Source organism: Brienomyrus brachyistius, chromosome 15 (assembly GCF_023856365.1).
Source record: "Brienomyrus brachyistius isolate T26 chromosome 15, BBRACH_0.4, whole genome shotgun sequence".
Classification (NCBI taxonomy): Eukaryota; Metazoa; Chordata; class Actinopteri; order Osteoglossiformes; family Mormyridae; genus Brienomyrus; species Brienomyrus brachyistius.
In genome coordinates this window covers 7,530,402-7,674,580 of record NC_064547.1, presented here as the reverse complement: position 1 = coordinate 7,674,580, position 144,179 = coordinate 7,530,402, and the positions used below count along the sequence as shown (strand labels likewise).

General features: G+C 41.1%; 4 protein-coding genes across 12 annotated transcripts in view; all 4 read left to right on the top strand.

Annotated features, from left to right (window-relative positions):
- The first annotated feature begins 50,253 nt into the window (after positions 1 to 50,253).
- neto1l (neuropilin (NRP) and tolloid (TLL)-like 1, like) lies at positions 50,254 to 119,849 on the top strand. Of its 9 annotated transcripts, XR_007382532.1 has the most exons (12): positions 50,254 to 51,220; positions 52,188 to 52,241; positions 52,452 to 52,586; positions 53,741 to 53,989; positions 99,677 to 99,718; positions 99,822 to 99,949; positions 105,581 to 105,809; positions 109,235 to 109,348; positions 110,095 to 110,656; positions 111,703 to 111,777; positions 115,531 to 118,370; positions 118,963 to 119,849. XR_007382532.1 is itself a non-coding variant. In XM_048976486.1 (11 exons), exons 1-10 carry the CDS (start codon positions 51,193 to 51,195, stop codon positions 111,761 to 111,763), a joined length of 1,602 nt encoding a protein of 533 aa, XP_048832443.1. In that variant the 5' UTR covers positions 50,254 to 51,192; the 3' UTR covers positions 111,764 to 111,777; positions 118,963 to 119,849. The 9 variants fall into 9 exon arrangements, 6 of the variants coding, with proteins under 6 accessions (XP_048832443.1, XP_048832441.1, XP_048832444.1 ...); XM_048976486.1 differs by lacking the exon at positions 115,531 to 118,370; XM_048976484.1 differs by having other exon boundaries at positions 115,531 to 119,849.
- Positions 119,850 to 120,465: 616 nt separating this feature from the next.
- Positions 120,466 to 124,129, top strand: timm21 (translocase of inner mitochondrial membrane 21). Its single transcript, XM_048976495.1, has 6 exons — positions 120,466 to 121,050; positions 121,830 to 121,892; positions 122,144 to 122,241; positions 122,880 to 122,953; positions 123,467 to 123,572; positions 123,710 to 124,129. Exons 1-6 carry the CDS (start codon positions 120,768 to 120,770, stop codon positions 123,800 to 123,802), a joined length of 717 nt encoding a protein of 238 aa, XP_048832452.1. The 5' UTR covers positions 120,466 to 120,767; the 3' UTR covers positions 123,803 to 124,129.
- A 2,443-nt stretch (positions 124,130 to 126,572) lies between these two features.
- LOC125708725 (NFX1-type zinc finger-containing protein 1-like) lies at positions 126,573 to 136,066 on the top strand. Its single transcript, XM_048976475.1, has 17 exons — positions 126,573 to 126,942; positions 127,188 to 127,243; positions 127,456 to 127,593; positions 128,267 to 128,368; positions 128,561 to 128,719; positions 128,981 to 129,064; positions 129,684 to 129,797; positions 130,198 to 130,359; positions 130,593 to 130,805; positions 130,898 to 132,514; positions 132,625 to 132,753; positions 133,329 to 133,483; positions 133,560 to 133,703; positions 133,859 to 133,952; positions 134,464 to 134,751; positions 134,935 to 135,836; positions 136,038 to 136,066. Exons 2-16 carry the CDS (start codon positions 127,240 to 127,242, stop codon positions 135,030 to 135,032), a joined length of 3,501 nt encoding a protein of 1,166 aa, XP_048832432.1. The 5' UTR covers positions 126,573 to 126,942; positions 127,188 to 127,239; the 3' UTR covers positions 135,033 to 135,836; positions 136,038 to 136,066.
- Positions 136,067 to 143,671: 7,605 nt separating this feature from the next.
- Positions 143,672 to 144,179, top strand: part of atpsckmt (fATP synthase c subunit lysine N-methyltransferase) — a 22,171-nt gene continuing 21,663 nt past the window's right edge. The window contains exon 1 of the mRNA XM_048976496.1: positions 143,672 to 143,917. The gene's annotated coding sequence lies outside the window, so the exon portion shown is untranslated. The remainder of the gene's footprint in view (positions 143,918 to 144,179) is intronic.

Here is a 144,179-nt window from a genome sequence, read left to right as displayed (position 1 = left end):
ATGGCCGCATTTGATATCAGATTGATGGCTAATGTCCACAACTAATCTGAAAGAACCATTAAGTCAACGTCCTTTATGCCATAGACATCAAAATGCTCACCACATTATCCTCTCAGAGACAAGTACCCTACAGGTCAATATTAGTATAGCCACCACATTGGACCAAAGACATGCACATATTTTTCGGTTGCTATTGTTGATTTTTTTAACAGAACATACAACAGAATTTGGTAAAAGGGGAGCAGTTTCTATCCCCTCCAGAAGCCTGCATATTTGTCTTCTCGCGTAAAAGAATTTGCAATGGATTTGTTTAAAGCCTCTGGATCTTCAGAACTGATGCTGTTTAGAAAGATGACTTAGAATTGTTCATCCTTCTTTCCTTCCAAAGTCTCGCCTTGGAATTCATTTTTTCTAGTGACCTTTTGCGATAACTCTCAGAAGCAGCAAAGCAGAGCTATAAATCCTTCCTCGTTTAACTGGGGTGACCTTTTGCTAGTTGTGGAATGCCCTTTGATCTGTGAGAGCTCTTCAAAGTTTATAGCTCTACTGAATTGCAGACTTTTAAACTGCTGATTAACATAAAGTTTTTGGTTGACGATATTAAATCAAAATGATTTTACTTAAACATGGACTAGATTCAGCTGATCCACAGTTCTTTTTGCCTCATACAGTAAGTATAAATTTCTCAACGCTAAAATAAATGTAGTGTATACATGCCGTACGATTTTATTCTGCTGCAGATAATAAAATGCAAAACGGTAATAAAAAGTAAAATTGTAGCTGTTTCTCTGTTTACTAATTCTTAGTTTTTCTATTTACTAATTCAAGTAGGACATAAAATGCAGTTTGCCAATAGAATATTAACAGGATAACAAATAAACTAATAAACAAAAGGGACTTTATGCGCTCCTATTTCAGCTGGGTAATAAATTGTGAAGTGCAAGAATATGCAATAAATTTGAAGTTTTCTGTATTATTGTCCAGAAAATTGTGTGATGAATTTCTGCTGTTAAACAAAGAATGTAGGGTTCCAGACAAAATTTTCCAGTGGTAGCACTGGTGCCACCAACTTTCTTAGCTAGTAACACCGGTATATGATTTGGTCACAGCCTTTTTTTTTTGGTAGAGCATGATATTAGTTAATGACCTTGCATTTTGATGATTAGTTCTCCTAGTTTGTGTACTCTAGTTTTTGCATTGATGAAAGATTTACAGTGACTTAAAACTTGATATTTGCAGGGTATTTTAATCTAAACATAACTTAGTAGCATTCATTTAGCCCTAGCAATTCAAATCAATGGGGCCAGCTCTTAAGGTGCTTTTCCACCATACCAGGTACCATATTTTTCGTGTCACGTATCAGACAAAATAAATGTATTATATGGATCAGTTATTTTTAAGTTAAGTGATGTTTGTTTATGAAACTGTACTAATGATGTTAGTGTTATTTTAAATGCGCAGTGTGAGCAGTCAACAGCGATAAGAGACAGCTAAGAGAAGAATATCTTACAGAAGATATACTAAACTAACAACGTTTCGGGAAACACGTCGGAGCGTTACGAAACAACTTAAGGTAAAATGATGTAGTGTTAAGAAGGTTTCAGGAAACCCACCCATGACCGCATGCAGTGCTCCTGCAAAAGCAGTGGCAGTAAACTTTAGACTGGTTTTTTAAACCTATACTAGATAATTCTGGAAAAAGGAACCACCATTAAAATTACAAAGCTTGCTATGTTTGGTTTCCTGTAACTAAGTAAATGTTATTGCACAATTTATTAATGGCTTGAACCCAACAGACTATTGCGGTCCTTTCAGTGTGGCTGCACGTGCATGAAATGCCACGTTCATCTTAACATTGTACAGTGTGCAGCGTAGCACCGCAGTGTCGCATTGGGTAGCGCTGCCTCCACACACCTCCGCCTGTGTGCGTGTGCATGTTCACCCTGTGTTTGGGTGCCTTTTCGGCAGATCCGCCACATTCCTTATACCGTCCAAAAACATTTAAGTGAGAGTAACTAAATTCACCGTATACGTGTGATTGAGTGAGAACCTAGTGTGTGGCTGGATCATGCCTTGTGCCAATTGCAATATATATATTATATTATATTATATTATATTATATTATATTATATTATATTATATTATATTATATTATATTATATTATATTATATTATAAAGGATTACTCGATGAATCATCAGATTAATCAGTAGATTACTCAATTATTAATATAATCGATAGTGACAGCCCTAGGTTATATACTAAAAATAATATCGCCTACCGCGTAATCTGAACAGTAGGGGTCTTTTGTCATCATGACTTCCCACAGTCCAAGATAGCCTTTTCCTTTGAATGATGAGTTTACTGTCATTTTCATCTCCTGGAACTCCTCTTTTGCCTGTTCTTTGTTGCACCCATTTCTGGCATGACATGAAAGAATGGGAAGGAAAACAAGCTCCTTATCAACATAACTTCAGTCGTAATGTCAACAGAAATATGATACATGCGGCACAAAAAGACTCACCTGTCCAGAACACTCATCATCACTTGTGACTGTCTCAGGACCTCTGTTTGGCTTTCACTCTCCACCAGCCACCTCTTTCTACTCATTTTGTTTTTAATAATCAGCTATAGACTGCTTCGCTTTTGGAACACATGAACACCACCTCTAAAGGGGTTTTTTGGTTATACGTACATATGTACTCCTGCATGCAGATTGCGAGAGAGCAACTCGTAATGATTAACATACACTGTTACAGAAACAAACATGTGAAATTTGAACTCGCACACTCTCAATAAATGGTCGCAGTTTAAAGCCCTAGAATACCTTTCTTTTGCGATGAATTCTTCATCTAAACTAGTTTAATTTTAACTGACTAACTTTAGCTTACGGTATATCCATCTTTTTCCAATAAAAACTCCAAACTGCGGTGATTTGCAGGTAGAGGCTTCTATATAGAGTTCATCCTAGAAGCTCAATTGCCTGTCTGTGATACACAACAAAAAATTCAGTCAAAATATTCTGTCACAGTGACACACAAACAAGAGGCTAGAACATGCAGAGCGACCAGTGATGGGTGAGACCTTGAATACTGCACCTTGGATCATACACTGAATCCTGATGTAAATACAATTAAAATTGAATGAATTGTAATTACTTGAGTTTTTCAAAGTACATTAATAATATTTATTAATAATTCAATGTTCTAGTTAGGTTGTTGGTTCCCCCTTGACCCGGACAAGGATAGGAGGATGGATGGATGGATAAATCCCCTTGTGATTAGAAACTAAAGTCAAGTGTATCTCAGACAGTATTAATTTCTTATTGTTAATGTATTAGTTTTGGTTAGTTATAAATAGAGTTGCTAGTTACGTTTTTGAATAGTTAGCCATAGGAAGAATAATGCGTTATAGTTTTCTTTTATCATTGCCTTGTTGTACATACCTTCAAGATTTTAGAATGTAACATTTTACATGAAAAGAATTCTGCCGCTAACACATCCATAAACATCAGCCTGTTTTCGGAGCTTGTGAAAGCTATTGATTTGACTGGAGAAACTGATCGGGTCCTCCATCACAAAGCCATCCACAAAAGTGCCCGGCGATTTCTTCTGACAAGGCCAAACCAGTTGTGTGATTTTTCTTTTACTTGTTTTTTTGCTAGCCACGATTGATTGAATCACATATTAGGGAGAAGATAAACTACCTCAGTTGTTAGTAATTAATTATCCAAAGACTCACATGAATAAATATACTGATATAGGGAGAACTCTCATCTCTGTATTCCCTGAACCATCTAAACAAATCTATTACCATATTCTCATGCTGATGCAACAGTTCACTTAGACTTTCACGTTCATCAGTACGTTTACATTTGCTAATAAGAAGTTTGGATAGTCTAATATTAGAATTAATCAGACTATGTGTAGTCACTGGAATAAAGACTTGGCTCAGACAGGATTAGATTAAACACTCTAGCATACTAAACAGCTGTGATAAAATTAACTTCAGAGGTTCAGGAGAAACAGATGCTGAAAGTAAATAAACGTGAAGGTTTGAGGTTTTTGAGGGCAAAGAAATATTTGAAGAAAAAGATAATTGTGACTATTTTAATAAGGGCTAGGCCTGGAGACTATTTTTGGGGGTGTCATGCTCCATATTGGGGAGAGTCTGGCACCAGATTTTCCACATTCTATGCAATGGCTGCATTTCATATTAAGTAAGAACATCATATCGTTTTTTTCGTGTATGTTTACAATGATGTAATTCATAATAATGACCATGTGATGACCGACAGCTTTACATTGAAAGCAATGTGGTTAAATCTGCATTGAAACGTGTACTTTTAATGCACAAGAAACATTTTTTAAATGTTTAAAGTAGCATATTGTTTCCAGTGTATCTTAGAATATGCTTTAAATAAGGATGCCAATAAATGCCCAGCGGTCCTGCTCTGGTGTCTCATCCAGCCGTGATTTTCCGCCACGCTTTCTCTGGCTCCCTTCCCTTCTCCTTGTCAGGAGTCACCGGGACTAATGTCTTTGTCCTCGCTATGTCCCAACTCAAGGGTGTTTTGATCCGTTCTTCAGTCTCAGAGTCTCCCTGCTGTCCTCTGACAGGTGTCCTGAGTGGTTTAGCTCACACTTGGGCACTTGCCTGTTTCTCGCTCCTACATGTTCCCCACCATTTAAACCCCGACCTTCAGTGTTTTTGTTCCTTCCCACTGAAATGATGATATCAGGTTTTCCAGGGTCATCTGAGCCTGCACAGTGCCACTCCCACCCCCCCACCCCCCACCCCCCACCCCCCCACACCGTCATGAACCATGTGTTCCCACTGTGACTCTGTCCATTTTGATTTTGAAGCTTACCTATCAACCTTGATACCTCTTCCTTTGTTTTTGTGTTTTTTTTTCTCAGTGCCATATATGGAACTACAGTTTTCTAATACAGTCTAAGTCCATCCTGGGTCACCCTGCACTGAGACTCATGTGAAAAAGGGTTTGGAAGAACCACTTCAATTTGCAAGTCTCTTAACACTGCTTATCTCATTAATTGTCCTCTGTTCTATACCATATTCGAAGTATCATCATAGATCCATTGGAATGAGTGGTATTTGCTCTGTGTAACACACATTTTAAGCTGCTTGTTAATTATAAGCCCTCGATACTGACCTCCCTGCACCATCCCCTAGGCCCTGCAGTTTATATTCAGTTTATATTGATGGTGATTTGTTACGAAGGATATATATATATATATATATATATATATATATATATAATCCTTCGTAACAAATCACCATCGTTATCAACACTTCATCTAAGTTAGAAGTACTTATTTCCCAGAATAGCATATCATATGGGTCTAAAAAAAGTCTTATCATAAAACAATACCACAAAACGCCTCTTACATGAAAGAAGCTGCTGCCTCAGACACGATGTTTTTGTTTTCCAAGTCATGGAAAAGGTTACCACTCGCTTTGATTATACCCTTGAAATGTTATTCCTTTTTTCCTCCTTTTTATTGTCCCAAAGAAGCCTTGATAATCTGTCTCTGAATACAGAATATCATAGAACAATAACTTAAATCGCAATTAAAAAATAAATAGATAAAACAGAGTGTACCTCTTGAATTTGAAATGTTGCCCCTCTGTCTGTTCAGAAATTTAACCTGATGTGCTTCTAGCACTATACATGAAGCACTCGAACCTTTGAATAAATTAGCTTTATTGTCATTGTACATGTACAAAGTAACTCACGGGGTTTGAGCCGGCGAACTGATCGCAACCACAGCATCCTCACCCATTGAGCCACATGTGCCCTCTTTTAATTGAATATGGGCACCTTGTTAACCATGAATCTTTCCAAACATGAGCTGTTCTTCAAATCCAGGTTTGCACTCAGGGTGCCCTGCTAGCATAGAAGTATTCGCAGCAGCGGACGTTTTCTACACGTCACATGTTGGTCTCTAACCAACCCGTCCTCTGGAGACTACAGTGTGAAATTGTGTAGAACCGTTTTGTTTTGTGTGGAAACCGGAATCCCAACAGTGAGGCGCGAGTCCTTCACGGGACTCTAGAACTACAGTTTACACTGGCAACCCTCTAAAGGGTGCAAATTTGGCGGAACTTTAGCAGAAATGAAGTAAGGATTCATTTTGAAGACACATGAGGATAGGAGATCTTCCAGCCTCTGCCCTATCTCTACAAGGGTTTCGGTTTAAATTACGTCCTCCTCAATTAGGCCTGGGACTTGGGGTTTTGTCAGAAAATAATTGCTGTTCTCTGGCTGCAGGGACGGGTTCAAGCGTTCTGGCATACCTAGAAGATACATAACTGTCAGGCACCGGCTGGCTGTCTCAGGGCGTCAGTGAGCGATGAACCAGCCCTTTCAGCTGAAGCTGGCTTTCCAGCATGACACCTTTTGACCTGTGTGGTGTAAAGACGCTGCTCTGCTTAGCAGGGTACCTATGAGGCAATGCGTGCCCATTCTGGGCGCCATCTGGGTGTCAGTAGGGGTACTGCTGACAGCACAGTTTCATTGCTGTCTCTCATCTGCCACCCGCTCTGGGGCATCTGGCCCTGAACTCACCACCAACCATACTTGAACATCTGGGTCATGATGGCCTACAGACTGGGAGTTCAGAGCCTGGGCCTCGTTCGATGCTGTAATCCAGCCTTTCAGCAGCCATTTCTACCAGCTGCCTCTGGCTTCCACTGTGATCAGCAGATTTGACAAACAGCTTTTACTGATATCATCTGTGAATATTTATTATTATCCAACAGTCATTTCCTGTACATGGCATTAAAGAGCATTTTTCAGTTTTCCTCATATTGATAAATGGGCTTCTTCCGTATTTCAATTGCCTCTGAGAAATGTACTGTATAGCACCTTCTGATAGCTTAATGCAAAATATCAAAACAATTTTTCCAGGGTTTTATTGATTAAAGTCCGTCTGAATTGGAAACATGAAAGCAAGATCAAGGAAATATGTGAGAAATAAATATATGGACAACACACATGGATAAATATTTATTGCAGTCTGATTTTAGAGGTTTTTGTTTTTGAAATATACTTCATTATTAGTCCTTCCTGAGTTAGACGAATCGTTAAATCTGATATATAATAGATTAAATATTTTTTTCTATTAAAATAAAAACACTGAACTATTGCATTGTGAAAAAAATCTTAAATTATTAGTGTTTTCACTATGAAAAATTTATTTTAATATACATGTTCAGACATGAGTATTGCCTGTTGAAGATTTAATGTGAAAAAAGGAATATACAGTATAGCCCTGTAGTGCCCGTTTCCGATAAGATACGTTATTTATTTGCTGCTTGTACGAGGAACATTGTAAGTCTTCGGTTTTTACATATCCTGTCTTTCTCTTCATTCGAAACATGGTTCTGGGGTGTGAGCGCAGGGTCAGCTAGTGTGCAGCACCCCTCAGCAGTTTGGGTAAAGGGCTTTGCCCATGGACCCAGTTTGATTACTTTTTAGGCCACAGGATTCAAACCCACCACCTGGACACAGGCACTGATTCATCAACAGTTAAGTGGTAATTATTAAAACCATTTTACTAGCATTTTCTGCAGCGTATTTAGCAAGAATTGCAATACTCTGACAGATGACTGTTCATTGTACCATGGCACTTTTGAATTTTTGAATTTGATTGGTCAGAAGCGTTTTTATTCACTTTCTGTAATCACACACCTAGTGCCAGCCAGGTGAATCACAGTAGTAAATCAGTGCGCTATTTAATCTTTAATTCTAAATAGCGTTACTTAAGATTCCTAACGTGGAACACTATGTACAATGAACAGAAACTACATGGAACTTTTTAGTCATTGGTGGAAGAAAGCAGTTCTGATAATAGATGTGTTTTTGGCTTGGGAATGTAAAAACATCTTTAAATACAAACATGTAAGCCAACTGTGTAGTAATAGTGGTATATGTGGGTTAATACACTCTAACCAGTGCATTTAAAACATATAATGTGTGGTTTGTTGCTTATTAATCCTTTATTATTATACCTTTACAGAATATGACACTTATTCCATGTACAGTATTTAAACATTAAATAAGAGAAATGGGGCAGTGGTCTGTTCTCATTAGAATTGTTTAGTGCTATTGTATTTTGTAGTAGAATAGGTTTATTTGTCAAAATATTATGTTCTTCTAACAACAATTTTGATATCCACTTTCTACAGAAATAAATAGCATTTAATTGACCAGATGCATTTTATATAACTAAAAGTGACATATTAATATGTGCAAAGTGTATGATTCAGCTCCACCGAAGCACTTTGGGGCACTTTGACCACACACTTATTTGTTAAGATATTTTTAGAAAAATAAAAGGGACGTTCGTCATAATGTGGCTTCATTGACTTTCACAAACCCGGGTGACTTACATTGCAGATGTTCGAGAGATTTGTCACCTCGTCGCCCGGTCCCTGGAAAATAAATGTCACAAGAGTGTGACAGAAAGGAATGATGGAGCCTGGTGGCACCAAGTCTCACGGGCCAAATGAGCTATTGAAATATTTAGGTGATGAAAACCTTAAATGACTCTTTTATGTGGGTGAGTAATGTTTAACACTCCGGACTGGTCTAAATAGGTCAAGCCTAGTGCGTTTTTTAATCTGTAGATCGTATTATGCATTATGCATTTGTCCGCTAATTAACACAAGGCGTACTGAAGTCCCCGCAGCCTTGGGACAGAGGCGTACTTGGCAGGACTTCTCGTACCCTTGTATTGGTATGCCCTGCGTCGCCGCTGCGTTTCAGCAAGCCATAAGAAATTAATGAGGCAAAATAAAGATCCACGGCAGCAGAAAGTGATAAGGAAGCTATGTCAAGATGGCCTTCCGGGAGCCTAAAAGTGATGCCATTACCTTCAGCGAAGAGTTTGTTTTACTGTTAGTTGTTCCCTTGTCCTTTATTTAATCGTCGTCTGGACTCTGGACATTTTGGACAAAATCCATGCCTGACGACTTAAAATAATAAGGTATTAAGATTATAACAAAGTCAACAATTCACTGTGCTCCTTATAATTCGTTGTTGTGAACTGAAATCATTGTGCTCAGTTCCTATTCAGTCTAAAATGAAAAATGGAAAAGTGCACAGCGGATGAGAAAGAAGTGTTGTGAATTGATTTTTATTTATTAAGTTTTATCTGAAATATCCATTGTCAATAATATGTTGATTTGTCATTTGTACAAGTACATTGGGATGTTTTCACATACAGTATCCCATCATGCTTTGAGAAATACCTAACTTTACGAAATGGCATGAAGACGCAATAACACGACTCTCCAGAGGGCTTCCAATTCGAAAGGAGGATATGGGAAGTGGAGACACTTGTGGATGTGCATCCATGCACGCACCTGACCGGGGTGGACGTCTATGGTCTGTGCACTTGACGAGAGGGAGACAGAAATAAGAGAAAAAGTGAAAGAAAAGTATATTTAACTAGGTAATGTTATGTTAGATTTTTCAGTTGAAAAGAACAACCATGTCCAACTTATCCTTAAAAATATATGGTCAAATAATGGTCCAGCTAACCTTGTATTAACATTAACATTGATACACTCAATGAATCATAATAATGTTACTTGAATAAATATCCATAAAAAAAAAATCCAACATTGGTTATAGAAGCTATGTAGTCACGTATGCCTGATTGCATTTTCATATGAGTTTGTCAAAATACTTTCCTAAGAGGAGAAAGGTGTCTGATGTTGATGATAGTCAGATAATGTTACTTAAGCTTGCGTTCTTACTGTAGCTGTGAACCAAAGTTTTGGAGGGAAAGAAATGTCATCTGGTTCTACCGTAAGTGACATTACAGGTGGATGCTGTAATATTTGAATGTTCTTGCTGTGTGATGAAATATTTGTGATGTGAGCGAATTATCTAATGTTACTCATTATCAAATGTAGAAGAATTATACAGGCGACACAAATAAATAGATAGGAGTAGCGGAGGTGTCGAGCAGGAGGGGCAGAGTGAAGCAGGAGGAGCAGAGTGCAGAAAGAGGGGCAGAGTGGAGCAGGAGGAGCAGAGTGGAGCAGGAGGGGCAGAGTAAAGCCGGGTGGAGCAGGAGGGGCAGAGTGGAGCAGGAGGGGAAGAGTGGAGATGGAGAGCAGAATGAAACAGAGGAGCAGAGTAAAGCAGGAGAAGTAGAGTGTAGCAGGAGAGCAGAGTATAGCAGGAGAGCAGAGTGTAGCAGGAGAGCAGAGTATAGCAGGAGAGCAGAGGACTTTAGTCCATTAGTAGTGGGTCAAAGAGGCATTATATATAAATCGATATAAATAAATATGTCCTAATGTTTATTTTGCAGTGAAGTGTTTATTTCACATTTAATATCAAATCTGACTGCTGACACCACCCAGATACAACAAAACCAATTGGGGTGACGTGGGGTGGCTCCAGTGGCCTGGCCCCCACTGCTGAAGAGAGGAAACTGCAAAATGCAAAATTAACACTACTGAAAATTTTAACACTCACTGCAAGAAACACAAGATTTAAGACATGAGTGAAAGTGGTTGCTGAGTGAAGGACACGCAGCATGCAGTACCCAAGCCAAGATGCAGAGTTCTTTTTTTTTTTAAATCAAAAATAATGACTAATATTTATGTATTATATAATTTTATGTGATTGAAATCCTTTTCAAAATTGCTTATACATTTGTGGCTTACATACTGGCTGTAAAGCTCCAAAAATCCATCCATCCATTTTCCAAACTGCATATCATACTGGGTAGTGGGGGGTCCGGAGCCTATCCCAGAAGCAATGGGCACAAGGCAGGGAACAACCCAGGATGGGGGGCCAGCCCATCGCAGGGCACACTCACACACCATTCACTCACAAATGCACACTTATGGGCAATTTAGCAAGTCCAATTAGCCTCAGCATGTTTTTGGACTGGGGGGGGGGGGGGGGGGGGGACCGGAGTACCCGGAGGAAACCCCACGACGACATGGGGAGAACATGCAAACTCCACACACATGTGACCCAGGCGGAGACTCGAACCCGGGTCCCAGAGGTGTGAGGCGACAGTGCTAACCACTGCACCACCATGCAGCCCCCCAGCTCCAAAAATATTCCCAATTAATTGTTCACAATCAACTCGCGAATAATTCAAAAAACCACAAATGTCAAATTCGCAAATCTGGAAATGCCACTGTAATTATAATTTTGCTAAATCTCAAATGCGTTTGATCTCTGTTTGAAATTACGGGGTTGTGGCTCTTGCTTTCTTACTGTTGCATGGATCTGATCTGGAAAATTGCTTGGTTTCCATATAAATTCTGGCATAAAATTTGACATTTATGAAACATGAAATATATATCCGTTGAGAGCGAATGACAGGAGGGTACCAACAATGCTGTAGGCTTGAAGTTTCATCTAGCCAGCCATCATTTAGACCTGTTTGTCTAGGATTGGGTCACAGTGATCCTGGAGTCTTTCCCAGGAAACACAAGGTACAAGGCAGGGGACACCATCACAGAGCACACACACACACAGACAGAAAGGATAAATTTTAGACCTTAAGTTTCCCTCTTTAAATATAAACCAAGTACGACAATATCTGGAAGGATTATTACAATACATCCATTTACAATAAACATTTACTGAATGAGAGTCACTGTGTTTCAGAACCATTCCAGATATCCAAAATCCTGGGCACCAGCACATTCTTATTTAGGGAAAATAAGCAATTACAAATTTCTGGGACTACGTAGGGCATGACAGCCAGAAACCCTCTCAGGACATGCACATGGAGACCTGGGAATTTAACCGCCAGCCAGAAAGTGTAGTGCCTCTTGCAGATCATGCAACCTGTTGACCTATTGATAGGGGGGTGAGTGGCTCAGCAGGCTAAGTTGCCTGTGAGCACAAGGTCTCCTGTTCGAGCCCCGGCCTCCACAGAACAGACACACGTCCGTGGGCCCTTGAGCAAGGCCTTTAACCCCTACTGTAGCTCCAAAGGTACAGCATGTTAGCGGAACTTACACTGTGACCCCCAAACTATGGAGAGAAAGATGGGGTCGGTGAAGAGAAGCATTGCAATGTACCTGTACTTGCGTAAATGGTAAATAAAGCATGTTTGTTTGTTATATTTGTTTGAAATTTGCCTTTCTGCCAGATCCCATCCGGTGCGCCGTCCTTACTGATAATTAGGTTGCGAGGTGAAGCGCACTCAGTATGGGATGCCAGCGCTTTGCATGATTCTTGCACATACGCCGCAGTCACAGGATTCTCGCAAATACGCTGCAGTCGCAGGATTCTCGCACGTACGCCGCAGTCGCAGGATTCTCGCACATACACCGCAGTCGCAGGATTTTCGCACGTACACCGCAGTGCAGTCGCAGGATTCTCGCACATACGCTGCAGTCGCAGGATTCTCACAAGTACGCCGCAGTCGCAGGATTTTTGCACGTACGCCGCAGTCGCAGGATTTTCGCACGTACTCCGCAGTCGCAGGATTATCCCACGTACGCCGCAGTCGCAGGATTTTTGCACGCCACAGTCCAGCAGCTCTCCTCTGCCAGCTTTGCTTGCTTAACTCTGTCTTGCTGCTGTGGCTAAAATGGTATAAATTATGTCTTTGATCTCTGATTAATCTGATCTGAAAAAAAATCATTAATACACTTAATTGGTCCAGATTTTATGATGAACATTATAAGTATCTTCATGAATATTCTCTTACAAGTCCATGTGTTATTTATCAGTGGTTAGTGTGGTGGGTTCATTTTACAGCCCTAACTGTGTAAGCTGCTCTTCCCAGTGGGCTGATTCAGGGCTCCCGTAGTGTGTTCTGTTGTGCATGTGAGTGTCCAGCGATGAACTGGTACTTTGTCCAGGCTGTCCCCTGCTTCATAGTCCCTGCTGGCATTAGCTGATGATATCATACAGCGTGGGGTGACTTTCCTCCAGGTCTCTCTCCCTCTCTCTCTCTCTCTCTGTATTGCGTCTTGTTACCAATAATGGACAATGTTCACCAGCAGAGTCTGTAAATCTAGGTTTGGAGGTCTTATCAAAGGGGCCTGGAGAAAATTATTTAAAAAAAGGAACAAACATCTTTTCACATGAATGCCAGTGCTCTTCCCACAACCTGTCGGCTAATCAGTTAGCCAGCCCACATACAGCAAAGCTAGCCAACGACACTCAGCAGTTCATATGCAGTAAATATAGTTAATAATATACAATTTATGTTTTAAAATATTGAGTATAGTAATAATAAGTAATAATACAACTACTTATGTATTTAACAAGCTATAATATTATATAAATGATCTGACAGGATGGAGTTTTCGTACCCCCTGGCGTGACACTCCCCGGCCCCCCAGCCCAGAGTCTCCCATCTCAGGAATATTTAATATGCAACCTAAAAAATCAAATGAGTGGGGGGAATGTAGAGAGAACACCATTGTCCCGTTGCACTTGTCCTGGAAAAGCAAGGATGGATGCATGGTTGGATGGAATATTTTGTCAATCCCATATACCAGTATATCTGACAAATGTCATTTGCGTTACTTTGCCTACAATAGCAGAACCACTGCTATTGTATTTTTGTTTTGTGTCCTTGAAAGAAAGAAGTAAGATACCCCCCCCCCCCATTAGTCAAAGCAGAAGTGTCTTCATTGTCATCTTCATCTATGTGGTGCATGAGACTTGTGTCACATGAAATTTCTGTCTTGTTGTTCATAATGCAAAGAAATAGTAATAAAGAAAATACAAATATGACATTCAAAGACAAAAAATGCCATAGAAAATAAACTCTAAAAATAGGCTGGTGCAAATGGGCAGTGGAATTGAAAGGGAATTAAATGGAATGGGTGCAGCGTGGGTGAGATCGGATGATATGGGGTCTTTAAGCACATGCAGGCAGGGTTGAACATGATGGCCAGGTGACATTTTTTTTCCACTGGAATTACTTTCAGATACTCGGCCTTTATCGATCCCAGTGGCACCTTACGTTTGGGCAGTGCTTACAGATGATGTCAGTCCACGTTTCGAGAGGAAACCTACAGTAAGACCTGAGTCATTGAAGTTCATGACATGAAACACGTTTCTGTCAAAGCTTGACCTTGGAGCAAAAACCTCAAACTGAAACTGGGCAGATAAAAAGGAGGGAGCGTCTGAATTTATCAGTAAGGGATGTGTATGTAGGTCAGACCAAACACTGCTTTCTGACACTGAGACGCCTACTGATCAATTTCTAGTTAATTCCCTGCTATCTGTAATTCTTGGATATTGCGTTAAAAAAGTCTTTATAAAGAAAAGCAAATTTATTACAAGCTGAGTTTTTTATAGAGCATTTTCACATATATTTTTTTCTATAATGTATAAGAGTATTATTCTTAAAGAATGGCAATTTAAAAGTAACTATAAAAAAACGAAATAAATGCATTTAAATTATGCCAGCAGCTGCATGTATAGTGATACCTGCGGCTTTATTTAGTGCAGGCAGTAAGCAGATTGAGACAGTATTCTTTTAATGGCCTCTTTTTAAAAAGCTTTAGTGTCTATTTACTCTGGCCTGTGTGTGGCAGGTGAGAGCACTGGGGTGTGACGGTAAAACAATTAACCGGCCCCAACCTGAATGGCCACTTTGCAGTTCCCAGCTGAGGCCAGGCTGGTGCATTAATTGGTCGGAAAGGTTGTTCATGTTCCTGGTTTAAGTGGCTGTACTTCGCCGGAAGCCCTATTGTACGTGACCAGCACGAAGTCTCAGAAAATATAATGTGACTCATAAATACATTACCTTTTGGCACCTCATTATCCGCATAAAAGCACGCTCACTCTCTATGAACACAGGTAGAAATTCTCCACATAATATCTTTTTGGTTTCTAGCAGCGCGGCTCTGATTGTTAAGTTTAATCATGGGCTCACTGTTCCAAGAAGCACAGTGATTAACACGTACGGACGTGAAACCATTGAAAATCATCAGTGGGGCTCGTATGTCACGAAGTCCGGGGGCCTATATCACGAAGCAGGATTTTTGGGTTAGCAAGATAACATTTAAGGTAGTCGAGGGGAAATGTAAGCGAGCAAAGAAAATCCATTTAAACTGGTTTACCTTAAATCTGACACATTGTCTAGCTAAAAAACAAATCTCATTTTGTAATATGGGCTCCTGATGTCACGTCAAAGGCAGGCATGTGGGAAAACCAAAAGGGACTTAATTAAAGGAAAACGGGGTAGGGAGGATCAGGCAAGAACACTGGACACAGTGCGCACTGGGGAGCACATGCAGGCAGCGACATCAATGACTGGACTGGGGATCACAGGACTGAAGGATGCTTTATACAGGGCAGGTGAGGGAGCAGACGAGAGGCACCTGAGGGGATGCACACGAGGGCTGTAACTAGAGGTACGATTAAATAAGTAACAGGTGTAGCTTGTTAGAGGGAGAGAATGAGGGGCAACCTGATGTACTGAAGTTTTTATTATTATTATTATTATTATTATAATTATTATTTATTATTGTCTTTAAATGTGTCCTGCCTTTGTAAAGCTCTTAGTTTACCTTGTGTCTGAATTGTGCTATATACTGTAAATAAACTTGCCTTGCCTTGAGGTGCCCTCTTCTGAAGAAGCCCTTTTTGTTTGTTAAATTTGTGACTTATACCACCATAATTGAGCATTTAATTCCACTGCCCCGATCCTAAACATTGATGCTTTTTTGGTCTGTAGAAATGAGTAATTCCTTAACCCATCTGTGATTCTTTTCTTTCATTAAAGCTGGTTTCATTGGCTTCCCATTGAATAACAGTTCATGAACCCAGGAATGTAAGGGGGGGGGGGATTTTCCATTAAATCTCAATTAATCAATTAAATATCCCCCTCTTCTGTGATCCCTAGACTCTTGATTGTTTGGAGTGGCCAGAATGAAACACAGCATAATTTATGTGCTAGAATAAACGCTCATCATACAACCATTTAGGAAAAAGATTAAGAAAAATATTCTTAATGTATCTTACTGTTGCAGTGTTTCTTGGGGAAATGTGTCTTTCGATGAATGCACTGGCATAAATGCAGTTATGTGTAACAAATAATGCTTTTACAGTCATTTCTACATTTTTTCTTGTGCTTTTCAAATCACTAAAGAAGAAGAGATCTTTAACCCTTAGCCAGGAGCTGAACTGGCCGGGCTGCTGGATGATGTATGGGCAGCGTGCTGAATGAAGGGATCAAACACCTTACCCAAGGAAAGCCTTGTCAGTGGGGCACAAGGCTGCACTTAGCTGGGTGTATGTATTAAATCCGGCTGTCAGTCATGCAAAGCTGATTCTGCACATGAATTAGCACTAGGGTTGGATATTCTCTGGGTTTTTTTTCCCAATACCGGTGCTAAAATGGTGCCCTTGCCTAAATGGTGCCTGAACTGTTACTTAAAAAAAAAAAACACACACATTAAAGAATACCCTTTTTTATTTCTGAGGCAAATTTGAACTTCAAATTGAACAATATATTAACTTAAATGCTACAAGCAAACATAAACATATAAACATAAATTCTGACTTTCCGCCTTTACACACAATTGTTTCGAAACATTTGTTACTCGTCTTTGTTCTCAGAATGCTTTCAAGTGAAATACAACCGCACTTGACCATCTTGCTTTAGGCATTTTAACAGTTTAAGGTAGCTGCTAGCTAACAGTAGGCATCTACTGACATCAGAGTAGGTGCAGCGTTAACTAGTGATGCCTCTGTTGCCTGAGCACCAGGGGACAGCTCAGGCATTTAAGTGGCACCGAAATCTGCATTCTGATATGGTCCAGTACATACCGGTCGTATAGGAATCGGTGCCAAGTTTCAGTACTTAACCCTAATTCGCACATTTCTTTAAAAATTCTGGATTGGTGAAAATACTTCAAATCTGTCTCCTCATTAAAGAATGCAGTTTTCATGTATAGTTTGGATGCTGTATTCAGTTTATTTTGATTTAATGTGGAATCGGATGGCTTGTGTTTTATAGTGCTAAACTACATAGGTTACTCCAGTGAGACTGCTGGGCCTCTCGACTGCACACATTGTACTCAATAAATCTGAACGACTGATGATTGTAATCGGCCTTTGAACATTTTCCCCTTTAAATGGTGACAGATCCCCCACTCGAATAGTGGTTATCACTGCATATACATGATACATTCATATAGTATGTCATTGCTGGTAATCAGTACGACCGCGGTTCTCGGGAGTGTCTGTACACACAGAATGGTAGAAAGTGTACTGCTGAGAGTCGAGGGGTCTAACGAGAGATTATATGACCAAATATTTCATTTGCACAGTGAGCTTTGCTTTCAAATGATCATGGCCTCTCACTCACGAGAGCCATTCATTGCCTTTTTCAGTCTCCATTATCAAGATGATGACTGTCATTAGCAGTCTGGTATCCAGTCACCAAACTGTGATCCATCTGAACGACGCATTTATGAACAGGGACACGCGTTCAGTGTACTGGTTATGGACTTCGGCTGTGACTATATGGATTACACCACAAAAGTATATCGACAAAAGTATCGGGACACCTCTTAGTCACTGAATTCAGGTGTTTCCTTCAGACCCATTGCCACAGGAGTATATATGTATCTAGCCATACAGTCAGGTTTACAAACATTTGCGAAAGAATGGGTCGTTCTGAAGACCTCTGTGAATTCAAGCATGATACTGCCTTTGTTCACTCAATAAATGGCGAGTTCCAAACTTCCTCTGGCGTTAACCCCAGCACACAAACTGTACACTGGGGGCTTCGTGGAATGGGCTTCTATGCCCGAGCAGCTGCATGCAAGCCTCACATCACCAAGTGCAATGCCAAGCGTCAGATGCAGTGGTGTAAAGCACGCCGGCACTGGACTCTGGAGCAGTGGAAATGTGTACTGTGGTGTGACGAATCACGCTTCTCTGTCTTATGGAGGAGCCTGGGTTTGGAGGATGCCAGGAGAACATTACCTGCCTGAAACCTTATATGTCTGGCTGCATAGTTCCAACTGTAAAGTTTAGTGGAGGAGGGATAATGGTATGGGGTTATTTTTCAGGCGTTGGACTAGAGTCTTTAGTTTCAGGGAAGGGAACTCTTAATGCTTCTGCATACCAATACATTTTGGATAATTCTATGCTTCCAACTTTCTGGGAGCAGTTTGGGAAGCTCCTTTTCTGTTCCAGCATGACTGTGCCCCTGTACACAAAGCAATGTCTATAAACACTCGGTTGGGTGAGTTTGGTGTGGAAGAAATTGACTTATCACCTTTGGGATAAACTAGAACAGAGATTGCGAGCCAGGCCTTCACGTCCAACATCAGTGCCTGACCTCAAAAATGCTCTTCAGGATGAATGGGCAAAAATTCCCACAGACACACTCCAAACTCTTGTGGAAAGCCTTCCCAGAAGAGTGGCAGCTGTTATAGCTGCAAAAGGATGACCAACTACATAATGATGCCTATGGATTTAGAATGGGATGTCATAAAAGTTTCAGTAGGCGTAATGGCCAGGTGTCCCAGTATTTTTTTGCATAATGTGTATGTATTGTATCTGTTTGTCAGGAAGACTGCCCATTGCAGTACCTGATTACCTAAGAGTTTCACACTTGCAAATGAAACCCGTTTGTGGGTCTTAATGGCAAGCGTCTTACAGAAAATTTGCCAGAATCACACAGCGTCTGTTTCACTGAGGATGTACACCTTCTGATCTCCAGTACAGCAAGTTTTCATTTAGAAGCAATAATAGTAAGCAATGTAAGATTAGTTTTTTAAAGACTGTTTTAATACTATTTATTAGCCCAAATATGGTTCTCATAACACTAGGAAGTCCCTTGAGCCTTTGCTAGTGGAAATGTTTTCATACACCCTCATGAACATCCTGACCTAGTGAAGATAAAGTGCGTTATATCCTCCTTGGGAGACAATGTAGACGAGAGGGTGCCCTTCCCGACAAGTTATTCCATGGCTGCATTCCGTCTGTTGCTGAGCAAATAAGTCCGTCACCTACAGAGATAGTAGGCGGCTTGGGAGAGACTGATTTCCTGCAGGAGGTAGAGCATTTATGGTGCTCCTATTCTCTGGCATTTGCAATAGCATGGTATGAAAGCAACACTAAGGATCTGATTTACAGCTAGTGCTGGTTCAACATCCAGGACACATTCTAAATACCAACCAAAGCCTTGAAGGAATGTTATTGGTTTATTTTCGAGAAAGCATGCGTCTTCAAATCATGAACTGACATGGTCAGGACATCGTGGGCAATAGAGAGCTTCGAGGCCGTTTTCTGTCACCCTATCCTGTAAGGTGTCATGGATTTTCTCCAAGAGGGACTATATGCAGTTGGATTGTTTTTAACCTTTAGTTTTAGAAGCGGGGGTCATGGTATTATCATCAACGCAACATAAGCATGTAGCTTTACATGCATTCAAATGCATCAGCGGTGCTGTTGCTAATGTCATAATGCATAGTTTGCGGTACATTCTTAGAATACATGAAGACGTACACATATATTTCATTAGTCTTATCTTTTGCACGCTTCTTGCGAAAGGTCTGCTCATTAATTTGCAGGTCTATTAATTTGTCCTTCAAGTAAATTGAATTCCTTTCCATGTGGTTCATTTGGGTGTGATAATGCATCAGATAATCCATGTCAATTAATGGGATTTCAGAAATGAAAGGATAGAGCATTTTCCATGAAGCAAATCCAGTATACAGAGTGTAATAACTGTTTTTTAATCTCTACCAAACATAGCTCTTTGAGAACTAATAGTTCAGAAAAAATCCCACAAAACTTTAAAGCACTGGGGGCAGTGGTCTTACTGGGACTTCTGGGATTTACTGGGGCCTCTTGCTAATCTTGTTTATCCTTAGTTAACTATTAGCATACATGGCATTTGATATCAGCTGATACACTAGTGTCTTGCTTCCTTGATGTAATATGGTTGTTTTCTTTCAGATAAAGTAATTAATTTCAGCTGATTAGGATGTAACATTATTACAATTTGAACAAAAGGTAAATGGAGGCAGAATTGGCTGTAAATTATTGAATGACTGTGGCCAGAACAAGATTAGGACTGACGGCTTAGTAAAGATGATTTAATATCACAAATCCACCCATCCATCTGTCTTCCGCACTGTTCCTCCAGCCCAGGGTCACGGTGATATTACAAATTCCATGGAAAAAAAAAGCGATTTCACATGTTAAATGTTACAGCGTTTTCTGTGAAGCTGCAGGCTAAACGCACTCTTCCTTCAAAATGGGTGAAATTGTTGCCGTAGGTTAATTGCGGCATTTGAGCAGCCAGTCCGGACCATTGGTCTTGAATGTTTCCATTCTTTGTCTCCTGCAAATATTAAACGAACAGAAAGAAATAAATCAAATACAACGGTCTGAAACGCAGCCGAATTTCTGGCCGTGCGCCTGGATTCAAGAAAATATTCCTCTATGTACCCTGCTCTCCTGCTCTTTCGACAAGAAGATGGATAAGGACAAGAACATGTTCTTTCTCAGCGTGCTTGACAGTCAGTTTAATTGAATCCGGCAGATTTGTGTTTTCAAGTTGACTCTAATGTACAAACACAGAAGTGTTGAAGGGCACTCGTTCTATTACTATTCTAAGCATGCTGTGGGCTAGTAATTCCTTTTTGAATCACAAAGGTGTGAAAAATGTAAAGATCTATTGATCTGGAAATGGGAACACGATAGGTGTCTTTTTGGACTAAGGTGAGCCATTCAAAAAATAAACAGTTTTAATCAGTTTAGTTTAAACTGATTAAACTATCCACTGGCAAACTTTTATCAAGATCTATTGATGTTATTGCTGGCATCCTAAACCATATGATACTCATTTCCTTATCTGCTTTTCTAATTGACTATTAGTGTAATACTGGTGCCCCATGTAATTTATTGTTTTTCTAATCGAGTTCCTCTTTGTATTTCGTAAATTTTTTTTCATTGTCAGTAGTGGCTTACAATTGCTCTGATCACACCGATTTTCCATTACGCCAGTCAGCCCTGTTTTGGTTGCTACTTTTTTTTGTGTCTGTGTGTTAAAAAGCGGAAAAAAACATGTCAGGCATGGATGGGCAAAATATGTATTAAAAGTATTTTGTTACTGTGACAGCCCCCCGCCCCCCTCCCTCCCGGGAGAGCGCATCCCTCTGCAGTCTCTAGGCGGTGGGGGTTTAGGTTAACAAGGTGTGGGGGGTTTCAAGAAAAAAAAAACTATATTTGTGAATGAAACTAAAATGTCAGAGCAGAGTCTCTGAAGCTACTTTTTGTGATTTTCGCTTTCTATTACGATGCAAATGTTTCCATTTAAATGATTAGCAAAAATGTAAACAGTGCATGGCTGCTACATCCTTGTAGCCACTCGCACACATTATCCTGATGCTTCTGGTTATACCTTGGATGTCCAGTGAGTCTTTCACATATCATGAAATACCTGAATACAAAATATGCATTTAATTTAAAAATCAAAGTAGTTAAATTATCATGTTTGTCTATATTTTTCCAAAGCAACGAAAATTGTGTTCTATTTGTTCGTACAAGGCTAATTTTTATATCAAGGAGCGATACAGTATGTTATTATTTTATATTTATATTAGGTTATGATTAAAATACTAATTTTCAAGGAGCATCTTCACAATGTCTGCAGTGTCATGCTTATTTAAGGGCTGCAGAAGAATCTAATTGCTGTATGTAGGTTTAGCGTTTACAAAAAAGGACGTGTTCTAAGATTTAATGGAATTCAGCAGTGTCTCCAATTAGTGCTATCTAAATGTACAAAGTGTTCAAAGAAAGAAACAACCTCACACAGCAGGGACCATGAAAAGGCTGTTCGGGGAGCTAAATTAGCCTGCAAATTGTGCTCGAAGATTTAAAAACGCAGCACTTGTTTGGCCTCCAACAGAGCACCCCATATACATATGCACTGTATGGACAGAAGAACTGGGACTCACCTCTCAGTCATTGAATTGAGGCGTTTCATTGAAACCCATTGCCCCAGGGGTATAAAATCAAGCATCTAGCCATGCAGTCAGGTTTACAAACATTTGTGAAAGAATGGGTCATTCTGAAGATCTCAGTGAATTCAAGCACGATACTGTCATAGGATGCCACCTTTGCAGTAAGTCAATTTGTGAAATTCCTTCCCTGTTAGATATTCCATGCTCAACTGTAAGTGATGTCATTGCAAAGTGGAAGCATTTACTGTAGGAAAGACAGAAATGCAGCCAGGAAGTGGTGCACCATGTAAAGTCCGTGAGTAGGGTACCCGAGTACTGAGGTGCATAGTGCGTAAAAGTCATCAACACTCTGTTGACTCAATAACTGCAGAGTTCCAAAGTTCCTCTGTGATAAACCCCAGCATAAAAACTATGTGCCAGTAGCTTCATGGAAAGGGTTTCCATGACCAAGCAGCTACAGGCAAGCCTCATATCATCAAGTGCAAAGCCTCACATTAGATGGAGTGGTATAAAGCATGCTGCCACTGGACTCAGAAGCAGTGGAAACATGTTCTGTGGAAACATGTCTCTGTGTGGCAGTCTGATGGATGAGTCTGGGTTTGGTAGATGCTGGGAGAATATTACCTGACTGCACTGTGCCAGCTGCAAACTTTGGTGGAGGAGGGATAATGGTATGGGATTGTTTTTCGGGGGTTGGGCTAGATTACAAGAGTTAAGGGAACTCTTTATACTTCAGCATACCAAGACATTTTGGACAATTCTCTGCTTCCAGCTTTGTGGTAACACTCCGGGGAAGGCCCTCTTCTGTTTCAGCATGACTGTGCCTCGGTGTACAAAGCAAGGTCTATAAAGACATGGCTGGATGAGTTTGGTGTGGAAAAAACTGACTGGTCTGCACAGAACCCTGATCTCAGCCTCATCAAACACCTTTGGGATAAACTAGAACAGAGAGTGCGAGCCAAGCCTTCACGTCTAATATCAGTGCCTGACCTCACTAATGTTCTTCTGGATGAATGGGCAAAAATTCCCACAGACACACTCTAAAATCTTGTGGAAAGTGTCACCATAAGAGTGGCAGCTGTTATAGCTGCAAAAGGAAGACCAACTACATAATGATGCCTATGGATTTAGAATGGGATGTCATAAAAGTTCCTGTGGGTATAATGGCCAGGTATCCCAGTACTTTTGTTCATATAGTATATATTCTAAATATTGGTAAAGGGAAGGAATTATGTGATGCTTTGAATATGGTAGAAGGTAAAAAAGGTAGTATTGATGATATCATTAACTACTTTTCTGAAGGCTTTTTTTTCTAGTGAACAAATAGATGGGAATCCAAAATAGGTTAGAAATAAACATGACCTTGATTTATATGCTTGTTTCCTGCCGGGATCTTCATACAAAATGATGCAGAGCGTTATCCTCCGCAGTGTGTACTCTGCATGTTTTACTGAAATTGTTGTCACCTTTAATTCCTTCCTCAGTAAATGAAAATGTCTTGTCCCTCAAGTTCCTTTCTAAACCAGCTATGCTACGTTAATACAGAAGGACTCAGTCAGACGGCAATCATAGCATACGCAGGAAGTGGAGGTGGTGCGTGACTTCGCCGGTTGCGCCTGAAATCAGATGGTCACAGTTTCAAATACCGCGACTGGCAAGGTGATGCCACCAAAGTAAGACCCGTGATCCTAAGTGGGACACAGGGTGATCCTGTTCTCCAATCCTTCCCTGTGCATCACATTGGACATAATTATTTGAGACGTAAATGTAATACTGCTGGAACGTGATCGTTTTTGTAGTATTAAAAGATTTTGCTCTCGGAATGCAGTGACAAACTGACTGAAACAGTCCTGGAAAGTGCAGAAAGGATTTCATGAATTTTCTGCCAACCAAGCATCGCTTATTAGCCATAGCCACTTACTTGATTTTTTTTGTATGCATATTTAATTAAGGCAGACTGACTACCCAACCCTGCAGTGTCCCTCCAAATCAAGCCTAAAACATAATGTGCTGCTTTAACCCAGAGCCATAAAGCACTTACATGCACTTCCCCCAAATATAGAGTGCTGTGCCCCTAATCGGAAGATCATTGGCTCAAATCCTATGGACGCCATTTCACCACTGGGTTCTTGAGCGAGAATCTGAACCGCAGTTTCTCCAGGGACTGTCTCACCCTGCTTTCTTGGTTGTATATCACTTTACATAAAAGTGTCTGAAAAAGAAAAATAATGTAATGCTGAAGGGACAACTAAAATATATTGCTCCCTACCAATAACACAACTGGTGTCTAAGAGCATAAGCTATAGATGTAAATGTACGCTTCACATTAATTTACGTTATAGCTTGCATCTACCTTCTGTCAAAAAAAATGAACTGAACTATTGTTACCACAGCTACTTACAAACCTGCATTTATCAGTGTATCACTCGTTCGTTCCGAAAGTCAAAAAGCAAAGAAAACACGAATTTTTTCCAATGTTTGTTTCCAAAACTAAAAGGAGAAAATGGATAACGACAATTTTGTTCTCAAATCAAAAATGTTAAAAAACGGATAACAAAGAAATCTGTGTATTACTCGTTCATTTGCTTTTTTTGTATTTTGACTTTCAGTTTTATTTAGACAAACATGAACAAATGATACAGTACACAGATTTTTTTCATGCTTGCAGTAATGTTACTGATTGTCAGGCATGGGTGTTCACAGTGGGCTGGTCTAATGAGGGGCAGTCAGTAGCTAAATGTGATTCCCCCCCCCCCCAGTTTGCACCAAAAAATGCGTGAGGGACACCCCATCCCTTCCAACCGGTGACCAAAGTATCAAATTGGGACCTTTTGGAATCACACTCCCAGTAAAAATATATTAATCCATTGTCATACTACAAAATTCTTCATTTGGCTAATGGGTCTGGAATACAATAGATGGAGATGTGGTTTTCTCTCTCAAATAATGAGTTAACAAACAAAGCGGGGGGGGGGGGGGGGGGAAGGGCATAGGGCTCACATCTACATATGTATGCTATCTTTAAGACAGCAGAGCCTATAGCATGGCCTGTCCTGAGTCCCAGGAGAGTCCCTGATTTTGTTCCCTACACTAAAACACTTAACCTTATTTGATCCCGTAAATGATTATATGAATCAATACAATTATTGTATCATTAAACACATTAACTAAGTTAATTAACTAATTAATAGTAATAAAGATCTATACTCATGTGTCCAAAAAGCTGACAGTTAATGACCCATGTAGTCACCAGCTGTTAAACCCTTGAGAACGACCCTTAAATTCCATCCCTTTAGAAGACATATTTAGCTGTATAGCAGGATAAGGGCACTGGTTACACCGCAGTATAAAATTATAATACCTGATGATTGATGGGGTCATAAATTAACCAGGGAGTGAAGAAAGACATTACCAGATAGAAAGGGAAAAAAAGTAATTTCTCAGGAAGGAAGAGCAGTTTTTACTGCACTTGTCCATTCAGCCTGCCTTTGTTCAGTCAGCTAACACTGGGGTAAATTAATCCTCAGTGGGGAATCGTTTTGTGTTTGTTTATTAATACGCAGCATCAGAGATTTATCGCTTTGGGATTTCCAGCTGCTAGAACGCTTGTCTGAAACTTAGACAAAATCATCTCAACCGTTATGCACCACTTGAGTCTGTATAAAATGTAGTCAGATAATATTGAATATTTTATAAATTACAGCAAACTACAGTACAGCAAGCTTAACTGCTTTCATAGAGCGCCTAAGTAAAAAAAAATAAAAATATATATATATATATTTGTATATATATATATGTGTGTGTGTGTGTGTGTGTGTGTGTGTGTGGGTGGGTGGGTGGGACCACCCGGACCACCCCTACCCCAAAAATGCTGCAGAAAACCTAGATTAATGCTTATTATTGCAGCGTCTTTATTTTTATTATAAGCCATGCATTTTGTTTGTTGCTGTACTTCAGTGACACCATACTGTCCCCATGGCTGGCTTTTGTCACAGTCAGCTAATTACAGGACAAATAAAAAACATCTGAGCATGGTTCGACTGTATGCCTCAGCACCTTGTCAAGCAATCATACCCAGGGAAAACCTTTGGGAAACAGAAAAAATACATCTAAATTATTCTGATAACTTTCTTATATTTTTTTCCTCATTCTCCCCCTCTGTCCCCAGTGATTTGTACATCCTTCAATGGTACAAAGAAACAGTATCCTCAGGACCTGTCCAAAAACAAGCACCTTGTTTTTTAAAGAAGAATTTGTCACCACTGTTGTGGCTTTTCTCACCCCCTGCTGCTCCCAGTCGCTACTCGCAGCTTCAGTCCATCTGCTAGTGACAGCATACATGACCAATAAGAGGTTTTTGGGCTCCTCAACCTTTCAACTGCCACCCATACACTTCAAAATGAAACCTAATTAAAACATGACCTGTATTGCTGTCAGTCGCTACAAAGCACGATTTGTTTTAATATTTCATTCAACGCAGATTTTGACAACCACAAAAATGTATGTTGAAAACAGCGTTAAAAGCCGCTTGGCAACACTAACTAATCAATTCGTAAATGCATAACACAACCCCAAAACCCCAGAAAACAAACAAAATGGAGACACATTTTGACAATGGCTCCCACGCTGTCACAGCCATGATAAGCTCGTTTTTTACACTCTCCACATGCACACTAGCTAATCTTATTATTAACGCTAAACACCTTAGTGACTGTCAAGCCAGCTGTGAATGTTAAACGTTTATTGCACAGTCCCCGATCCAAGGTGAACTGTCCTTTTCTCTTGGCTACTATTGATGAGTGAGGCATCTCTCATTATTGCCCTGAGCGATGCAGAATGTGGGCTGCAGCATTCTGTACATCACATCATCCACACCTGTCATTTGTAAACTCCTTAAAGCAAGCCATCTCCTTATATGAGTCCTTAGCAATTCCAGTCTCCGAGGGCCACAGGCTATGTTGGTGTTTGTTTTATTTTGGTGCTCAGTGGTGCAGTTGATCATTATTTGACCCATACTGTAAGTCACCTCACTCGCTGTGTCTAGTTTAGATCAGTCATTAATTCAATGATAATCCTAAAACTTGCAGGACTTCCTACCTCACAGATGACTGTGAATTTGTACTGCAGTTAATTATTCGATATTTTAGGCTGACTCTCAAACATCTGTAAGCCCACCTTTTATATGTAACACTTTCTAGGCTCAACGACAGCTGTGGAACATAAAATTTATTATAAATTAACCTTCATAAACCCTACTTAGTCGGTACTTTGTGCAAATAATGCACTTGGCAACATTTAAAGCAAGGCTAATTGTTAACTTGTTATGTGCAGTTAATTTAATCCAGTTCATGCACGTGGCACCGAATTTCATTAATGTAGAAATGTTACATGAATGTCTTTGCTGGTGCAACTGAGATCTCTGCAAGAGGAGACTGCTGTGGGCTCACACATGTGAATGGTGCATACTGCAGTAGCTCCAGTGGCTTTTTGTGTTTTTTTTCTTTTAGGTTCCATTCATCCATCCATCTATCCATTCTGAGAAACTGCTCATCCTGTTCAGAATTGGGGGGGAGGGGGATCTAGAGCCTGTTTTGGAGGCAATGGGTGCAAGGCTGGCAACAACACCCAGGTTGGGGTGCCAACCCATCGCAGGGCACACTCACACACAACTCACTCACACCTGCACACCTACAGGCAATTTGCTAAGTCCAATTAACCTCATCATGGTTTTGAACTGTGGGGGGAAACCGGAGTACCTGAAGGAAACCCCAAAACGACACAGGGAGAACATGCAAACTCCACACACACGGAACCTTGGCAGAGACTTGAACCCTGGTCTCAGAGGTTTAGGTTTGAAATATAAAATTTATTTGGGGTTAAAATCTCCATCATCTTTATATTCAATTTTTCAGCAAGCAGCACACTTTTACGTGGAATAGAGCTAGTCTCAAGGACGTTATCTAAGGGTAGCTAGAGGCATCTGAGTTTGCCTTCAGGGTAAAGTCAGCCCTTGGACAATGATCATGCCAAAGACTCCTTACTGCTTTAATGTGCATCGGCTGACAGCCTCGGTGATAGGAAAAATGTGCTAGCTAGTCAGTTAAATTTAATGTCAATGTCAAAAGCAGTTACAAATATTTAATAAATCCCCTGCAAAATATTTTTGGGCATATTGAATGGTTTATTGTGTGTGCATGTGCGTGTGTTTGTCTGTTTGTATACCTAGATATTTACTGTGTATATCCTGTGTTAGCCTGCATAAATTTCAAATATATTTTTTATTTGTTATCAACAAATTTCTATAAATAACCTTTCATAAGACGCCTGATTGGTTCTTAATGCTTAATTTATATACAAAAGCAGTATATATTTAACTGTGAAGTTCCATTTAAGCCATTCAAGTCTTGGTCTTCTTAGTTCTGTCAGTTATCGTGCAACATAGCTTATAGTAAACTCAACGGAAGGTTACTATTTGAGACTAATAATGCATAATTGATTTCAAATTTATTTATTAGTGACACAAAGTGATTTACAGTCATTATGTATTTTGGAGTAAACTAAAGTTCATGACATACATGCATAATTTGAACAAGCCAAATGGAATAGCAGTTACTTTGCACCGAAAATGTCAAGAGCTAATTACAGCTGCTTTATGAGCGCCTGCACAACGGAATACAAACAACGGTGCCCACTGTGTAGCTACTGACCTTCCCTTTGGCCTCCTTGTCAACTGCATGTTCTTGACGTAAAACCACCTAGCTTGCGTAGCTGCTTCCTGTCGCACGACAGACCACCGTTTCCTGGACCGCTGGTCCGCTATGCGATGGTGACGCACTCTGTCCATAAAATGACGGAGTTCAGCGCAGCCTTTAGTTACCCGTACGGGGGAGAGTCTCCAGCTCCCTGGTGTGCGTGTATTTTTAGCCTGTGTGCTTCATTAGCGGTTTTTAATGGAGGAGCGGGATCAGGAGAGCGACACGCTTGCTTATGCGTCCATCACTGTTTATCCGCATTGACAACCTATGCAGCCCAGAGGTGTCTTTGTAGACTTTGTGTACTTTCTGCCTAATGTACTCTTTGCCTCACTTCTGCTAAATAAAAGTAAATGCAAATGCTTCTCTCTTTAAAAAGTTTCACCAACATCATTTGCAGCATACAGAAGGGAGACTAGGAGACTAGGAACACCAAACGCTCCTACGGTAGGCGTTCTGTGGCTGTTTCTTTAAAGGACGAACACCGACGCTCATGGGCCAGATGAACTTCTGTCTCTGTCAGACAAAGCCTCTCCCCCAAAGTGCTTACGAGGCAAACTCAGTGGCCCAAGGGCACCAGGAATGAGAGAGCTAAGTTTATTCTGGGGAAGGGTATAGCATGGCTCAGTGCCCCTGGGGGGCAAGCAAAGATGGAGCCGTTGGGAAGGAATCTGTATCCCATGCAGCTGGCCTCGATCCGGTTCACCTGCAGACCTCCCACGGAGCGCCGAACGCATACGCTCTCATCCTCGTTAGGCCTGGAAATTAGCAGTAAACTGCACTGGATTGACAAGCCGTGGATGTTGTTTTGTCTTGTTTTTCCTCTCAGCGATCAGTCACACCTGTGGAAAAACAGCCTAATTCCAGTGGAAAAGGCCGTAGTGGACTGGCTGCCTGGAATGCATCTCAACGAGCTAGACCCACTGTGACGGGTTAACGTTTGGCTCACGTTTATTTGACTGGCACACGCACTCTGGGTATGATAACCAGCTGACATTTAAATGCCCTTCGAAAGAATTATTAAAAAACAGCACATTACGAAAAATTTTACATTACGTCAAAAACTGATTTTGTTTGGAGGCCATGTCATTGTAAAAAATGTAGCTTGTGGGAATGAGAGGACAGGGAATTGATATTTATTTGGGGTGTGCACCCTTCCCAGGGTTCAAGTGGGAGGGGGGGCTGTACAACAAAATCGCAGAAAATGACATCTAGAACCAAAGTTAAATTGCCTTACAGTGAGGACTGAACGAATCATCGCATTCGGTCTGACATGAACAAGTTCAGGTTTGGGGTATCTGAAGAAGATTGTATTTATGCAAAAACATACATAAAAATGGACGCATAAAATAAGGAACAGGTGACAGGTCAGTACAGACAGGGGAGTCTCCTTACGCCTTACGCAAGCATTTAAAACAAACATTTTTTCTTATGAATGTTTAACATGGAGCATTAGTCGAAAAATTACAGTGCTTCTTAAAACGGGCAGCCTGCTACAGAAGAGTTAGGGAGAAGATTTCCCATAAGAACTTCAAAATTAAATAAAAAATGTAAAATGTATGGCTATTGGAGAATAAAATGCTGAGCAGCCAAGCCGAGGCTCCCGGTTAACTCTGACTCTCTGGAGTACTTGAATTAACCAAAGATTACCACATAAAAACTATTAAAACTAGAACTTCCTCATGCCTGCCTTCATATAACATCCTGTATGCGGTTTAAATAGAAATAACCAGTCTGAAGAAATTTAATTTAAATAAAATGGCCAGTATCGGTGAGGCCGTTCAGCACTATGCAAGTTGCTTACAGGATTAAATAGGGACTCTGCAATGATTCTGCAATGAAGAAATCATTCGATTCCTATATGGCTGTCATGCTGACGTTATACCCCAGACGCCTTTCTGAGATCTTATTCTGAGCTACTACAGGACATGGGTTCCTTCATTCTGTTTGAGGTACCTGGGGTTGTTTAAAAGACTACTAATATTGCTGCTTGTGTAATGTTACATTTCTGGAAGGAATGTACAAGCACAAACACATAAGCGAGAACTGTTTTAGAGGCTCACCATGGAATGAGATGAAAGCCTTATGCACAGTTTTTTTCCACACATTTTCAGTGGAGCCTTGAACCGATTCTAGCCAGAATACAGCAATATATAGCGTATAAATGCATATAGGCTGCAGGGGTGTCATCGCGGTGCTGGGTGTCTCCATATCACATACCCAGTCAGCCATAGCTAGTGACTGATAAAGACCCTCTCAGGCGCTCAAAGGGCAGGCTGAGGGGGAGGTGGGGGTGGGGGGAGCTAGTCGGAATTGCCTGGGAGATACTGTAGTAGGATGTCAGGGCTCCATTCTGGAACCAAGTACCTTTCCTTAATCTACAGCACTGTCTTATAGTTCTTTGTTAATAAAGCGTCTTGCACCTCAGCTTCCCTCCCCCAACCAGTCTCATGTCCAGCTGCGGCTGTACTGTATATACCCAATACCAAAGCAGGTAGTGTGTGCATATACAGTAATAGTATGATATAATATTAATGTAATGTATGCACAGATGCTCTCCCCAACCTATATGCCTTCGCTTGTGGACAGTCTCCAAGAAAACATAGAGAGTAACAGCTTTCCATTCGCAAGTTTGCGGATGCCATTTACACGGTGCTGTAAAATGGTCTGGGAAAGGTTGTATTAAAATGACAAATTGAATGTATTAAATGTTACAAGGGACCCGGAAAGATGAACAGACTGGGTAAGGGATTGGGGGACGAAAGCGTGTGACAGTGATTAAAAGAGCCCACCGTAGTGGCCGATCGGCTGACCCAGGGGGCGCCGGTGCAAGTGGCGTGTGAAATCAGGGGGAGGGTGAGCAAGTCGTGGTAAAACGGTCACCCGGCAAATGGGGGCAGCACGTATCGCCAGGAGATAAAGAGGCAAGGATCTGTTCTCATTTATTCTTAATGATGTTGTACGAACAGGGCAGCTGCTTGTAGTGCTGCTTTAAGCTTCTTTGCAGGCATGGGTCTCGTCCCTCTTGGCCCCCCCAAAGAAATTAGAATTTTTCTGACTTTGTTCTTGTAATTTTCTCCATCTTGCGTTTAATCACTAGGTCTCGCATAGTTTTAAGTGGTACTAGCATCCCATTCACTGGGGTCCCCTCGCTTAGTGCCCTTTTCCTCGACTTAACTGGGTATGGAAGAAGAAAATGAATTATGGATTAGAAAATAATGTGCATTCCTATATATTACGAAGAGGAAGGCATGTGGGATAAGGCTTCTGTATCACAAAAGATCCGAGCTTTTTAGGTATAAACCCAACAAAATATATTGTCCTTCTGTGAAATTAACAGTAAACTGAAATTGCCCTAACCACAATTACCTAAATCAAACCATTCAATAGCGTGAGATAAGTGCTGATGCTTTTACGTCAAAGCTGCTAAGAACGGGAACAGGATGTGAGTTTAGATTTTGATTCTTTCACTTTTGCACTTTCACTGAGCTGATATGTTGCATCAACAAAATGCACTGGCAGAATGGGGAATTTAGCAGCTGCTCCAGCATGCTCCTAAAATGCTTGGCATAGCAAATGCAACACAGTAATAAATGAGAAAAATAAAGGACACTGACGAAGAACTGATAACTCTTATGCGCTTTGCTGGTTCTCCTCTCTAATTATGGCTGCCTCAGGGAAAAATGGCAAAACAGCACCACCTCTTTCTCTGTGACTTTTATATCTGCTGTTTTAGAGGGACAGAACACCTCACTTTTTAGAGGATTTGAAAGTCTATCTGCTGTGTGTATTGTGTATTATTGCTGGAATAATAAAATATATATATATATTTAGATATACAGTGCCAGTGAGCAGTTTGGACACACCTTCCCATTTAATGCTGTTTTTATACTATTCTCTACATTTCAGAATAACTACTGTATACAGACATTAAAACTATAAAATGGCATACATGGATTATTCAATGACCAAAAACATATTATACAAAAAATATTGTTGGGAGGTGATGGGGGGCAGCTCTGTGGGTTGGGAAGGTTGCTGGTTCAAATCCCATGGTCAGGTGATCCCAGCACTGGGCCTTTGAGCAAGACCCCAAAGCCCAATACCTCCAGGGACTGACTGACCTTACTGTATCCTCTACACCAGTTTCATGAGGTGGTCTCCTGGGATGCTTTTCCAGCTGTCCTGAAGGAGGTCCCATATATATGCTGAGCACTCATTGACCGCTTTTCCTTCACTCTCTGGTCAAACTCCTCCAAAACTATGTCTACTGGGTTGAAGTCGGGTGGCCAGGTCATGTGATGTGACACTCTAGCGCTCTGCTTTGTAGACGGCTTGGGACGTCCAAACTTTTGACTGGTACTGTATCTAGGATATCAAGCATTGTAATAACATATATGTGAATTTTGAAAGTTTCACAGAATTTCTCTACTCAAAAGTGCTATGTTGATGGATAACTGTAAGCATTCAGTAACAACTCTTATGTCATTCTTTATATTTTATATTGTAAAATGGAAATTACCCATTGAGGACTTAAACAGTTAATGAAGAGCCCCTTAAATTTCAGGGGAAAGTTGAATGTGCCTTTGTGCACCATAATTTGTATTAAGTGTTAAGTTAAGATGAATGGATGGATAGATGGAACAAACTTGTATCTATGGGCGAAAAAGTCATGAATAGTTTATATTTGAATTGTGAGATTAGATAAAACTGTTACATTCTTTATCTAAATCGCCTTAGTTATTACTGTGCATAATAAATAGACAACAATGGAATACCAAACGGAACATGCCATATGTAAACCATTCAGTGGCAAACAGCAAAGCGATAATCTAAATTTGTGCTCCCCTGAAAGTCAAATATCGCCATCGATTGTCTATATCCTTTTTGGGAGAATGGGGAGAATGGGGAGAATGCTCATTTTGCATTGCGATCATATCAAATCCCAGTGAGCGCCTTCTCCCTCTCTTGGTTGTGTGTGCATTTCTGTGGAGAGATTTGCCGGCGTCGAAACGGAATGATGTGGACGTTCCGTTTGAGGTGCTTTTCGTCTGTGTCAGCATCGCGTCACATGGGATGGATGCATCGCCCGTGCGGCGATGTTTATCTGAAGCTGAAAAATACCTGCTGGCCATGTCGCGTTTTTAACCGTTCGCGTCCCGTAAACATGCGATAAAATATACATTTCTAAAAAAAAAAACAAAAAAAAAACGGGCACTTGGCAATGACTTGAAAGGGAATGGCATTAATTATGTGGGAGCTTGGTCTTCCCCCCGGCGGCCATCTGGGAGCAGATTACTCATGATTCTATTCCGTTGCATCTGGCCCCCCTATTCAAATGCGTTTTCATCGCTGCGTTGTTTCTGTAGCTGAGAGGACCCAGGAGTTTGGCTGTGATAAGAATGAGGGAAGGGGTGGCCCCGCCGGTCAGGCCTCATGTATCGCGCGGGCGAGCGCGGCCGACAGCAGGGGGCGCTCCGTCTGGGTAAATACTGCCCGCAGGGGTGTGTGTGCACGTCTGCATACCAATGCAGAATGTGTCATATGGCTGAGTGCAGCTGGGTAAATACGCCACACAGGGGAGTGCTTACGGGAAGGGGGGGCCGCAATGCCACACATGTCTGGTCGTGTAAACTCAGGGCGTCACGAAGGTCACCTGGTGTGACACAAGGATGCGTCCTTCCAGGGGACACGGCACACAGCCCTGTGCCCCCTTCTCATCGGACTACACAAAGAGCACAAGGTTTTATTTATGTTTGTTGTGAGAGATCATGGCCAGTGGGTCTGGAGAAAGACCTACAGCAGACTTGATGTGTCATTTCAATACTTCGCTTTGCCTGAGAGATCCTGCCTGAGAGATCCCCGTTCTGAAGCCAAACTTATGCTCGAGAATCGATGTGGCCTAGATCAAAAGGACCAAAAACACGGACTGTCTGTGGGTCCCTGAGGACCGGATTGGAAAACACTGGTCTAAACAATGACTGTGTTTACCTACAGACCTAACATGGTTACTAGGTAAGTGGTATACAGTTCAGTAAATATGGTTGACTTTTCCTGACCAAATAAATAGGTAATTATTTGTTATTGTGGCACAGATGAAAATGACTAGGATGATACATCACATAGGTTTGAATATGTGGGTAAGTCCACCATGCAGAAGTGTATAGCAGGTAGGTTCACAAAAGGGTCAATGCATCGCAATAGTGGCACGTTGCTGCAGGATGTCAGATGAAGAAATCAAAGCTCTCCGTCTGTCAGTCCAGTCTGTGCTCCCCTTACACCTAAATGGAACATTCCGGTTCCCACTCACGGTTTGTCCACATGGGGCCGTGGTGTGAGGTGGACCTCATGTTGGAAACAGACCCACACTCATGAACAGGGCACACAGTCGTGCACACACAAGTCAGTCAGAGCTAAAGCAACTGATTGTCCATTGTCTCCGTTTTTCATGTAATCAACAATTAAATTAATAAAAATTGATTGCAAACATTTTCTTTAAGAGTAATTAAGTTGTGGGAAAAGGGGGATTTTTCCTGTGTGGACTTTAATGGCTTTCGCTGTCATGACCTGTTTTCTATCCACTTTTGCTGTGACTTCATGTCATCTGAGATTTTAGTCTAACTGGAATAAAACAAAAATCCTGTCCATCTCTTTGTCTCTCTCAGAAATTAAAAGCAGCATTGCTTGTCGACAATTTGTTAGTGATGCATGACATATGTTCAAACGTCTACCCTGTTCTCAGACCACCTTCTAACCTCACTAAGTTGAGGGTCGAGAATGGAGACAGATTTTTACTCTCCCCCCGGCGTCAAAAACTAACCAGGTTAGGTCTCGAAGCAATTAATCTGAGCAAAACAATTACTCTGTGTCACTGTAGATTAGCCCTCATCGGCATAGTATTAAATCTTGTTTAGCTCTGGCTTGATTATATATGAGATGGCCTTTTTTTGTACTAGTAGAGGACCATCTGGGTAACACTAAATAAATAAAAATGCTACTAAAACAGCCTGCTGGCCATCAGTATAAAATAGCCCAGAAGCCTGAGTGCCAAACGCATAAAAGGAAGTGAAGTGCAACTTTTCCGGCAACGGTGCCTGTCGCAGAGCAAGCAGAATTGAAGTAATAGGCACTTGTGCTGGCTGTGTCCTGGCTGCATGCAAGGTGAAAGCCCAATGGGGGGGGGGGGGGGGGGTCTAGGCAGGCCGAGATTCTCTGTTCACAGGGGACCTTCTGTGGTTCTCCATCATGTTTCTGTCAGTTTTTGTGTTCAGACACGGAAATGTGTGTAATGGTGAAACGCATAAAAATGCTTATGATTACATAGCCGCCTTAATAGTTCGTAGGTGAGTAACCATTAACAGTTTATTCCACTTCTATTGTATTTTAGGAAATGATGAAATGTCCGCATTGCATGTTGTCCAGCCCTGTAAATTGCACTTGTGTAGTCCTACGCTCTTCCTGTCCTTTTGTTTTTTTGTGCACCTTGGTCCTGCAGGCACAATGTTTCGTTTGACTGTATACTGCGTCTAATTGGACTTGCTAAATTGCCCGTAGGTGTGCATGTGTGTGAATGGTGTGTGAGTGTGCCCTGCGATAGGCTGGCCCCCCATCCTGGGTTGTTCTCTGCCCCATGCCCATTGCTTCCGGGATAGGCTCCGGACCCCCCGCGACCCAGTAGGATAAGCAGTTTGGAAAACGGATGGATGGATGGATGGATGGATGTACAGTATACTGCGTTTATGGCTGAAATGACAAATAAACCTACTTCACTTGACTTGACTACTTGACTTGAGAGTAGGGATTTTATACACAAAATACTTCTTTTTCACTGGCATGGGTGTACTTTTGATGTGATTTCATGAGTGATTCATTCAACAAGCCACAAACAGATGGTAAAGACTGAGATATGGAGCAATATTTGGAAAATGGAACCAATCAAATAAATGATTGCGGAATCTTCGTCTGAGTTTCTTCAGTAAATTCACAAGTATTAAATAAATTGGTAACACTTCACTTGATCAGTATGTAAATGCGTTTCTGGTATTTTTGGTTAATTAATGCATTAAGTAAGAGTGTACTACTACATTATTTGTGCCCCGCCGGGTAAAGTATTACCAGTAAATCTCTTATTTATCCTACTGAATCAAATGCGATTCATTTTAGAGGAAATGCCTTCTTTTCCCTAGCTAGTTTTCGGTGCATAACAGAATGCAGAGAGGAGCCGAGGATTCTGGGTAGGATGTTAGTCCATCGCAGGGTACTCATACACATACTAAGTGGGATTTGGAGTTCACCTCTACCGCATGCTGTTTGAATGTGGGAGGAAACCGGGGGGTAGCTGAAAGCAGCCCAGGTAAACCCTGGGAAAAGGGTGAATCCTGGCATCTGAGCCGCACCCTGGACCCGATCATATATATATATATATATATATATATATATATATATATATATATATACATACATACACACACACACACACACACACACACACACACACACACACACACACACACACACACACACACACACACACACACACACACACACACAGTATATGTGGGTGTGTATATGTGTGTGCGCACACTCTCTTCAGAATGCTGGGCGTTGTGCTGAAACATCAGAGCATATTCTCCAGGTTCCGGACCAACTGCGCCATGGAAACTGAATGTCAGAAAAGACGAGGGATGTCGAGGCAGCTCAGGACAAAGACTCCAGCGCAGGTTGATGCTGGCAAGCCGATGCACGGGGTGGTAAAATGCATGAATTGCGCCTGACATTGTATTGTGATGCAAACAGACGTGACAGATGCTGCTCAATCTGCTCAGTGATGCTAGTAGATGGGGTCACATCAATACTAATACTAGCATCGGTATGGGGTCTGATGCCATGCTGACGTACCCGTGTTCGTCTTCTTGACAATGTGGCAATGCTTATAACCGATACCAATGGATGAAGCCTCATCGATATTATTACTGAGCAAAATAAACGGGACCACAAAATGTCTGTGGTCCGGAAGTTAATGGCGAAAACGAAAGCATAGCTGACTGCAAACTGTGCTCTACAAAATATCAATATTTTTTGGCTGAGTGCCCTGCTTGGTGCTACATGCGTGTGTGTGTGTTGGGGGGGAGGATTTCAATATTATTTCTCATCCTGATATTATAAAATAAAGATATCAATTTTTCTTTTGACATTGCCCAGCCTTAACAGGTATCGGCATCAGTGAGTATCCGGAAAACAAGAGTCAGTACTTGTACTTGGTCTGGAAAGACGAATAATATTGATGTATCCCTACTGGCAAAATACAGCAGTTCTTTGGAGAAAGTGCTCACTTCCTGTCCAGGTATGGTTCTGCTTTTCAGAGTAAACACAAGATGTATTATCTGCAAATCAGAAAAAGGTATATATATTGTACTTCAAAGGTAGCTATTTTTCCATCTCATTGACTTTAATAAATCATCCTCGATCACTTTTCCCATTTATAATATATGAAGTTCTGTAGTTTCTTAAATTCTACTGGGTCCATGACTTTTTAACACTTTGAAAAATATCAGAAAGTCCCAGGACATCTGAACATTCCCATTGCTGGTAAAGAAATACAATTTACCTTCTGTTTCTTGTAAGCTTGTTTGTCTCCAAAGAAGTGTTCCTTCGATACGTGTCTTACAATTCTCAGTTTTGTCTTTTTGTTTTTTTTCTTCCTTGATGAAAATTACTGGAACACATCACTCATTTATATTGCCTTGAAATTTCTGCCTTTTCCTCAGTGGATATTCTTCCTTTTTCAGACAGACGAGTGGCTTCCTTGCAGGTTTTCCATAGTGACCCCTTAACTGACAACACAAAGATGGACAAAACGAAATGATATTGTTTGAAAGACGCTCACAAAGCAACACGAGCAAAAGTGTTTCTATCTTCTGGTATCCCTTTAATTATGGATTACTTCGGTGCTGCTTTCATGCAGCGGGGCAAGAGTGGATTCCAGGCTTAGGCTTGATTCCTTTCCATTGTTTTTGGGATTTCATTGGATGTGAGAACAAAGCTATCATAAGGGCTGCTTGCTGATTGGTGCAATGCGAACGACATCGTTCCTGACTTTGCGGTTCATTGCACCGGCTGACTGTGCTTTGTTGTTCCGCAACGTCGATGTCCCCCTCCCAGCCGCACATTTATAATGCAGGTACCCCAAAGTTCATCTGAGAGATGTCGCACACACTGAGTCCTGCCATCTGCTCCCCGCATCTTACTGCCAGCAAAGTTTCAGTTAATTTCACAAACCGCCTCAGACATTTTTCTGGCGGCTAGCATCAGCCGCCTCCTGTGTTTAGTTTCCGACTGCTCGCCTATAAACGCCCAGCAAAATCAGCTGAGGTGTCCCATTCTTTTGCCTGGAGGCTTACAAGCATGTTTTACTGTCTGCGACTCAACGTGGAAAATAAACTTTTAAAAACTGTGGAATTGTGTTTATCACTTTTACTACTCTAGTATAGCTTGTCCAGGCCCTTTATCCATAATGAGCTGAGTAATTAATGGCTCTAGGGTGATGATATCTATTCAACTGAGGCCCAGGCTGAATATAGCAGCCAACCGTCATTAAGATGATGCTTGTTGAGTTTGAAGAAGAGTCTGTGAATAGGTATTAAAGTTGTTTATGTGGCCCAGTGAAGAAGGTTCTCTCTCTTCTAATGAAGAACACTTCTCGTTCACTCCTTTTATTGCGTCATGAAAATTCATCTTCTAACTCTCTTGGATAGTGTCATAGAGGCCTATTGCAAGTGTATAGGGCAGTGTTTCCCAGTCTGGTTCTCTGGTTCTCCCAACTTAGGGAGCTAGGAGGGAGCAAAAATGTGGACCAGCTGTGGGTCCCCAAGGATTGGATTGGGAAACACTGGCAGAGGGTACTAGGCAGGGGTGCAGCCAGTCTGTCACAGAGCACACACTTTGGGCAGTTTATAGACATAGATCAGCCAGAAAGAGACAACACTACATAAAGAACACAAGCAAACTCTACAAAAGCAACTCCATTCTGCAGTTATGAGGCCAATGTGCTATCCTGGATTTTGAAAAGAATATTTAAAACACGATGGGCTGGCCCCCCATCCTGGGTTGTTCCCTGCCTCGTGCCCATTGCTTCTGGGATAGGCTCCGGACCCCCCGCGACCCAGTAGGATAAGCGGTTTGGTAAATGGATGGATGGATGGATATTTAAAACACCTTTCATGCAACACATTACATTCACTTTATTTGCATCTATCGTCACCACAATTATGAACAGATGGACTAGACATTTAAACCACCCACCACTCTACACTCAATACTCAGTACGATTTTTATAGCCGTTAAAATGTAATAGCATTTGAATGTAATTTATAGAACATTAACAAAAAAATTGAATTGGCTTTACTTATTTCTCAAAAAAAATCACACCAATGTCTACAAATCAATTGTGAGATTAGCTTTTTTCCTCCTGTGGATTAGAACATGGGGGCAGTGTTTAGCACTGTTGCCTCACACCTCTGGGACCCGGGTTCGAGTCTCCGCCTGCGTCACATGTGTGTGGAGTTTGCATGTTCTCCCCATGTCGTCGTGGGGTTTCCTCCGGGTACTCAGGTTTCCCCCACAGTCCAAAAACATGCTGAGGCTAATTGGAGTTGCTAAATTGCCCATAGGTGTGCCTGTGTGAGTGAATGGTGTGTGAGTGCACCCTGCGATGGGCTGGCCCCCCATCCTGGGTTGTTCCCTGCCTCGTGCCCATAGCTTTCGGGATAGGCTCCGGATCCCCCATGACCCAGTAGGATAAGCGGTTTGGAAAATGGATGGATAGATGGATTAGAACATTGCGGTTTGTACTTCTGCGATGGCACATCCTGCCCTAACAATGCACGCATTGATTTTACTTGTTCTTGCATTCCAAGCACCATTAATAATCCCCGCACAGTCAGTTGTGCTGAAGGTGTTGCAGAGTATCACTCATATTCTGCTTGCCAGTGGCATGGTGGGAATTCATCCATTCATCCATTTTATGTGAGCGTTTGTCCTATTCAGGGTCGTGGGAGCGGCGGAGCCTATCCCAGAGGCTAAGGGCACAAGGCAGGGAACAACCCAGGATGGGGCGCCAACCCATCACAGGGCACACTCACACACCATTCACTCACACATGCCCTAGATAATAGAAGATAATGTTAAATTTATTTAATTAAGTTGTTTTATATAAGATATGAGTGTGGCATGAACCCTGCAACCTATAAATTTACATAATAATTATATCTGTAAAGGTAAAATTGTCCACACTGTTCATTTTTCACTTTTTCAAAGCTAATTTTTTTCCAAGTTAAATATATATTTTACTATTTTGAATAAATCTGTAACTATTAACTCATTAAGATGCTAAAAGTGAATTTAATGACAAATTCCTTTCATCTCTGCCAAGTTAATTAGGATTTAAGTGGATTTTGAATTTTAACAGAAGACACTATTTGAATTCAAAGTCTGGAAAGTATAAGAAGGGAATAATGTTTTGCCAGAACCTACAGAATGTGCATGTGATGAGTTTCAGGTTTCTTTGGTGAAGGGAAAGTTTTGGATGACACTAATTCTTTAGTCATATGATGGAACAAGTGCAAAATGCTCCAGGTCAATGTGTACTTAAAGAGCTGTTCACACATAGCTATTTCTGAATGGTAAATTATACTTTATTTAGTGACAGGGATGTCCAGGGAATACATTGTTGCCGTTCCGACAGCACCTAGCTATTAAAAATGCATAAAATCTCGAGCTGCAGGACAGAAATACCTGGATGAACTCTTGCAAAGGCTTGAAGGTAAACTTAAACTATTCAGCTACTGATGAGCATCTGATAACCACAGCCACTCGTAGACTAACGGAATTAGATGCAGGACTATGGTGTGATTCTAGTGAGGGAGGGTGAAAATAGACCACACACTAATTCAAACTTACCGCTGTTGCCTCACACTCCTCTCACTTGGGGGTCTGAATCCCGTTCTGTGTGTGTGGAGTTTGCTTGTTCTCACTATGATATGTGGGTTTCTTCCTGCAATCAGAAGACCAGTATTTCAACTAACTAGCATCGCTAAAATGCCCATTATACGTGGCCCGTGATGTACTGACATGCTTTCCAGTGTGAACTCCACACTATCAGAAAAAAGGGTAAAAATTTGTACCTTTGCTTGTCACTGGGTCTGTACCCATGTAATTGTACCATTTACAGTACAGAAATTGACTCTGAGGAACATCCCAAAGGTACAAACAGTATTAATGTACCATTAATGGTATAGAAATGTTCTACAGTGTTCATTTCTGCACCTAAAAGGTACATTTACCTTCAGCAAAAGACCCTTGAGGGTACAGCCCCAGTGACAAGCAAAGGTACAAATTTTTACCCTTTTTTCTGAGAGTGCAGGAGTTCACACTAGAAAGCATGTCAGTACATCACGGGCCACGTATAATGGGCAGTTTAGCAATGCTAGTTTTTCTGAGTGTGCCATGTGCTGTGTTACCTGTCTGAAGGTTCCCCTATGTTGCTGCCCAGGATTAGGTATTAGAAGTTGGCTAGATATCATCTAAATTGCAGTTTTGACACATTAACATTTACACATATTTACAACTTAATATTGTGTTTAATCATACTGGTAAACCCCCCTGATGACCACTCTTCATATAGGAGCCTTTAAAGGGAAACAGCTGCCCTTGCAAAATTCATTCATGTTCTCTGTACTTACTAATATGCATGGTTTATAAACAGTATTGTATCTCTAGTGGTTTTTGAAGAATAAATGAGTCATGTATTTTGAAGTCAGACATTAATTTTATGCAAAATCAATTTTACAATGATTGCATTGTTCATTATAATCATATTCACAGTGTGTTAGTTAGGACAGAAATCTCTAAAGTAATTGTTTTTGCCGTAAATGATGAAGCAGGCAAGAAAATCACTGAGAAATGTAACATTTAACTAACATAAAAAATTTGAGCTTCACCCTGACTTTCACTTACAGTAAGTAAATATCCATCATTCGTCCATTCATCCATCATTCGTCTATTTGTCCATCTTCTATCCATTTTTCCAGCAAGGGGTTTAGTATAATAAAACTTCAAGCTGAATTTATTTATTTTTCTTTTGATAATACACTGCTTTTGAGTGTAATACTTTCCACTTTAACAATACTATTTATCTATCAATTTCCAAAAAATCTGACTGCTTTTCAGTACAGCTTGAAGCACAAGAACAGGTTCATCCTTGTGAGGAGAGGAGTCTGTCACTATCACTATCCAGTCACTGACAAATATAATCGTTTGCAGAACCACACAATATGCCGTTCATTTATGTTATAGGTGTATCTTTGGATTGTGGTGGCAGAGTTAAGGACATAAGCTAAACCGACTTTTGCAAACAGCGAGGCAAGAGGCTACCATAAAACTAAGAAGTGTTGAAAAGTACAAATGTACAGTATGATAATGTACGACAAGTAAAATACAAAGGTAAGGTCTTGCATATGTGATAAATCAACGATATCAATAGTAATTACCGTTTTTTAGCCTCGATGTTAGTTGAGCGATCCCTCTTCTTTTAATCTTCTAGAATGCGATACAGGTCAAGTGAAAGGTCAGAGGTGAAAAGTTCACCCAAGAGGACGTCGCTTTTCGTCTCATTTTTCCGGCAGATCTAAAATGCTAATGCTCAAATCCCTTCAAGACAGTGTGTCAGCTCAAGTGGAACTCCATGTGCTTTGGCTGGCCCATAACTGTACCGAGGAGACCAATGGTGGTCTGGGTAGCCAATTAAGAGGCCGGGGGCAAATCCCAAGTGTCATACCGAGAGGGGAACCATAGGAGCCTGCAGACAGGGTAATCATCAATCAGTTATTAAAATGGCTCCATGGAAAGGGCTGAGAGGTTTTAGAAAAAACAAAACCGACACAGGAGGAATTAGGTCACCATAGTCAAAACTTTCAAATTAATTGCAGGTAGAATCGGGGCTTTGTTCAGGGTGACTTTTACTGTATAATTATAATTACCAATTGCATAATGCTTTAGAAATAAATACAAATAACATTTGAACCATTTTAAGCAATAATATAGCACATAAACATAGCGGTAAGAAAAATTTGCCCCAAAAATTTGCCCCAAAAATTTGCCCCGATATTAAAGGAGAATTTTCTTGTTCATTCCAAAGTTTCCGGTCACCAGAGAGTGAACAGTGTGTGACTGACTGTGGACTGTTATCATGGACGAAAGTGAACTGCTGACCATGAATCTGAACATTGTGCCATTAGACCACTTACCCAAATCTTGGTAAGTTACTTACGGTTAAGGTTAGAGATGGGTAAAGGTTAAGGGTGTCGTGATTGAGATTAAGGTTTTTCCCCATAGAAATGAATGGACGGTCCCCATTTAGACAGGTACACCAACTTGTGTGTTTGTGTGTGTGTGTGTGTGTGTGTATATATATATATATATATATACACACACACACACACACACACACACACACACACACACACAAATGAAAATGGATGCTTCATATAGGTATGGGTGCTGGATAAATGAATGGCTTTTAGCTACAGAAAAGCATTTTAATTTAAGGCATTTTAACCTCAAGAGGTCTTCGCTAGTTACTCGTCTTTCCTCGTTTTTTTCTACACACACACACACACACGCACGTTCTGATCCAAATCAGTCATGTTGTTTCCACAGAGTCATTCAAAATGGGTTTCTTTTCTTTATTTCTCTGTTTTACTTGTGGATCCCGATGTGAAAAGTCCATTGTCTGACATCGCAGCCAGTGTAGACTACCTCAAATATTTGTTCATGGTCAGAGTGGCATATTCTCCCGAAAGTGTTTTGTTTAATGAAGTGCAAGCTTGTTGAATGACAAACAGATGGTGCTTTTTTACCTAACAAATTCCTCAATGCATTACTAATGAGGTTAATCTATGTCCCACTGGGCAAAAAAAAATATTAGCCTCTCTGTTCATCCATATTACTGGAAATTCTGTCACGGTGAAAAAAAAATGCATATGTTCACATACAGATGACTGAAATATTTGAATTATTCATGTATGATGTCTGAATACTAATAACATGCTCACAAATGATTCTGCTATACATGGTGACAGTAATCCAGTACATATTATAGAGGGTATATGAGTGACATATACCATCAAGCACTATACTAGTAGATGGTATATGGATCACATATACCAGCAAGCACTCCATTATTAAACAATGCAAAATGGAAGGAAAACATAATGTTGGAATGGTCTGGAAAAGGAGGTTTGTTTACTTGCAGGTGCCAGTTGCAACAAAAACAGGAGCCAATAAATGTCTTACTTAGAATGTTCCATGGCAAGATGTTGAGCTTAAGTGTTAACGACAATGAGCATCATTCGAGGGTAAACATTGCCTGGTGTCGCTGAATGTCACTCAGCTGTAATCTAGGAGTTCCCTATATGCATTTTTATTTTTACACTGACACCCTGTTGCAGTTGGTTCGGTGGGTGTAAACAAAACACATCCCATGAAATGTGTAAAACATACTTATCGACATATGCTTGCCAGTATTTCAGCATGGTTTATGGACCATGGTTAATCCTCGCCTGTCTGGATTCCGACATGTTGGGAACGCTCCTCCTCACTGGAATAATTCTTACTCATGGCTTGTTTGTTATGTTCTGGGGTCAGATTAATGCACGCCAAGCCCCCCCCCCCACTCCCTTTGGACCTCTCATTTTCCTTTCAGTGATAGCAGGACAGCTGTCCTTTCATCTGAGACATTGCACTCTTTAATCTTGCACCCTTTGAGATGAACTTTGATATATGGCAGTCACTGACATGTATAATGCATTTTGCTAAATAAATTAAAAGCAGTTTAACTAGCCAATTGTTCTCAGTTGGTTTCAATGTATTTTAACCAGGAATTTCTGGGCGTGGTTTCTCTAGTCTAAGCTCTTGCTGTATGGATCTTAAAGAAAAATATGAGGTTCACTAGTATAAAATGTTTGAAACCTCTGTTTGCAGGGTTGTTGTTTTGTAGTTCCTCCAAATAAATGTATATTTGTTGGCTTAAGTCATGAATCATTTGCCATCACCCCCCCTCAGTAAAGCACCCCATCCATTAATCTCTAACTATGCCCCTGCCTGTTTCTATGTAAAAGGTACCTTGCAGTTTAAATAGTTTAATATTAGCATGTACACCTGCTCATTAATGCAAATCCTAGCAAAAAGGCTAACTTGTGTGATTTAAGCAATTTTGAAGGTGTTTGTTGGCGCCGTACAAGACGCTTCCAGCATCTCAGAAAGATCCAGATTTTCATAGTATCCAGAGTTTGCGGAGAATCATACGATAAACAAAAAACATCCAGTCAGCAGCAGTTCTGTGGGTGAAAACACCTTGTTAATGAGAGAGGTCAGAGGAGAACAGCCAGATTTGTTAAAGCTAACAGGAAGGCCACAAGTGCAAAAACAACAGCTCAGTACAACAGTGGTATGTAGAAAGGCTTCTCTGAATGCACAACTTGTGTACCCTCGAAGCAGTTCTGGAGGCAAAAGTGGGGCCTACCTTGTACTAGCTAGGAGTACCTTATGAAACGGCTACAGATTGCATTTCGCAACATAATATTAACATAAGTCACAGTACCTTCTCATCCACTGATTTATTTATGTGTGGATGCACTCTGGTCATTTCAATTCCTCTAGAAAGATATACTGTAATTACAGGTTTAACTATTCCGTTACACAACAATGGTATCTCGCTGCAATTTACACACTCCTTTAATTAAAACTGGCAATTTACTGGGAGCTCCAGAATGAATCATTTCTCTGAGATGCTTTCGCCGCTTCCTACCGTTTTTTCTGACAGGTTTCTCGTGCTGAATGGCCAGGCTGGGGGCAGTCCAATTCGCAGAGTTGCATGCAGAAAGCGAGATAAGGCCTCATTTAAATAACTGTCATGTTCTCACCATATGTCTGAGGTCACTAATCAGTGGGCTTGGTTTTTATTATATATATTTTTTTTACGTGTAAGTAATTTTGAACATGACACTCATCAATAACAATTGTTTGGCTTTAATATTTTTGAACCTTATTGACTTCCCTGCCCACTGCGGTAGGCCACACTCTTCAGTGCATACCGAGATTTTTGCCATGTCAGCATTACTTTTCTGGTCGCAAAAGCTGTCAGTCGGATAACTAAAACACCTGATCCAAAGAGCACAAATTGTGCTACACAATTGATATGATGCTCATGCATAGTGCTGAAACTGAATGAAGTGCTGTCATTCACATTCAGAGATTAATTCTTGTGACAACATTTCAGGAGGAGTCATTTCGAGCCATGTGATACACATCATTCATGGCATAAGCTCAAAAGAGCACAATGATTGCATGGACATGAAAGTCTTGCAACAATTGGTTTGGTGTTGTATAATACACCTGGAAGTGCTGTACAACCATTGCCATTTTGTTTCACGGGAATTTTTGTATGATGCCAATTTTTCCAGTATCCAATAACAGATTCTTGAATAAGGTAATATGATGATAGTGTTACGACATGATGGTAATACAGGCAGGAAAAGAGTGACAATTCATTGAGCAGCTCCAAGACAACAGGAGGTAGACAAAGGAACTGAACTTACTGGGGAAAATTACAAAATAAAAGGACCACAAAGGATTAAAACGAACGGGAAACCAAACAGACTAAACTAAGACCATGAAATAATGACCATAAGGGAACTAAGCAGACAAAGGAAACAGGACTCAGGAAAACTGGGTAATACAGGGAACAGAACTAGGAAACAAGCAGAGCAACAAAAGCACAAAAAACATACACTGATCTCTACACAATGACTGGCTACAGAACGGAGCAGGGCAGACACTTAAATACACTAAGACAACTGGGCTAATGAGTGAGCAGGAGTGGAACATGACCAATACAACCAATCAACGAAGATGCAAGGCAACAAGTGGAGTACAAAAACAAGTACTGAATTTAGGAAACTAAACGGATACCAAAACTAGGAAACATAACCATACACTAGGGATACAATGCAAAGACAATAAAAACAGAATAGGAACAGAACACAAACAGGGCAAACCATGGACAAGAATGTTAAGATAGAAAATAACAAACACTTGGGAACAAAAACCAATAAATACAAATAAACAGATGAAGTTGGCCTCTAGCTAGCCTCGAATCCATTACCTGAGCTACACGCTCTATCCCTAGAGCTGTGTGGCAGTCCGGGGTGCTGGAAAAATAATACTAGGGCTAAAAGACAAGGAGAGGAAATGCGGGATGGCCAGTGACACCTGCTGGCTAAACAGGGAAGAAACACCAAGGACTGGGTTGGACAGCACCGATCCTGACAGGTAGGTGCTTCAACTGAGTTAGACGTGGAACAAACACAGAACTGGATTGAGACGTGCAACCCAGAAGGCATGAGCATAAATTCTGAAGAATCCACGATGAAACTTGTCTGCACTCTGTCAAGTCCATTCAAGGTTTCTCAACCAGCATGTTGTCTGTGAGTGCCTTTACTTAGCCTTTTTCATGAAGTATGACAGCGGCCCTGCAACATCAATAGGCTTGAAAGTTAATTACGTTGTCTGCCTACGAGTCAGTTCAAGACCTCCATTCATTTTCCATAGCTGTTTATCCAGCAAAGGCTTACAGAGTCTATTCCAAGTAGTGCAGGAAAAAAGACAGGATAGATGCTAGTCTATTTTATAGGGCAGTGTTTCCCAACCTTTTTTGAATTGTGTACCCCCTGAGAGATTTTCTCATACCACAAGTACCCCCTTTGTCAAATGTGTTGATGATTCAATAAAAGTAGAACGTACAACTGATTATCAAATTTAAAACATTTTATTAAATCTCCATAACTTGAACATTTAATTCATTAAGCAACACATCCCAGATAGATTTTCTTTCTATACCAGGGCACAGCTAATGGAATGGCTGATAATATTTACCCATCATCAGGGAAATTAAATATAAAATTTTTTTCCACGTACCCCCTGTAATGTGCTCGCGTACCACTAGGGGTACGCGTACCCCCGGTTGGGAATCACTGTTATAGGGCACATACTTATGCACATGATCACAAACTATGGCCACTCACCAGTGCACCTAAACCACATGTTCATGCACTGCTGGAGGAGATCCCACATGCACATCATTGAGACAGGAATCAAACCTGTAACTCTGCTGGAATGAGGTCACAATACTACCAGATGAGCCAATCAGAGACATATATTTTCTAATAATGTGTCAGCAAGATAAACTTGCTAAACCTGTACTAATTTGCATGTTCTATGCATGCAATAGAAAGGTAAGAGTTATACCCAATTATTTTCACAGGGGCACCATAAAAGGAGGGGATGTCAGGACAATTAAAAGTGACAGGGCCCCTAAAAATTGTTAGTATAGTTGGATTGGTCTTGGTTGAGGGCCCAATATGACATGCTTTCATAAATGGTTATTTTCAGTTATTTTACACATAGGATGCTAATGTCTATTATGCAAGACTGCAGATCCCCAACACATAAATTGTGAGTCAAGGCATATAAAATAATTCATAATAGATCCTTTGTTGACATGTGGTTGCAATGAAAACACATTTTTTTTATCGACGCTTCAACAGTCGAATTGTCGCATTATTCTTTAATGCACTTTCATCCTAAATCATATCTCATTAAAATAACTTTATAAAATACACTAAAACCTAATACTTTTCCCTGACATGCTTGTTAAGCAGTTTAGGCTACGTGAATGTTGTCCTCTTTGCTGGGATATCTGGCTGCGTTTTCAAAGTAAGCATGCTGTGTAATAAACAGATGATGTCCGAGCCATACTGCAGAAATGCATAAATGCTAATATCCTTACATTGTTTGGGGGTGGGGGGAGCGTACTTCATTCAACTGCAGATAACGCAGTATTTCTCACGAACTCACCTTACAAGCAATGACTTCGTATACCAGCATGCGACAGCTTAAAGTGGCATATTTAATGCGTTAAGGTCACTCGGTGGTCTGCTGTTTACAATGTACGTCAGATATTTCATTCATGATCCATACTTTCTTCCGTGTCTATGAAACATACCAACTGGTGATAGCACTAACGGTCCAGTTAAGCAGAGTGAAAAGTTCTGTATTGTGAAACCATGTTCAAATTTACGCAAAAAAATAATGCCGCTTGATAATGCGTAATAAATGTTTAATGTTTGTATGTATTACTATTATTCGTTTGTCGTTGTCGTTTTATTTTTCCTCAAGAGAAAATAACAGAATATCTTATTGGATTACTTCCTTACTTAGTAAACATGTTAAGTAAATAGACACGATACGTGGAAAAGGCAAAACACTGCTCATTCACCCATGGCACTGATCGGACTGATTGACACCACTGATACTGTTTTTATAATCCCGAATAAATTTACTGTGTGTTCACGCTTCGGTACATTTTGTTTCATTCTCCTCCCCGCCATGTTATAGCGGGCTGCAGATTTCCCTTGTGCATTTCACGTTGCAGGTGCAATGGCTCGGAGTTACTGATAGCCCGGCGTCTTCACAAATCCATCCCCTTCTGCTCCTTCCTTCCATCTCCACACGCTGTTTTTCTGCTTACCTTTTACATTTTGCTGTGCTGCCGTCGTCTAAACTAGGTGTTGCATCCTGCAGTCTTGCCTGGTTTTGCGGTGCCTCTTAAAGAAACACCCTACACTTTTTTTCTTTCTTTCTTTTTGATTTCTCAATGCTTCTCTGAATGGATTACGTTTTTCCTAATCAAAGAGTTATTCATTAACCCTTGGGATTGGGAAATGGATGTTTAACTAGCTGCTGGAGGACAGCGATATGCGTTTTAACTCTTTTGTGGCTGAGAAACCCGTTTGATTGAGTGGAGGATGTCTTCTCTTCATGCTCATGACAAGGAAAGAGGGAGAGAATGAGATTAACAAAAAAATTCACGATACGAGTTTCTTTATCACATCTGGGGGCTGTGTGAGTCAAGCAAGTATAATAAAACTGGGGGGAAAGCGTTCAGGATGGATTTACGTGATTCTAAAGGATTTACCCTTTGATTGGGGATTGAAGAAGAATTGGCAAATCCCTTTTTAATTTTATTTTTTCCTCGGAAGATTGCAAAGGTGGAGCGATTAGAAAAGGCTGATGTTGGACCTATTAATCCTGTCTGTGCACCAAAAGCACCAAAACGGCTTGGAAACCTTTGGATGGAAATCAAGCGGGTGTTTGGACCTGTTCTTGGTTTTATATGAAACTGGTGATTAATACTAGTTACCCATTGGATTGACAGTAATACTTGGAAAAAATACTTTTGGGTGACATCGCAGTGGCTAACATTTTTTTTTAATTTTCCAATATAATCAATCATTTCCACTTGAAGAGTTTCTGTATCTAAATGGAATTAGTTGAGATTGAAGCCCCTTGTGAAAGGAACAGACATGGTACATGGGCACAGTTTGTTTTACGGTGAGCCGCTTGTTCATACTTTATGTATTTCAATGCGCTAGTTATTGATTGCTTTCGGTGAGCGATAATAGTCTATATAGAACTATCTGCTTGATGATTGTTCATTGCATTTTTCTTTCCTTCGCTCTTCGCAAAAAAAAATCGTTCAGATGTAGAAACGCTATATTTCAGGTTTTACTGATGTTGTGGACATCTGTGTGCGTGTAACACTACGTGTGGATACGGTATTGATGTCGCTACGCTTGCGATCCAGTAAATAGGGATGCATATAGGATATTCATTCCAAACATATTACCGTTTCGCCTTTCTATGACTTAAATTCACTGTTTGTGTTTCATGACCACATATGTATTTGTTTTGTTTTCGTAACTAAAAGTTGTTTAACTTATTGTACAGCGAATATATTTATTATTTATCTAATTTTAAATAGATGTATGTATTTATGCATCCCTTTGGTTTTTCCCCCTTGAATCACAGTGTTCAGGTACCTTGTACATCGGTCAAAAGTCCCTTATTCCACATAGATGTTTTTCCCCTGGCGTGCACGGTTTGACAAATAAGCTATATTGTGTTAATTGCAGCGCACTTCGAGCTTTCGGGGGGTAAAATGTGTTTTTATTTCCGTTGCCATTTAGTCACATTTTAATGCATGTTATAAAAGTGCCTCTTAAAAGTGCTCTGAGGGATAAAATGGGTATCGTTTATTATTCAAAAGAAATTTCAATGTTTGATACGAAAGTTCAGATAGAAAAAGGTGCAAATTGAAAATAATAATTAGGCTATATATTTTTAATGATATGGAATAGTCGGTGTAAGGAACTCAAATAACCTCTTTGAAGACCTCGTTGTTTTCGTCTATGGGATCCATCCTTAGAGCCGTGACACTTGCTCTCTTACGGAAAAAATGAGACCAGAAGCACACAGTGAGTCAGTGTCTCCACCAATTTCATTTTGTCTCTTGCTGCAGTTGCTGCAAGTCTCATCATACTCGGGTTGTCCGGGGCAACAAAGAAAGAAGCAGGTAATTGTTCATTATGAATATTCACTTATTTACGATTTCCTTGATTTTTAAAACCTATTCTTTAAGAATCCACAATTTGTGTACTGATATGCAGTCGGCGTGTCTGACTCCTCGTGATTAATTTCATAATCTAAGGTTTTTAATTCATCCGCCGCTTTCCTGTTACAAAGTGTGACTCATTTTGCACCGTGGCTGCTATGACTCTTCCAGTGAAAAACAATTCAGGAGTCCAGCCAGCAGGTCAATGTGGGACCTGGGTGAAGGAACCAGAAGGGGGGTTGTTCACCTCTCCAAATTACCCCAACAAATACCCCCCAGAGCGAGAGTGCATTTACATTATTGAAGGTAAATGTCCAAGCTGCACCAACACATTTCCATTTCACACACCATTAAGAAGTAGTAAACCAGCAAAGCAGCTTATCTCTCTAGCACTGATAACATTTGACTTTCTGCACATATTAATACAAACCGACTCTCCTTCCAGCAATTCAGTGCAACTTTCTTTTCTACAGTTAACACTGCTTAATTTGGGAGACATTCATATTCATGTTGGTTTTGTTAAAAATCATTCAAATGTTAGTGCTCCATACTCCATTAAATACCTATTGAAAATCCTGGCATATAATTGCCAGCAAATCAAATATGCCAAGACTCATCATAATGGGTTTTGGTTAAAGGACACATTACTCTAAAAAAAAAAAAAAAACAAGTAATATATGCTGATTTTTTTTGTCTTCATTGAGAAATTAGTTGACTGTTTCATGGAAAAAAGAAAAATGTACATTTTGTTCATCACTGTTGCCAACTGGTGTTTTGGACGTCAGTGAGGATGACTGACGCAGGGTGGCGTTTTGGGTGTGTATCTGGAAGCTTCTAAGACCCAGCTGTAATCTATGGGTGTATCACAGCTGCTTCAGGAAAATCTTACTGTTCCATCAAGGTGTCTTATTTATTAACTTACTGTGCAACGTTGCAATCTGATGAACTTGTAATTATTTTGCATGAGGTTTATCTGTTATTTAGTTGTTCAGGCTGTAATTCAAAGAAAATTAGAGAACAAGTTATCACTGCAGTCTCCATAATTACTTAAAAATATCACTTATGGTTTAGCCATATAAGGCATTTCGTTGATTTACTGTATATTCAGATTAGAAAGACTAATTAATAGACTATTTGTAGCTAAAGATTTCAGCACTTAGTTTCCCAGATGTTTCAATTTATACCTTGAAGTATATTTGTTAAGTCTCACCATTCAGTAGGTCGTATCACCAAGCTATTTCACAAACATTATTTAGCAATTATTTTTCATTCTAGAATAAACTTTCATTTTATTTTGTTGCCATTTGAAGAACATAAATGCATTTAAAAAAAAAAAACATGCAACAATGTAGGTGAGCTTTATCTGCTATTTGTAAGCAAAAAACTCGTTGGAAAAGTATGAAAACTTGTATCTGTGATTTGAGTTTGATGATGTTTCACTTCTTCCTTGTTTCCCCTAGCTGCCCCTAAACAGTGCATTGATCTCTACTTTGATGAGAAGTACTCAATTGAGCCTTCATGGGAATGCAAATTTGATCACATTGAAGTTCGGGACGGGCCGTTCGGCTTCTCTCCAATCATCGGACGGTACTGTGGTCAGCAGAGTCCGCCCTATATCAGATCTAGTGGCCGCTATCTTTGGATAAAATTTGTTGCTGATGGTGAATTGGAGGCTACTGGATTTTCTGCAACATACAACTTCACTCCAGGTAAAATATACATGCATGCATGCATGCACAGACACACGCACATAGACACATACATATATGTAGTGTGTGTGTGTGTGTGTGTATTTGGAAGGATTCATTTGTCTGTTAATGTAGGCTTTTGTGGTTCTTATATTATAAACAGATACAGACCATATAAACAGGTAATTTTAGTTACTTTCTAAGCAAGAACAATTAAAGAAAAGAATTGCTATGCAATCATGACCGAAAACCGCAAAGCAAATTCACATCTGCGGATGTCTTGTAGCGTTTGCGGAAAGAAGCAGCGAGGCATTCACGGCATGTGGGTGCGCTTCAGTTCTCTGACTGATAACGGGGCCACTCAGCGGTTTAGGTTCTGCTGAACCACTGCCTTTGCGGCACCTATTTATGCTCCTAGCAGCTGGTGGCTATAGGAAGCTGGAAGGGTAACGGTCACATCATTCAGTCTGATTCCCCATCCCTGTGAGTCTCAGAGCATATGTTCCACGCTGTACTATAATCTCAGCATTTGCTTAGTTGTATTTTTACTCTGAAATGCTGTAGTAGTATAACCAGGCATTGACTTTGGTTCCTAGAAGGAAAAATGGCAGTGTAGCGGCTGTTTTAGGCCTTTGTGTATAGTTAATAAGATAATAATGTTTGGAAAATAACTCAGCACAAGCTTTTGAGTAGACGTGAGTCTCCAAATCAAGTGCAAATAAGAAATATAGTTATTTATTTATTTCTATGTCAAGGTAATCCTTTAAATTGCAGCCCATTCATAGGACTCATTAGTATGTTAAGAAACTGTATATAATCTTCTGATTTGCTTCTGATTGCTCATATTGAAATCTATACCCCTGTCTACAGTTATTCAGTTTTGCTAAATCTTTCTTGTATCAAATTAAGCTATACACCCTTTGAAATGAAGCAGCGTAGGTAATATTGGAGCGCAGACAGTATATTCATATTGTCTTCATACTCTGTAGTATCTCATTCCTTTGAAAGCACCAGTATATTGCAAGCTGAATGGGCTTTTGATTGGACAGTAGATTTATACTGAGTGATTTGGGAGCAAACCGATGCGCAGTGTGGACTGGATTGTGGCCGATTCCCTCCTGGGGAAGGATGTCGTTGCAGATGGGGAAGGATAAAGTCGGGAAGGCAGGGTGAAATGAGCACAACAGGCTCAGTGGAGTGGAGGCTGGGAACATAGGGAGATCCACGAGGCGTCAGCCAAAGGAAATTGGTTCAGTGACTCGGCCGTGGAGTCCGGCTTTCACGTGTGGGCGGCCGTCAGAGGTGGAAATTTCAGGTCCAGAAAGTACAAATCCAGATCAGGGTTTTATTTCAACCTACCAGTGGAGTACTCTGTGACTGTGACTCTTCATGCTCAACTGGTTGGCTGAAACTAAATCATTGTCTGGATTTGTACTTTCTGGACTTGAAATGTCCACCTCTGGCGGCCGTCGGAGAAACCCAACTGCGTTCCTTTTCTGTCCCGATAAGAGAATGGAATTTACATAACTGAGGAGATGAAATTCTAGATTCCACTCCGCCCAACACTCTGTTATCGTGATTATGAGGAGTACACTGGTGGTATTTCTGCCAAATCTAACGCATGTTAATGCAGATGGAGAAACAGATGAATGAAAAAGCAGGAGGCATATATTAAACTGCATGAATGGCATATTTGCACAGTGCATTCCTCCTTTGTGTTTTTACTTATCATAGGGAAAAAAACACATTTGGAAGAGCAGTTCCAAGGTTAATGTAATACATCTGGAACCAAAGACTCTCTTTCTTAATCCTTTTTAAAGTTAATAATATATCAGCCCAATTTAACACAATCGCTTTAAGTGAAAATTCAATGGAAAATCCTCTGTGTGCCGTGCCACTTTATTCCAGTCTGCGGAGGTGTAGTAATTCACCATAGGTCCCAATATGCTGGTTTCACAGATTTAATTGAAGTTCTGGATGCAATCAATTACACACACCTACCTTCTCTGCTTTGTCAGAGCAGATCGTTGCAGTTTTCTGATCTGCCGGCATTGCCGACAGAAGATCTGCCTCAGTATCTGTGAATCTGACCTTATCTGCTGTGCAGGTTTTTTTCTGCTAGCCCGGCTTTCTCAGATGTGCTCTGCTGACTGACGCCAAGCCCTTACTCTGTAAAGCGCGGAAAAACCCACTCCATCACACAGGATCAGGGTTTTTCCTCGGAAGCAGAGCTCCACGTTTCAACGTGCTATTTAATAATGACAAAACTTTATTTAGGCTATTTTGCGGCAAGCGGGGGATGATGTGCAAAATGATTTAGGACATTGTTTCCCAACCTGGTCCTCGGGGACCCCCCCCCCCCCCCCCCGACAGGCCACGTTTTTGCTCCCTCCCAAGTCCCTAACATTGACAGATCAAAGCCTTATGGTGACATTGCTTGGAGTGTATTGATTATTACATTCGCTCAAGAAAGAGTAATTTTCCCATTTATAAAGGGTTTCAACCTTTCTTAAACCAGAGACCTCCAACTAAACTAAACTAAAACAGACCAGAGCGTTCCCAGACCCCTACCATTAATGCAGCATCAGATTAATACCTACGAACTAAAGACATGTCAGACATTTATTATTCTGGGGATGTTCCTAAACATTTTTAAGCTCTCTTCCCTATAGTAATTATTTATTTATTGAAATTTTGCATTAGTTAATCACTTTTCTATTTGCCATTTAGATCGTATTGCTTCAGCAGCTCTTGAGATCAAACTTGATGTCGTTTGTGTTCTCTTTGGACACCATTTTCTCTTCGATGTTTCGTAAGACAATACGTGGTTTTGTGAACCAAAAAAATGATATAGGTATTAAGTTGCTTTCGTGTGGCAAGGCCATTATTAGTGTGAAATGTTATACGGGGTCTGGTCAGCATGGAAACCCTTCAGTGCCATGAGAGAGCTTGCTTCCCTCTGGCACAAGTACAAGATCTGCTTGAACAGTGAGAAACTCCCAATGTCAATTTGCGGACTGAGAAATGACCCTGAATTTGAATAGGTCTAATGACATGTAGAACAAGCCAATTCTTTGCAAGAAACAAATTGGAAAATACAAAAGAAAAAAAAAATAGACCCAGAGGAACTGACCCAACTTTTTTATGATTATTTCTGATCCACATGTTGATCTCGCAGTATATTGCAACAGTTTTTCATGTTGTCTGATTTCTCGAAAATCTCTCGACACAGACCCCTGGTTCGTGTCTGACATTTACGTCCTTGGTAGTGTTAATAAATAGCTAAATGATAATGTCAGTGACATTTTGTCTTTGGCAGGAGGTACCATTATCAGTGCCCATTATTTTAAGATGGATGGCGAGCATGCATCCTGTACCTTGTCAATGCGTCCCGTTAAAAATCGTCCTCTAGCATCTAAAACAAACCTGACCACCAGACAACAGCGGCCTTTTTCCAGCTGCATTGTGACATCAGAGCGATGTAATCCATGCATGTTAGCTATATCACGGATGGGGGGTGGTATCCTTCTCTGGAGCAGGAGTCAGGTGACCAGTCATTCCATCTGCCTTATTGCAATCTGTGAATGTTTTTTCTTGTCTTCTTTTTCTCCTGTTAAACTGACTCTAACTCCTGCACTGTTCACTCCCCCTTGAGCTGGAATCAATGCTTTCTGCTCTCCCCTAAACAGCATTTTTCTGTTCGCCTCTGCCATGTTGCTCAGATCCCAGTCCTGCCAACCTCGAAATCCCCAAACCCCAATATAATAATTCCCTGTATCCATCCCCATCTTTCATGGTTATTTTCCCATGAAAAATCTTTTCAGATTTTTCCCATTATAGGTGGCCAGCTACTTTTGTCCTACTTAATATAGTTATAATGGTATCAGTGTGGATACAAGTGTGAGCTTGCAGGAAGTCTTGCTGTAGTGCAGTAATTGGGCAGGTGCCCTGTCAGTGCGGTGTGTCACAATACAGTGCACAGACTCGTCCTGCTTGGTGCCAGGTAGCACTGTAAGATTACAGCTCCCTTCAGCCATCTACTTACACACACTATTAATACAAATAGTTCTATGTCACCACCAATCGCGACTTCGCATTTGACTCCCGGGGAAAGGCTGCTGTCTCATTGCAGTACATATCCACTTGGTTTTGTTTGCATTATTTTACTCTTAAACGGCAGAAAAATATGTCATGCAGGAAGAAGCATATGTGTCTAGTAAACTGAGACGGCCTTGTATGATCTTAAATCATCATCCCTGTATGGGATTCTGTGATGTTAAAATGACCTGTCTGTTTCATAAATGTTATTTTTCCTCACTTGATTCCGAATCTTAACGTGCCAAGTGCTCCTAGCACTCTGGGTACTGTTCAGCTCCAGTTTAATTTTCTGAAGTAGTACTGATGGACAGAAAACTTTGACAGGTACGTAGAGTCAAGGTTAGAAAGAGGTCTAGGAGCCCTGCGGGATTCTGCACTGCAGCAATGAATCGGGGAGGATGAAACCAAGCCCACGTATGCAAGAAGCATAGACATTTAAACCTGGAACTCTTTCCCCCAAGTAAATGTTGTTTAAACGATCAAAAGTTGCTTCGGATTCTCATCAAGGGACTCTTCATAAGTTATTCTTTCAAATTTACTTGGCTCTACAGAAGAGGGAGGCCTGCAGTCTGCTGATAAAACTAGTATGTGAAAAGTAAACAATGCTGTCCAATGAGAGTGCGGAATGGGGATACTATCATGTGTGTCTGTGACAATGAGAGAGTGCGATGTGAGGGTAGGTTCTACTGCTGCCTAATGGGATCTCATTAGCTTAAGTTCAGAAATGATGTTTGTGGTGAGTGTTGTTTATACCATCATTACTGTACTGGGAGCACAGGACATAAGGGGACCTCTAATCTCACGTTATTTACAATCAAATGTAAGTAATGTCAATGCATGAAGACAATAAAACTAAATCTCTTGGATAAGACTTCTGTTGACTAAAATGTATTGAGAATATTACTCTGGCGTAAGGGCTGTTTCTCTTGGGGTTCAGCACACTCAGCTCTATCCGGGGCGAGCATTACATACGTGTGGTTCAAAGGGACTAAATTGCAGCGAAGACTTAATTTAACAATTGATTACAACGCTGTGGGGGAGTACTGAATTGCTCTCAAGTGAGGGGTTAATAAATAAGGGCCTCACAGGATGCTTGCCCAGAACATGTATTTTTATTTTTTTCATCACAGCCAATTACCCAAAAATCAATCAGCGAATGTGCTGCTCTCGCACTCTTCCTGTGCTTTGGCCTGCCGTCTATCCCTGTTCCGGGACAAACCTCCTAAAACGAAACTGCAGCATTTTTTATTTTTTGTGCTTAATGAACATGACCCCCCCCCATATAACTGCTTATCCAGAACAGGGTCACAGTCAGCCTGGAGCTCATCCCAGGAAACACAGGACAAGACACCCTGGCCTCTCACACACCAAATTAGAGACATTCTCATGTATCTGCAGGGTTTTTTATTATTATTGCTGAAGAAAAACAAAGTAGCTCATGGGAGTTTTACTCTGAGGGCAGACCAGAAAATAATTGCTTCAGAGACATAGCCAGCCAGATTGTAGCGGAGGTGGGTCCAAGCAGCTAGAAGGGGCGGGACCTAGACATCTGATTGGTTGATCCCACCTCCTATAGTTGCTTGGACCTCCCTCCTCTACTGTACAATATAATTGGTTCAGAGAGATAACCAATCTTTTTTCATTCTTCAGAACACTTGAATGTTACAAACTTAAATCTTAAAATCACTGCCATAAAACTTTTTCCTATGATTACGCTCCCCCCGCCCCGCCCCCGACTCTTATCCGAGCTTTATTCAGATTTCTTTGCGCTACTGAGTTCAGATCTCTAAGACGTCATCTGTCCAGCTCATGAAGAACATAATTCTGTGTCTGGCTGGCACGATTTGTATCTGGCATCGCAAGCGCCTTGGCATGCTGAGATCAGCCAGCACAGGTAACAGAGTAGCTCTGCAGCGTATGTAAGCTGCAGCACCACAGAGCAAAACGCTCTGAAGGATTAGCAGCTAGGGTCAGGCATGTAAATGCAAAATGTCCGTTCAGGATTTTTCACTTATGTGTTCTAATTTTCTTTCAGTTTTTTCTCTTTTTTTTGCGTTGATTACTTTCCTTTCAGTATGTTTTGGCAGTCTCTTTTGCAATATCCTCTGCAGCCTTTGTTGATCGCTTAGGAAGGACTTCAGTCGTTAAATAAAAAGCGAATCGCCTTTGTCAGCAGGATGTCTTAATACAGTATACCCGGCTTGACTTTGTATTGGAGTCCTAAGATTGGCCACATAATTTAACAAGGCTGCAGATAATCATAGAATTGCTGCCCTTAACCTTGTTTTAAGATCTAAATCAAATGCATTATTTATATAAAAATGGAAAGGTGATGCTATCTGCTACGTAAGATCCGGTGAAGCAGAACCGATCAGCTCCTGGAGAATGAACATACAGCTATCATACCCACAGATGCCCATCACATTTTACCGGTATTTTATACATACATTTTATGTAATAATTCCTGTAATCTGTCAGGAGTTGCGTAACTACGCAGACACACATTAAGGCGTATGCCAACTGCAGATTTGCGATGATAATGTTGAAAAATGCAAAGCACGGCTAGCTTTCAGAGTTGCTTCAAATGCTCCCGTTGCATTTAAAACTCCAGCGGGATGGCTGGAGTAGAGAATATCAATCCATCTTCCATAACCACTCATCCAGTACTGGGTCATGGAGAATCTGGAGCCCATCCCAGGAAACAAAGGGCACGAGGCAGGGGACACCCTGGATGGGATGCCAGTCTGTTGCAGGGCACTCTCACACACTCTGGGCTACTTGGAGACGCCAGCTCACCTAACTGCATGTTTTTGGACTGTGGGAGGAACCTGGGCTGACGGCCAGGAGAACATGCAAACACGCCACACATGGAACCAGGTGCAGGCAACAAATACCGAACCCTGGAGGTGTTTGGTTGCAGTGTTTCCCACTGAGCCACCGAAGTGATGTATACACAATTCTGAAAACTTACAGTACATCTATGCCATCAGCCATCGCTAAACCAGTGACAGACATCTATCTACCACATTGTATTCCACCTGCCCTATATCTGTATCTGCACCTTATCCTTACTTTTTATGTACTTTTATGTATTTTATGTATTTTTTTCTATTGCACGTATTTATTACTTTTTTGCTTCTCGTCCCTATATTGCACTCGTTCCTATATTTGATCTTGCACTGTCCTGTTCTCCCTTGCACTCCGTTTTTCTCCCAATCAGACTTTCATTTTGGCATTTCATTTCAATCATTTTATTTCATAAGAATTTCACTGTGTTCCTCAAAACAAATGTGCAGGGGCCTCAGAGGGGCATGGATACCCTGGAAGAGTAAGGGGGCCCAGCGCATTACAGGGGGCTCAGAGGGGCATGGATATCCTGGAAGAGTAAGGGGGCCCAGCGCATTACAGGAGGCTCAGAGGGGCATGGATATCCTGGAAGAGTAAGGGGGCCCAGCGCATTACAGGGGGCTCAGAGGGGCATGGATATCCTGGAAGAGTAAGGGGGCCCAGCGCATTACAGGGGGCTCAGAGGGGCATGGATATCCTGGAAGAGTAAGGGGGCCCAGCGCATTACAGGGGGCTCAGAGGGGCATGGATATCCTGGAGGAGTAAGGGGGCCCAGCGCATTACAGGGCCTCTGAATACGAAAAATTACAATTATATGCTTGTGGAATATTAAACCTCCGCTTGGCAAATTCTACCATGGGGGACCTGTATTTCTTCTGATTGAAAGTGGCAGTGCTAGGTGGGTTGGGGGAGGGGAGAACTTGTAAGTACACCCCTGCACATGCAGAGGTGTTCAGGTCCAGAAAGTAAGAATCCAGACCAAGATTTTGTTTTAACCAGCCAGTTGAGTTCTCTGTGACTGTGACTCTTTATACACGACTGGTTAGTTGAAAGAAAACTGGTCTGGATTTTTACTTTCTGGACCTGAAATATCCACCTCTTGTGGCAATAAAACTTAAAACTTAACTAACTTAAAAGAAGAAGTTTTATGGCAGAAAATCAAATCACCCTAATACAGCTGTCCACGCATATTATGAAAATCACCGATATCTGGCTGGGAAGTGGTCAGGTCTATTCTTCCTTGGCACTGGACAGTTAAGTGCAATAGCATGACTCCTTTGCACTGCGTTGGTGTGCTTTCCCTCAGGCAAAACGCTAAGAAAACATCCCATGGGAACCCTTGACGTCTGTGTGCGCTCATCTCGGCGGCACAGGCGACTGTAAACAGGCTACCACGTAACCAAGCATTCCCGCTCCATTTTCCACGCAGCAGAGCTCGGTTAATCAAAGCGGCCAAACAGACGGCACGCCTGCCTCCTTGCGTTACTATTCTCTCGCCTCTCTGCAAGCGGCCGAAAAGGCTTTTCACGGGAGTGAGAGCGATAGATAACGGCTGTAGGCCGAGGGGCCTTTCCCAAGGCGTCGGGTTTGGATGAATATTCATGGGTCTGTGCCATGGTCCCTGTGCTGTTTGTTCAAGGCTTCGAGCAGCTTGTCTTAAGTGTGGTAATACACACAAGCACAGGCCCGTGAAGCCGGGGAAAGAAGCAATTCTGTGAAATTTATGTCCAGGGCAAAGATCCACACATAAGTGTACGCATACACGTGTGTGTGTGTGTGGTTTTATATATATATATATATATATATATATATATATATATATGCCTTAATTGTCTTGTGGTTGTCGTACTTTCTATAGGCTACTCTGGTGTCTCCCACAGACTAAAATTAACTTTAGGTAAATAGTTCATTTGTGCTGTAGGTTCCATGAAGATTGTGACTCCCATTCAATTCCAAGTCATGCAATGGTGGATTTAATTTTCCATAAACCAATAAACTTTATTACAAACTTACAAACTGTTAGAGAACTGTGGATTATTTATAGCTATTAAAATAAGGAATAAATATTAATTCGTATAATTTTTGGATAATTAATGAGATCTTGTTAACAGCATTATTAGTTCTTTGCAAATGAATGTTACAATTGGATAGACATCTCTTCTTAGATTCCATAAAACCACATTATTTCCTGAAGTGATTTTCACATGGCCAATAAGAACCTGCCATGCTCTTCTGACAGTGATTGATGTGTGGACAGAGGGGGCTCCAGATGTTGTGCATGCATTGTGTGCTCATCTTAGTAATTCTGTGAGAAACAGTATCTTTTGACATTACCTTTTTATGTTAGCTACTACGTTGTGATGGGCCGATACGGTGACTTACACCTCGTAACCCGAGGAGTGCCTGTGCTTTCAAAACGCTTCTCTCTCATTCAGGGACGGATTATGGGTTGTGTGGGCCCCTGGGCAAAACGTTCGCGAGGCCCCCCGCCCACCACCACCACCAGCACCACCACCACAACCACCACAATTCAAGGGCCCTTGGCAGCCAAACGCCCTCCCTATAGGGTCAGGGGCCCTTGTAGGCAGAGGATCAAAGAATGTAGGCCCTCTAAAATAGACAAATGAAAATACATTTTTGATAAGCGTTGCAAATTGTTTTGGGCTAGGGGCCCCACGGGCCCCCTGCACCCCAAGGGCCCCTGGGCATCGGCCCCGCTGGCCCGGTCCGTAATCCATCCCTGCTCTCATTTACTGTTCAGCTTAATCTTTGTTTTAATATCCACATTTTTAAGCTGACAGCTTATTCACTCAGGTCTCCATAAGCTACGAAAGTTAAGAAGCTACATGATTTGTTGAGAGAATGTCGTGGTGATTTAGTGCGTATCCCTGTGACCTCACACCACAAACCGCTGTGTCCGAGTCTGTGTGTATGTGAAGTTGTCTTAGTTAGCATGTGTGAGCCTCTTGATGGACAACATCTCACGTAGGGTGTCCCATGCCTTGTGCTATGAATATATTGTGACTTTAGACTGCTCATTACATTCATATCATGTTCTAAAAATGAAATCAAAAGAAGGATTTCATACGAGCATTTATTTGAGATAATATCTAGCATGGCCATAGGTGGAGATTTCAGGTCCAGAAAGTACAAAGCCAGTCCAGGATTTTGTTTCAACCAACCAGTTGAGTCCTCTGTGACTGTGACTCTTTATGGTCAACGTGTTGGTTGAAACAAAATCCTGGTCTGGATTTGTACTTTCTGGACCTGAAATCTCCACCTCTGGGCACAGCACACGAAGAAAAATAGTGCAATTTATTTTCACCATGGTGTCTAATAATTAGTGCTTAAATCGCAAACACAATGCGCAATCTGTGTTTCAGAAAACGAAATTACAATTAGTCACACCACTGAATTAAGGATAGAATTGAGCTGCACCAGTTAGTTAATAAAAACAACACAGGGGCATATCTAAAAGGTATATCTGAAGATAGTTCCTCCTGTTTCCATAGTAATATAAGGTAAATAAACACGGTATAGTCAAAAATCCCATGCTTTAAAAACTCTTATTTCAGTCATATTGAGGTGCCCCCCATGCTGTTTATTACTAATGCACAACGTTGTCAGGAATCATTTTACCCGCGTTTTATAAATGCATCCCTTGATCTGGCAGTTGTTGTTTTACAGCCCTTGATGAATGGATGGATAATGGAAAGTCAGTCCTCCAAATAGCTCCGTTTTGTGAAATGAGTTAACAAATCATAATTCCACTCACGGATCCGACTTTTTTCCGTCCGTGTGTTTTGCAATTAGGAAGGCTACAGACACGGGGATCTATTACTTTCAGCAGCGTTTGCTAATTTATTAGACAAAGGTCCTCAGTAGGACATATGATTATGCTATTTGTTATTGGTGTGCTGTAAAATCCATTTTTTGTTTTTTGCCCATTTGTTGCTCAGGCAGGCACAGTCTCCATCTCCATCTAGCCCCATAAATCCCCACTGCGAGACCTCCAGCATGTCAAGCTGGGCACATTTTCTCTGTGGGATAGCATGCCATGCGCAAAAGGTTTTACTCACTAATAAGTGATACAGTAAACTCTCACTGTGCAATTACTTTAAATCTGATTTCACTCTAACCGCCATTCATAATATTGTATCATTTTAAGTCCTGCTTGAACATTATCCTCGTAAACAAATTAGAAGTGTTTGTATTAGCATAAAATGTCTTTCTAGTTCTTAAATATTGCTTGATGTTGTAGTGCAAAAAAGTGTGATTTGGGAGGTTTTAAAACAAAGGTTTTATGGGGATTTTAATACCAAAGCGAATCATAGAGTGCAACCAGTTCAGTCCAGTCCAGATTTCATTTAATGGACGTCTAAGTTGGATAAATCGAGTAATTGCTATCTGCTTCTGATCTAAGCAGAATCCCTTCGGTTAAAACAACGGACATGTACCCAGTGGAGGGAGAACAAAGGATATTTATAGCAGATTGAAAAGATGAACTCGAGTAAATAACCGAAGATGTGGATATTTCACTGTCCGGCACATAATAGGAAAACCATCTCAAATATGAGAGATAGTATTAATAGAGACATGTGAGGATGGGATAGAAGGTTGGAATTGGATGGAAAATGGGATGGGATAAAATGGATAAAAGTTTAATACAGATGAAGCCTATTAATATCCCTGCAGCTGTGCGGATGAAATGTTAGGTAGCTGATTGTCTGCTCACCTTTACTTTACAGAGCATATTGTGGTCAAAAGTAATTGTCTGTCTGGCTGCCCATTCAGAGAGCCAAGCATCTCTTTGATTGAACTGGAGATATTAAGCTATTGGGGAGATATTAAATTGTTTATGATTTATTATTGAAGTCCACGGCAATAAAGAAAAAGAAAAACTTGACACAGATCAATATTTGATATTAATAAAAAGAGACAATAAACTGAGATATACGTATCTCACTTTACAGTTACTGTGATATATATTCCCGTAACTATGACTTTTTTGAAGTGTTGGACAGCTTTCAACTCCATAAGTAACGAAAAGGCCTAAGTTGTATGTTATCTTGCATTTTAAAGCCTGTCATAAAACATACTTGGCGTAATCTTTTTGTATTTGTGGCGATGCCCTTTCATTCTTGATATATTTGTTGTGATATAAAAATGAGGAAATTTGTTAATCTTCCTTCATTATATCACCAAGCTCAATGTAACTATCATATCAGAATCAAAACCTGTAATAGATATAATTCACATAAAGGGTGATTATAGACCAGGACAATTAACCTATAAACTTATCTGGGGAAAATTTTTAGTACAAATAAATGCTTTCATTCCAACCATTAGATGACGTAGATAGGGTTATTGTTTTCTGCTATATTCCGTTCGTGATAATAGTGAATCGGTGTCCACTTGACTAAATTTACGGTTTTTTTGGGGGGCTTATGAGACGTTATTGGATTCTTTTCAGAGAACCCGATTTTAATGAGAGAACACAGCCTTTTATCTCCTGGGAGCTTTTTTTTTTTTTAAATGACAAAGGAAATAAATTTCTTTTATTGGCCCATCTCTAGACATATCGTACTGCAAACAGACTAAGCCGAATTTCATTAAGGCTGAGCGGCTGCAAAGTTTGCGTTAGGAAGGCGTGGCTATGTTTAAGATGCGGCAATTCATTCGAACTGCCAAAAGATGCCTGATCAGTTTCAGCTCTTCACTCTTCACACAAAATGAGGAGAAGCTCCTGCTCTGCTGAACTCTGTAGTAGCATTTGGTGTTTTCCCTCTTCCAAAAGATCTTATCTATCTTATCTTATGCCCTCTTCCAAAAGCCAGTAGGAAGATGGAGCTACCTTGTCTCCTGATTTGTCTCCTCTATGTAACTCACTTAACTCCCCGACAGCCTTCATTAACTTTTACTCGCAACGTTGACGTAAATATTTTTCACAATTTTGACGTAGCGGATGGCTGAAGTCGGCAACCCGTCCTGTGTTTTTGTCATTGATCGTTGTCCTTAACGTTGCCTCATCTCTCACTGTGGTGTGGACATTGTGCCAGCATTCCGAACGCGCTTACGGAACTCCATTTTAAAAATGGGGGTGTAGCGAACAGAAAAGAATGGGATAGATGTGAAAAATTCAAGCCTTACGGAGAACACTCCATCCTGCGAGAAGGTGCTCTGTGAAGGCAAACAGCCTCTTTTCTTCACAGTGAATTATTTTGTTGTAATGTTTGTACTGGATGACTATTACTTTTGTTCCCCTGTGATGTGAGCCGCAACCATAAAGGCGATAAACAAGTTTATTTACTCTTCTACTTGTTTCTGTCTCAGTTGTTTGCTTGTCCACCATCCTCTGAAGGCTTGACGCCTGGGTTTGAAAGTTCATCTTAACTTAACTTGGACACAGTCACAGTGTAAGCGTGGTATCAGTATAATACCAAGCTACAGTTCAATGCTTGTACTTTGCTCTCGAACATCAGTGGGGGAATCCGTAAATGAGTTAGACAGGGATTTCTGAAATAACTCAAAGTACTCAATGACAGAGCTCTTGGGACAGGCCTCGCACTGTGAGACGAAACAAACCAGAGGAATGTAAAGTGCATTACACAACGCTGTTATCCTTTTGTTTCTTTGTGCGGATAGTTATTTAGAGAAATGAATCCAATCGAGTGACCTTCCATTAAATCCTTAGGACTTCTTTGCAATAAACATGTTTTCATAGATAGATAAATAGATGGACATGCTTTATTGATCCTGGTGGAAATTCATATTCATCACTATATTTTGAAGGAGAAATGACATAGAGAAGATTTACTCTAAAACCATTATCAATAATTGAGATGCTCACTTTGGCTTTAACTGTGAGAATAAAATGTTATTTGAAAAAATATACCAAACAATGGTATGGCTCTGTAACACGTTGTATAATAGGGATTATGGAGGATAAAGTCTCAGTTATCACCCAAAAATGTATGTTTTGTCTGGACTGCCTTTCTCTCGTATGTATACAAGCAGCTCTGCTAAAAGGGAAACACTTCACATTAACAGGGTTCTAGGAAAAAAGATTAGGGGCTGGCCAGTCAAAATGTTACCAAACCATTGTTTTCATAAATAGTTCAGAAAATCAAGCATTTCTTTAAGTGTTAAAGAACTTATGCACATCTTAGGCCTTCTAACTAACCTTCTAACCCTGTTCAGTCATATTTGTAGCACTACCAATAGCACATACCCCCCCACTACACACACACACACACACAATCACAACACAGACCAAGATGTACAGTAGGTGTGTATCTCTCCCTCTCAGATTACAAGATACACATCTTGATGCAAGGTCTACAACATGATATGAAAGAGATACAGCTACATGTGGAACAATCTGATACTGTTCAATTAACCTCTGATTGCATATGAAATTAAATCAATTTAACATATATCGAAATGACCTACTTTTGAAGTAAAAAATGTATTCAGTTTTTGCAATGGAAAAAACACTGGAAAGTATGTAACTGAATTTGATCTTAACAAAAATAAATATAAAAGTAATATGCAATAATAGGGTACCGGTTTACAATAAGGCTTCCTTTTGCAACAGTGCGTTTTCAAAAGCAACAGAAAAAAATGTTCTGACCACTGCCGAGTCCTCAAATGCTCAGCATCATCTAAATTTAATGCCATGTTGAGTTTTCATCATACTCCTACTGATGCTGAGGAGGAAGTATCGGCTGAAAAACATGTTTCTTTGCCAAGTTGTGTTTTTATTTAAATGTATGGTACATGTCTGGAAAATCATTATACCCCCCCCCAGCCCCCGACCCGAAACTGAAAAAAATAAGTAGTTTAGTAGAAAAGCATTGTTAATTTTTTTTTTCTTTTTGGTAACATTTTGAAAACTCAAGTGGCACTAAGTACTAGCACAGCCTATCTTTAGAAACCACTCCAACGTAAATGGAAATTTAAGTGCTAGTCACATCTTTAAGAAACAATAATATAATTAATCAGAGGGTAAATAATCAAAGAATATAGTGTAAATAGTCCCTCACAAATTACTTCGACACAGACTCATAAAAGTCAGGTCCACTTTCTCTTAACATAGTGTTTCTTTAACATAGCTGCAATAAACTTTTTGTATGTAGGAGGAAGCATACAATCAGAGTCCTTTCTCCAGTTTGCTCATTGAATCCTTGCCATTTCCTCTGTACAATCTGGCTACATTGTTGACGGTCCATGTGGAAGATCCAGTAAACATCACTATAAAATACCCGTCATGCAATCTCATGTATTGACCGGAACTCTTGAAGCAACCTTAATGGGACACAAAAGCAGTTGTGAAAGTAGTCTAACTGAGCCAGATTAGGGGGTTTGGAATCGATGCGACTGAATTTCCGATTAAAATCTGCATTTTGTTACACTGCTAAAAATTAGCACTTAAAAAGCAAACTATGCCCTGCATTTGAGATGAGTGTATTTTTTATGGACTGATAATTTCAGCCTTGTTATTCCACTATGCAAATAATATTATTATCTAATATAATAAGATTTGCATTATCCATCCATTTTCCAAACCGCTTATCCTACTGGGTTGCGGGGGGTCCGGAGCCTATCCTGGAAGCAATGGACACGAGGCAGGGAACAACCCAGGATGGGGGGTCAGCCCATCGCAGGGCACACTCACATACCATTCACTCACACACACACACACACCTATGGGCAATTTAGCAACTCCAATTAGCCTCAGCATGTGTTTGGACTGTGGGGGGAAACCGGAGTACCCGGAGAAAACCCCACGACGACATGGGGAGAACATGCAAACTCCGCACACATGTGACCCAGGCGGAGACTCGAACCCGGGTCCCAGAGATATGAGGCAACAGTGCTAACCACTGTACCACCATGCCACCCCTAAATTGCATCATAAAGAGTCTTTTTACGAATCGCATATGAGTCACTTTGACTGCTTTGGAAAATCACGTTATAGCTTAATAACTGCCTTCATAACAAACTGGCCTAAGTCCTCTCTAAAACTTCAATACAGTTCCAAGAACTGACAGATCAGTGTCTCCATCGGACAGCAGGGTTGAACTATCAACGATTGAGAGACAGACAGCTACTATACTGTAAAATGTGAGCTTAAAGCATTCTCACTTGGAGAAAGATGACAAGGATGTTCTCATCAATGGCAACACTGGGTTAAAGGGGGAGAAAGTGACGCAGAAGTTGTAGGTGGGAGGAGAAGAAAGGTCAAGGTAGGGTAGTCGTTTGCATGCTAAAGAGGCCGGATTGTCACCAAAAAAAAGCAGCAAACTACTGTGTTCTGTTTCTGGACTGTCTTGCACGAAACCAGGAAGAGTTGCACATTCTTGCATTTTTATCAGAGGTCTCTGAGGTGCAGTGGGTGTGAGAAATCAGGCTCTGAGAGAGCAGAAATGTCAAGGCAAGCCGACCACAGCTCTTAGCCAAGTGAGGGAGACTCATAGCCCTTAGGAAGTAGATGCAACAGGGAAGCCAGAGAATGCTGCATAAAAATACGAGGCTGATCCAGTGGCCGTCGAGGGTGACCGTCTGTCTCCTGCCATGCAGAATGTTTTTCCTGTTAGATGGGCATTTGCCCAGATACGTTTCCACTCGATGGCCTGTGATTCTGCAACCAGCCATGCACTGATTAAGAAACCACAAAACTCAGAAAAACTAAATCGACTCACTTTCTTACTGAGCCAATGAATTCTACTTTAACCTTTTGCTCTGTTTTATAGATCAGACGCAGAAATGTAAAGAATGAAAGAGCCGCGTTAAACGCTAAACACAACACCGATATATCAACGACTGTTCGCTTCCCCTCGCCCGCAGTTGGCTTTCCTTAGGTCACTTGCTCCCCCACAGCTTGCCCTTTGAGACTCTTAGATCCGTTCGGTGGCACCCCTACATTTCAATAAACATGACGGAGCTCCGCGACTGGGACACGCGGCGGTACAAAGTCGCCCGCGAGCATGCTAGCTCGCACGCACTCTCTCCCTTAAATGCTTCTCGCAGCAATTATTGATTTCAAAGCACTTTCCGCTGAGATGGCAGATGGTCCTCTTTCAACACCACAGTGTCGCACCCCAGGTGATTGCAGCGGGCAGGTCTCTTCTGCTCCTCCCCCAGCCCCCGGTCCTCACTAACCACGTCCTTGCAAGCACCTGCTTCTCCTTCCTCTGTGCGCATAGCGTTTGCTAGCTGCTCGCTTCCCCTGGCGCCGCTTGGCTGCCTCCGTTCCAACAAAGTCTGACTCCGGATACTATAAGCTGCCAGCTTCTCTCTTTGGTCCCCGTGAGAGCATCGTCATTGGAGTTTTCCTCCTCTGGCTAAAACCAATCAAAGGTGTAGCCGAATGTCACCCTGGTTACCCAGTGCTGACTTTGCTAGGTGTGCTCAACTGTGTGTTGGCATAATTTGCAGTATTTTTTCCACTGGAATTACTGTTGAGACTAGTGGGCACCAGTAAACTGTGGCATTAGCAGTGAGCTGAAAAAATGTGAACAATTCGAATTCTTTCATGTTTATTGTCACAGACTTTCAGGTTAACAATGATTGTCAATTGAAAAATGCTTCTCATTATCAGGCTATAAATTAGGATACACATTCAAATCATTGCAAAATATGAGAAAAGTCATATTCGTTTTGCCCATTCTGGCCTTTTCATTTGACATTCATAGAGCTCATATTCCAATGCTACTTCTTCTGGCAGCCACATCTCATTACTTCACAAAAGATTGAACCAATAGAGACTGTAGAAATTTTGCCATCATATAACCCTCAGCTGAAATTGCAAAGTGAATATTGTAATGGACCAATCAACAGTTTATTTTACAAATATGGATATATAGAAACCAGCACCAAATGAAAGGAAAAAAAATACATCGGCACAATTTTGATAATGTTATCTATCCATCCGATATGAAACAGGATGTATGGGCATGAGGCGATGCCCACACTGAGCACACACTTCTATACATTCACACGCTGAGGGAAATTTGCAGTTACCAATTTATCCCGAACCACATGTCACCAAATGAGCACAGACGGTGTCAGGATTACATTCAAGGCCGGTGACCCGGAGGTGTGGGGTGACGATATGGCCAGCTGAGCCAGTATTTTCACATTTTTATGAATAAAATTTATATTTTATAAATTTTAAAAACTTGTTTTCTGAGAAGCGAGAACGGAAAAAATCAGAATTTATTTTTATTAATAATAATAGTGCTTATTTCATTTTAAATGTTTTTCGTCATGTCTTGACTGTTTCTACTCATTACTACTACTTAGGCCGTCTGTTATACTTTAGCTAGGGAGGAACTCCTCTGTTTGAGATCTGTACACTGTAGGATTGTTGTTGTCCAGCAGATAGCTGTTTGATTGGCCCTTGTCCTTAAGTGTTCCTGTTCTTGCTTTCAAACCATCTTATATTCAAGCTGGTCTTATGCTGTAAGTTCTGCATGGAAAGTTTAACAGCTTTGAAAGCTCTATAAATGTGTGCAGGACATAATTCTGCATGGTCCAAGAATAGGATTAAGCAATATGAATATAGGAGAATATGTGAATTAGTATCTTTTTAGTTATTAATTATTAGGTGTTGTTAATCTACTTGCTTTTGCACTATTTTTTTATATTCAGCTACAACTGACAAAACTGCAGGTCTTCATTTCTGTGCTTTCCCTGTTCCCTGTAATTTTATAATATTGGGTGACCATTTTCCTCTGTCGTATCTCTCAAACGATAGCTATATTTTCTGCAAGTTGACTTGCCAGGGAAAGACTTTATCCCAAATTCTGTGACATCAGGCGGCTTGACATCCAAACAGCGTCCACTGCGCTGGGTGTTAATATCCGTCGAAAATGCCACCATTCCCATGACTCCCTGTAATTCTGATGGTCAGGCAGAGAGGCAGCGGGTGCCTGGTTCTAAGCCTTCGCTGCGGACAGTATGGGAGTTGTCAGAATGAACACGTAGCACAAGGCTACCGAGCTGTAGCAGCTCCCCTGACCCTGCCGGTCGTCCGTGATAGTCAGCAATGAGCTTTGTCTGCTTTCAGCATTACACTCAGGGGTGCACGCCGTAAACTGCCTAATAGTCGCACCTCTTCATTAATTAATCATAAACAAACTAGTGATTTGAGGTTCTGTGGCCATCAAGTGTATTTTGCCACCAAAAGTGACAGGAATTTGCAATGCACGTATTATTAATACCGCAGTGTTTCCTTCTGTTACAAAGGGGGCGGTGCAATGCTTAACTTCAAAAGCTGCCAAATTTCAGAGGGATTATCCTGACAGAACACGTCTTGAAGAAAAGACCTAATGGGGTTTGGAATGATGTTCCACCCATCTGGCTGTTTTTTTTTACCATTCGTGGAGGGAAACTCGGAGCACATAGCTAGATGTTTTTATCGTTGGGCATCAAGTCAAAGCATCGACAACCGCTCTGCCTGCGCTGCTTGTCACTTCAAATGTAACTAGTTAATATAAAGAGTCTCCAAGGAATTTTTATGATATTAATATAGGCACTTGGGTGTGGAATTATTTGAGGGTTAACCTGATTTTTTTGCACCTTCGTCCTTCATTCTCTACGAAATTACTTTTGTTTTTAATCATGTCAGCTTTGTCACTTTTGTGTGTGCAGACCCGCTGCCTGTAGGCTTCAGTGTTTGTAGCAGTATTCTCTGCTGTGGACGGGTCTCAAAACGAGGCACAATGTCCTGCTCCATCAGTTATAAAATTACAGCTCCCCAAAAATTAATTATCAGGTAGCTATTGGTCCTTAGTGTCTCATTCCTCTGCATTGGGTAACACATAAAATGTGTTTCGTTTCCCATATTATTTATTAATTTGTTTGTTTTTATTTTGTTACAAATTATACATTTGTGTATATTCTTTTTTAACAAAAAAGAAAGATGACAGAAGAAAGTATTATGAGTAAAAACTGATTTGAAATTTAAACTGAACTGCTAACGTATCGGACTTATAAATGGGTTCATGTGAAATTTTTATATTTATAAGCTGGAAAATTGGATTCATGTGACTAACAAACTAATGGCTAAAGACTAAAGTGAATAACCGTAAAATATGAGTGTAATTACTGTTAGATACTGAAACGGGGTAAATATTAATGATCCTGATTGGAACGAATGCATATATGTCCTAATTGCTGTTATAACACCTGTCAGTTAATCAAGATGTTTTTATCGGAACAAGATGATTGACTTCTGAATAATATTGATTGGATTGATTGACAGCATATGGAGTAGTAGGTGCTCTGACTGTGGTTGCAGATTCTGGCCTGATTCTGGTTGCAGTTTGCGACTTTTCCCTTCTGTATGTGTGATTTATTTTTTCTCGAGGTTCTCCCACAATCCTAAGGCGTGCTGATCAAGGGTTTTTCTGAAATTCACTAAATTGCCTTTTCCTGTGTGTAGGTGTCCCGCAAACAGCCCGGCGTTATCATGAATTAATCATCAGTCAGTACATTTACAGAGCCTCAATTTATTCCAATTACAGTTAACTAAGCTATAAAAAATTACATTAACAAACAATTAAAAGTGTTGTGCCGGGTAAGGAGGCATGGGAGGCTGGAAACAGGGGTGCTGGGGAATGGGGTGGGATAGCAGACAGATGGAGGCTTGGGTTCGGTGGAGATAGTGATGGGGGTGGTGAAGTGTGGGTTGAGAACAACATGGGGTCTGCAGTCAGCCGAGTCAGGCGGTGATTCTTTCCTCAAGCAGCAGGGTGTGGTCCTGAGTCTTCAGTTGCCCATCTAGACTGTCACCCTCAGGGCCGTTTATTAGCGACGGAAGAGAAAACACACGCAGGTCACTCTCACTATGCTCCCTCTGTGTCCTCCCAGGACATCGGGCACAAGCTGCCTTCCCGCCTCGCCTCATCTCTGCAGCGATTAGCGCCCACCGGCTAATCCCCGTCGCCTCCCGTGGGGAGATCGTGGCTGCTGTCCGGTGGCATGAATGCCGTTAGCGGCGCTAAGGCGAATCCCTGTGCGCCTGCGCTGCCATGATATTTAGTGGGTAAAGTGGAAAATACGAACGTTTTGGTCTTTATTTAAACAAGAGTGACCTTGTGCACTAAAATCTCACATCTTCAAGGTTACATATTTAAATCTGTGCGTGGACTTTCATTCTTCACTGTGATGCTGTGATTCTTTCCAACATCTGCTTTTCTGTCACTGTCTTTACAATTAAGCATTTGTGATTATGTTGGGGCAGGGGGTGTTGCTAATGAAATCATATTCTGATCACAATTGACACAGGTTTCTTCCTAAGACCTGATTTCCGCTGTCACCGTCTTTGCGATTAAGCATCCATGATAATGTTGGGAGGGAGGGTGTTAATGAGCTGATAGTCTGATCACAATTAGAATAAGATTACAGTGATAACAGCACCAAGGTTCCAATTGTCATTGATTTTTCTCCAGTCAGCCCCTTTACCATAAGCCCTGCAGCTTTCTGTTCTGGATCCTCATCTGATTTTAAGCTATTTTGTGAGGTTGATTGCCACCCAGTGAAATGGAAGAAATTGAATTGGGAACCAAATATAGTCTGTATCTGTGTTTCATAGTCAGCTGAAAGATGTTTACTTACCTGCCAGCCCTTCTCTTGCAATTGTCTATTTGCATTCGTGCTTCATTGCCTGTAGGTTATTGCCATTCTCTGATACTCATCCGTTCACACATCTAATGTGGAAAAAATGCTATAAACAGAAATATGGCCTTAAATCAAAGACTAGGGACATAAGGGAAGCAGCATTTTCCCCCCTCAAGCTCTTTTCCTTGAGAAGCACATAAAAAATTATGACAAATGTTTTTTTTTTTTATGCATGTGGTATTATGTTATGCTGCTAAAGAATTTGTAATTTAAATGTAATTGTATGTTACCACAGGAAAGTCGATTGGAAAAAAATAAATTATGGCCCAATATATTATTTCAGGTGCCGCTTGATTTTGAATTCTAAGCATAGCCTCTCTTTCGCCTCACATATTTTCTTGGTTTGTCATCACTCTACCTTAGACGAGTCAAGATAACGTACATTAAATTCTGCTGCCCTTCCCCCCTGCGACAGCAGTCAGGCAGTAAGTACTTAAAATACATCCATAAGCTTGCCATTTCCTCTGACTTTAAATACACTGAACGTGTGGTCAGCTGGACAGAAATGCTAATTTTTAGACTATGTTCTTTAAAGGACGTTTAATTTGCATTTAAGTTTTGAAAGACGTTGTGGTGATAGTGGTGTTTTTTTACCAATAAACCTGCTAGAGTGACCACCTACAGTAATTCATGTGGGGGGGGGGGGGGGGCACTATAAGCTAGGACAGGGTTTGTAAACTACCATTTCAATTAAAAGGACCTGGGTTTCACTCAAGTACTGAGTTCTTGCTGCGTGTTGATTGGTCAGTCTCCTATAACAATGCATGTGTCACCAATGTTAATGTGAAACAGCTGGATGCATCTTTCAGTCAAGGAAATAAACAAGTAAAAGCACAAGAAATCTTGAACTAATTAGCCAAGCACAGGAGCCTTCCACTTTTAAATTAGTTTGTAAAACGTAGCTCATCGTGTCCCTCCTGACATGGTTTAGGTGGTCACCCTAAATCCCGCTGAATCATTCACACTTTTTTGTGTCTTAATTTTCGATTACCCAATGAAATGCCTTAGATCCATCAAAGCTGTTTACCGTCCTATATAACCACTTCAATAAACACCCCTTACCAACTCAAAGCAATTAAACGTCAAAAATTCTTTGAATGAAGACTTGCATCCATTATATAGACTTTAACATGTTATATCTTTCTATCAAGAATAGAGATTAGAGACCAAATTTTCTGGTCAAAGACGTTTTTGTGCTTTTGAGATTACATATAATGCTGAAAGCAAAATATGATTTAAAAGGAAAAACATATGTGTGCTTAGACTCTGGAATCAGACATCCTTAGGCAATCAATTAACTTTTATTCCTGTGCAAAGCAAAGCACGAATGTGTAAAAATATAACCTGACTTTGCCCAGAAACTAAGCAACATGTCTCCCAAAGTCTGATTAGATTTTATTTTAAGCAAGTCACCTACATGCGCAGTCGGTAAATTTGAATCATGATCTATATCGCTGTAATGTAACTTTATCAACCTGCCACTTACCCTGAAATCTATACACTAGGGCTGCGCATGAATTTTCTGCTAATTGCCTTTTATGTTAAGCTAATAGTGAGGTCACAAGAAATACAAAACAAAATAATGAAGTCATTCACAAATGAGCGTTTCCCCAGTGGCGCTCTTGTATCGACATGGAGGAATGCTCGTGTGACCTCATCGTGTCTTTGTACGACTAATATCGAGGCCTGGTTTGTCACGTAACCTAGATCGACCCCTTCTTAAGGTCAAAATAACAACTTGTTGTTAACAGAATGAGGTGTGGCTATAAAGTGGAATTTATTAAGGGCATAAAAAGACAATATGGGATAAAAGCATACGAGTGTCGTCTTGCCAAACTCGTCATCTCTGAGAAATACGTGTGCAGTTTATAGGAAATTATACAAATTTGCTTCAGCAAAATCAAAACGAAAACCTTCTACAGCAAAATACTAAAACGTCCAAGTCGGACATCCATCATTTTTCCATAACTGCTTGTCCAATGCAGGGTCATGGTGATTCTGAAATATATTCCTGGGAGGCATGAGGCACAAGGAAGGGGACACCATGCAAGAGATGCCAGTATATTACAAAATATGCACGCACACACACATACGCACACACACAAACGTGAAAAAATGGCCCCAGAACGTTCAAATAACAGGTTTGTGTCATATTTGGTCCCCACAATGTAATATATACATAACCCCCACACACAAGCATAACAGTCATTTTAGGTATTGCAGTAGTGTTTTTAAGATGTATGTCATTGGACTGTAGGTGAATCAAGCGGAGAACCCCCAGAAATTCATGGAGAACATTCAAGCTCCACACCCAAAGAGCTGAGACTGGAATCAGGCCTGCCTGAAGACATAATTAAACCTGACACTCAACCTGTAAAATTAGGAGCTGTACATGACATATTGTCTCAGAATACTTGACACACTAGCTGAGTCTTTATACATGCTCTGATTCCGCTTAACATCTACAGGAATATATCTGCTGTTGGGTTTCTCATGTAATTTTCTATGCAGTCCATATATTAAGGATCAAATAACATTGTAGGGTTTTGTCTATGTGCATTCTTGCCACTGCCAATTACCCACTGAAATTGAATGTGCAGACAAAATTCAATGAGGAAATTGTATTTCTAAGTCACCTCGTTCCCGACAGATTTCCATTCTCTGTTACCATGGCTTTTTCTGTTCTGTTGGTTTTGTAATGAAATTTACTGATGGAAAAAACTCTGTATTATTTATATTCCATATGGAACTTATGGAATATTAGTGAGCCAAAATACGCTCTCCAGACCACCTTGTGAAAGATACTGTCCAGGTACATGAATTTATTTTATCGATGTCAGAATTACATTGGATATAAAGCTCTAAATTATGCTGTGTAAGAACAATAAATCTTATTATCTGTAGTGGTTATATTTTATTTTATTTTGGTTAAGACATCTCATTTTCAGTAAGTTATTTAAATTTTTTTAAGAGATATGCCTATTACATAGATATTAAGTATTTTTTCATTCATGTTGGGCCTCCCACGGTCAATCTACTACTGTAAATCCCACTCTGTGATAACCCTTGAGGCGTAAATGCCCACAATCTGATTATAAGACACTCTGACTCTCACCTCTCCAGCATTTGAACACGAAACAGCATATTAACAATTCCCTGTAGGAGCACGTTCAAGGCCTTCCAGACAGTAGGAGCTGCTGGAGGCATATGGAGATATATCGCACAAGAGATGTGCTGAGACCTTGCCAGTACGACTTTTCAATCCGGTGCACGCTGTCTTGTTTGCTCTCCGGAATTCCTTTTTGTTTTAATCGTCAGTCTGCTTGTTGCTTTACAGGAAATGCGATGAAGGCGGACAGACCTTCCCGCGTTATTTCAGATCACTGTACTGATGTATTTGCATAGAACGAAAAGCATGTTTCCGTTGATTCGTGTATTGGATGATCTGTGAGTGTTTGGCCTTTGAAGCCTTCCCATTTCGGTGAAATAGCAGTTTGACGAATGGTAGACCAACATTAAAGTCTGCAGATGTACAAGGAAACCTAGCAAGGAAAGGAATCAGAATCCCTCATAACTACAATACAGTTTAAAGTACGTATAACTCGTAATCTATTTCGGGGGGGGAAATGATATCCTTGAAGTGAAAATTTGTGTGCGATCCATGCTAATTCATCATTTAAAGGTGGATGAACCTGCTTCCTTAGAAAGCATATTTTAATAATTACTGTCAACACACTGTACCATTGGAAAGATCATTAGAAGCTTGCCATGGAAACTTCGGCAATTACTGTGGGATGACTCGCTCGTGTGCATTATAATGAGACATTAAGCGGAACGGTGGAGAAACAGAGTGAAAAGATTAACAGCAGTGTTAGGGCAGTCTCCTAAGAGATGGGTGACTGAGTTCTCTTGCGTGAGAGGGCGATGACTACACAGACTGTCCATGGTTTATTCTTAGCTTGGTACATAGGCCTTGAAGAGAAAGCTTTGTATTGACAGTCATTCTGTTCTTCAGCAACAGAAATCCTGTCGTTTTTGCTCACATTTTTAGTATCTATTATTACATGAAATAACAGAGCTTCAAAGAGGTACAGGCTGCTAAGGGGATGGCTCTTTATGATGTATAAGTTCCCCTTTTCCAAAATGTACAGTCCGGAAAATGATACAAATGGAAATATCAATGTTATACTCATCGGTCACACGGTGTAGCTTAAACGATGCACTTGATCCTTGCCATTTTTCCTCCCTAGTGCCCATTCTTAGTAGGATAATAATCCCTTGTGAAAAATAGTATGCTTACATGCTTATGTACTTCTTCAAGGTGCGGACGTGGCTGTCGTGAATGAACTTCCTCCTGAATGATGCCTGTGTCCTTTGTGCATGTCATGTGACAGCAATGGTGTCATTGGTTTACTAGAAGGATTTGAGTCATCCCACAAATTCCAGCTGCTGGTTAGAGGTCACACTCGTCTATCAAGGTTTCCTATAAGGTCTTCATTGACACATCCACATCTATATTAATCGGTGGTCACCCGTTGTTGTGGAGAAAAAGTAGGACTGGATATTACCAACTAGCCCATGATACGATATGCGTCACGATACCAATGTCACGATTCAGTGCATCATGATGCATCATGATATTACAGTTGTATCCTGATGGGTAGACGGTTATAACTGCTAAAATTTTAAATTGGCCCAATTTAATTAACAGCCTTTAAGTACCAAGGATGAGTCAGTATTATTGTTTTTGAATGTACACAGCCAAAAAAACGAAAGAAACTCCCAGTTTCATGAACTAAGTATTTCTGTGCATATATGTTTTTAAAATCAGCAAATGTAAAAAAAATGCTATAGAATGAAACATTTGACCATCCATCCATCCATCCATTGGCCAAACCGCTTATCCTACTGGGTTGCGGGGGGTCCGAAGCCTATCCCGGAAGCAATGGGCACGAGGCAGGGAACAGCCCAGGATGGGGAGGCCAGCCCATCGCAGAACATTTGACCAGTACTGATTAGAAAATATTTGTCAGGTCAACAGTTCACTGCATTTTTTACATTGCAGCACACACAGCATAGGCTACACAAACAGCACATTTTAGTCAGAAAATTTTAACGTTTGTAAAATAAGACACCTGCTGGTATTAAACAGTAGTGCAATAAATTAATAAATCAATTTACATGTTCAAAATATCGGTGAAAAATTGTGCAAAACTGAATTACGATATAACAGTTAATGCCTGTATTGATACAACAAAGAGTTTGAAGTTGGCCTTGCCGGTTTCTGGGAAGTGGGAAATAAAAAGTGCAAAGCACCTCTTCTGTGTGGTGGGATTATAAAACACAGGAAAATAAGGTAAAATGGAAACAGTTACAAGTCACTGAGTACAAGTCAGCCTGGACAGCACAGATACTCTATGGCATGTGGATTCAGCAAGGGCCTTAAACTACTCCACCGAACTATCGCAGCATTCCACTGCAAGAATCTTCTCCAATTTACATCCATCTTTTGGAGACAGGAACTCCTGTGCAACGCATTTTTCTTATCAGTATAATAAATCCTTACAGGGACTGAGATCTTATTATCTATAGGGTCATGGAAAGCTGCGCTATTTCTGTGGCGGTTGTTGTAACCCCTGTACCACCAGTAAGCACTGCATCACAGAATGACAGACTCTGGTTTTGTTGCTGCATGTCTTCAGTATGCCGTTTAATGGACTGGTTTTGTATAGTCAGTTGCTATGGTGAAAAAGCAGCCATTCCTGTTTGATTTGTATTGCATTAGTTGGAGCTGACTTCCTTTTATAGATAATGTAATATCCCTATGTAACATTATCAGGAAAAAATATATATAGTACCAAATTAATTGCACAAAACCTGTAACATGTATATGTTCATTTTAGCGGTCAATATTACTGCCTTATTATAACCAAACAATTGCTAAAAAGTATTGCTTGAAAAATATGTCATGTATGTTATAGACATTCCTTGGATATACAGTACAAAAATGAGCATGAATGTGATCTCGACAGCAATATCCAAACACATGATATATTGTTATTTATGTCAGATAACAATGCGGGAAGTACTACAATGAGTAAATCACAAAGATTGAATTCATTGCATGTATATTAGAAATTTAATCTGAAACTTATGAACTCTGGGGAGAGAGTAAACCTTATGAATACTGCCTGTTATTCCTCAAGTACGTATGATATAGTAATATTGGATTTGCCCTGTGTGTATATTTCCAATAAAAGTAGACATGTGGATCTGGTTCATAAACCTGGAGATGACCAATAAAAATGTCCTTGGCCACCTTGAGGGAAACAAATTCAGTTTGATAGGTCTGCATATGTTGGCTAGCCTCATTGATAAGCTTTCTCTTTTTATTAATGCTCAAAATCAGAAGGAATAATACTGGCCTACGGTCTTCAATGCCCACACATGACAAGACTCCCATAAAGTAGCTTGCACCATGATATTACTATTGTTATTACATGTTTAGCTAAAAATGGGTTAAAATCTCGGGAACCGCTGAAATTTATACATATAAAGAGAATCAGCTTCCTCTCTGATGTTGGATCTCTGGGTCTCAAAAAAAACATGCCGTGGTTCCACTAAACCAAATACGTTGAAAGAGGTCCAAGTTTATTTAATATTTCTTAGTTATTATGTACCTGTGTTGTACCTCCGAAGGTGCCTTAAAGGGAATAACAGCCATTGTTTACAGGATGTGTCTTGTCCAGACCAGGATTTTGTTTTAATCAACCAGCTGAATACTCTGTGATTGTGACTCTTTATGCTGAACTGCTTGGTTGAAACAAAATCCCGGTCTGGACTTTTAATTTCTGGACCGGAATTACCTAACTCTGTTAATTACACATATTTATCTTTTCATGTTGTATATGTACGTACACACTATACACTCTGTATATACATATTTTATAAATATAATTGTAACTATATAACTTGTTAAATTATTTCATTCAGCAGTAATGCAAGTAAAGGACATTTAAAGTGTATTTCTCAGCAAAATTGAGGAAATGAAGGGCACACTATGCACGACTGAACATTCGCACACTTGTTTTATGTCTCTTGCCTTTCAACATCTGGTTGGTGGATGGAGAAACAAATAGAAGATTAGTCTTATACTGCATTCAGAAAGCTTAGCATTTACAGTAGCTGATTTTGGCTCACCAGAGAGCAATTTTTGGGCCAGCCGGCCGTCCGGCAAAGCAGATTTGAATACGGAGGGAGCCCGGTAGACTGCCTGTTCTAATCCAGCGACAGTTCTGCTCCACAAGTCTAACTGACAGGGAAATGTTTGGTATGCCATTTCTGGCCAAACTATGAAGGAAGGTCTTCTCCAAGCCTGACGATGAGTAGTCAATAGACATAAAGGAGGAATTAGTGTGCACACTTGCATAAATGAAAGGTAGAGATTGTTGTGCACAGGGTCTTCTTTAGAATGAGTAAGACTAGTAATATATTCAGCTGCAAGAGGCCAAACAAACCCAAGCCTTCTATGAAGCCTTATACTTGATTGACACCAACAATTTTCTTGACATAGTTCTAACATAAAGCCCAACTGCTTCCTGAAGCAGACTCCAATTGCGACATTTTGTCAGATTTATTAGGTGGAATTTGTTTCGAGCAGAGTGTTTACGACATTTCATTTCCCCTCGCACTACCACGGCACCACACGCAGTGTCTGTCAATGAGCAAAGTGCATTTCTCATATCTACGTATACACCTAAATTGCTTTAAGATGCTGTTTTCCGAACGCTAAGAAAACATATTAGGAAAATGTGTGAAGCAGACATACAGAATTTCAAATGCAATCGATTCTTCATACGGTGCAAAAAAACAATGTGTTTTTCACGACCTCCCAGAAAATCTTTATATTTACGCAGTCTCTTGAGGTTTTCTATAATTATTAGGTAACGCTTTACATTAACTGCACCTTTATAATGCATTCATTATGCATAGAACATTCATAAGCAGCATGTAAGTGTACCATGACATCCTAACATATAACAGCTTTAATGTACTTTAATATCCAGCATTATATGATTTTAATACATTATCATATAATATTTATCATTAATGTATATTAAAGCTTTTAAGGTATGCTTACATGCTGCTAATGAATGTTCTATCAATATATTATGAAGGTGCATTGAATGTAAAGCAGAACAAATTATTATTTCACAGGTTTACACCCTATTTAGCAGATGCCTCTAACCAAACAGACATACAAAACCAAGGTTAGCCAGTCCCAGGTAAATTCAGGGTTAAGGGCCCGACAGTGGTACCACTCTGATGGCCTTGGGATTTGAACCAGCGATTATCTGTTCGCATCCGTAGCATCCCAACCCACTGCACCACACACTGCACGTTTTTAGAGGTGATTCATTTTCAGTAGCTAGACTGAAGGAAACATTTCGTTGTATGCAATATCCATCCATTGTATAAACACGTATGCTGTTCAGGGTACCTGGAGCCTGTAATTCAGCATATAATGGAATATTTTTGCTACTATTTTAGAAGTATAATTGATAATATGTTATTTAAATGTCAGTATGTTACATTCTGTTATGTGTCTTTTGTAGTGAAGACATTCAAAAGTATGTTTGGATTAATAATATCTGACTGACTTGCAAGAATATCCCCTTACTGGTACAATAGTACATTGCTCCCTCCACGATGGGCTTTGATACGAAAAAGCCCCTGTCATTGACTGTTCTGAGCTGAAGAGGTGACGCTTTTCTACACATCAACTGATGGTAGCAGTCACTGGGCAGCTGCTTATTTTTGCTTGCAGAAGGAAAAGGCCGCCTGCCTCAGTGGGAGAAACGTGTGATATTTTTGCACGATGTTTCAGTGCAGCAGAAAAAAGTACAATGTAAGTGACACATAACAAATAAAATGTCACCGTATGGAGGTCCGAGAGGATTTTACGGGGGAGTCACATTGATTTTACATTAAAACCTTGCAGTAAAATTGTCTTTGCACTCAGGATGACCAGTCTGCACGTGCTCTATGCCACAATGCTCTGTCAGAAAAGAGAGAATTTCTTTAAAAACTACACACACAAGGCGCATGCAAGTGTGTTTTAGAGCAGTGTGTTCTGGAATTGTGGCATTTTCTTAGCGTGGACTAGCTCATTGTATAATCCTTATAAAGCTGAGTATAAGAGTATTAATCCATGTGTAATCAACATGAGTGAGCTTTGGAACTTCATTTTCTTTCTTTTTTTTGGCTGTGTACATTCAAATGATTATTACTGTGAAGCAAGGTCAACCAGCAATGTGATGATGCAGAAGCTCTCGCAAGGTCAAACATAATGGAAGGCCAGCCTCTGCAGCCCACGATCCTGCTGTGTCTGACTAAATCCAACAGGAAAGAAGTAAATACACCTGCCAGCACTTCAATAGTAATCTGTATTAGCATGTAGGCAGTTTGGAAAGCGACACGCAGGAGAGTCGCCAGGTCAAGGGTCTGTCTTGAGATCTTTCTGCGCCTTCCGTGAGGGTGGATTTCACGGCCAAATCCTGCTGTTTGGTAATAAATTCGACACGGCTGCCTAGAAAAGCATTAACTCCTCGGCTTATTCGCCAGGCGCGGCAGCGATTACGTCAAGGTGACATATTTTGTGAAACCTTAATAAAAATGAGAGTGCATTACCTATGAAGTGACTAGCGTGTGAAAAAATCCGGGCAGAAGGTCTCTGAGCAAGGAAGCTCAAATCATTATAAGTGGGTACCGAATTTCTACTTGGGATCAGTAAAGTATGTCATCTCTCTGTCTGTCTGTCTGTCTGTCTGAGCCTACTTGCTGTAATTTCACACGGCCTGAACAGTTGGGAATTACGTACTTTTGTCATACGTCTGAAATCATGTCTCAAGTGCCGCCTGTGTGGGATATAGAGAAGGAAGGAATTTAGTCTGTTTTTATTACAAGTTCTCTCAACATTGTCGGTTCTTTTATTACACAAATGGGAATGAATTCCTGCAGAATATTTTGTCACTTCTCTTTGCACTTTATGCCGCTAATCAGAATTACCTACAAAAATAAATATACAGAAAGTGTTTTAAAAAAAACCAGAGCATTATCTCTAAAACCACATTTGTGATAAAAGAAGGATATTTGTTATTTCAGTCTGCTGTATACATTCCAAGTGGCTCAGTGAGTAGAGGTCTCACCTCGTTACCCAAAGTTGAAGGTCTGAATCCTGCCACTGCTCTGCCTGTAGATCATTCAACTTGAAATATTTGGACTTTGATGATGCGATAGTGATGTAAATAAAATAGTCATGATGGCAGAATCCGGGGGCGGCATGGTGGTGCAGTGGTTAGCACTGTTGCCTCACACCTCTGGGACCCGGGTTCGAGTCTCCGCCTGGGTCACATGTGTGTGGAGTTTGCATGTTCTCCCCATGTCGTCGTGGGGTTTCCTCCGGGTACTCCGGTTTCCCCCCACAGTCCAAAAACATGCTGAGGCTAATTGGAGTCGCTAAATTGCCCATAGGTGTGCATGTGTGGGTGCATGGTGTGTGAGTGTGCCCTGCGATGGGCTGGCCCCCCATCCTGGGTTGTTCCCTGCCTCGTGCCCATTGCTTCCGGGATAGGCTCCGGACCCCCCGCGACCCAATAGGATAAGCGGTTTGGAAAATGGATGGATGGATGGATGGCAGAATCCATCCAGCCATGTGTCCAGTCTCTATGATCATGAGCATAAATATTTTGTACAGTGTTTAATGACTTATTGTACGTTGTTTTTTTTTAAGTGTTTAACCTAATTTTCCCAAGCCCTTTATTTCTACTAAACGTCCAAGTGTGCTATATCATATTGTATTTATATTCAATATATTGTCAGTTTACGCAGGGTTTCTCTGACCATAACTCCATCGTAGGTCGGGGAGCATCTGTGTACAGGCAGTCCCCAGGAAACGAACGAGATACGTTTTTTAAGTCTGTCTTTAAGTCGAATTTGTCGGTAAGTCATAATACAGTACTTAATAATAATAATAATACGATCATTAAAAAGTAGCTACATATAGTACTCGAGCTGTACCTTGAACTGACAAAGTGCTGAAGCTGCGTAACGTTTTCATGAGTGTCGCAAAGTAGTGCGTTCATTATTATGAACCGTTGTATTTAACTTGACTTGTCATTATACACGGCTTTATGTCAGTCTGTTCATAAATACAAGTTGTCTGTAAGTCGGATGCTCTTATCCCAAGGACTGCCCGTACTGTATGTTCAGGTTTTCCTCAGGTACTCTGGTGTCCTCCTGCCTTCCAGACATGGATGGTCAGGGAAACATGGGTATCATAGTACGCCCCTTGTGTCTGCCCTGTGATGGACTGACATCCTGTACAGGACGCCCCCTGCAGCTCCAGACGCATATTGCTGCCCCATACTAAAGAGGTTGAAGGATGGATTGATGGATTTAAATTCACGTTCCATCATAAGATACATATACCTTGCTGAATGTCAGACTCTCCAAATTCAGGAAGATGCATTTGCGTGGGTAAGTTTTGATTTGTCAGCTGTTAAAAAAATAATAAAAAATAGAACAGGAGCCCTAAGGTGGTTTCCATGAGATAATTGGAACAATCACTAGCTTATCCACCACTTAGCTGTCAGATACCTTCATCACCAAACAATTCCTGGGGGGCTCCCTGCGGAAAAACAGTCCCATGGTGGTTTATACTGCAATGAATGACTTGTTGAAAGACTTTTGAAGGGACTGAGGTCCTTTGCTGGTTGCCTGGACTTCCTTAACAGATAGCAGGCGCCGTGGCATTTAAGGACTTGTCAGAGGCAGCCTGCTTTTATGCCCTTCAGCGAGGTACTTAACCTGAATTGCTTCAGAAACTCTGTGGATGGTTAGATACTTCAAGCTTCCGAAGGAGTGAAATCGTGAATGGTAATTAACATTTGCATTTACATTTTTTTGGCAGCCGCCTTTGTCCAAAGCGACATACGAGAGAGGCTGATAATACATAACAAGCATACAGCTGTCATGAAGATAAATTAGGGACAAATACTGCTAGGCTGAGCCTCCTATGATTGACCAGAAATGAGTGAATGATAGTATTCGAGGAGGGAGGGAGGTGACAAGTGAACAGTGTATAAAACCTGGTGTCTGAAGTTCTATACACACAATATTATGCAAAAGTGAATTACACAAGAAATGAAATAAGTGTGATATACAAAAACAAAGAAACACTTCACAACAGAACAAGTCATTGGTTGACAGTGAGCTGATAGGGATAACATTAGGCTGGCAACAGATGTTGAGGTTTTCCCGGAAGAGACGAGTCTTAAGCCAATTCTTGAAGGTTGTGAGGGACTCTGCAGACCGGATGGAGTAATAAAGAATAAAAACCATTGTTTGCTGCCAAGCAGCGGAGAACCTGGCTCTATGCACAGAATCTGTTGCTGCATTTTGGTGAGAAAACGTTATATACACCAGTAATAGAAAGTGCACCTTGGAGATCCACACAACGGTAAATGCATTTGTCAAATAGCCAACAATCCTTGAGATAACAATGTGTTCAGCAAAACTTACCCTTCCGATCAATAAGCTCTTACTTTTAATTAACCTGTTTAAAGCGCTGAGGACCAGTAATGAACTTCTCAGCAAACATTGTGTTGACATGAGTGTATAAATAATGCTCATAAGTGAGGTAGATGCGATAAACAAGAGCTCGTGTGTTACGTTCTCATTAAAGTGAAATTCCAGCAGTTGCTCTGAAATATATTTAAGGATAATTTCAGTTAACTACTTATTTCATATGTTAGTGGGCAGAAGGTGAACGTATACGATGTGTAGCTGTGAAAATGCAATGCTTTATTTTGTGTGTTGTGCTGTGTAAGCAGTCCTTTTCCACTCAGTCTGACAGTTTGAGTGCCAGTAATCTCTTGGTCATTGTGTGTCATCAATTACATCATTAACATAACCCCCTTATTACATCATTGACCCGCTTTCCTATGGCCTTTATTTATCGATGTTGTTTTACTGTCGTTAATGTTGGTGTTTTGCTCTTTGTTAGCACTTCACAGGGAATTTTGTAAACTTTGGCCAGCAGATAAAACAATATACTACGATAAAACACAGTTCCTATGTTTTCTTTTTTTTTCACGTGTAGGATATGCATTTTGAGGATTAGTGTATGGATGGAACAAGTTATACTCCATGAATGAACAGATTATTTATCATATAGGAAAATAATTAAAGGTTTTCTATGTAAGCAATGGCCATAAACAGTATGACATAGAGGTAGCAAAAAATCTGAACATATGTATTCTCATGTGCAAACCATGTGCAACCAACTTGAGGAGCCTGGTGAAACAGATGTGGAATCAGAATTGTCAGGGTCATGCCTGACTCACTGCTCAATAAGTTAGTGTTACATGGGTGCCGTTCAGTCCCAATTACCACCCAACACATTCTTTGTTACATGTCGATATCACTTTGAACTTCAGAGGGAATCAGTCACTTTCAAGATCCAGGAAAATATCCCAGGAGCATTTTTAAGAATCTTCCAGGTGGACTTTGGGAAAACAAGATCAGTGTTTTAAGACAGCGAAGCACCGTCTCATATAGGCCTACTCTTCCAGTGATGTGTAATACTGTGTTTGATTGACCAAATATCTTCTTACATATGACACGAGTTATTATGTCAGTTAGTTATTATGTCTTGCTACATATGGCATGGGTTACGACATCAATTAGCCTGTGTTTGATTGTATTCTTACATATGACATGGGTTACGACATCAGTTAGCCTGTGTTTGATTGTATTCTTACATGTGACATCATTACTACATCAGTTAGCCTGTGTTTGATTATCTTCTTACATATGACATTGGTTGCTACATCAGTTAGCCTGTGTTTGATTGTCTTCTTACATATGGCATTGATAGCTACATCAGTTAGCCTGTGTTTGATTGTCTTCTTACATATGGCATTGGTTGCTACGTCAGTTAGCATGTGTTTGATTGTTTTCTTACATATGGCATTTGTTGCTACATCAATTAGTCTGTGTTTGATAGTCTTCTTACATATGACATGGGTTACGACATCAGTTAGCCTGTGTTTGATTGTCTTCTTACATATGACATCATAACTACATCAGTTAGTATTTGTTTTCTTACATATGACATCAGTAACTAAATCAGTACTGATGTGTTTGATTTTGTTCTTGCATATTGATAATTACATCATTATAGCTGTGTTTGATTGTCTTGCATATTGCATCAATAACTATGTCAATAATGCTGCGCTCGATCGCAGTATGTAAATGTAAGTGCTATGATCTGTTCTAGTTTGCTTCCTGCAACTATTAATCTAAATATCATGCTTCGGGACGTTGTTACCTCCCAGCCATTGATCTAAAAATCTTAAATTCCGTCCCCATTAGTATCTTCACCACCACATTAAGCTAAATTCATCCTGAAGCACAGGAAACAGTGGAAAAATGAAACTGAACACCTGTGTGCTGCTAACCGACAAAGGGTAGCACAGTTGAAAGAGCACTGGGTCTGTAATCTGGAATATCTACCACTGTAAAAGGAGGAACCTTCCATACAGGCTGGAGAGCATTATAGGCTTGGTACTGGACCAACGGCAAGGCCTCACAGTGCCAGGCTGCAGCTAAGTACCCGACAATGTTCCCTGCTGCCAGGGGTGGGGGCAGCTATCTGCTATTACAAGCACTTCATTAAGCTGCACTTAAAATTCAAAACATTTCCCTGCAACATAAAGCTTAGGCCTAAGAAGGAGGCTTTTCAGCTTAAAAATACTGGGAAAAGTTATTCCTATTTCATATTCATATCTCTTGGGTTTCTGGTAATGCAGCATTAAATGTATAGAAGGATGAGAATCCAGTTGCTCTAGCATTTATTGCTTTTAATTGTATATGTTTCCAACTTTACATTCTCCTCTGAAAAAAAAAAAAGAATAATAAACAAACAAATAAATGTATTTCACGGAAACGTAAGAATTTCACAGGAAATAAAGGAACATACACAAGAAGCATTTTAAAAAAAGAAAGAGCTGAATATCGTTTGGTCACTGTGTGTGTGTGTGTGTGTGTGTGTGTGTGTGTGTGTGCCTATGTAATGGTGTGGCAGCATAATTAAATGGATTTACTCCAGCACTGATTTATCGCATGGTGAACCCGCGCTGAACAGTGATAGCTATAACTGCCGGGCAGCATTCATCTGTACAGCATCTCCCTCAAGTGAGAAAATGCCCCATCAGAATATTGTGCTCTGCGAACAATCACAGGGCGGGTTTGCGGGGCAAGTGGCAGACAGCGCTGAGTGCCATCAGAGGCGGATCTGTCCCCCATCAGAGCCGGATCTGTCCCCATCGCCCCCGCAGGATGTGGATGCCAGGTGCGGGGTGAGGTGGCGGAGCTGCTGATGAGGAACTAACAGCTTGATCGCTGACAGTGAAGGATCGCGCCTCCCGTCCTGTTCGGCATCCCAAGGACTTTTCCTTTGGTACTCCACCACTTCAGCCTTAAAAAACCGAAAAAAGGTGCATTCGGTCCGGGCCGTTAGACACCGAGCGAAGAAATGAAATTAATTATTTAATTGAACTGCGTTAAATTGTGATGTGCGTGAATGTTACTGACATTTTTAGTCTTTTATCTAACTTGAGAGGCATGAAATACGGCTGATGATAAGGCACCAAGGCGTGAGTTGACGAGCTCCGCCGTGGCATTCACCCAAGGACGCGCAAGTGCTTAGCTAGCCTTAAATCTCTGAGGAAACACTAGCCTGAGGAAACACTGACCAAGTATCACCTGAAATCGCTCCTTTCAGAAGCACGTCGGCATACTAGTTGTAAATTACATGTTGCTGTTATCAGACCTTCCAGTTGATCCATTGCCTATGGATATGCAGACATTCCTCTTTAGGTATACTGATTTCAGGGAGGCAGATGAGGGAGTACTGACTAAGCTTTAGGGATATTATGGTAATACAGTATACCATGGTATTTACGGTATTTTGGGAATACCGCAGTATCTTCGTTTGAAAATCTCTCCATCCTCTGCTCATAAAAAATTATCTTGAAATACCGGAATAGTGTTGTTTTTTTTAAAAATACCGTAAAAATAGCGCCATGTCTGGAAGGTGTGACGATATAAAGAAATAGGTAACTCCCATGCCCAGTGGTGTCTGGGGCTGTTGGGGTCCTGGTTGTAAAACTTTCCAGGGGAGGTGGGGTGCTGGCAGTGATGTTTTCTGACAAGGGCTTGTGGGTGGCGGTAAAATTTGCCAACCGGGTGGAAGAGGATCGTGGCAATAAAACTTCTTTCCACCTAATTTTACTGCCGCTGAATAACAGAACGGCAAATTTCTGTGATATCGTGCAGCATTAGCGGGTTTCAGTAAGCTGCTGTCAATTAGCGGGAGACTCTCGGAACTTCCGGGAGACCTGGGACGTTGTGGTTCTTTATGATCACAGTTACTGTTACTCTGTTATGGCGGCTTCTCTCTTTTTCACGCATTTACGAAAAACAGTATCTTTTGATTTTTCTGTTTTCCAGGAATTTCATTTATGAATATCATCTTATCAAGAAACATGCACATTAAATAAACTCAAGTTTTGCTTGTGGTAGTTAAATTTAGCTGACCCTGAACCTTATTTTGTGGCCATTGAAATAAAACACAAGCCTTTAAATACAAATAAAATTCATGAATTGTTAATTCATAAAACCTGACATGGGATTCACGGTCTGCTAAGCCTGTAGGTCGGCATTGCTTGTACCTGCAGAGTAGACAAATGCGTTTTGCATTGCTCATATGTGCAAGACAAAGAGAGCCAGTCCACCCTGGCAGGTAAACACGCGGCACTGTGTCTTAGAGTACAGCCTACCCGACCCCCCCCAGGAGGGGAGCTTGTGTCGCCATTCCATCTGCAGCCTATACCGATTTATTGAACTAATTCATTAGTCTCATCAGCCTGCCTCACAACTTGGAAGGTTTTAATCGGCTGCTTATTTAAACGTAGCTGTAAAAGTCGCTAGCCGCGAATAAGGCCTTTGGGAAATGAAGATGAGTTTTGCCTAACTGCTCTGTGCGCATAGCATCCGTGCGAGACAAGAGCACATTATCTTGCAGGTGGCAGAAAACTGTCCGGTGCGTCGTTGCCAGCGAAACTAATTCCTTTTATGCAAACCCTAGAGTTTATTTCACAGCTGTCATGCCAGCCAGACTACGATTTTAAAACATCCATTTAGAACCTGAAATTGCATGAAAACATATTTTAGTTTATCTTACTATCTTTTAGCAAAATCTTGCTTTAAAAGGCAGTGGAATGATAATTAAACTTTGCATTTAGCACAGGGCACCCAGTCAAGCTGTTATGTCACATTTGTGTCAGTGGCCTTTTTCTTGGCCTGCCCGCTTTCACAGGGCTGATCAGGTGCGCGTGTTGAATGGTGAGGCCCTGGGACGACATGCTTGGAATATGAAATACCTCTATGTCTCCTTTATTTTTTTTGTTTTAGCTTTTATTTACTCTCGTTTATGTAACTCAGATTTATACCAGCTTTCTTTAATTTCTTTGACCTGTGCTGTATTGTCCTGTAGTTGATTTTATTTTAATAAAATATAAAATATAAATTTTATTATATTTGCAAGGCAATTGTAATAACAGTCAGGCATAACCCATTACCTCATTCTGTGTTTTAATTTGAGTCTGCTGTTTAAATCTGCTTAACAATTTATTCATTTTTTTGCTTTTTGAACCATATGCCTGGTAAGGTCTTTAAGTTAAAATAGGTAGCAGGTGTTCACAGGCTCCTTTTACCCCATTGATGATTTTAATTGAGTTGCACTCCAGATATCTAATAACTCATTTATCTTCTTTGCTGAGAAGGGTCCAAACATAAGAGAGAATACCTGATTGCGGAACAGGCACTAAAGTCTCTACTGTGTGATTTGATGCAATGTTTTTTTACAGTAACTAGTGTTATAATCAATAAGTAACATTGTAACTCAGTAGAAATATATGCAGTTCACTTCTGATATGGAATCTATCATTTAAGGCTCTTAATGCATCAGCAGTAGTTTGCATGGATGGAGGGGCGTACCTAGAAATTCTGGGACCCCTGACGAAATGTCACCTTGGGTCCTCCCCCACCCAATTTTATGTATTCAAGGTTCCTTATGAAGTGCTGGCCCCCTGAACCTGTCAAGGTGTTCATGCTCCTTGGCTGCCCCTGTATGGGCATAGCTAGGAATTCTGGGCCCCCTGACAAAATGCCACTTTGCCCCCCCATCCAGTTTTACATATTCAAGGTTATGTGCACAACCATTTTATCATTGTCATTTCTAAAATAGAGCTGTCATTTAAGGCTCTCGGTGCATCAGCAGTAATATACATGGCTGTAGTTAGAAATTCTGGGCCCCCTGAGAAAATACCACTTGTGTTTCCCCCCACAATTTAACATATTGAAGGGCCCTTGTAAAGTGCTGGCCCCCCCTGAATCTGCCAGGTTATCCATGCCACTGCTTTGCCACTGACTATACAGCATGCAGTTATGTGGACATACATTTTATCATAGTCGCTTCTGAAATGGACCTCTGTCATTTAAGGCTTTTAATATGCAGTATGTTGTTATGTGGCAAAACTTTTATCAGAGTCAATTCTGAAATGGAGCTCTGTCATTTAAGGCTCTCAGTGCATAAATATTAATATACGGCATGTAGTTATGTGGACATACTTTTTATTGCACTTGCTTTTGAAATGGATCGGTATCATTTAAGGCTATCAGCTGTAATATATACAGTATGTTGTCCTGCAGACATACATTTTATTATAGTCACTTCTGAAATGGCTCTCAATGCATCAGCAGTCATATACAGCATGTAGATATGTGGGCATACATTTTACCGTGACCATTTCTGAAATGGATCTCTGTCATTTAAGGCTCTCAATGCATCCAAAGCGATACGCAGCATGTATATTATTGTTTCTTTGGTCAGGTTGCGGTACCCTGTCATGTTCAGCTGAATGCTAATTGTGTTTGGTACTAAGGCACACTTATGTGCTTTGGCAGGAGGTTCTTCGCTGTTTGTTTCCTTGCCCTGACCAGAAGGTGCCCCTTCTTAAGCCTTATGCTCAAGTCCTATAGTACAGGCGGAGACTCAAAGCTGACCCACCATGCGTTGACGGGGGGGCAGGTGCAGAATAAGCATCTCCTACTGGCCTGTCAGGCTCCCACAGTTTGCACCTTGCCAGCAAGCCGAGATGCACCGGCTCTCCAATCAGCAATGGCTCTCTCCCGCATGACACGCTGTGTGTAAAGTGTGTAGAGCTTTGACCTTGGCGAGCGAAGCTGCAGATGAACGGCGCCTGTGCCACCTGGGCCTCGGAAGGGATGCGGGCCGGTGCTAAGGAGACCTGACTTCCACGCAGTCTCCGAAACGACTTCGTCTATGGCTGCATAGGTCTTCGACAGCCTCACTTCAAAATAGAATGGCAGCAACAGAGCCCTGTGTGTGTGTGTGTGTGTCTGTGTGCGCACGTATGCTCACGCTTATAGGTGTCAGGGTGCCTGCCCGACAGTGCTATGAGGAAATGCAATTTCTGGAGCAAAATAAATGGTTTATGTTATGGATAAATACCATAAGCTTTAAAGATTACAGTGTAAGCCAGCGTTTACAAATTGAGGATGTAGCCCAGCCTCATGTGAATCCAGGGAAACGGGCTTAGCTATTCGACTCGCATAGCATCTCGCCAACAGTAGGGAAGCGGCAATGACAATGCCGCTGCCTTGTTCCTGATAGTATCTAGTATAAATGAAGGCAATGATATTTCTAAGGTCATGGTTATGGTATGGATTCCTCTGCTCCTTTTCTGTAGCCTCTTTCATTCCACAGTTACTTGGGGGCAAAGAACTATCTCCGTAATCAAAGGATGCAGAAGAATTCACAGCGGCAGGCCGTGTGAGGACACTGTTCACATCGAAAGCGTGTCGCATACTGTACATATAAATTAGGTTCAAGCCATGTCCTTGGCCTTTGATTGGAGCGGTTGATCTTTTTTTTTTTTAAATAATTTAACCATGGACAAATAAAAACACTGTGATGACATGGATAAAAATGTTTTTCCTTCATAAATTTATGGCTGAAAGAGATGTATATGCACAGCCTGGTATTCAGTCAGATGGTATCATCATCTGGTATTCAGTCACACAGGCTGTTCTAATCTCAGGGTTAACTAGTCTTCATCAGACGGTTAACCTTGGCTTGCTTTTCCTGCGTCATAGTTAGCGAAGTGACGTTTGCATAAACACAAGTTCCCTGAACCTGTATTTATGCAAATACTTCCAGAAAGAACATCCTTCAGGAATTATGAAAATACATCACAGCTGTAATTTAGGAATCGTATGATACGCATAAATTACCTGACTTTTTCTTACAATATTTAACTATCGCTACATCAGACCACTTGCTGCCTGCAGCATATCTCTGCATTAATATACATATTTCCTATTATTTATATCAAAGCGTACAACATTTTGGGTTGTATTTCAGTTTTATTGTATATAATTTAATGTAACTGGCATCCTGTCCAATGTGCCCCTTGCTTCATATCCTGTGTTTCCCGGGATAGACTTCAGGCACAAAGCAACCCTGTACTGGATGAACAGGAAGGATGATTGATAGACGGATGGATGGACAGATAATTCAATGCAATCACATTTAGGTTACTAAACAAAATGAAAAACAACATTATTGAGTGCAACATTTCTCCTTTTGACTGAAATACATTATTCTTATCAAATGAAGTCCCTGAAGTTACAATTATTTATTAAAATAAGAAAAATATTATAAAATACAAACAATTATAGGAATGTATTGCTTGCATCTTTGAAATGCATGATGCCTCTCTGGTAGACAGTATGCAAGGTTCTCAAGTTGCTTCAAAAGTTTGGAGCGAGATTTCATTAGGGCCGAATCATGTGTCTCATGGTCAATGCATTAGACTTGAGAGTCCTGCTTATCACATTCATCAGATCCGGCTCTTCCACTTCCACCTTGTCTGCAGTCCGTGTGTTTGCACATCCATATAAAATAATGTGCTTGCAGTGGGATCACGTGTAACTTATTTTGGAATTTACCCGGAAATGACAGATGCTATTTTCTGATTGACTGGTAAGTAGCGATTAATTCCATATAACATGGGACAGTTATGAACTTCATAGCCTCTGTATGTCTACTGGTTCAGTATAAAGGGACACCTCGGTGGATGTTATCCCTTACTTCTCAGCGTGAGATACACAAGACATGGCATGTGAGCGTGTGAACTGGCCGAAACGTGTGTGTTCCATGGTCAATTCGTGAGATTTGCAATCCATGTCCTTCTGTGCAAAGCAGACACATGGCCTGCCTGTTATCAGTGTATCAAGCAAAAGGTATTTCTTACGCCGACTGTAAATATAGTCCGTTGTCAATCATGCCAGCCAGCTAGAGCATTCTCCTCTTTGCTTTTCCGTTTACTATTCAGCTGAGGCTCTCCCAACTTCCCCCTTCCTTTAGCTGTGTGAGGGGCTGCGGGCCTTCCCTGCTACCTCTATGAGGAAGTATCAGCACTGCAGGGGGTTTTGTTATGCATCTGTGAGTCAGGACCGGTCCCCTGAACAACTGGGGTTAAGCGATGCCAAACCCAAATCATAAATCAGCCCGGTAACCAGCCCGGGTGACCCTAAGGTCATTCCTTCATTAAGTGTCTGACACATTCTTTTTTTTCCTCATGGAAGTAATTTGTGAAGAGAAGAAAAAAAAGTAATCTTCCGGGTATTGATCCGCTTCATTGATTGGCTATAGCGTTTTTGACCAACTCGTTAGAAGTAATCAGCATCAGTCACATGGAAAGGGACATCTTTGATTGACAAGCACGTCTTCGTGTCCTTTTTTCAGTGGTAGCCGTGGTAACACTGTTCATCTAAGACTAGAAATAGGGGCGTGGTGAAATACACATTGACAACAGTAACTGCAGCACCATAACAGTTGGTTTTTTTGGTCAAGGGTTCTGGAAATCGTGAATTTACGATTCCGGTGCGTTGCGCTGTTATGCAGGATTTTTACAACATCATCCATCAAATAAAAAAAAAAAAATAGAAAAAGTCGTGCCCTTGAACAAATGTTTTTTTGTTTTTTTTCTTTTGTCTTCACTGACAGTGTTCCAGCACATTCTCATCTTTTACTGATTCCCACCTCAATGACAGTAATTATCTTCACATAACCTTCCAGGCTGGTGCGGTTGCCAGGTGAATTTCAGTTTCTTTTTTCCTCCTGAGTCTTTTTTACTCCGTAAAGAAAGTGTAACTTATCAGGTTTAGCTGCAGCTGGTACCAGCCAGCAAAACGAAACGCTCTGACTCAAGGTGTGACGGTTCCAGTTGGCATGCTTTTCCCTCATGCTTCAGATGATATCTTTGTGCTGCTCTCATGTATCATTTTGTATCAGCGTCAGTCATGTTTATTGCTAGGAATTAGTCACACTAGGCATATTATTCATTGTTTTTTTATAATACATTATAGACCAGTGCTGGGGCTTGATTTCTGGAGAGATGCTGCAGATATATTTGAAACTGGGCAGCTCTACCTCAAACCCCCCCGTGTGAATCAGGACAGTGGAGTATGAGTCACATGCCGTAAATTGTGACAGGCCGACGGAAGTACTCAAGGTGTGGATGCCTCTTTGTCAGCTCAGCAAATCATAGGACAGGCAAGCGGGGACGCTGCTGCAGTCATGATGCTGTTAGAACTGTGAATATCCTTGTTTGTTTGCTTGTTTGCTTTTTGAAGAATGATGTGAGTATATGTGAAGAATGGCAAGAGGATATATGAGATTAGTGTTGTTGTACAAATTGTCCTCTGTAACCAAAAACAAACATTTGAAGTTATCCTCTAGCAGTAGTCAAGTAAAGTGAAGTTTCAGAAATGTAAGCCCCTGTAAGATGGCTTGAAGCATGCTAGAATTTTATGTACTGCAACCCTTAGAGTTTTTTTTTTTTTTTTTTTGGGGGGGGGGGGGGGGGGGGCGGCAGGGTGTGATGCACCTGAAGGTTGGTTATGTGAATATATGGCCAATAATGTATACCCAGTATTTACTTTTCATGCAATAATGAAGAATGGCAAAAAAAATTACTTCATGAACATCAATATTCATGAACATCAAGATTTGAACATAGACTTACAAATAGAGTTGTGTGCTAAAGGTTAAAAAAGTATAAATATACTGAACACCAGGAAGGGCAAGATTTGTAATACAGTCCAACAGATGGCGTTCAAACCACACAGTAAATGATGTTTTTGAAATAATTTGAACTACGCTTAATACCATGCCTGGAAGAACTCGACATACACTCCAACATATGCAGCATATTAGTTTCTCAGGCAGATGAGAGTTTCCACAAATTAATCTTCCAGTGAAGTTACTGATTGAGTTTTCATTTGGAAAACAACAGAACCAGCTGTTAATATAGTGTTCCCCATGTCATTTGGTATTTTTGAAGTGTTCTAGCTAGATCGTATATGTTCATAGAAATATGTCCTTTTGTCCTTTATTATTGTTTCATTATTGTTGGCCTTCCAGAAGTGTTACCATTGCAATGCGTTATAGCATAGATGTTAAATAAATTGCATCATGCCGGTTTCTATATTTATGTTCATACAAATGTGTCCTTGAGTCCTTCAGTAATGTATAATTACTGTTGCACTTCTAGAAGTGTCACCTTTCTCATCGTGATATGCCTCGTGCGTTGTTTATGTTTTATGTTGCACTCATGGTCTAGGAGAACGATATTTCGTCTCACTGTGTACTTTATTGTGAATTGTTTGGGTTGATAATAAAGTTCTACTTACTTACTTACTTACCTTTGCAATGTAATGTAGCGACAAATTATACATTATGTCATTTACAAGACATTTACGGATGTTCTAAGTAGGTCCTCTGTGTTACCCAGAGAAGCCATAGGTTGGCTTATACTAATATGTGCTGCTTTGTGAAAAATGAATGTGCTCTCTTTTCAGATCCTGACTTTAAAGATCTGGGAGTCCCGAACCCTCTGCCCTGTAGGTATCATTTATTCTTTGCAAGCTAAGTACCCCACCAGGGGCCCGTGCATTGCCCATCTGTTCTCTAATCTATTGTTTCATGCGTTTTCCTGTGGTTCAGTCTGCGAGTTCGAGATGGGGGGACCTGAAGGCATTGTCGAGTCACTGCAGATCGCGAGGGATGGCAAGGCCTTGCAAACCGAGGCCGTGGACTGCAGGTGGTACATCAGGGCCCCACCGCGGTCGAAGGTGAGATGGTCGTCACTGACAACAGCTTATCAGCGTCTGAATGGCTGATCCGCCGGCCAGGTTGCGCACTTGAAACTGTGATACCGGTGATGTTAGAGTATAATAATTGTTATTATTTTCATTGCCTGTTACTACTGGTGTTGTGATAGATGGGAAATTTCATCATAACTTCAGTTTTTATGCTGATGATACCAATCCACAAAATCAGAGTCTGACTGCAATAGGAGTACATGGGTGGGGCTTCTGCGTTTAAAGAGGGAAAATTGTGGAGGTCACTGCAGAGGTCGAATTCCCAGGAAAGGTCTGCTCCTCAAAAGGTCTCTACATCTGGCACTGTTTTTAACAGGAGGAACATCAAACGAAAGACTGAGCTTCACTGTTGATGAAACAGCAATACGCCATTTGCTCGTTTGTTTGTCTGATAGGTTGTTATTGCTGCTGTGTGTTTGTTTTTTGTTTTTGTCTGGATTGTTATGGCTTTACGGACATTTGTTTTTATTCCTGGTTCCTACTCAGATAGCTTGAGGTTAACAAAATCTGGTAACGCACCATTAGTAATGTGCAAATGGGAGGTGGGCCATGAATGCATATTTCCCAAGGCGATTGCGCAGGTAGAAAGCTGTATATTCAGCGGTTTCGTTAGGGTAATTTATTCAGGTGTCAGAATCCGTTTGTTCCTTCATTATCCGCTATGGAGATAGCGACACCGGAGACTACGCTAATGCATTGCCGTTTGAGTTACGAAATTGCTTTCTGTCAGTTAAATCATTGTGATACTTCCCAATGTGTTTTAATGCTACGTCCCAGATTTTCCCTTCTATTTTCCCTCTGTACTTCCATCCCACCTTTTCCTCTCCCTGTGTGGAAAACCGTAGCTGTTGTCTTTTGATTGAAATTTCAGAAATGGATTGGAACAGTTGATGCACAGACACAGTTTTCTCTGAATTTATGGTCCTGAACAGTATTTACCATCTTATCTGGCACACCTTGAGAGAGCCATCCGGGCTTTTAAACGAAGAAGGCATTGCAGATACCTTAGTCCATAGTGGCTTGTATTTTTGCTCTCTGGGGTCCTTCTGTCTTATCTCTCTTGCTGTTAATTGCTTTTCCCATGGCAAATCTGCAGCTGTACAGTTCGTTGGGGCAAGCAGAATAGCCCAATTCACAGTTAGGTTGCAGGCTCCTATCGCAGTGACATTTTGAGCCAGGAAGGTGTCATTTCGGGGGTCTTTTTTATTGTTGTGCTTCTGAGCGGTCTGTCAGTCGGCACGTGTTATGTAAGCCCCCCACCCCAAAGCAGCTCACACATTCTCTCTCTCTTTCTCTCTCTCACAGACACACACACACACACAGACCTGTACTCCTGTCTTTGTGGGGACTTTCCATTCATTTCTATGGGCAAAACCCTAATCTCAACAATGACAACCCTAACCCTACCTATCTGTCACCTTAACCATAAGTAACCAAACAAAATACAAGTCTTCTGGCATCTGGTTTTTTGATTGCAGTAACAATTTAAAAAAAAATTGAGTTTCCCCTTGTGGGGACTGAAAAAATGGTCCCCACAATGTCAAAATGTCGTTTTATCACATTATGGGGACATTTGATGCCCACACTGTAACGTATATCTGACCGACACACATACACATACACACACCACACACAGCTTGTCCTTAGTAATTATGTAGTGACTTACAGATAATTTTATGTACTATGATCGATTGCCTGAGTAGCTGATTTCAGTGCTATCTGATGTCCTCTAAGGGGTACAAATGAAATCTTCCCTCCCTGTCTTCCTTTAGGAGCACGTATGCTGTAATTACTTAGGTCACTTGATGTGACTTTGCTAGCACACAATAAGCCTTTCTGTTTATATACATTCTTCTCCTGTTACATTACAATGGATTTTGCCCTCTCCGGATGGATGTGCCATGTTCGACTATGATGGTTTGCTTGATAAAGTCTTATTGATTACCCCCCATCTCACTTACTATATTACTCAACAAAGCAGCCGAATTGTATTAGAAATACCTCCTGAGCGTATCGCAGGATGTAAAACACACAAGCCCTGACGGACACGCGTTAATGTGTGAGTTTACTCCTTTGAGAAACAGGCTTTTCTTTTGACTTTATTTGAGTCTATAATGGAGTGAAATAAACCAGATGAGTGAGTTGTGACTGCACTTTGAAAGGGAGGGATCAGCCGCAATCTATGTGCAACCTGTGCTTGCTATTCGGTGGATAAGGGCAAGTTGTGCCTTATGCCAATTCAATGGATGCGTTTTTCAAGGGAGCAATGCAAGTTAAGCACTCAGCTCAAGAGTCCTACAGCAAAGCCCCTCCTGCACTGGAACGTGAGTCTTCGGGAGACAAGTCCTTCACTTCAGCTGACGCACCACCCGCCGGCTGACGCTAACCTCCTCGACAAGCAGACCGCGTCTTAATCCGATTTCTGTTACCGACACCGACATGGGAATAAATTCATCCCTGCGACATCTTCAGCCGCGCTCCCCCCGTCCTCGCGGCGGAATGCGCCGATGTTCCCGTCTCACTCCAGCTGCCAGGTGACATCGCCTGGCGTCGGGTACAAATTAGTCAGTGCAGTGACGATGTGATCTGCACCTCAAACACGTCGTGGCTCCAGGATAAAACGATTTAAACTATAGTAACGTGCGGTCTTTCTAAAAGCCGCTGCCGTGGACCATGGAATCAGAGGGATAATCATTAAGAATGCAGAGATGAATAAAAAAATAGCTTCAACTAATTTAATGCGAATTGATACAACTTTATTTTTTTTAAAAAAAAGCTTATGCTATATATCTGAGTTTTTCAAAAGCGAACAGATAAATTGACATAACTTTATGTTCCACCACCCCCCCCCCCCCCCCCCCGCCCGCCCCCATTCAGATGCATCCCATGGTCCATGGTTTCCATCATACCGAGAACAGCCTGGGAGATATATTCAGAGCTCCTGCAGAAAAGAAATAAACAAATTAAAGTAGATGATGAATCTAATTAAAATGTACTTGAACAATCAAGCGAAGTCTCTGGAATTTGCAGAGGTGCTAGATATGGAATGCTTCGACCGGCCCGAAGGGGGCGTAGTTACAGGAAAAGTACCTCCATCCTATGGGAGGTGTTAGCATGGGGTGTTTCAGTGGCTCTGGGTTGTGGCTGACACCGCCAGGGCCTCGAAGGACGAAAGGCTGGATGATATTTCCGGGTGGCCCCTCATCACATCTGAGGCTTTGGAGGACGTCATTTTCTAATGGCCGCTAGAAGCTGCTGGAGGAGGTGGGCATTACCGCAAAATTATAGCAGAAGAGGGAAAGTAACACCTCGCCCCCACACTCATATTTACCCTGCCTTAGACACACTCGCTGTCAAGGCTAAACTTTTTAATTGACCTCATTCCTCACAGCTCTCTCCTGCATCTCTGCCTTGACCCCTAAATGAAGAATACGTTCCGTCTCACTCCAGCAGCCTCATCCTTCATCCCTCACGTAGGGTTGCTCTCATCCTACTTCTCTGATCCCCGCAGCAGTTCCAGTTTAGCACACTTTACAGACTATGTTGTAAACTAATTGGAAATTAATGTAGGTTGGTGGATTTTTGTGTGTGTTTGCAAAAATATCTGTAAATATTTAATGAGAGCATCTGTATTCATTGCAAAATGTGGCGGGAAACTTTCTTACATCGTTCTGTACACCCCTACCAGTTGACACATAGCAGGCCCATCGCTGCAGTAGTAATCGCTGAGAATTCTGGGAAAAAGCCTGACGACAATGGGCAGCACATGCTAAGCCTGGAGTTCTGACCTCTTCGCAATCGTTTTCCCTCTGTGAGGAGCCTGTTAGTCATCTCTGCGAGATGGATATTACTTTGAAGATTCATCCGTGGCTTCGTACTGCTGCGAAGACACAACTGCATCCCAATTGCAGTCCTACGCACATTTGGATGCACTCATCACGTTTTCAGATGCCAGTTTTCTCAACGAGCCAGCAATCTGAACACATGATGGCACAGAAAGGGAAGATGCATTGTACTCATTTGGTCCGCATTAGCTCTCTTTCCTGTCCTGTTTCATTATCGTCGTTTTTCTTAAAGGTCCTCTAATGCCACCTCCCACAATGGAACCAAAGTAACCGGACCGGATGGTGTGAGCGAGTTGAGTGGCAAGGGTGTGAAACAGCTTGTTGGAAATTTACTTATGTCATTTCTCCAGGAAGCATTTGACTTGAGAATCGTGAGGTCACATGTGGCTATTTTGTCCTGTCAGATATATCCCTCCCCGTCCCGTAACGCCCCCGGCATTTACACGCTCTGATGGAAATGGAGCATTCAGTAATGAAACGCTGGGTTTCTGAGGAAAGGACCATTCGTAACATCTGTAGGCGTGGCATGAGGGGAGGCAATGCGGAAGCCGCTTTTAAACAGACACGTGCTCCTCGCTAGGATCCCCTTGAAGCCTGACTGACATTCCGTGGGCCATTAGTCTCGCCTCACGACGCCCCGTGCTATTCGTCATGCCCAAATTAAAGCCTTGTATTTCCTCGCCATCACCTTGCGTTGGAGACCTCGAGATAAGGCTGTCATCACCACAGACCTTAAGACTGTAAACACATCACATGAAGCTTTTTATATATTTAAATAGCAAGGGATAAAAAACACATGTTTCCTGCAGTGAAAACTGTATTTTGGATGATTCACCAAAGGTGTGAGTGGCGTGTGACTCAGCAGGTTAGACTTCTGTACTTATTATCTGAAAGGTTACCGGTTCAAATTGCATCCTTTGTAGAATTACCATGTCTGTTGGGCCCTTGTGCAAGACCCTTGACCCCCCCCCCCCCACCTGCCCCCCCCAAAAAAATGGACTAGAGGTGCCAATTAAATGGCTGACCCTGTGCTTAGACCCCCAGCTTCGCTCTCATCTGTATATTTGCGTTTGTATGTCTCATAGGACAGCAAGGGTGGGATATGTGAAATGAAACATTCCAATGTAACTGTACTCGTGCAAATGGCAAATGAAGCATCATTTCATTCTAAAATCCACTGCCTCATATGCAGTATGAGGCATTCCTTAGGATGGACCACTGCTCTGGGAGACTTTGCCAATTTTCATCCCCGTTTTCATTGTGGAGGTTGAAAACACTGGAGCTCCAGAAAGCCAGCGACTTGACGGGAAAAAAAAAGCTCAATTCCACAAACCACGATTGTTATTTTTCTGTTAACCAACTAGTTACCCTTCAAATCCTGCCCCTCATGTCCTCCAACCATAGTCATAGGAGATGTTAAATTCTTCCTGTGCCTGTGATTGGCAGATCACTGGTTCAAGCTCAGCATCAACACATCCTTGGATCCTAGGGGCCCAGCTCCCTGGGTGCTGCTATTGGTGGCTGCCCTTGACAGCCAGCTTGATCTCACCTACAGAGCGCAAGTTGGAGGAGGTGTAAAGGGAATGTCCCCATGGGGACCAATAAAGTATCAATATGTTCTTTATTATCATTACTATATAAATTGTTGCACCGAACACCCAACCTTAGTGTCCCGCATGCAGCCAAAGGGAGACATGTGCCCACCACTGGTGATCCGGAATCATTGTCATCACGGGTTCCCTCTCTGCCCTTGCAGATCTACTTGCGGTTTCTCGACTACGAGATGCAGAACTCGAACGAGTGCAAGCGCAACTTCGTGGCGGTGTACGACGGCAGCGGCTCCGTAGAGGACCTGAAGAGCAAGTTCTGCAGCACAGTGGCCAACGACATGATGTTGGCGTCAGCGCTGGGCGTGATCCGCATGTGGGCCGACGAGGGGAGCCGCAAGACCCGATTCCGCATCCTTTTTACCACTTTTCAGGAGCGTAAGGAAACCCACTCCTATTTTCCTTCCAAGCAGTTGATCACATTGAACAAATCGGCTTTGATTTGAGGCCTCAGAAAAGACATTCTTAGGGTGACAATGAAAAAATAAAACGTAGACTGAAGTGAGGCATTAAAGATTAATTCATTCATTTTTTTATTTGTTTTGAGAACTGAGATTCATGGACTTCAGTAGACAAGACACGATATAGAAGTACAGGTATCCATCAACTTGTGTCCAGGTGACATTCCGCAATTGAGGACGTAAGTCAATCTGGATGTACTTCAAGGGGGTCAGAGGTCAAACATACTGTACAACATGAGATACAATATCACACACACTTAACTAAACCTCTATAGCGGCAGTGCAGTTGGTTTATCTTGGTTCTTGCCACATGGTGCACACATGGTAAAATGCATCCACTAACGTCCACTATGCCTGCTTCGGATGTCTCTAGGTAAGTTTTATTAAGGCTTTTACAGGACCTTGAACCTAAGTATGATAAGACACAAGGACAAAAGTTGATGGATGACTGTACAGCATATAGTTAGCAGGTTTTTGAAGATGTGACGCAAGAAAATACCTATTCACCGTATTTTGATTAAAGAGAGGTAATTCTAAACTTTCATAGCAGTGATTAGGTAACAAACATGGAAACTTTTATAGCAGCGTTGAGGTACTGAACCCAGAAACTGTCACCCACATCACAGCCCTCTTAGTCCTTTTTTTGATTCACCTTGAAGAAACTTATCGCTTCACAATAACAGTACAGCTTATTTCAAACATTGCCATTTCTCTAGAGTCCTTCATTAATTAATGAGCAAAAATGTCCAAGAGCTATCTGGAATCTTTCATCTAAGTTGGCGTATATACCAGGGAATTTCTGTGGCCCTACTGAGAGATTGAAGCACCGGACATTATTCTGTGCTCTAGGGCGAGGATGCTGTGGGGGAGGGGATGGGAATGAGATTCGCCCCACGACACATAGCAGCCCGATTGGCAGAGTGCCACCATCAGAGATCAGGCCGTGGAACCAGCGGTTCTAAGGCTGCGAAGGCAAACCACACAAATTTTGGCGGGAAAAAGATAGGAGAAAACAAAGAGCAGGCAGTCAGACCAGCCTTTTCATAATTTTATTCTGCTGTTCTAATTCCTTATACTCCACATTCCCTGGACTAGCCTGCACCCATTTCGTGCTTCTCTGAGGCACCGTTAAATTAACGTGAAATGATCTGAAGACGGGCATTAATGGCGGGCCGGCGCTGGCCAGCGCACGCACAGGGACATCATAATGGGTTATGCGAGTCCAAGCAGATGGAGCTTTGGTTAGGGAACAGACAGGCTTTAATCGGGGTTTCGCGAGCCTTCACAAACTGCAGCGGCCGCTTCTAAAGCCCATCTGTGCCATGCGCTCTGCGCAGTCCGTCAGCTCAGGATGTGCTGTTGCCCAGGAAACCCCTGCATAATCAGCCCTAACCCCAGGCCGGTTAAGACCATCAGCACTGTCTATGTAGAAGAGAAGGGGCAGCATCTGGGGCGGGGGGGGGGGGGTTAATCAGCCCTATCTTTATCACAGATACTGTAAAGACAGCATTTCCTGTAAAACTTTCACTTGATGGAATTTGAAATACTCCATAAGTAATTTCCCGGAATATTTCCATGCCTGTTGTTTGGTTTGAAGAAGCCGTGTTTTTTTTTTTTTTTTTATCCCGAGTGAATTGCATTCTGATATGGTACCATTGATTTGTGACTATGTTTACATCAAGGGAAAGTAACAACAAATCAGTACCTGTTAGACATACTGATATATTGCCTTATTGTTAATTATAATTTGATTCCCACAGTTAGTTGTTTTGGGATCTTTTAATGTGAGCTTAATGCCAATAATAAAATATAGTATGAAAGAATGGCTCTCAGCGGAGATTAGTCCAGTTCCGTTTCTCAATTAAGAGAGAGTTAGTGAGATCTTTCGTTATGGAGTGCTAAGACACCACCTAGTGGTGGTGGGATGTAATGACCCCAGGTTGATTTAGAGACAGTGGCGTATTAGTGCAGCGAGTAGAGTGATGACTCATCCCAACATCGCTAGTGTTATTATTCACCTGAGATTGCCCGTGGAGTAAACTACATCACTGTAGCTATTCTGCACAACCTTGAGCCTTCATTCTGAGGGGGTGAAGCAAAGTAATGTGGTGTGTTTGAGAATGAAAGAAATGTTGGCCATCCCAATCGATATTTGCTTATGACATAAAGACTAAAACTGCAACTGCAACTTATGAACATTTTCATAAAAGAACATTGCAGTAGCAAATGACATGATATTTTGGGCATGGATGGACGTCATTAGTATCATGTGTGATTGAGGGGGAGTTTTCTCCCCAGTAAAAAGTGACCTTGATTTTTAATTACAAGATGACTGCAGGCTCTCGAATTTCAGCCGTTTTTCTTTCTGATAGCCTTCTACGGATAACTTTATCCGATCATCTGGGTCGCATCTCTTCTGTTAAAATTCGGTTATGAATATTAAACATTGGGGGCGGCATGGTGGTGCAGTGGTTAGCACTGTTGCCTCACACCTCTGGGACCCGGGATCTAGTGTCAGCCTGGGTTACATGTGTGTGGAGTTTGCATGTTCTCCCCATGTCGTTGTGGGGTTTCCTCCGGGTACTCCAGTTTCTCCCCACAGTCCAAAAACATGCTGAGGCTAATTGGAGTTGCTACATTGCCCATAAGAGTGCATGTGAGAGTGAATGGTGTGTGAATGTGCCCTGCGATGGGCTGGCCCCCCATCCTGGGTTGTTCCCTTCCTCGTGCCCATTGCTTCCGGGATAGGCGCCGGACCCCCTGCGACCCAGTAGGATAAGCGGTTTGGAAAATGGATGGATGGATGGATGGATATCAAACATTTTTCGGACTGAGATTTTGCACAAAAGCAATCTGCTTTTAATCCAAAATCATTGTTAAGTATGATTATCTCATCACGCCTTTCAGAGAGTAGTGCACCTATAGCCAAAGTGAGTACCAGAGTGAAACGTATGATTAATTATGGTTAATTTAGCATAGGAAAAGTCCGATTTCTTTTTACGGTGATAATCATGGTGATGTGACAGGGGTTGGTTTTTCTAATGGTGCTATGAGAACGTGAAAGACGTGTAATGATCGCTAAACAGACACGGTGACCTTCTGACTGCCCGCCTTCCAGAAGTTATACATAAAGTCACGTCTGGTATTAGCCATATTACAAAATGCATATGAGGCCACAAACATGTATTTTAGTTCAGGTTGATTTGCGTGGACCTCAGCCAGTTGTTATTTTCCGGTATTTATTATAATACCCTCACGCTGTTTGGCTTGCAAGCCACATTGCTGAGAATGCAACGTGTATGTTGCTTATTTGGGATTGCCTTGTATTATTTTTTCCTTTAGCCCCGTGTGAAGCAGACACTTTTTTCTGCCACAGTAATATGTGCATCAACAACTCTCTGGTGTGCAATGGGGTGCAGAACTGTGTCTACCCCTGGGATGAGAATCACTGCAAAGGTGAGTCCGCTGGTTTCCACATGATGATTCCGACACATGTACACACCCTTCACAGCACACAGAAGCTGGCAGCGGCGGATCCACCAGGATGGCGAGTCCCGGTGGGTCCACCTGTGTGTCAAAGCCGTATCTAGCATGATTCCGTCTTTCAGCCACACGAAAAAGGAGTCGCGCCTGTGACTACGTTTCCTTACAGAATTGCAGCTAAAACCTGTGTTTTTTCAGTGCGAAGTGAAAGCCTAGCTGCACACTAGTATTTCTGTGTCACCGTAAGCTAAATGAATTATAGCTCCAATTTCCGGGAATGGTTACACCGTTGTGGGTCTGTTCTTCACACGGGAGAAGGCACTCAGGTGGCCGGAAACCACAATTCGCTAGAGTCAGCATTTCACCCACTTACCTTGCTTTGGCCACATTGTTTTCCTCTGTTTGTCTCGAATTTTATATGGTAGCCCTCGGCACTTGTTCTCACATTCATTCTCTTGTGTTCCCTGCCCTGAAAATACCTTTGAACACAACCATTTGCTTCCCAGTGGCCCAGACCAAATCAACACCCATCATTATGCCAAGACTTATTCGCAAATACCAGTCCCTTCCCCAATGAGACTTCCTGTCCCCCCCAGCCGTTGCCCACTCTCTGGGAAAAATTTCTAAGATTCCCCATTCCCAGCCATTTTAAAACGGTACGTCTCGGAACATTGTCTTGTGAGTTACATCTTTAATTCTTTGTTTTTTGTGTCATGCAGAGAAGAGGAAAGCTAACATTCTGGACAACCTCAACAACACGAACGGGACGATAATCGGAGTCACCTGTTGTATCGTGATTATCCTACTTATCGTCTCTGTCATAGTTCAAATAAAACAGCCTCGCAAAAAGTACATAATCAGGAGAGAGGACTTCGACCCGACTATGTTTCAGGAGGTTTTTGAGCCCCCGCACTATGAACTGTGCACGTTGCGCAGCGCCGCAGCCTCCGCCGAGCTGGTGGACCTGGCTGACGACTTGGAGACCTACCATAAACTCAGGCGCTCCTCCTCCCGATGCATTCACGACCATCACTGTGGATCCCAGCTGTCCAGCGTCAAGGGCAGCCGCAGTAACCTCAGCACGCGGGAAGCCACCATCCTGACGGAGATCCAGCCGCAGCCGGTCAGACCCCTGATCCCGCCCACCAATCGCAGGAGCATCCTGGTGATGAAGCACAGCTACTCGCAAGACGCCACCGACGGCTGCGACCTGGACGACGACATGGAAGAGGTGCCCACCACAAGCCACAGGCTATCCCGACACGATAAAGGAGTACAGCGGTCAGTATCCATTGATTTTTGATGAAGACTATCACTCGGAACACTTTAATACCCAAACATGTATTTGTTCCTTTTATTTATTTTTTCCCTGTTTTATTTTTTTTTTGCCTTCAGCCGTTTTATTTTTATTTATTGTTTAACTTTGATTTCTCCGTCTTTCATTACAACCTCTGTGTCATTCATATGGGGGTTGGCTCAGGCTGGTGATGCCGTACTATGGCCAGCTGATGAACATGTTGTTTGAGTTTGTTTGAACATGACTGCATGCTTTGTCCCAGCACCGATCCAGACCAGCCATTTCCCATCCTGGGCTACCGATTAAAAAAAAAAAAAAATCTTTGCATAAAAATAACATATAGGAAAACGTTGTCCATAAAGATATGCCATTTTCTATTCTGTGGTGCATGGGGATTGCTAAGGGCTAAAACAAACTCCCCTGCCAGGGATGGTGGATCCTTCTTCTTTTGGTCTATTTGAAGGATCACTTTAAGATTTCTGTTTAAATACATTAATGTTCTAAGTACTTGGAACTAAAGGGCTTGTCATTTGACTGAAGACTAAAAGCACTTTTTGAAATAAACCGAAGCATTGTAGAAACAGATTTGAAAAGTAATAAAATCATATACAATATATGAAATGGACAAATTTAAGTATTTGTTTCTAGTCAGTAAAACAACGTTTTATGGCATGAACCTGTTTTTACAAAAAAATATATTTTATTGTATCACTGCACTTTGCTTGTGAGGATTAAATGTTTACAAGAACAAGTGGTTATATCAAAGATGCATACAATTCATACAACATGCCCTATATAACTGTCATGCATGCATATGTTTGATGTGTATACATGCATTACACAGTTGTTTTATGTTTGGTTTACCTATATTTGCAGAAAAGAAACACATAGTTCTTTCATTTTTGCATGTACATGTTTTAAAATTTCACATTTCAGATCCAGTATGCTGCGTTTACAGTATGTATGCGTAAACTTTTCTGTCTATGCAAAAAAGAGTATGATATTAAATGAAACAGCCGTGACATTGCAGGTTCTGCCTCATTGGGTCACTAAGCAAACACGAATCCGAGTACAACACAACTAGGGTCTAAGAGACAGTCTCAAGGTAAGGACTCAGTACATGGACCCATTCCCCTGTTTTGTCAAATCATTGTAATTCAGTGTAAGTCCACATACGCTGCCACACTTGATTTATGTTTTATCCGAAATGTGGGTGCTTCTCACTACTGGCAAATGGTTTCTGTTTGTGTTGTAAATTAATTTCCATTTCAATGATTTGTTTACCAGCCATATTTGTTGGTAGGTCTGCATATTATTTCTGTCCTTGTAGTTTTTACTCGTGCGTTTTGAGTCACTGAATATTTGATTTTTGTTTATCCATGTGCATAAATTTTAACATTTGGTAGATTTTTTCATCTAAGGAGAACGCCAATTTTTATGTTTACACCGATGCAGACGACAGTCGATTAACGGTGTTTGCTAATATTATGCATAAATTCCACATAACACTTTGTGTCATGTTCTACTTCAGTCATCTTTATTCATAATGTAATCAGTAATAGTTTTTAAATTAATTTTGTTTCCATGATCTATAATTAATTGGGTCTGTGAATAATACAATACAATGATTATGATCTTTTGTAATCTTTAGGGGCCACTTGCAATGAGCAGTATAAGACTGGCTTATGTTTGTGAAACAGGTCCCCTTCAACTAGCCAGCAGGAAGCCTGATTTCTCCGGTGAGGGAATCAAGTATATTGCAGCTACAGTGGTAAAAATAATTGAAGATAACATTTTGTCCTTCTTCTTAGAATAAAACTAAAAACAGAAGGAAACAAGACTTCGACCAGTCTCCACTTCTTCCCCACCCAGCCATTCAAGCTGAAATTTTGCAGTGAAGTGCAACATCTCTTATATTCACATGCTAAGATCTGACGTAACCCCGCATTTCCTTAGTGCTTTCTCAACAAGAGCCTAAATTCCAGAAAGTTCACCATTCCTCTATTGAGGAAGTCTTAGGTGGGGTCGGTGTGCTTCTCAAATAGAACAAATTTCAAGTCTCTCCCAGTTGTGTAGTTATATTTACATTTACATTTTTTGCAGCGGCAGGCCTGTAGCCAGAAATGGGAATTGCGTGGGCGGTCCAGCAGCCTTACTGATAGACCTCTAGGTAAATAATCGCCAACCAATGGGGGATCTCCTGTTGTAGATTTTGCAGACTGGGGTCTCCCATAAATTTTGCCAAGCCGCTAAACCAGGGCTGTCAAACTCCAGTCCTGGGGGGCCGGAGCGCTACACATTTTTAGGTTTTCTCTCATTTAACACACCTCATTCCCCTCATTCGACTCCTTGTGCTAATTACCACTTGAGTGAATGATTTGTGGTGGAACAGGGAAAGAACAAAGCTACACAGGGCTCCGGTGTCAAAGTTTGACACACCTGCACTAAAACTTTTAAGCGGGGGGGTCATTTCATTATGTGGCTGCGTGTCTTATCAGTAAAAATCATTTTGCGGGGGGTTCAAAGCCATTATAATAATATGTGGCTATATGTTTCTTTAGCAGATGCTTTTGTCCAAAGCAACATTCAAGCAATGCAAACAGCACATTGCAAATATAAGTACAGATAGACTCAGCCTCCAATTAATGTCCAGTTGTAGATACAAGCGTAGGCGGTTTTGGAGCAGGAGCTACATAACAGCCATTAACAAAGCAAGAACCTAATACGACAATAGGACTAACATTTAGGGTCAGAAGTGCAACATAAGAGCATTCAATGAACATAAAGACGCATCAAGTTAGTTGAGGAATTCATGGAACAGATGGGTCTTAAGGTGTTTCTTGAAGGTGGAGATGGGAGTCTGATAGATGATTCGCCAGCTCACTCCACCACCAGAGAACCACACAAGAACTATCTGGAGTGAAACTTCTTACACTGTGGGGGAAGCTTCATATGGCATTAGTTTGCTGACCGAAGGAGGTGAGATGGGACATAGGTGGGAGATGGAGATGGGTGCCTGACCTTTCAGCAAGCACCAAGAACTCTAACTTGATGCAAGTTCCAATAGGGAGTCAGTGAAGAGAGTCAAGAAGAGGTTTGGCATGTTAATCTATAGTGGTCTAGCAGCACAAGATGGTTCTTGTGCAAAGTTGCAATAATCAAGTCGTGAGGTAACAAGTGCCTAAATTAAAAGCTCAGGTGCATACTTAGATAGAAAGGCCTAATGTTCCTGATGCTATATCGGGTAAATCTGCAAGATTGGAAGACCACTGTTATATCCTCAAATGATCATCTGTCATTACCCCTAGGATCTTAGGAGACCTTGGTGGAGAGGCTATGGATGATCCACACTGAATAGTAATGTCGATGTTGTGATAGATAGTAGGACTGGTAGGAAGACAAGAAGCTTAGTCTTAGAGACGTAAAAATGAAGATGATGGTCCCTCATCCAAGCTGCGATGTCAGCCAGGTATGCAGTGATCCTGGCAGAGACCATGGTGTCACCAGGAGAGAAGGTCAAGTAGATCTAGATACCGGTGTAGTAGTGGTAGGAGAAGCCATGGGACTGGATGATCTGACATAGACAAGTAATTTAAAAAGAAAAGAGACGAGGACCAAGGATTGAGCCTTGGAGAACACCGGTTATTACCTGATGTGATTTGGACACCTCTTTGCACCAAACCACTTGGAATGATCTGTATGTCAGGTATGAGTCAAACCAGCACAGAGCAGTCCCCATAATGCCAAACTGAGAAAGGGTGGCTAGGATGATTCGGCAATTAACAATATCAAATGCCACAGAGAGGTCAAACAGCATCAGGACGGTTCACTGGGATGCAGCTCTTGCAGCTCTCAGTGTCCACAGCAGTGACAACGGCAGTCTCGGTTGAGTGTCCATGTCTGAAGCCCGGCTGAAGTGGATCCAGGAGGTTCTTTACCAGAAATTCAGAGATATGACCGAGGTTTGGACAAGAATGAGAGGAGGGAGACTGACCAATACAATCCGTGAAGGATCAAGTGAGGGTTTATTAAACTGTGGTGTTACCCAAGCCTGCTTATGTGGCAAGGAATGTGCCAGTCATAGGGAATAAATGAAACGGGTGGGTAAGTGCAGGGGTAATATTAATAAATATGGACTGCATGTTGGCTGCTTTAAATTGACTTATACTTGTTAACTTCAAAAATGACTATAGCACTGACTATAAATTGCTCTAATTCAATATTATCAGCTGTGGGAGGCTGTTCTGTGGGAATGACTTCAACATTGTCACAGTCCCCATTATAAGCTTTTCATGGGGACCGTAACTTGACAGCATGAATTGCACTTATGTCCACAGGTGAATTTCATACCCTTACGCATGATAATGTGAACCCAGATTTTTCAATTATACAGTCACTTAATGTTAAACTTGTACAGTTTGATATAGGACTCAGGTAGAGTACATAAATATTAATAACAGATCAGATAATCGGCACATACCACACAAACCTGCAGCTGGATTTGATATTCATTGCAATTGGCCCTAGTTATTACCAGTCAGTTTTTGAAAATAATTTGAAATTGCTACATTTAGTATTAAATCTTTAGAATTAAAGTGTTACATTTTCAGTTATCTGTTTCTCTCAACTGTATTTTTAACAGCAGTTATATGCTTTAATGCTTTCATTTTTGTTTCTCCCTCGTTAAATTGCTCATTTTTAATCTTCCACATTTCCTAACCATTTCTCTGTCCTTTTTTAAAGCACCATGTTCTCACTCTGATATTTAACGTCACTATTGTGTCACTTTGAACAGTGTATGATTTGCAATGTACTTGCTTCTGTTCTGCATTACATGTGCATTGTTTTCATTATATAGACGTCTTGAATATAGTGCAATCCTGGATGAGTACGAACAAGCTTCACTGCATTGTGAACACATGGACCGGAGACATACACCAGCATGATGATTCGTGGACACTTTATAGCGAAACACTTTAAATGTAATACATGTTAATCTAATAGTGAGACTGACTGGGGGGATTGGCAATGGGTACCATCCGTGAAACTTGAAATCAGATGGGCTAATTCATTGCCTTTATTATTGCTCACCTTTTCTGTTGTTGTGAATTTACTGGAAAGATATTGAAACAGCCAATTTAGTTCTAATAAAAGAAAAAACTATTTGAGTAATTTTAGGAATTCTCTTGCTTAAAGGATTCTTCAGTTTAAAGAAAAAAAAAATAAAACCTTTGTTCTGGATGATTTTTTACGAAAGGCATGGCAATTCCCCTTTATGTTTTACGATGCAATTCCTTTGTTAAAGGCTTAAAATCTGTACCTTTCTAAGAAATATGTAAATTATTTCTTGTATTAACTATTTCTAACTACATTTTTCTACAGAAATTTCACAGTTGTAGAAAATAACGTGTGCATGTCTTTATAATTCTTTAAAACTAAGAATGTTAATATGTTTATCAGTACTTATTCACATTCATTCACTTTCTGACTGATTGGGTTCTTCAAAATAGGTTAACATAATTTGATCATATTAATCCTGAAATAAGAAAATGCATGCTAAAAGATTAACATATATATTCCAAACTGGTTATAAATAACACATAGATTTATTGTTTAATTTAATTATATTTTCAGTTCTTTTCAGTGCAGATATCTTCACATGTAACTTGTGTATCCTGGCAGCATGTGACCTATCTAAGCAATTAAAAAAAAACTTTTCTAATGCAAATATTATGAAGCAGATCAGCTCTTAACCAGGAGGGTGCCTTTCAGAGCAGATTTTCCCAATAAATCCTTTCTTAAAATAAATCTAATTGATTTTCTGTGAACATTTTCATAAAGTTTTGTTGCTTATTTGCTCTGCCTTGTCTGCACTATTCATTTGTATGCCAAGACAAGCAGTGATATCACCAGCACGCTCCAAGATGTGGCTTTTGAGCAGAACTCCAGATGGCAACGCGGTTGAGGAGCTAAATTGCCATTTTGCAACTGGAATAGTTATAAAGAGCATTATAGTCACAATGCTTGTTGCATAATAGGAAAGTGAACAGGGTGTGAATCTGTAATCATCCAACAAATTACAAGATGTTTTCAAGAGTGTGATGTAAAGAAGACCTAAGTTTAGCTCAGAAAGTGGTTAAGCAATTATAGGTATTAAGAAAGTTAACAATATAATATGTAAGGATGCATAAGCAACATTATATACACATATATATTTTAGATTAGGAGTGCTTTATTGTCATTGTATAAAAATTGAATTGTGTAAGACTTGGGGCATACATCACGAAGTAGGGTTTGTTGATTAGCCAGATTATCTGTCACATTTAAGGTAGTCCTGGCTAAATGTAAGTGAATGACAATAAAGTATATTTAAACTGGGGTAACTGTACTTTAAATACGACAAGTTATTTAGCTAACCAACAAATCTCGCTCTGTGACATAGGTCCCAGATGCTAAGATTAAGGTCAGATGACATGACACAATCGGTTGATTTGTAAACAAAACTGAGACGGTATATTCAATCAAGGAATCCGCCTTCCAACTGCAAATCCTGGACAGGGGCACAGGAGACTATCTCTGGGGTGGGGGGACATGAGGCTGGTGTATACCCTAGATGGGATGCCAGTCCATCACAGGGGACACACACTCCATGGGCAATTTAGAGATACCAATTAGCTTGACCATATTTCTTTGCACTGTAGGAGGAAACAAGTGATAAGCCACAGAACACCACATACAGTAGGAGGCAGTCATACTGTCTGCCAAGCCACTGTGCCTCGCAGATTAAGGAACCATGAACGCTAAAATATTCAAGCACAAAATGATAGTAGCCTGATGTAGTGGCCTGCTTACTGCTGCCTGTATTTATTAATAAACTGCATGAGTATTGCCAATCTGACCAACATCAAAAACTGAAGATGCAAAAGAAAATTCTCTTAACACTATCTTCCAGTTTTTCAAATTAAGGGTGATCTCATCGCCAGCTGAAAATGAATCTGTACTTTGATATTCCTTCCTGATGAATTCCAGTGTGCTCATTAGAAATTATGCTTTTCAGTTCCAGAAGCTTTTACATCATGAAACTCGAAAAAAATTGAGTTATTTGTGGCCCATAACTGATGCCAGATAAACAGAAAAATATGTATATGTCTAAAAACATTAATATTTTTGAATGCTCAGGCAATTTCTTTAGGGAGACTGTCAAATTTGCTTTTGTGTGGATAGGTGCTATGACTGACATTTGCTGCATAATATAACAAATAATAGTATGTAATAAGCTGCTAAATAAACTGACATATACTGGCTAATAGTGACTCAAACATTTCTAACTATAACAAAATTATGAATTAATAAATCCATATTTATGGAATTTAAGTGTAACGTCTTTGTCTGTCCCATATTATTATTATTACATTTTGGCAAAAAGCCCCGTTTTTATTGATTCTTGAATGTGAGTCTGTCGTTTTGATCATTTTAGTTTGCAATTCAGTTGACATTAAATGCTGATGTGTTTCTTATTCTTTTGGTTTGATTCATATATATACAATCCCTTTGTTCTTTTTTTCCAACTTTTTCTCTGTGTACAGTTGACCATTAATTTGCAAGTGCTATGTTAAGATTGTAATTAATGTCTTGACTTGAAAAAAGTTTATGTTAAATATTTATCTCTCGTCTGTTTCATTCCAACCATGCTTTCAAGTAAGTAACAATTATGATACATTGTAACAAAATAATATGTATGAAAATTAAGATGCAAGGTGGTTTATGCAATACATCACGTCATTACACATTTCACAGGAAGATAACGATGGTCCCTTATATACCCTTATAACTAGTTACTAACAATTTATACATACAGCATTTTATATATGTATGTGTGATGAGCAAAAGCACAAAATAACATGGTGTATAAAAATATAAAAATGCTATATTAAAATGCAATGTTTGTTGTAATATCCATAATAACAAATATAGCGTCAGTGATTAGTTGTGACAAGACCCCACGCTCTTTATGAGAATCACGAGGACTGTGTTTTATAACACCTTATATAAACCTACTGAAACGGGTCTATTTTCTACAGTGATGTGTGGATATCTGTGTGCTTGATCACGTTGTTTAGAAGAATGGAATGTGCGTATTTTTACTCATCTTGAAATTGTTGATAAAAAAACATATACATTAGATTTTTATTAACGTAAGTATAAACACCACTGTAGTTCCCATGTGAAGGAGGCGTCTTCAGAAAAATAGGTGATTACTGAAACTAACAGTATTTTCATTTTCCTACAGGCAGATACATCCACGCTCTACATCTTGCCAAGTTTGACAACTTACGGAACTAACTCTTAAACCCTGCATCTACCATGAAAGAACTGTTGCTTTATGTGACTTTACCAATTAACTGTTATCAAGGGGAAAAAAATATACTTTTTCTTAATTTGTGAATGCGTTGAGTCTTTTCTTTGTTCAAAGATGTAAAGCATTTGCTTGTGTTTTTTGAAAACTGTATGGCCACTGAATTTGAGAAGGATTTTTCAAAGATTTTTGAAACAATTTCTTTCAATAATCAGTAACTTACGTGCACATTAAATGGGATCTGAACATGTCAAACCGAATGATTTTTAAACTTTTAAACTATTCATTTGGAAGTTAAAATTGAATATTCTGGTGAAATTCTGTTTGGAATCCCTTAAACCCAGTTAAGAGTGATTGAGTGTTCCATATCTTACGTAAGCAAATCACAGATTGTGTTTCCTGCTAAAGATGACTGCCCTTACGGGATTAGCAACAAATAACCACTGTATGTACTGTATGTTGTGTAGGTTCTTAGATTAGGAGAGGCTCAAATGAGGACAGTGGAAACACTGCAGTAGAATTCGCTGGCAACTTATAACTTGGGGACGAAAAGTTTAAATTTAGTGAATTCTGCTTTCCATTAATTCTTTATTGGATATCAAACCTGGGATTATTTCAGGTGGAATATTGTTAGAAAAATGAACAGTTGCCACAGCATTTTACTAAATAAAGTCTTGATAGTTAATAGGGCTCAACTACACATTTGAAAATTATGGTCTGCAAAATTTTTTGTCGTTTAGAAAACACAAACTATATTTAGTGTACCAGTAAACGATTGAAATGATAAATTTATTATGTTAGGGCATTTCCCAGACGCAAGATGTGTGTATGTTTTAGATTTTTTTCCCTTTGGATAGTGATATTTTATTTGATAATTGAAATATGTTTTGAATAAATTAAAGAAAAAAACATGCATAAAACTAATTGTATCTTTCTTACTTATAAAATGATCAAGTGTATAATGGCTCGTCTTGGAATCCAAAAAAAAGTCTTTTTAATTTCTCTTGCACACTTGTGTAACGTACTCACAAGACACTTCAAATTCATTTGAATTTCATCACTACGTATTTCCAAAATGTTTCATTTCGTACAAAGTGGGGACAGCCAGTGACATGTATTAGACTACTACTTTCAATTTACACAAAGCGCAATTTATTGGTTGATGAGTTTCGTTGTACGTATTATATTGACCAGCTACATAATATTCCGCGTCATGAAATATCTTTTTAAAATCTTTTCGTCTGTTCGTATTATTTAAAGATTGTACTTGAGTTTAAACCAAGTAAACGTGAAAACATACAGTAAAATCAACGGTAATTTTCTTAATATAATCAAATCTACGTTAAGAACCATAATTTGACCCACTTTGGGTGTCATCTGGTGTCTTCTTAAAGAGTGGACCGCGAGCTTAATTCTAAACGGTTGGCTACATGACTTGAAAAACACCACTTCCCATAGTTCTCCGGAGCTTTTTGCCCGTCGCTCCAATGACGAAACATACGGGCCGAGCGTTGCATATTGCCCCTTCGTTGTACATCGGATTTTAGATTATGGTTTAGGCAATTATACTTCACTCTGTATGCGAAGTCATCTGGGACGCGTATGTTACCTAGTTGCTTCTGCTCGCTGCCATGTCATTTTCGGTATTCAACGTAGTTTAAGTTTATGCAGCGCGTTAATCAGGGGCTAAACGGATATCAGCAGTAGTTGCAGATTCTCGATCCCTGACAGAGGACAGTATGGTGTACTCTTTGGCAATCAAAGCCGCGTACTTTCAGTTTCAGCAGGCTCGGGCAGCCCGGTGCGCCCTGCGGCTGTTTAATCGCGTCCAGCGAAGCGCAGCCGGAGCTCCGGCTCCTTCGCTCAACTTGGCGGGACCCTGCTGCGGCCCTACCTGTCAGTTCGAACGGGGATTTTCCCTCGACGTTGGGTTAAGGAGTAAAGCTAAGGATAGTGAGAACAGGAAGGTGACCGTGTCAAGAAGGGGAGGCGACGATCCGGCGATCTCGGCTACACAGAAAGGTAAGGAGCAAGGACAGTCTTCACGCAATTTCAGTTTTTCTAACTGTATTTGCATAATGTTCACTGCAGTACGACAGACCTTCGTTCAGATTCGTTGTCGTGAAGTGATGACAATAGGACAATAAATGTGTGCAGTGCTGGCTTAATGGTTAGGGAAGCCCACTCGTAATTGAAAGATTGCAGGTTCGAATCCCTGATCAGCAAGGCACCACTGTGGCACAGTCACTCAGTGATACCATGAGCAAGGTACCGCCCCCAAGTACTGCTCCCCGGATGCTGAATTAGCTGCCCCCTGCCGTCTCACATATGGGTTAAATGAAGAGGACACATTTCGTTTTTGTGCTCTGTGTGCTGTGGTGTGTCAACAGTAATAACTAATCACTAAATTCTAAAGCAATTCTAATTGGTTTACGTCTGTACCATACATATTTTGTACATATTTCTTAGGTTTTCGCATACCCGGTCAATGAGACACATTTTGGGTTCCTTAAGCTGGGCCAGCCAGTATGCAGCAGATATGGAGCAGTGAGGGGTAAAGGGCCATGCGCAATATGATTAATGTCTGAGGCCACGGGGTTAATCCCCCCACACACCTTCTGTCCAGGTCCGTAGCCTACTCAGCTACGTCCCCATTATAAATAGTCAGAAGTGATATTTTTGTTTGAAAATTGTTGCGTTGTTTAATGACGCAAATTGTACTGTTATCTGAATGTAAACGGGATGCTATCTGAATTGTTTTCTGTATACTGCTTGTTCTCTGATTTGTCACTTTTTTGTAGTTAAACAAGCAAGCAAAGATTTCACCTACTTGATAGTCGTGGTTATTGGGATTGGAGTTACAGGTAAACTACTGCATTTCATTAGAATTGTATATGATAAGTAGATCTAATGTTTTTTTTTTTTTGCTAAGTGATGTTTATTTCATTTTGACACCTGTAATTACTGTTTTTTTTTTCGTCTCTTTTGTCATGGGCCATTTGCTTGTAATCTTAAATTCATAAATGCATACTGCAAACTCATTAAAAAGCATATTACCAGCTGATTTTTTTCCCCCCCCTCCTTTCACTGCACCCCAATAATTCTTGTCATACAGGAGGCCTTCTGTACATTGTTTTTAAAGAGTTATTTTCATCATCAAGTCCAAGCAAGATCTATGGGAAAGCTTTGGAGAAATGCAGAGCACATCCAGAAGTAAGTCTGGCCGTCTAAAAAGTGTGTGTGATTATTTTGGGGACCAAATGTACTCCACAATGTGATTAAAAAGTGTGTTTTCTTTAATGTTGTGGGGACCATTTTTCAGGTCCCCACAAAGACCTGTGATTGCAATTGAAAAACTAATTTCTCGTACTTTTTTTGGTTACTAAAGTTAGGGCTGGGTGGGGGTTAAGGTCGTCATGTTGAGATTAGAGTTTTCCCCCTAGAAATGAATGGAGTCTTGACAAAGATATAATTACAAACCTGTGTGTGGGGGGGGGGGCATAGATCACATTTGGGGGCCAAAATGTCCCCAAAGTGCGGTAAAACCTGAAACCTCCTTACTTTTGGGGACCCCATTTGGATAACCTCAATTTTATAAAAATCTGTCAATGCAATCAAAAAAGTAAAAGTTCCAAAAGTCTTGTATTTTGGTTAGTTACTTATTTTTAAGGTTAGGGCTAGGTAGGGGTTAAGGGTGTCGTGATTGGGATTAAAGTTTTTCCCATAGAAATGAATGGACAGTCCCCATTTAGATAGGTAGACTTGTGTGTGTGTGTGTGCGTGTGCGTGTAGTAATAGTTTGCTCAGACTTTGTATAAAGTTTGAGCACTATTTTCCATTTAAAACTTGAGGTCATTGGAGTTTTTGGAGAGCCAATCAAAGGGTACGGAGAAACAACTCGACGAGGCAGAAGGCAGCACGTTAGGTGAGGACACCGTGCTGGAGTATGGAGTAATCTAAGTAAGATTTAACCTTTCTCGACCTCAGTAGCATGTTTTTGAGGTAATTGCTCAGTTTTGCGAGGACACAACAAAAACTGTCAAGGGAAAGCCTCACCACTGCACATTTACATTTTGCATAATTGAAAGCTATATACAGAGGACATATAGATGACTGCAAATATCTCCTCTGTCCAAAGGAGAGTGGGTTAGGAATATCTTCCCATATCCAGAAGGTTGTGGGTTCAAATCCTTACCCAACTGCTCAAAGGACACTGGCTGACCCTGTTCTCTGGCCTCAAGCTTTTCTCACTTGTTAGTCACTTAGTCACAAAAATGTCAGCTAAATACATGCACCTCTGTGGCACCATCAATATCCCCAGCTGTATAGCTTATTCAAGGATAAAAATTGAATCTGTTGAAGGTTTTGTGGTAACTACTGTTGGTCGGCTGCTACTTTGTCAGTCTGCACATCTTATGAGCGTATTTTCCTCCTCTAGCCATGTGGAGTATATTAAGGATGGTCTGAAGCATATGCAGCTGAAATTTTACATTCAGGGTGCTGAGCCCCGCATGCAGGGCACGGTGCACACAGAGATGAAAGAGGTAATACCACATCCTCATTTTTTCAGTTCAGTTCTTTGATTTCACAGTCATGACTTTTGTGCTGAGTCTGCTGAAAAGGTAAAATGTGCTTCGCTTGATGTCCACGCGTACTTAACGCCCTCCTTTTATTTTAATAGAATCCTGAAACTGGGCAGTATGAATTTCGCTACATTTTTGTGGATGTTGATACATATCCACGGAGAACCATCATTGTTGAAGATAACAGATAAGATTATCCAAATGAAGATTGTTTTTGGACCATCTCAGGCTGCCTCAGGGGGAATGAAAATGTTGTACTGATTCTGATTTCTTTTTTATACTCCCCTTGAGGGCATGGCCAACAGTGGGGTGTTGGAGACATCACTCCATTTGAAAAGACCTTTATGGTCAAGTCTCATACATGCAAAGGTGACCAGGATTGTTGTGGTTTATATATTATGAGTTGCTCACCTAATGTCGAAAAGACTGGATGTTAATCAGTGTTTTAAAGCTCTGATTTGTACTGCTAGTAAAGTAAGTTTTGTAACCAATAAATTCAAATGTATTTTCTTAGTAAATGTTCTGTTTAAAGGGTGCAATGACTAAATGTGAATGGATTCCTGAGAGGCTGAAAACCTCCAGAAGGGGGCGCACATGCATTAATAAACACCATACTCTTGAAACTGATAAATCGGTACATCTACTGCTGCCGTTCTGCAGTAAGTTTAAATTGGTAACAGATGAGGAAGGTTGATGTGAATTTGCACTCATACTCCTACAACTTGTGACTAACAGCTAATGAATTTAATGGAATTATGTCGTGAGATATGTTTATTTGATGCTAAATTACTTGTCTACTTGTTTATAGCTAAGTATACACCTCTAGCTCTATTCTTCGCTCTGATATCTCCTGTTGAGAGTGGTTCACCAGTGTCCTTCAGCAGGGGGGGGCAAGCAAACTTGGGGGGGGGGGGGGGGGCAGAATGGCTCCAGTTTTTCACGTAGGGTTAGATGAGAGAAACATCCTTAAGACTTCTGTGACTTGCTCGGCTTACTGTGTGATCGGGCGCGGGGCTGCTGCATCGACGACATCATGGCTGCCAGTGGTGCATGTTTGAAGGACGACCTGAAGTATCCGTCCATCTAGAGGAGCATTGCCAGTCGTCAGGTAAAGCAGACTAGAATGTACGTTATTATTCATTTGAGATCTAACAGCAGGTATGTTGCCTGCTGTACATTTACTTATTGGTGAAACTATCCATGGTTCAGTGACACTTGGCTACGACCAAATGCTTTGCTAGTGACCCACAGTCTTTCCACAAGTGATCGCAGCTCCAGAAAAAACAAATAATCATGGTTAAGAAGGAAAATTATTCTTAAGCATCTTACTCTTTCACTCTGTCTATCCACACTTAAATCTCCTGTCACGTTCTACAAACTAGGAATATTCCTGGCATTTCAAATCTTGCATGAATTAAATCCTGGAGCCAAACCCAAAGTAATGTTTTTTGTGGTGTTTCTGAATGCTTGAATTAGAAGCAGTGATGGTTATCCGGTCTACCTACTGACTGGACCTTCAGCATGATGGTGAATACTGGCCCACCATCAGTCACCACACCATCATCTCACTTTGTCCTCACAGAGACAACTTTCATGGAACCGTGTTTTGCACCATTCCATAGATTCATCCATCCATCTTCTCATAACTGCTTAACTTTTTCAGGGTCGCAGAGGGTATGGAGGCTATGAGTGCAAGGCAAGGAACAACCCAGGATGGGGTACCAACCCATCACAGTGCACACACACACTGTTCGGTAACTCCAGTAAACGTCAGTATGTTTTTGGACTGTGGGGGGAAACCGGATTACCTGGAAGAAACCCCACGACGACATGGGGAGAACATGCAAACTCCACACACACGGAAACTTGGCAGATACTCAAACCCAGATCCCAGAGATGTCAGGCAACAGTGCCCCCCCCCCCCCCCCCCGATCCATGAATCACACAATAAAATCCTGTAAAGAGTCTGCAAACTACCTACATCTGTCTCTCCTCACCAGGTATGTTTGTAACAGATGATGATACAGGTATATAGACCTGGAAAAAAGTGAATCCTTCTTACTTTATCTCCTGAAGATAAACTGCTCCTTAGAGTTGAAGGGTGTGGAGCTACATAAGCTATGTAACATCCGTAGTATCATAACCAGAGGACTGTGCAGTGACTGATAGTTGGGGGGGGGGGGGGGCATCTGAAATAATCCTGTACTTCTCTGGTGTTGAGGGAAGAGAGAAATATGGCAGTAGTTTGGATGAAAAAGCATGTTTTTTTTGTGCCACACAGATACCTTGTTTATGCCTAAAAGTAAGAATGCCCTACTCCATTGATAGAGGTGTGAATGCATAGCAGTTATGTCCAAGGCTATCATAATGCACTCACCTGACATCAGAAAGGCCATTGTATCTTTAGACTAAATTCATGTAAAAGCAGTACGGATTATTCCTGTTCTTAAAACTATTTTGTACACGGTCCGCTTAGAAGCTTTAAATCTTAGTCTTGGACGAAGGCAACCGAGGGATTATATTGGGACATGCAAATCCAGGTTCAAATACAGAATTTTGAATAGAGAAGCAGCGAAAACAAGTTCTGCAAACTGAAATCGGCAGGCTTTAATTTAGATCTGCTCACAGTGTTGTCTCACGCCTCCAGGGCTTGGGGTTTGAATTCCACCTCTGCTCTGTGTTCTCCATCATGTCCATGTGTCACGTGGGCTTCCTCCAGCAGTACAAAAACATACAGTCAGGCAAACCATCATGTCTAAATTGTCCATAATGTATGAATATATTTTACCTGGTAAAGGGAAACATTTGTGTATGAAGACCGACATTAAGACCTTATTATCACATTTGCTATCCAAAAAGTTATATCCTTCGGTTAATAGTTAACCAGTTCTCCGTATACAAGAGAAGTATTGCATCATGATCATGAATAGTCAAAATTTCACATTACTTTAAATTTAATTGTAATCCAGAGGGGTTTGTGGGACAGATAGTTTTTAAAGCTATAGGAATCAGTTTAAAATCTTGGAATTCCGACTGAGGGGGCGTTTCTGTAAGAATTTCCCACTTCCAAGTTCAAACGGAACTAGTAATAGACACAACATTAATCAGTCAGTGCCCATGGCGGTGTAGTGTGACGAAAATATATTGTTCTGGCTTATATTAATTAACAAAAAAGAAATCGGCTCTCAGACGGGAGGCGGCTCCTATCGTTCCGTAAAGGCCGAGTCGTTCGGAACGGACCATCTCTGCGGAATGCGCTAGGGCTGTACGGCGGCTGCTGGGAACATGGGGGATCGCACAGAAGGAGCTGGGAAACCGTGACTTTCAAACGGCAAGTAGTGCATGAAACCGCTACCTTCAGCAGGAACGCTTTTTAACAGGCATTTTAGCGAAAAATAGGTGTCACCGGAATACCTGTCATATTGTCTCTTTCCCAGCTACGGAATCCAGGTACAAGGAAATTGCCGCGGTTGCTACGACTTCCCCTCTAACGTTTTGGAGTTTTCTCCAGATATAGGGCCTACATAAAAACGCGTTAGTGCACGGTGTCATTAAATATGAACTGTTCTCATTTAGATACCAACATATGGACCCAGTACTCGGAGCGACTGATTGAACCTTCCCAAAAATGCGTACGTATTTTCTCGCTTAAAAACGTCCTTTACTAATTGTTGTATATAAGAATCATGTTACATAAACCTAATAGAGGTTAAATTTATTCTTAATTGTTTGTGTAATATACTCTTGCAAGAAGGACGCATATTGTTGTTTATGCTGAACACATTTGGGAGTTGGGCAGGTTAGCAAGAGGAGGTTTGAGAAATACTTGTTTTTCATTTGGCAGGGTCTTCTCGGTATAAGGGGTCTGGGCCCAGACAGCAGAACCAGTCAAAAGCAAGTAGTGGAAGAAGCTGCCAGTCACAAAACAGGGCAGGTTCCCAAGCTGGAAGAGGGCGCGGAAGAGGCTGCAGCCACCCACAGGGTCAGACCCCACCTTTGGATATTAGATAAATGCTGCGAAGCAAACAATTCCAAGAAGGGTTGCCAACTTTGGTCAGCTAGCTGGCGTGAGATTTTCAGATTGAGACAAATTAGCACCAGCATTTACACGTCTTTAACCGCTGTCTGTAAATATTATTGTAAATATTCTATAGGGTCTTCAGGCTACCCCAACACTTTTAATGTAGCTAATTTTAGGTTCATAATGAAATAAAGATTTTCCATAGCATTTCTTAAGTGAGCATGAAAGTCCGAAAGCGTGAATGTTACACGAAATGCATGAGAGTTGGCAACCCTGGTTAATGTTAAAAGTTTGATTTGCTGCATGCACGATTATCCTCAGTACAGTGTGCAATAAATAGACCTTAAAAGCCCCACCCAATATCAAACACTCGCCTACATCATACTGGTTTCATGTTTAACATTCATTGTTAAATCTGGCCCACAGACCAATCTTTAGTTTTCTATAGTATAAAAAAAATATGTATGGTCCTTCCATTATGCACTGACAAACCTGGCCTCCCCCCGTTACTCAGCAAGTAGGTCACAGCTTAACTGTTTATCAGTATCGACAATATTAGACAAAAATTCACTGTTGTCAGTGTCAGTGAACATTTCCATATATAAATTTTTTTAGCGTTTGTCTCTTTATTTAGGGGCTTCTGAATCACTGGGTGGTGGAGCTCAAAGAAAGCTTTCTGGGACTCCAGCCACAAGTGTGACCCCCCCCAACTTGCAAGGATATGGTCGTCCACAGGGTAATACATTCCCCCTCTCGCAAAATCCATTTGGCCTTCTCCCTATTTTATTCAGTAATAAGTAACGCCAGCTGAAGAAGCACATTAAGTAAGAAAATGTATAAATTTAAGAAGATTGAAAAGGTTCTAACCTGCGTGGGAGGTTATTTAGTAATCTTTGGGAGATGGTGTTTATTAACGGTCTCCTTCCAGGTTATTCTCGTCAGTCAGGGGATGGGAAACCATTAATGGGTAGTGGAGCTCAAAGAATGCTTCCTGGCAATCCAGCCACAAGTGTGACTCACCCCAACTTACAAGGACAAAGTGGGCCTTTCTCAGCGAGGAGATGTGATAGACCTAGTCGTCCACAAGGTAATACAATCACCCTCCTGCAAAAGCCATGTGTCCTTCATCCTGTTTCATTCAATAATAAGTAACACCAGCTGAAGAGGCACATTAGATAAGGGAATGTATACAATTAAAATAATACTGGAATAGGTCTATTTTGTCTGGAAAATTACTAAGTAAACCTTGGGAGGTGTTGTTTATTAGCTGTTACTGTCTCCTTCCAAGTTATTCTCATCAGTCAGGGCATGTAAACATCCAGAATATCTCATATCAGTCCACTTCCAGCAGCTGAGGGCACCCAGTCCCACTTAAAGTTCAAGACTGGGTCTCAAATTAGGAGTGGAGCTGACAAACCCAGACATCAAGAAGGTAAAACAGGTCTCCATCAAGATTTGTCTTATTTGTGATTTGTATGTTGTTCAGTATTTGACAATGTCACGGTTGCATGAAGGCACGGACCGTGGATGTTTAACAGCTGGTTACCCAATACTATCAGTACATCAGGCAGGATGGGACAAACAGAGGAAATAAAGCGGATCTGCATTAGGATTCCTTGCTAGAGTTCCCCAGTTTCAACTTCTATTTGTCATATACACAAACTAGATGTGTGTAATGAAATGTTTTTTCTACCTGCTTCCTGGGTAGGGTTGAAAAGGAAATATGTAATAACAAAGAAATACTATGAAAAAAAATCAAGGTTATAGGACAACATTACATTTACTCTCATTCATGTTTTCATTGACATTACTGTTTATTTCATTCATACTTTAGGAAGGTATTATGAATTGAAAAATAGGGAACAAATAGGTTGACTATAATTAAGCATATCAGATTAATATTTTACCTGAATTTCCAACCACATGAAGCATGTAAACAGTTCTTGAAATGGCAGTCAATCAAAAATGTGTTCATTTGTTTGAGGATAATCATGGTTTGTGAGTGCATTTCAGGTGTGTTTGCTTGACACAAAACCTTTCTCCTCACTCAGGGACGCTCCCTGGACCCTGGCAGCGAAGAGTTCCTCTGAAAAGTACTCAGCTGACCCAGTCAGTAAACACAAGTGAGAAGCAAACTGGAAAAAGCAAAGATAAACTCCAAAAGGGTACTGGTGAACATGTTGTTAAAAGTCCCTTAGAAACACATGCCCCTTATAATCCATTAGTCAGCTTTTCAGTGGTAATGTTAACTTAATATAGAAATTAAGAGCACTGAACATCTTGGTTGTGAGGACAATTGTATATTTCATGGCATTGAGTCCTGAAACTAACGGAGTAAATAAAAATTGTTATACAATATATCCTTTGTGACAAATTTGGTAATGCATAGAAGTTGTTTTAGAAATGCCACGATTAGCACAAGTTTATCTGAAAAGTGGCAGAGGTATTTATGTTAGTGGAACAATAAAATAACAAAGCATAAGAATTTAAAACACGGAATTATTTTGAAGTTGATATGAAACGTTAATTTAGTTTGACCTTGGTATTTTGTGACTTTAAAAATAGAATTCCCTGCAAGAGGCCCTCCCCATCAGTCAAGTGGTAGTGGACCTCAGCGACGGTCTGAGAGCAGCCAATCTGAAGCAGCAAAAGCAATAAACCTCCAATCACAAAGCAAAAGTCAGCCGCACAGTAGGAGGCAGTATCCAACAGTCAGTCACCCACAAGGTATGCAAGTCCATATGGAGTAAATGGTTTCAGTGTCAGGCTCCTTGTTTGTATTCCTGGAATATATTTCCTGTTCCCCATAAATGATATTCTTTCTTGAATGAAATGTGCATTTTGCCATATTTTTAGGAGTGGTAAGTGTTGAAATAGCAACAGGTGATACAATAACACCAAGTGAAACTTGGTTGAACGACAGATGAATAAGCAGGAATTTCCGGCTGCTTTCTGAGTAGGTGAGCATCGTGGGAAGAAACTCACAATGACTGACTCTCGAAACACCCCGGGCGGTTTGGCCCGGTCGTTCGGGAGAGGTGCTGGAGCATGTGGAAGAGCACAAAGAAGGATAAACCACTTTAATAGACAATTCCCTTTCGAAAGAGCTGCAGGATTTGTAGCGCATAGCAAATTTCATGGCACTACATGGAATCACCATTCAAGGCAATGGAGTAAGAGTTTTTTAATAGTCAAATTGTTTTATCTTTGCAGCCAAGTTGATACTGTGGTCATTGTTGCTCATAAGTCTCTCTGTCCCTTTCAGGAACCCAGACAAATGACATTCAATGGAAGTCTTCATACAGGACAGACAATCAGCAAAACCGGTCTAACATTTATAGACCTCTAAAGGATACCTTGACTGAAACTGGAACTGATTTTAGTTTATATTGCAAAAATCAGCTAGACTTATATGCACTTGAGAAAATCGAAAAACTGGGGGTGACTGAAATACTTATGAATTTAGTAGCTCCTGGAAGTGGCTTTAAGGAGCTCCTGAATAAGGAGGATAATTCCAGCGCTCTGACGACAGTCATTTTTGATATCCTAAACAAGGCATGCAGCAGTCAGATGTACAAGGAGAATATACGGTATCTTCTTATGACCGTGAAAGAGTCTTTGTTTTTAACGAGGACTCTGCCTAAGTTTGTGATGGATTTGGGAAGGGAAGATGAGCATATCAAGAGAGAACAAAGCATTTCTAAACTGAACCAAATCGTGGCCTTTTATTTGCTCTTACTTGAAGAGTTCCCCTGCAAGGTCAATGATGTGTCCCTTTGTGCAGCTCTCCTACAAAATGAATATCAACATCTGCATTCTAAAGGGCTATTCATTTCAGAGGAATCAAATGATCGTCTACAGAAACTTCTAAAGATGATTGCTCATTTGAAAGGAAAAAATCCTGAAGGCATCATAAAGTCAGATTCTCATACCTTTGAAAAAATTCACCAGCACGATTCAGATGTTGGGAACTGGAGATCAATGTCAATTTTGCCAACCTGTAAGGAGGTAACCATGACTCAGAGTTCATCAGTTAGTGGGAAGTTTAAAGACAGCAAGACCTACCTGGATTCACTCTTTCGTCTCCTTAGGGAGAGCTTTGTGAAGCCACTTAGAGACAGGATCACCCGCCTTCTAAAGTATGATAAGAAGGGTTGGTGCCAAGGGAATGTTGACTCATCTTTATGCAGTCACGTTTATTTCGATGTCCATATCGCTTCTCCAATTTACACAAGCAAAGGAATCATCTACAAAATTCAGTTTGACCCCAAAAACTTACAACTAGTCAACCTGGAGAGTTCAAAGGAACTAATGTATGGAACACTGTTGTGCCTCTCAAAGGATGGTTTTGACACAATCATTTTTGCTACCATCTGTAGTCAGGTCATGAATGAATTGACTCAGGGTATTTTGGAGCTCTGTTTTGAAGAAAGCAGAGCAGGAATGGTAGACATCACTCCACTGGATACGTTTACAATGGTTGACGCTACTGTGGTTTTTGAAAATTACAGGCCTCTTCTTGAAAGTCTTCAGGAAGTGGCAGAACAAAACCTACCAATGCAAAAATACATTGTGAGCTGTGAGACGGACATCTCAGCACCGAAATATCTGCTGAATCACCTGCATCAGTATAGTCTTCAGGCATTGATCAATGATAGCCCAGTCAAAGGAGAAGTTTCTGGTTTTGCACATGAAGGAATTAATGAAAAAGGGGGACAAGAGTATAGAAAGAATGCCCTGAGTCAAAAGCACTTTCAGAACATTTTAAATTTCAGTGAGTGGCCAAGTAAGGAGGAGCTGAATTTGGATGACTCCCAACTGAAAGCTGTGCAGTTAGCCTTAACTAAGGAGTTGGCTGTCATTGAAGGTCAAGCAGGAACAGGTCAGGTTCTTTTATCAGAGCATGCTTGTTGAAATATTCCTTTATGATGAATGTTTTTAATTTATTGTCTGATAAATTTGTATTCAGTTGGTATATGTTGTTTTATTTAGGGAAAACGTATGTTGGCCTCAAAATTATCAGAGCTTTCCTGGATAATTCCCATCATTGGGGGACAGGATCAGAAAGTCTTCTTCTGGTGCTTTGCCACACAGACTATACTTTGGATACGTTCTTGGAAGGTACTGCTGTCTATCCTAGTTATCCATCCATCCATTTTCCAAACTGCTCATCCGTCTGGGTCGTGGGGGGTCCGGAGCCTATCCCGGAAACTATGGGCACAAGGCAGAGAACAACCCAGGATGGGGGGCCAGCCCATCGCAGGGCACACTCACACACCATTCACTCACACATGCACACCTACGGGCAATTTAATAACTCCAATTAGCCTCAGCATGTTTTTGGACTGTGGGGGGAAACCGGAGTACCCAGAGGAAACCCCACGACGACATGGGGAGAACATGCAAACTCCACACACATGTGACCCAGGCTGACACTAGATCCCGGGTCCCAGAGGTGTGAGGCAATAGTGCTAACCACTGCACCACCATGCCGCCCCTATCCTAGTTATATATATACATATATAAAACATACCTTGGCAAATATACTTAAGTTCAGTAAAATTCTGTCACTTTGTAGTTTCTGTAATTAAAATGTAATTTAATGTCAAATTGCATGATTTTATAAAGCCATATAAATTAAGGTCATATAAGATGTAAAATGTGAAGTGTGAGTTCTGTTATGCATTTCTGTGTAGGAGTACTTCAGTTTTTGCCAGGTGCTTCTGGGCTTGTCAGGGTTGGAGGGCAAAGCTCCAGCGGCAGTCTGAAGAGCGTCTCTCTGGAGAATCTCAGGAGGGAGATTTCCTTTAGAAAGAGCTTACCTGTGCACCTGAAATTAATGCATAAGCAGGTATGTTGCTTTTTATACATTCTGAATTTAAGGTCCGCTGCCATTTCTTCTGGTTAAGAATGTAACTTGTTTACAGCTGTTTGTTGAGAGAAGGATCACGGAGGAAGAACTTGGGAAAGCTACTTATTTGTTGGAATGTTCTTCAAAAGGAATCGTCCATGAGATGGTGCTGGCTAAGTACATTGTTGCTCTTCATGGAATAAGCCTCGGGAATGTAGAGGTCAGTGAGGTCCCCACAGATACTAGTGTTTTATAATTAATCATGCTTTGTAGCTTTCTCTAGCCAGATTATTGTTTTCCCCAGATGTTTATATAGCATGGTCTCTCTGTATGTTTTGCAGTGATTGATGATGATGATTTTCTTCTCCCATTTAGCCTGGTGGTCCATGTTCTCCTCATGAAACGAAAAGCCAGTCAATTATGATGGAATGGCTTGGAGTCTCTATACTGAGCAGTTCTTCAAGGCAAGGTGAGGAAACTACTCTTGCTTTGTGAACAGTGCCATTTAAACTACATCAGTGTTTCCCAGTGCGGTTCTCGGGGACCCACGGCCAATCCGCGTTGTTGCTCGCTCTGAGTTCCACGAACAGGATTGGGAATCACTGAGTCACACAATTGAATTCTTCAAATGCTTCTGGTTTTGGTAGATGGATGGTAATCACTGTGGCAGAACCTTCATCCTCTCTTGAAATTCTCAGGGCTTACCTCCAAGTACTCTGGGTTCCTCCCGTAGCTCAAACTCAGCTTGACTGGTGTCTCTAAATTGTGGCTGTGACGTACTGGCATTCCATCTATGGTATGCCCTGTGCTGCCTGGGATAGTGCGAGAGCCTAACACTGTGCCAGATCACTAATTAGAGAAAATGGGTCAAAGAGTTAAAATACTTTAAAAATGTAAATGCAGGTATTTTTCATTGTCAGCATTCATTACAGTCTGATAGGTGTTGTCTGAATGTATTTACTGAGTGTTACTCCGCTCAGGGGACAATGATGACTTTGGGGATGAAGAGCTTAAGGTGGCTGGGCCAGGGGACAATGAAATGGACACGGCATTCGGTAGCACCACAGAGACAGCAGAGGATGACACAGTGGACGTCTACAGTGACAGTGCAGGGAAGACCTTGAGCGTGACATCTGGTAGCGACAGCGAGACAGAGGATCGGCCTGAGAGTGAAGAGGAGGGGGTTTTCAGTCGGCTCTCTAGTGGCATGGAAGAACAAGATGAGGAGGAAGCAGACACACTGGAACAAGAGACCCTGGAAGACACTGGTACCTGCTGGATAGTGACAGAAGCCTTTATGCACATAAGATTACAGGAAGCAGATCTATTTTTAAATGCAATTGTTTCTCGTAGATTATATGAAAAAGCTTTGACAATATTTATTACCTAGGAGTTTCTCTTACGGTTTACTTGATGCATACTATGTTTGTTTGTTGCTGTTTTCTTTGTAGGTTGTGCAGACTTCAGTGAAATTGACCCAGAGTGTATGTATTCATCTGATGATGAAGAGGATTTCCAAATGGGTTGTGCTTTAAGTTCTTTAGTGTGACACTGTCCACCAAAATCAGTGTAATGAACTTGTAACTTATATAATTCTAAATATATCAATATTTTAATGAACTTCTATATGTGTAAATATATAGACTAGGACATATATACAGTACTGTACAAAAGTCATAGGCAGGCAAAGACATTTTTAAGGCTATTTGTCTAGGTAGTATATATTTGCACAGAAAAAAACACAATTTAACATTTAAAATTGTGCAAATTAACAATAACGCAATAAAAAATGCACAACAATTTCTTCTGTTCTCCAAAATGTTACTGGTATGTGTTGATGGCTAGATGAACACCACTTCAGTTCCCAAGCTTCTCCTCAGGGGCACCTCAGCCATTCCATGCATTTAAAATTTCATTTAACTAATTAACTTAGTTTGGTAAAATAACTTCTGTCAGGTGCTGATTAGCCAGACAAGGTAGGGTAGTGGTCATGTCAGAAATACATGGGTGTATTGAATAGTTCCTGCAAATACTGGGTGATTTTCAGAGAAATTTTGAAGTAGCTAAGCTGACGTACTTTGACAGACATCACAGTTTTACACATGAAGATCATTTAAAAAACGTTTTCTTTGACTGCTTACTGTAAGTCTTTTGCATAGTATATTGTACGATAAAAATGCATGCAGTGCAGATATAATTGTATGCCTCAGATCATGCATTTTTCCCCAACCAGGCAGTGGTACAGAGGACTGTGACACAGCTATCAGCAGCGATGAGGATCTAGGCTTCCCTGCAAGCAATGATCCAAGAGTCTCCAGACGCTTCTCCCCAGTGGTGCCTCTGGAGGATGGTGGTACGTCTCAAAAAACGATGTTGTTGGACGTCAGTGTCAGAAAATACAAATGTGTTTCCACTTACGGGACAAAACTAGCTAGCTGTAGCTTGACTTCTGTAATAGTATTTATCGTCCAGTTGGCTCACGTAACAGCATTACGTGTGGGACGTGGGACGGGAATTGTTTCTGTAAATTATGAGAGCGGAATACCATGTGCAGCTGGAGAACCGCAGTCTGTGGTAGGAGCCGAGTTTGGCCATGAGATGGTACCGGAGGCGGCAAACACCCAGGAAGGCATCCAGAGCACTTGGAGGGGGCAGACTGCCACCTACGGAACCAATCTTGCGTATGTGACAAGTGATCATGTGGAAGAGGAAACGAGGCAAGCGGCATGCACTGGTGGAGTGGATGTGAGTACCCAACCCACCCTGATAACGAGCGAATAAAGCCTGTTTGAAATGGTTAATAAATAACTATGGATTGCCTACATTTGCCTAGATGACGAGTGACATAAAGAGGAACCTAGAAATGGTTGTAAAGCAGGAGCTGCAGGAAGTGGAGCACATGCTAGAGGTAGATGCCAGGCAAATCTGCGACCTTTGGACCCTGACATACAAGCAGCGATGGCACCTTTACAGGTAACCATTTCCACAGCAGTGCCCTGAGCACGCCAAGTTACACCAAGTCACACTAAAAAACACATGACCAGGCGGGAGGCCAAGCCACGGCTGAAGTGGGGGGGTATTTTGTGCTTAGAGAACCATGGGGGTTTCGACGGTATCAGGACGCTCTTCATCCCCCCCTCTCATTCACCATGTCAATATCAACACAACTATCTCATGTTGAGATCTGATGAGATTTGGCCTACATCTCTGCCAAAAGGAGGACACTTTAAAGAAAAATAAGAATGAAAACCATGACAGGAACCAAAATTCATTGCCGGAGGGCTTGAAATCTAAACAACAAGGCTCGGAGCGTGTTGTAAATACTTTCGTTGATGTTTGCTATGCTGCGAGAAACTGAAACATAAAGAACCTTGTATCCCCAGGCTTTGGCTCTCCATGTACCAGAAAGATCTAAGAGCCACGATTCTAGAGTTGGAGACTGAGCGCCAAGCAGTGGTTAAGCGGGAGGTCGAGCTCAGCTGGCTGGAAGACAGAATCATTTTAAAACATGCTCGAGTTATCGGAATGACAGCTGCAAGTAAGTAAAGACTAGATAAATAAACAGGAAAAAATAAGGGGACATTAATGTGAATTGATCTTTTTGTTTATGTCCATCTGCATGCCTTTTATTTTCCCAGACGTCACATTGCAAAAAAGTTCCTGTTATTAGAGATCCTGCTCCGTTACTTTGGAAATGCATTGAAATAATTCAGGTCTGCCATGATATCTAATAGCACAAGAATTACTACTCTTGTGTAGCAGTACTAGGGATTCCTCTAGTGCTGTTCGTTTTTACAGATTTATTTGCAAAACAATTTATTTACAAAACAAATGTTTACATGTGTCAGTCACTGTGAAGTTACTGACAGCTGTCTGCTGAGGCTCAAGTTAAAGTTTCAAGTTTTTACTGTCATGTGTTCCGAGGAACACAGTGAAATTCTTACCGTGGTTGCAGGGGAGGGCACAGGTGAGGGGGGGGGGTGGACAATAGGACAATAAAGTGCAATAAAGGACACAAAAAATGTAATAAGGGGCAAAAACAGGCAATACAATAAAAGACAAGGCAGTGCAAAGAAAAAGACAAAGTGTAAAATAGGAATTTTAATCAGCTGGAGGCTCTTGACAAAGGTGTTGGCAGTCAGAGCATGTGAGCGGGCTGGAACGGGAGGGAGCAGAGAACGGGAGCGGGCAGAGAACGGGAGCGGGCAGAGAACGGGAGCGGGCAGAGAACGGGAGCGAGCAGAGAACGGGAGCGAGTACGGAGTGGTATATTTAAAAAAACTTGACTGTCTCCCACTCACATCTTGAAATAAATGATTCCTGCATGAATGTGGATTTGGCTGGTCAGTTATCCAGGCTACAGATTAAGCTAAAATTAAAATACAATGCAGTCTGTTTTCTTTTTTGGAGAGAGCAGTGAGCGATTTCATTGGAGCGGGGTTAAAACTGACCGGAACGACAGTGAGCGGGGGAGCAGGGGAGTGTACAGCTCCGTGAGCGTTGAGCGGGAATTCTCATTGCTCCGCTTTGCTCTCATGCTCTGGTGGCATTCCATTATTACCTCATTGCTCAGATCATCAGATCTGAATATGGGATACCTGTTACGTGTTCTTGGCATCTGTCTCCGCCTGTATCCCCAACCACCACACCTGGAAGGTGTAGCATACATATGTTCAGTATCAGAGACTCAGGGGTGACACTGCACTCCGTCCAGGTGCTGTGCTTCACTGGAGGGTTCTGCGGGAAATCCAGCCCAGGGTGGTCCTGGTGGAGGAGGCAGCCGAAATTGGAGAAGCCCAGATAGTGACCTCCGTGACCTCTGCCTGCCAACACCTTGTACTGATCGGAGAGCAGCGGCAGGTGGGCATATGACTCGGGTTCTTGAGATTAAGCTCATTTTACAGCAAGCATTAAAAATACTGCTCTTGTGTGAGATACCCTTACCAAATGCATTTTACTGGCACTTAATCTAAGACATTTTATCAGTTTGTGATCTTTTCATCCATCTATCACATTTGTCATCAGCTTAGTATTGTTGGTGCCTTATTTGATTCTGAATTCGTGGGGCGGTATGTGACTGAGAGACTCTTGCTCATAATCAGAAGGTCATTGGTTCAAATCCTGTGGTCAGCAGAGTGATTTAACCTTTGGGCCACTGAGCAAAGCCCTAAACCCCAATTGCTCCATGAACTGCCTGGCTCTGCTTTCTCAGTTGTACATGGCTTTGGATTAAAGCATTTGCTAAGTAAATTTAATGATTAATTTAATCTTTTAATTTTAGTCTTGCTCCCGGTCATCAGAAAACAAGCAAACTTTGAATATGGGTTTGTCCTTGTATGAACGACTAATTCAGACAGATGTTCCTTTTGTTCGTCTCAAGCACCAGGTAAGGAACACATCATTATGCAAATCATGCAGTCGTTGCAGTGTAATGATTCAGACGATTTCTTGGGTCAAATGTCTTGCTGAAGACAGTGAACTGATGTGTAGGTCTTTATCTGTGCCTGTCCAAGTGGGACAATAGAGCTGTTAGATACATTCAGAGCTATATTTAAATTACTTTAACCAGCACTGGGAATGTAAATCATACAGCCTGTGTAGTGTGTTAAGTTGCTGTGGAGTGGATGTGTGCACGTGAGCGGTGGAAAGTGCCTTTAATAACCGTAATTGGTATAATGATTAGTAGGACATTAGGCCTAGGAATTTCTGTGTGTTTTGTAAAAGCTCCAAAAAATTCATTTGGAGTGTTATTTACGTGGCTGTGAACTCTGGAGCACTTACAAAAATGAGAGAAACATTTTCATTTCGTTGCGCATTATGACCTACTTGAGCAATCGATGAGTAGCTTAGTATGATGAGCGACCTTCCCATCTTTGCTGAACGTTAAGTCTGTTCCCTCGAGCCAGACAGTCACGCCGACGTGACTTCAGGGAAAGGTGAGGAATTACTGCATATAACTGATATATCTAACAGCTTTTAACCTTCCTCTCTCTTTCTGTAGCATCGCATGCATCCTGGTATTTCCCAGGTGTTAATGCCACACTTGTTTGACGAGCTAGAGAACCACAATGCAGACAATGAAAAAATAAAGGTAATTCTCATGGCTTTCACCTTATTTTGAGTCATGTAATATTGTGCCGTTACATCACGTTTATGTGAATGTCTTTTTTTAAGCAGTTGATAAGCAATTGAATAAATCGTTAAACATTTCTTGATGGTGGACCTATAGTAATACCGTATTCTTGTTAATGCGGTTATTTCTGATTTAGTTCTGAGAAATACTGCATATGACTGTAAAGTACAAGATGTGCATAGCAATGGATTCTGAATAACAGTGTAAATTAATACATCATTGTCTCTCTTAGGGTGTCACTACAAATATCTTCTTTGTAGACCACAAGCACCTTGATGAAAGTACGAGCGATGGCCAAAGCCACAAGAACGTTCACGAGGCAATGTTTGTGACATCATTTTACCGTCACTTGATTTATCAGGGTTATAAGGCTTCCCAGATTACCATTCTCACGCCATATGCTGGACAGCTCTTTTTCTTGATGAGGACCTTGCCGAAAAGCATGCTTCGCGGTGTGAATGTTTGTTTAGTAGACGAATACCAAGGGAAGGAAAATGACATCATATTACTGTCATTAGTCAGAAGTAGTCTGGATGGGAAAGCATTCAACATGACAAACCCCAAGTACATTTCAATTGCTCTTTCAAGAGCAAAGATAGGCTTATATTGTTTTGGAAACATGGCAATATATTCAGCAGTCCCATCGTGGAGCAAAATATTGAATGCCGCCAGCAGCTATGGGCTGACTGGTGAGGCTCTAAGCCTGCGGTGTGAAAACCATCCTGGTACCATCACCGCTGTAGCAAAAGCAGATGACTTTCTCATGGTACCCTTGGGAGGATGTTCCCAGCCCTGTGGCTACAGACTTCTCTGCGGTCACATCTGCACTGAGCCGTGCCATCCAAAAAACATAGACCACACATGTGCTTACAGTTGCTCTGCAGAAGGTGTCACTTGTCAGAATTTGACTCCGGAGAACCTGTCTGCATCAGCCCCTGAAGATACAGACCCTAACAAATTTATACACCGTGTTCCTTGTGACAAGCGGTTACCTTGTTGTGGTCACCTATGTGACAGAGTGCGTGGTGAACCTTGCACTTCTAAATGTTTCAAGACCGTAATGGTAGACTTAAAGTGTGGACACCAGAGGTCAGTGCCATGCCACGTGAAACTGGAGAGGGAGATTAGAGGAGAAGTGATCCCCTGTACCTCCCGGTGCGAGGTGCAGATGATCTGCTTGCACCAGTGTAGTGGGAGGTGTGGGGACGGTTGTGTTCCTTGTTCAAAGCCTTGCACAAACCGATGTTACCACCAGAAGTGTGCAAGGTTATGCTTGGAGGTCTGCCAGCCCTGCTTAAACAACTGCGGCTGGCACTGCAGACATCATAGCTGCACAAAGTTGTGTCACGAGCCCTGTGACCGGCCGGCCTGTCAGATGCCCTGCCGTAAGCCGCTGAAGTGCCAGCACCCATGCATTGGGATGTGCGGAGAGCCATGTCCCCGGAAGTGCGGCATCTGCGACGTGGACGAAGTGCAGGAGCTCTTTTTCGGCAACGAGGCTGACCCGGGAGCCCGATTTGTGCAGCTTATCGATTGCGGTCACCTGTTTGAAGTCACAGCGTTTGACTCATGGATGGCACTGCCAGAAGAGAGTGGGGTTCTTACCCTTAAGTCTTGTCCCAAATGCCACACTCCCATTCGCAGGAATCTGAGATATAACTGTATTATCAAACGCAAACTACAAGACCTGGAAATGGTGAAACGAAAGGCCACAGCAATGCTCTCAGCTCAAATTCTAAACACTGTGAAGGTAATGGAGAAGAAAGGAATTATGTCCATTTTCATCCAGCCTCTGTTGCCCAAGTTGAATGGTATTCACTTGGACGTTGGAAAATGTTGGTTTATCAGCAAGCAGATTGGCCTGGTCTTCCAGTTAGCCGAAATCGAAAACAAAATGCGACAGAGCGTGCCTGACCATCTGCCCAAAATCAAGTATCAGCTCGACATGCTTAGTGAACAGATCAGCCAGATAGAAGAGAAACTGCTGCCTGACTATGAAACAGAAGTGAAAAGGATTCTGTACCTGGCGGAAGGTCACATGTTGTCTAGAAGTTATCAGAAAAATAGGAGTTCGGCATATTTTGCTCCAACAGCCTCAAGAGATTCTGCCGAGTTGGATGTAATCATAAGCAAACTAAGCATGTTGTCACTAAAGGAACAACAGGTTCAAAAGTTGGGAAAAGATCTTAGCGACATCGCAGACATATTCAAAATACCATTGCATGGGAATTTCTTAGAGGAAACCAATAAAATAGCCGCTGAATTTGGTTTTCTAAAGCTGAGTAATTGGAGTAAGTGCAGTCACGGCCACGTGTACTATAATCAGAGTGTAGGCGATGTGGCTGAAGCAGGAAGATGCGATGAGTGTTTCAAGATGTGAGCGAAGAACATGCAAATGTATCATCTGCATCGTTGGATTGACAATACTGATGGCCTGAAGGAATCTGCAAATATTTTATAATCAGAAATAACTTTTTGCAATATCAAGCAAAGGAAATGAATCCAATGATTTGAACCACTGATCATATTGCCAGATTTATTTGCTTATTTCACTACCTTATCCAGGACTACCACTATATACCATATATCATTTGCAGGTAGACGTGCACCACAAAATTTAATGAATGGCTACTTGTACTTACAGCTTAATTATTAGTATTAGAACCATCTGTCCATACATCTTCCATATTCGCTTATCCTGTAAAGGGCCTATTATCAAGCTGCATAATATTATTCATATACCTTTTATTTCAGCCTTACTTTAATTTTTTTTTTTATTCAGGAAATGTTATAAAATTCAAATGGGTTTAGTAACAAATTGAGTGAATCAGAATAAATGTGATTTAGTTCAAAAGCGTGCTGTGTCTTTAGTGCACTGAATTCTTTTGGGTTGCGTGGGAAAATGTTATTTTGCTTGGTAATCCATCCATCCATCCATTTTCCAAACCGCTTATCCTATTGGGTCGCGGGGGGTCCGGAGCCTATCCCGGAATCAATGGGCACGAGGCAGGGAACAACCCAGGATGGGGGGCCAGCCCATCGCAGGGCACACTCACACACCATTCACTCACACATGCACACCTACGGGCAATTCAGCAACTCCAATTAGCCTCAGCATGTTTTTGGACTGTGGGGGGAAACCGGAGTACCCGGAGGAAACCCCACGACGACACGGGGAGAACATGCAAACTCCGCACACATGTGACCCAGGCGGAGACTCGAACCCGGGTCCCAGAGGTGTGAGGCGACAGTGCTAACCACTGCACCACCATGCCGCCCTTGCTTGGTAATATGTTTGTAAATTTCCAAAGGAAACGTTATAACCATTGAACTGCCCTGCAGTGGTTCTCACGTCTGGCATGCTTCTAAGCACATTAAGTAACAGAGTAACAACATAACTATCTCATAATGAAAACAGCATACAATTTTTATCTTTGAGGTTCTGGTTTTCAGGAATCTGAAGGACTTTACTGCATATTAACTTTCAGTCACAGATGATTGAGGGAATTGTGTCACATGCAAATTTCAGGATTTTAACAGTTGGGTAACTGGAGATACAGTACAGTAGAGTGGAAAGTGACAGCTCTGTGGGCTAAAGGTTAGAGTGTATCATGTGCTTGTCTGGAGGAAAGTAATCCACTAGCAAGTGTCAGGACCATTAAACTGGGAGAGCTTTGTTTGGGGGAGTTCTGTAATCATTGTTTTGTACACGGGGCTGAACTCTACAAACAGTAGGAATGATGCTTTTCACATTTAGTGTGAGTAAATTACAACGTCTTGCAATGAGTTCGCCCCACACCTTGGGTTATTGCACCCCTTGGTTCCAGGATAGACTTGAGATCCCCATGACCCTGTGTAAAGTGGCATAGAAAATGAATGAATAAATAGTAAAATTCTTTGTTATTCTGTAAGGGTCTCTATTTTTGCTGAGAAAAATACACCTTTAAAAGCTTCGCAACCAATAATTATTCATTGTGGCATGTGACCTCCTTGCCGAAAGGTGGCGCTTAATCGTTCCGACGTTACTGTTCGCGCGTTGGTGGTCCATCGTGGTTGCGTCGTTTGCTCATGTTTATGTAGTCGGTTCTCTGTAGTAGGTAGTGCCGTGTTTTCGGAGTCATGGCCATATGGGTTTTTTGAGGCTTCCCGACGGCAGGCGACTACCTAACCACCGGAGGACTTGGTTTGTGCTAACTGGAGGGGCTAAGCGCCACGCTAGCATGCCTCGTAGATAACTATCCGGATGTGTGTGGGTGACACGGGAATGGACATGAGTCTGTAAGGCTCGCGCTACTGACTCGGTGGGTGAAGTTTATCTTAACCAGCTTGTTTGATCCGCTTACATGAGCCGAGTTTGTCGCTGTTTTCTATAGTATAGCTAATTAACTGCTAACTGAAGTATTCTTTATTATTGGTTACAGCTCAGTTTCCAGAAAATAAGCCGCATTAACAGTAAGTAGTTTAGTGAGACACTCCGTTAGTTGCTAACTAGGTATTATTCTGCGCGTGGTCGGCCCCAGTAATTTTTGTATCCTCCGTCTAGATGATAATTACGATCTCAGT

What these genes read in the sequence shown, in the direction of transcription:
- neto1l (XM_048976486.1), top strand. Translation starts at nt 51,193, where the DNA reads ATGGTACATGGGCACAGTTTGTTTTACG. An exon ending in GGATGAGAATCACTGCAAAG is followed by an intron (nt 109,349 to 110,094) that starts GTGAGTCCGCTG and finishes TGTGTCATGCAG; the next exon opens with AGAAGAGGAAAGCTAACATT. An exon ending in CACGATAAAGGAGTACAGCG is followed by an intron (nt 110,657 to 111,702) that starts GTCAGTATCCAT and finishes GTGACATTGCAG; the next exon opens with GTTCTGCCTCATTGGGTCAC.
- LOC125708725 (XM_048976475.1), top strand. An exon ending in TCACCATTCAAGGCAATGGA is followed by an intron (nt 130,806 to 130,897) that starts GTAAGAGTTTTT and finishes TGTCCCTTTCAG; the next exon opens with GAACCCAGACAAATGACATT. An exon ending in AGAGACCCTGGAAGACACTG is followed by an intron (nt 134,752 to 134,934) that starts GTACCTGCTGGA and finishes TTTTCTTTGTAG; the next exon opens with GTTGTGCAGACTTCAGTGAA.
- timm21 (XM_048976495.1), top strand. Translation starts at nt 120,768, where the DNA reads ATGGTGTACTCTTTGGCAATCAAAGCCGCGTACTTTCAGTTTCAGCAG. An exon ending in TATTGGGATTGGAGTTACAG is followed by an intron (nt 121,893 to 122,143) that starts GTAAACTACTGC and finishes CTTGTCATACAG; the next exon opens with GAGGCCTTCTGTACATTGTT. An exon ending in TGCACACAGAGATGAAAGAG is followed by an intron (nt 123,573 to 123,709) that starts GTAATACCACAT and finishes TTATTTTAATAG; the next exon opens with AATCCTGAAACTGGGCAGTA.